We start from the raw sequence: 143,236 nt of genomic DNA, 5'->3' as shown, positions 1-143,236 counted from the left end.
TGTTATCTTCTAGATCTAGGGTTTATTTGATGCCCTATCTGATTTGTGTACCTTCTATCTGATACATCTTCCAGTGGTACACACTTTGTATTATTTATATGGTCATTACTATGTTATTCATGAGATTGTCATGCTTAGTGTCATGCATCATGATTGCATGCTGTGCGATTGTCGGCTCCACCATGGTTGAGCCCATCGCCAGTTACATGTACTGCACACACCACCACTCATGGATTAGTGGTATATCAGGCAGGTGTGTGGCGGTTCTGCTGTTTGGCTCCGCTGGTCAGGTGACTCAGCGTGGTAGCCGGCAGTCAGTTCCGCTCTGTTTGGCTCCGTTGGCATTTAGTGTAGCAGCGTGGTAGCCGGCAGATGGATGACTCTGTTTGGCTCCGTTGGTCAGATGACTCAACGTGGTAGCCGACAGAGATATCCTCCCCGTCATCGTGTACCGGGAGTTGAGAGCATTGAGCTCCCCCATTTATGATTTGGGGTCAGAGGACAGGAACAACATCCCGTCCACTCGGTCGCTCATCAGGAGCAGTGATGTCAGAGTGCACGGTCACTATATACATTTATTGCATTTATTGTTTGTGATTGCTGCATTTACTTGTTGCATTTATATGGATGCATATGATTGACATGCATGTGAGTTATCCTCCGACGACCCTGTTACCTTTGTACTTTGATCCGGTTAGTACAGTTATCTCCCCGATTCGTTTCAGTTGCATTTATCCTTCTTGTATTCGTGAGACTGTATACATGATTAGTGTTGTCTGTTATTTATTTTATTATGCATATCAATTCTACTGAGTGTTGGACTCACCCCGCTCCATTGTTGATATATTTTCATGTTGAGGCTGTCAAGTCGCTGGTTCCCACAGCACGTAGTGCTAGTCCTCTGCTAGTTTTGAGTTGTTATTTTATTTTAGCTTTTCTCTATCAGACTTTGTTTTAGTCTTGTTTTGGATTTTACATATGGATATTGTATGGAATCCTTCCGTTTGATGGACTTTTGATATGATTTGGATTTTATTCTACTACATGCCTGTCTGGACGGCAGAAGAGGTGAGTTCGTCGGATTTGAGCTTTACGAGTGTAGTTGAGTAGGGTGGATTTCGAGTCAGAGTACTATTGTTTGTGATTACTATATAAACTGCGTGGTGATTGATTTTATTTATTGTTATAATTCCAGCCGCCTGTGGCTGAGGTATATGTGTTATGTAGAAGTTTCAGATTGTCCGCCGTACAGGGGAGATGCTGCCGAAATTTCTTCGGACAAGGACTCCTCTGGGGCGTGACAATTTAAGTGGTATCAGAGCAGGGTGTGATACCTGCTTTTAGTATTCTGGATATATTGTGCTAGCCAAGTTTGCGAGTCAAACTGGGCATTTTTTTTATTTTCGTTATGGTTATGTTTCGGGTATCTGTTCCGGATTTTTATATGGATTTCCGGTGATTTTTGTTGTACGTAATTCCGAGGTCAATTTGGGGACTGGACAGCGACGGAACATCTCCAGACAGCATTAGGTATGAAATTATTTTAGTAATTGTTGACACATGTAGTAATATCTGTATTATAATTTAACAGATATGAGGCGATCTACACGTATTGCTGCGAGACGTGGCGCTGGACGACCACGTACGAGGACCGCGGGATCTCTGGATACGCCAGAGATGCCTTCTGTTGATGAGCCTGTCAGTCAGGGACAGACTCAGCCTACTGTGGGTGCGTCGGGCTCTCAGACCCCGATGGCTCCCTTAGAGGTACCTACCTCAGCTGCACCGACAGTATCCACTCCTACTGTATTTCCGGTACCACCAGGGGTACCATTGGCATTCCCGACACCAGCTCCAGCCCAGCTTACGGTGTACCCGGCACCACCGCCACCTGGACCCACCGTGTATCCGGCACCAGCAGCACCTGTGCCCCCAGTACATAGCACTAGGGATACCGGCCACTCCACATCCGGTACCATTGCTTACCATCCAGCCGCGGCCATCTATGTTCACCCTACAGGCCACCGATGGCATATGCTCCAGCTTTACTCAAAGACCGGAGTACCTCCTCCGCTTATGCACCCACTGTAGCACCACCCAAGAGCCTCCGGCCCGACAAATTGCTCCGACACATCTCACTGACATTGTCGCGGCACGAGCCAGGATTCCAGTGTTGGCAGAGTCGATGAAGAGTCGATTCACACTCTTCCGAGGAGACCGAGATCCGAGTGTGGCCTTGTCTTGGATTGAGACTATGGAGCGGACTTTCTTTTATATTGCTTGCTCCGAGTGGGAGAAAGCAGAGCTAGCTGCTTTTCACTTACGGGACGCGGCCGACACTTGGTGGCTTACTCAGCGTTCCATCATCGGTGAGCAGAACATCAATTTGGCCAGATTCAGAGAGGCTTTTGAGAGCCGTTTCTTTCCACGAGCTTATCAGATGGCTCGTCGGCAGGATTTCCTGAGTTTGCGACAGAATAATCGGACAGTGACTGAGTATAATGCAGAGTTTGATAGATTGGCCAGATTTTGTCCAGAGCTAGTTGGTGAGGACAGTTCACGTATGCAGCAGTTCATTCAGGGGCTGGATGGACATTTGCAACTAAGACTTGTCGGTCTTGGTATCACATCTTATGCGGAGATGTTGGACAGAGCCCTCATTATTGAGTCAGCTCAGCAGAGAGTTTTTCCAAACAGAAAAAGGAAACAACCGGGACAGACATCTGGGCAGATCCAGCAGCCTCAGGCTACACCACAGCAGAGCAGGCGCAGTCGGTCAGATTAGGGTACTTCTGGGGTATCACGTAGGCCTCAGAAATCAGGGCAGTCTTCTTCAGGACGTTTCCGATCTCCACAGCAGAACCGAAAATAAACCGCCAGCGACATTCGCTGTTTCAGATGTGGGTCCAGAGATCATGTTACTTCAGCCTGTTCTCTGGGACAGTCAGTTTGCTTTCATTGCAAACTGCCTGGGCACCAGAGCCGAGATTGTCCGCAGAAGACTCAGCATATGACTTCCGGAGGGTCTGATCATAGAGGACAGTCCGGTCAGTCCGGAACTTATCGAGGAGGGTGAAGAGCCCAACCTTCGCATGGCCAGCAGCGGAGTGCTTCACCTGCAGTGACATTTGGCATGCTTGGACAGGAGTACTCCAGTGCTTCCATAGCACCTCAGAGTTCTGTTCCAGGACCTTATTATCCGACGCAGGGGCAGTATCAGATGCAGCCTCAGCCTTTAGGCCAGTACCAGACTCAGTCTCAGCTAGCTGCACAGTATCAGTCACCGTCTTCTCAGTCTTCTCTGGCACATTATCCAGCACCGCCTCAGTGGCAGGCTTCTGCCCAGCCGCAGCAGCCGCTGGCAGCGTTACCTCCTCCTCCTCCGCCAGAGACTGGACGTGTTCATGCGATGACCAGAGAGGATGCGCAGCGAGCCGATGGATCCGTTTTCCGCGGTATGATTTCTATTTATGCCTTATCTGCAGATATACTGATAGATACTGGTAGCTCACATTCATTTATATCTCGCACTTTTATGCGGGAGGTTGGTAGATTACCCATTTTCAGACCCCAGCGATTGACCGTCTCCCTACCGTCTGGTGATTCATTGGACGTCACCCAGGAGGTCAGAGGTTGCCCGTTAGATTTTGGCAACCTAATACTTACAGTGGATCTTTTAGTATTAGAAATGGTCGATTTTGATATTATTCTTGGCATGGACTGTTTGTCAGCATATCATGCCACAGTTGATTGCCAGACGAGGGTGGTCACATTTCGGCCTCCGAACCAACCCTCGTGGGATTTCACTGGCATCAGAGACGACGGCTTATCGATCATTTCGGCGATACAAGCTCAGAAGTTGCTGTCACATGGCTGTCAGGGTTTTCTGTTATCTTTGATCAGTACTGAGGACAGCAGCAGTTCGTAGCTCTCCAACGTTCCTGTAGTCCGGGAGTACCCAGATGTATTTCCAGAGGAGCTGCCAGGTTTGCCTCCCAGAAGGCCAATGGTGTTCGCTATTGAGTTGATTCCGGGAACCGCACCGGCATTGAAAGCTCCTTATCGAATGACACCAAAGAGTTGAACGAGATGAAGGTTCAACTCCAGGAGCTTTTAAACAGGGGATTCATTCGCCCTAGTGTTTCCCCATGGGGTTCTCCGGTATTATTTGTCAAGAAAAAGGATGGCACCATGAGGTTATATATTGATTACAGACAGTTGAATGCAGTTACCGTCAGAAATAAATATCCTTTACCACGGATCGAGGATTTGTTTGATCAGCTCAGAGGTATATCAGTGTATTCTAAGATTGATCTGCGATCCGAATATCATCAGTTGAGGGTCAGAGACTCAGATATCCAGAAGACAGCTTTCCGTACTCGATACGGTCATTATGAGTTTTTGGTAATGCCATTTGGGCTTACCAACGCTCCAGCGGTGTTTATGGATTTGATGAACCGCATATTTCTGGAGTATCTTGATCAGTTTGTTATCGTTTTCATTGATGACATATTGGTCTACTCGCATTCCGAGGAGGAGCATCCACAGCATCTTCGTATAGTCTTGGAGATTCTTCGACGACATCAGCTGTACGTGAAGTTCAGTAAGTGTGCCGCTATCTTCACCGGTTTTCCGGGACACGTGGTTTCTAGCAGGTATTTCAAGAGACCTCGAAGATCGAGATCACACCGGTTGGGAGCACCAAGTCAAGACAGAGATCCGCAGCTCGATTGGCTTGATATTACCGACGCTTTGTCGAGGGTTTCTCGCGTATTGCTATGCCGCTGACCAGGAAGGGCGTGAAGTTTACGTGGACAGAGGATTGCGAGACCAGCTTTCAGGAGCTGAAGCGGAGATTAGTGTCGGCTCCAGTTTTGGTTTTACCTTCTGGAGAGGACGGATTTGTACTCTACACCGACGCGTCTCTTCAGGGTTTGGGCGCTGTTCTGATGCAGCACGGCAGAGTAGTCTCTTATGCTTCTCGTCAGCTGAAGGAGCATGAGAAGAACTACCCAGTTCATGACTTGGAGTTAGCTGCCATCATCTTTGCTCTGAAGCTTTGGCGGCATCATTTATACGGTATCACATTTGATATTCTCACTGATCATAAGAGTTTCAAATACATTTTTACCCAGAAGGAGCTTAATCTCCGACAAAGGAGATGGATGGAGTTCCTGAAGGATTACGATTGTACCATTAGCTACCACCCAGGGAAAGCTAATGTGGTTGCCGATGCACTCAGCAGGAAGTCCAGAGGGACTTTGGCTTGCCACCGGACTTCAGTCATGGACTTGATTCAGAGTTTTTCTGAGTTAGACCTTGAGGAGCAGGGATCTACAGAGCAGGGTATTCTGGTTACTATGGTTGCTTAGTTGTCGATCAGGACGAAGATCCGAGAGGCACAGGTTGGTGATCAGCATTTGCAGTTTATTAGCAGTCAGATAGCTTCCGGGTAGCAGACCGAGTTTACACGAGACGAGGAGGGTATCATATACTTCCGAGGCAGATTATGCGTACCTCAGTCTCATCCGGTTTTATAGGAGCTACTCCAGGAGGCACACCGCTCTCGATTTACGATTCATCCAGGCGGGACCCGTATGTATCGAGACTTGAGGCGTTCCTATTGGTGGAACGGCATGAAGAAAGACATCGCGGATTTCGTAGCTAGATGTCTTGTTTGTCAGCAGGTGAAGGCTGAGCACCAGAGACCTGCAGGGTTACTTCAGCGGATTCCTATTCCTGAGTGGAAGTGGGATCACATTACCATGGACTTTGTGGTAGGGTTACCGAGGACACGACGAGGCCATGACGCGATTTGGGTAATCGTGGATCGATTAACCAAATCCGCGCATTTCTTAGCGATCCGAAGGACTGATCCTCTGGATCGATTGGCAGATCTCTATTGTCGGGAGATCATCAGACTACATGGTGTTCCGTTGAGTATTATTTCGGATAGAGATCCACGGTTTACGTCTCGTTTCTGGCAGAGTCTGCAGCAGGCCTTGGGCACACAAATGCTTTTAGTACCCTTCCATCCACGCATGGATGGACAGTGAGCGGACCATTCAGACTTTAGATGACCTCCGAGGTCATGTGTTATGGATTTCGAGCGGCTTGAGGGGGGGCCGCTGGTAGAGTTTGCTTACAACAACAGCTTCCATTTGGCTATCCAGATGGCACCGTTTGAGGCGTTGTATGGTAGACCTTGTCGGACACCTGTCCTCTGGGATGAGGTTGGAGAGGCCCAGTTGTTGGGACCTCATAGAGTTCAGCAGGATGCAGAGTTGGTCCGTACTATCAGACGGAGGATGTCAGAGGCGCAGGACTGCCAGAAGAGTTATGCTGATCGGAGACGTAGACCACTAGAGTTTTCTGTTGGCGACCATGTATTTCTGCGAGTTTCACCCACGAAAGGGGTGAAGAGATTTGGCCTCAGGGGTAAGCTAGCTCCGCGGTATATTGGCCCTTTCGAGATCTTGGAGAGGATCGGAGCAGTAGCTTACCGACTGGCACTACCACCGTCCCTGTCAGGCGTCCACGATGTATTCCACGTATCGATGCTGAGGAGATACGTACATGACCCAACACATGTGCTGGCAGATATCCCAGTTCCAATTCAGCCTGACATTACTTATGAGGAGATTCCGGTACGGATTTTGGACTGGAAAGAGCGTCAGTTGCGGAACAAGACTATCCGGCTGGTTAAAGTCGGATGGCAGCATCATTCAGATGAGGAGGCTACTTGGGAGCTCGAGGATACTATCCGAGCTCGATATAACCCATCTTTTCACTTGAGGTATGTGAATTATTATATCGTTCAACATTTATACTTTCTATATCTGTCGTAGTACTTGCTGATGGTAGATAATGAAATTTGGGGACCAAATTTTTATTAGTGGGGGAGAATGTAAAATACTGAAAATATACGAATATTAATAAGGGAAATTTCAGGAATTTTTGGAAATTTTTTGGGAATTTTCCGGAACTCGTATGGACGAGTGAACGAGGATAAAAATGAGACCCGGAAAAGCCTGTTTAGGCGACCCATTTAAGCGAGGAATTGTTTCTTTTATAAATTCCTTATTCCTTTTCTTTTTCATTTATTTTTTTTTCCCCGTGTCTAAACTTCCTTCTCTCCCGAGCCTCACTCGGCGCCGACACCATCTTCTCCTCCGAGCCCTAACCGCCGACCACGGCGGTTTCCTTCTTCCCCGAGTGCACAAAGTCGTGCCGACATTTCTCCTCCTTCCTCCCGAGCCGCACACCGACGCCACTGCCATTCCTACTCAGCCCTAGCGCCGGTTCTTCCTCTCCTCTGTTGTCGCCTCTCGCCGTGGAGGACTCAAATCGCCGCCCCTTTCGTCAGCAAGCTTTGGCCGGAAGAGGGAGTACCGAGCTCTCTCCTAATCTGCCCTAGCCGGTGCCACCACAGTCCTCTTCCTCAGTCCTAGCGTCACTTCTCGCGACGCCGGCCAAGGTTCTGCTACCCAATCTCCTCCTTTCTTCTGTTACAGCATCGCATACCTTTCCTTCCCCTCGCGTCGTCCCGGTTGCAACGGCCAACACTGGTCGGAAAGCCGCCGATCACCTCACTGTGGTCACACCTGATGTGCTTTGCCTTCTCCACAGGGAAGACAGATTCAAGGACAGAGAGTTTGGTGCCTTGGCTGTTGGCCACAGGTTTTTGGTTCCAATCGATTGTTATTATCTACTGTCGAAGAGGAAACAGGTAGAAATATGATTTCCAATTTTTGTGCTTGGTGAGTTAATTGGTTATTGTGGTGTTTCTTGGTTTCCAACAGCAATTAACCTTTGCTGGCAGCAACAAAACCTTGTGTGGATCAACAATCAAGGCTGTGAATAGAGGTAAGGTGTATAAATTTGTTTTGGTATTAGGTTCATATTTGGAAGAGTTCAAGTTGATTTAGGTTTAGACCTAAATCAAATTGTATAGTGGAACGAATTAGGATTCTAGTAAATAAGGAATTATTTTTAGCTATGTGGTATGTATGTAGCTAAATTAAATGTGGTTATTACAGGACTTTGATTCGGGACGGTATCTCGACGAGTATCTTGATTACCGGATTAGACCACTTTATTGGAGGCGGGTACTTTGACTTATGTCTTTGATATGCATAATAATATGTTTAACATATAGCAGTGATTGTGTAATCATTTTGTTTCAGTTGGTCACTACATGATAGTTACATGATTGCTTGTTTATTTATTCTGCACTGCATATTATTTACCTGATCATATATGCTTTAGGTAGTGACCTAACCACATGCTATGTTATCTTCTAGATCTAGGGTTTATTTGATGCCCTATCTGATTTGTGTACCTTCTATCTGATACATCTTCCAGTGGTACACACTTTGTATTATTTATATGATCATTACTATATTATTCATGAGATTGTCATGCTTAGTGTCATGCATCATGATTGCATGCTGTGCGATTGTCGGCTCCACCATGGTTGAGCCCATCGCCAGTTACATGTACTGCACACACCACCACTCATGGATTAGTGGTATATCGTGTGTGTGGCGGTTCACTGCTTGGCTCCGCTGGTCGTGACTCGGTGGTAGCCGGCCCGCCTGCTTGGCTCCGCTTGGCATTTAGTGTAGCAGTAGCCGGCGGATGGTGGACTCTGTTTGGCTCTTGGTCGATGACTCAACGTGGTAGCCGACAGAGATATCCTCCCCATCGTACGGGAGTTGAGAGCATTGAGCTCCCCATTTATGATTTGGGGTCGGAGGATAGTGCTCCGACAGCATCCCGTCCACTTGGTCGCTCATCGTGAGCAGTGATGTCGAGTGCATGGTCACCATATGCATTTATTGCATTTATTGTTTGTGATTGCTGCATTTACTTGCTGGATTTATATGGATGCATATGATTGACATGCATACGGGATTATGACTCCCTGTTACCTTTGTACTTTGATCCCGGTTAGTACAGTTATCTCCTGATTTCGTTTCAGTTGCATTTATCCTTCTTGTATTCAGGAGACTGTACACATGATTAGTGTTGTCTGTTATTTGTTTTATTATGCATATCAGTTGTACCTGCTGAGTGTTGGACTCACCCCGCTTCCATTGTTGATATATTTTCAGGTTGAGGCTGTCAGGAGCAGTTCTAGTCGCTGGTTCCCACAGCACGTAGTGCTAGTCCTCTGCTAGTTTTGAGTTGTTATTTTATTTTAGTTTTTCTCTATCAGACTTTGTTTTAGTCTTGTTTTGGATTTTACATATGGATATTGTATGGAATCCTTCCGTTTGATGGACTTTTGATATAATTTGGATTTTATTCTACTACATGCCTGCCTGGACGGCAGAATAGGTGAGTTCGTCAGATTTGAGCTTTACGAGTGTAGTTGAGTAGGGTGGATTTCGAGTCAGAGTACTATTATTTGTGATTACTATATAACTGCGTGGTGATTGATTTTATTTATTGTTATAATTCCAGCCGCCTGTGGCTGAGGTATATGTGTTATGTAGAAGTTTCAGATTGTCCGCCGTACAGGGAAGATGCTGCCGAAATTTCTTCGGACAAGGACTCCTCTGGGGCGTGACACGTCGTTGCAAAGATACTCCTAGGGATAACTTCCCCTGTATTTTTGATTTGACCTCTAGACCTAAGGTTGGTTCCATAGCTATATGGAACCCTATGATAAGAAGGCACATCCTTCTTGGTGTTAGATTTGTATCCCAAACCTTTACGGTCATTGGATGACTTTTGTACTCCTAGCCCTAGGTTTTGATTCTTGGACCCTTGTGTTTTATTTGTGATTCTTCTAAGAGTCCTTTCCAATTTATCAAGTCTTGACCTCAATACTTGATTTTATCTCCATAACACCTCAACCTTAGATTTTTCACTAACACCTTGATTTTTCTTTTTCTTAGGCAAATACCTAGAATCCTTAGAGTTATTGTCTAAATTATTTTCTACCCTACTAACCTTAGGTTGAGTGGTTTTAGCATGATAGACTACATAATTTTCCTTAATTCTATCATGCTTCCTATTTTTATTGTAAATGACATTAAAATGATAAAAACTTGAACTAGCATGCTTTTTACCATAATTCAAGGGGATAGACTCAATAAATGATATCTTGGGTTTTACTTTTGAAGCTCCCCCTTGACTTGTGCTTCCTCCCTTAGCTTTGACTGCTTTCTTCCCCTTCGGACATTGACTCCGATAATGTCCTTTTTGATTGCACAAAAAGCACACTATGTGCTTCTTGCTCTTCTTAGTTGTGGGGATGATCTCTTTGGGCTTCTCTTTATCCTTAGGTGCCACTTGACCCTTCTTCTTGACCAATTTAGGGCACTTGCTCTTGTAGTGTCCATGTTCCCTACACTCAAAACATATAATATAATTTTTATTTTTAATTGAAATAATTATACCTTCATGTGTAGGGATGACTTCTTCTCCTTTTAATCCGGATGTAGAGGCTTTCTCTTGATTCGACAATGATGATCCTCCAATTGATTTGACTTGACTTTTAGAGGTGGAAACTTTTTCATCTTCATCCCTTCTTAATCCGGAGATGGAGGCTTTTTCTTTTTCTTCATCCTCTTGTACATGAAACAAGGAATATTCTTCCTCCTTGCCATTCTCATTGCACTCCATTGAGGATGAAGTTTCTTCTTCTTCCGATGTTGAGTATCTCTTAACCTCGGTGTCCTCCTTCTTTTGGTCTTGCTCCAATGAGTTGCCCTCTTTGGATTTCTCTTGGTTTGGCGTAGTGGAGGGTTCTTCATGAAGCTTGGCCAATTTGCTCCACAATTCTTTTGCATCTTCAAATTCTCTAATTTTTCATAGAATTGTGCTAGGCAATAAACTAACCAATAATTTGGTTACCTTGTCATTCGTCTCGCACCTTTGGACTTGCTCTTGGCTCCACTTGCTCCTCTTGAGAGTTTTGCCCTTAGAATTTGTTGGAGCTTCAAAGCCTTCCATTAGAGTAAACCATTGCTCTATCTCCACCATCAAGAAATTTTCGATCCTTGATTTCTAAAGATCGAAGCTTGTTGAAGTGAATGATGGAGGCACCCTTGTGTCGAATCTGAATCCATCTCCGAATTCCATTTGAAGTTGAGCTCTTGATAAAATCTTTGGCTTGATGGAATTTGCTTCAACTTCTTTACCCTCTAGCTTTGTTGCCCCTTTTGGCGATGATTCCGGTAAAAAGCAACCTTGCTCTGATACCACTTGTTAGTGTTGATGTGTAGCAAGAGGGGGGGTGAATAACTCATCGCGCTCGTCGTTGCTTGCTTCTTGGTGATGATACGCAGCGGAAAGAACAAGAAACACAAATACAACGCTAACACTAGGATTTACTTGGTATCCACCTCAAGAAGCGGTGACTAATCCAAGGATCCACACGCGACACACACTCCATTAGTAAAAACACTCATTTACGGTAACTACCGAAGGCGGAGAAGCCTTGTACAAACTCACACAACAACAACAAGAAAAGAAGAAGCAAATACAAGTAAATCTTACAAGATTTTATACAATGAACCCTAGCTAGCTTCTCCTTCTTGTTTGGAATGCCTCTTGACCTTGGAAGTGCAAAAACACCTTGCTCCAAGAAACTTCAAGAACTGGCGGTGAGCTCTGGAAATGTCGCAATGAAGTATCGAGAAGGATCGGGCAAAGTGGTGCTGAAGAAAATGCTCGCAACGGCTTTATCCAGCGCCAACGGTCAAATCTCAATCGATTGAATTGCTCTCAATCAATTGGGGAGGCTTTGGATCGATCGGTTGATCGATCCAGAGTACCTCTGTGCTTTTGAAAATTCCTTGAATTGATTGCCCAATCGATTCAACATGTCTCGCACGATTTCCAGGGCTATCGTGCGATTTTCCAACCTCCCAATTGATTGACCGATCGATTGGAGGTTTCAATCGATCAACTGATCGATTCAGAAGCTGACTGTTTGCTCAGAAACTCTCTCAATCGATTGGGGAAGTTTTGATCGATTATTTAATCGAACCAGACCTTTTTTTGCATAAAATCACATCAACCAATCGATTGAACCCCCCCAATCGATTGTCCAATAGATTGGCAAGCAAAAAATTGTGTAGAGCTTGAAATTAGCTTCGTTTCGCATTTGAAATCACCCCATTCTGATATCCGAGTTAAAAGTTATGAACTTAGAAAGTTTACTACGTTCGAACTTCCTACTTCCATGTCAACTTCTTATTGGACTTACGACCGCTAAGAGTTTCATCAACTTTTGACCCATCTAGACTTTCTCTTTGCCAACTTCTCATTGGACTTCTGATCACTAAGTGCGGTTCTCCTTGACCCACTTAGATATACCGTCTCGTGCTAAGTGTCCTGTCCTCCATGACCCACTTGGACTTCCTTCCACCAGATGTCCGATCACCCTTGACTCATCTGGATTTCCTTGTGCCAAGTATCCAGTCAATCCTTTGACCTACTTCTCAATACCAGGTGTCCGATCAACCTTTGACCCATCTGGATTTTCACGTGCCTGGCTTCACTCACCAGGTCTTTCAATCTGCCTGACTTCACTCACCAGGACCTTCACTTAACTTCACTTACTAGGATTTTCATACTGCCTAGCTTCACTCACTAGGTCTTTCACTTGGCTTCACTCACCAGGATTTTTCTTTTTGCCTGGCTTCACTCACTAGGACTTCTCCTTTGCCTAGCTTCACTCACTAGGTCTTATCCTCTGCCTAGCTTCACTCACTAGATCTTTCATCTGGCTTCATTCACCAGGATCTCCCAACTGCCTGGCTTTACTCACCAGGACTTCCCATCTGCCTGGCTTCACTCACCAGGACTTCCCAGTCAAGTATCCGGTCAACCTTGACCTACTTGACTCTTCTTCACACCTAACTGGTCAACCTTGAGGAGAGGAGAATTGTACTAATAATCTCCCCAAATGAATGATTACACCTGCAATATCCATGTATTGTCAAACATCGAAACCCAAACATCAAGACTCAAGCTTGAGCTGAATCAAGCATAGTCAATCAGGCCAACCTTGACCTAGAGAATATTGCACCAACAGCGTCGTATGGAGACTGCCTCGATCCCGATCCGCTTTCTTCGTGATGCGGACCGCAACTAGAATTAGCCCGCGCCTTCCTTCCAAGCGGAGTGAAACCTTGGCGCCTGCTGCCCAAACAACGGTCTTTCCCCATATGTCCCTATCGTCCGATTGGACGCCTTCCCTGTCCGAGTTGCCACAAGGAACTATCTGTGCGCCATCGGTTACTTTCATACTGTCTCCACTGCTGAAAGCTCAGAAGTCTCGCATCCGACCGGTGTCAACGTCTAAGTCGGCTAGTAGAGAAACTTCATCCCCGTCCACTCCGAGTGGCCGATGCCACATAACAACAGTCATCCATCTACCTACGGACAAGTGACGTGACTCCGATAGCGCAGAATCTCAAGCCCCCGAGCACCAAATAATTATCCAGGGGTTACTCGCACAGATATGGACCGATGCTGGCCCGAGCGACGGTCATGACTCTAGGGGCGCTCGCCGATAGTCATACCCAGATGTCCACTGGGGTAAGTATTTTACTTGTATGTTCCTATTTATCGCCGCTCGGCCCTAATAAATTCCTACTTCCTCGTAGTATTGGGTAAAAAACCTAGCCATGTGCCAAAGGCTTGCCTTTTTGGAGCAAGAAGTAAACAGCCGCGCTCCCCGAGAGGCCAAGCAGCGGCTTCTCTGGTGCAGTTGGAGCAAATGAGTGTTGAGATAGCTCAATTAAGATCTGATCTGAGTAAGAGCTCCGATCAGCTGGAGGCGGAGAAGAGCAAAGGCGCCGAGCAAGCTGCACAATTGGCTCAGCTTGATAAACAAGCCAATTCCTTCAAGTCCAAGCTCAACTTGGCCAACACCAGGAAGCTCCGGGCCATTGAGGTCTTGGAGATAAAAAAATAAGGAGTTTTGGGTGCTGGCTCAAAACCTGAAGGATGTGGAGGCCTTGCTAAACGCCGAGCAGGAGATAAGGTTAGCCGAACGCTCCGCCACGAGCACCCAACTCGACTCCAAAGATGAAGAACTAGCTAAGTTAAAGGAAGAGTTGAAAGCCTCCCAAGCGGGCCTAGCGACGTATCAGGAGGCCGAGCCTAGTAGATTCGAGCTCATGAGGTGGGCTTACATCCGCTCGAACCTCTTTAATGACAAGGTTGCCAATCAGGCACTCCGCTTATTCAACCTTGGCATCGACGACAGTCCGCTCGATCAACTGAACGAGGGCAGCTACATTCCGACCGCCCTGACAAATAAGGTCATCAGTTGGAATAAGCTGACCGAGTCACTGCCCGACGATGTCTTGGATTATCTTGAGTGAGCCTCCTCCCGTGTATCCCGCCTCCTTTCTGTGCTCTGTTTGGACTTGTAAAAGTTATGCCAAGTATTAATGAATGGTCACCCATTTGGTGTACCTTTTTATTTAATATTAATCCTTCGTTCTATGCCCTTCAGCTTTTCTTTTTCATATTTTCTGCTTTGTTTCACTCTGTCATCTCTCAAAATCAAGCAAGTCTGCAAAGACAAGCCTTTTTTTTTTTGTCAATCTCAAGTTTATAGCCGCCTCTCGGCTGTTGATGTAGACGATGGTTTAAGATTCGCCACCCAACCATTTGAATGGTGGAGACAGGGGTTTAAAGTCGCCGCTCGACTGCTAATGGATACAGGGGTTTAACGTTGCTGCTCGACGGTTGGCTAAGATTGGGGTTTAACATCGCCGCTCAATGATTGGCGAAGACATGGGTTTAACGTCGCCGCTCGACACTTGATGAAGACTGGGGTTTATCGTCGCCGCTCGACGGTTGATGAAGATAGGGGTTTAACATCGTTGCTCGACGGTTGATGAAGACTGGGGTCTAATGTCGTCGCTCGACTGTTGGCGAAGATAGAGGCTTAACATCGTCGCTCGAAGGTTGGCGGAGATAGGTTTAATGTCGCCGCTTGACGGTTGATGAATACTGGGGTTTAATGTCGTTGCTCGACGATTAGCGAAGACTGAGGTTTAACGTCGTTGCTCAACGGTTAATGAAGATTGGATTTAACGTCGCTGCTCTAAGGTTGACGAAGATAGGGGTTTCATGTCATCGCTCGATGGTTGCTGAAGACTGGGGTTTAACGTCGCCGCTCGACTGTTGGCGAAGATAGACATTTAACGTTGCTGCTCGACGGTTGACGAAGACAGGGGTTTAACGTCGCTGCTTGATAGTTGATAGGCGCAGATATGAGTTATAGTCGCCGCTCGACTTTTAACTTAATCGATCAGCTCAAGAGTCTGGAAAATTGAGTTGTTATTCACGTCTGTCCTGCATCAGAAGGCATATACACAAGTACATCTATATTTACTCATGCACCTCACCCGGCTTTATAGGGTTGTAGATGATTCGCTCTCCATGGCCGCTCGAGCCGTCTTCCATCCTCGTCCTCTAAGTAGTAGGCTCCTGAACGAAGTTTCTGCACGATTTTATAAGGTCCTCCCCATGGTACCTCTAGCATGGAGACATCACAGACTGGCTTGATTTTCTTTCATACCAAATCGTCAACCTGAAAAGACCTCAGGATCACCCTTCAGTTGTAGTTATGTCTCATCCACTGTCGGTAAGTCATTTGTCTAACGACAGCTTTATCCTGCATATCATCCGCCAAGTTGAGCTCCAACAACCTCCGCTCAACATTTTCCTTATCGTAGAGCCGCACTCGGTCGGATTCTACTCTCACTTCCACGGGTACCACCGCTTCTCCTCCATACACCAGCTAGAAAAAGACCTCAGGATCACCCTTCAGTTGTAGTTATGTCTCATCCACTGTCGGTAAGTCATTTGTCTAACGACAGCTTTATCCTGCATGTCATCCGCCAAGTTGAGCTCCAACAACCTCTGCTCAACATTTTCCTTATCGTAGAGCCGCACTCGGTCGGATTCTACTCTCACTTCCACGGGTACCACCGCTTCTCCTCCATACACCAGCTAGAATGGTATTGCGCTGGTCACCTCTTTTGGAGTAGTGCGAAGTACCCACAAGACACTCGGGAGCTTATTGACCCAGCAACCCCCGACGTGGTCGAGCCGAGCTCGTAAGCCTCTAAAGATCTCCCGGTTTATGACTTCTGCCAAGCCATTGCTTTGGGGGTAGGCTACTGAGGTGAAGACCTGCTGGATGTCATAGCCTTCACACCACTCCCTGAGCCTCTGACTCGCAAACTGGCTCCCGTTATCAAAGACGAGCCGGTAGGGGATGCCTAACCGACACAAGATGTTCTGCCAGATGAATTTGATGATCATCTGTTCACTTATCTTTGCCAATGGCTCGGTCTCCACCCACTTTGAGAAGTAGTTCACCGCGACGAGCAGGACCGTCCGCTGACTAGCCATCATGGGGAACGGTCCCACGATGTTCATGCCCGATTGGTCGAACGGGCAAGACACCGTGGTTGTCTTCATCTCCTCGGCCGGTCGGTGCAGGATGTTGTGATACTTTTGGCAGGACGAGCATGTGGCTACTATTCAAGTGGCATCCTCTTGGAGAGTTGGTCAAAAATATCCGGCTAGGAGAATCTTTTGAGCCAGCGAACGACCGCCCGAGTGGCTTCCACAGGAGCCAAGATGTACTTCTTGGAGTATGTACTTTATGTCCTCCGGGCCCACACATTTGAGTAGCGGCCTTGAGAATGACGTCTTATAAAGCTCGTCTCCGATCAAGGTGAATCATCCCGTCCTCTTCTTTAGTAGTCGAGCTGTCTCTTGGTTGGTTGACATGTTATCTGATCGGAGGAATTCAATCAACGGCGTTCTCCAGTTGCTTGGGAAGACCACTCCTTCCAATCGGTCGATGTGCACCACCAATGAAACATATTCGATTGGCTGGCTAATCACGACCAGTGATAATGAGCTGGCTAATTTAGCTAGTTCATCCGCTATTTGATTGCCTGATCGGGAGACCTTCTGTATAGTGACCTCTTGAAAATTTGCCTTTAACCTCTCGAAAGCTTCTATATATAACTTGAGTCGGGAGCTGCTAATCTCGAACGTCCCAGATAGTTATTGGGCGGTTAACTGAGAGTTCAAGTGAATGAGGACCTTTGTGGCTTCGACATATTACGCTGCTTGTAAGCCAGTTATCAAGGATTCATACTTGGCTTCATTGTTGGTGGTCTGATAATCCAGCCGAATGGAAAGTTGCATCCGGTCTTCACGTGGTGAAATGAGCAGAATGTCGATCCTGCTTCCTTGTCGAGCGGATGAACCATTGACATATATTCTCCAGGTTGCTGCTGGTTCGACGTTCTGGACCTCTGTGATGAAATCAGGTAAGGCCTGAGCTTTGATCGTCGTTCGAGGTTGATATTGAATATCAAACTTACTTAGTTCAATTGTCTATTTGATTAACCACCCGAACGCTTCTGGGTTAAGGAGAACTTTTCCCAGGATACTATTGGTCATGACGATGAACAGATGGACAAGGAAGTACGGGCAGAGTCTTCGAACGGCTAACACTAGCGTATAAGCCAATTTTTCAAGACAGGTGTAGCGGGACTCTGCATCTTCCAATATATAGCTTAGAAAATACAAGGGTTGCTATTCAAGACTGTTCTGCTTAACTAATGCTGAGCTGACCGCATACTCGGTGGCCGACAGATAGATTCAGAGCAGCTTCCCGGAGCTTGGCTTAGATAACATAGGCAAGGAATTAAGATACTCCTTGAGCTCTTCCAACGCCTAGTCGTACTTTGCGTCCCACTGGAATTTTATCGCTCGACGCAGCACCTTGAAGAATGGTAGGCTCCGATCGGATGACTTGGATATAAATCTGGATAGTGCGATGATTCGTCTGGTCAACCGTTGGACCTCCTTCAAGCTGCAGGGTGGGGCATGCCTTGTAGCGCCTTCAGTTTACTCGGATTCACCTCGATACCCCGTTCGGTGACGATATATCCGAGGAAGCGTCCAGTCTTAGCGTCATAGAGACACTTGCTCGAGTTCAGCTTCATCCCGTATGTCCTTAAGGTTCAACATGTTTCTTTGATATCTGCACACATATCAGCAGCTCAAACTGACCTTATTAATATGTTGTCAACGTATACCTCCGAGTTGCGATCGATCTGCTAACAAAATACTTTATTCATTAGCCTCTGGTAGGTGGCACCAGCGTTCTTCAGTCCGAACAGCATGTTGTTGTAGTAGAACATTCCATCGGTCATGATAAAGCTAACCTTTTCCTGATCTTCTTTGGCTAGCGACACTTGGTGGTAGCCTTGATACGCGTCGAATATGCAGATCAGTTCGCAGCCCGTCGTAGAGTCCACCATCTGATCTATCCGGGGCAGCGGATAGAAATCCTTCGAGCACACTTATACAAGTCACGGAAGTCGATGCACACCCACCATTTGTTGCCTGGCTTGGAGACCAACACGACATTAGCGAGCCACCTCGGGAACTGGACTTCCTGAATGTGGCCGACTTCTAGTAATTTCTCTATTTCTACTCGGATGATTAGGTTCTACTCCACGCTGAAGTCCCTTTTCCTCTGCTTCACGAGCCAGGCCTCCAGTCGGATATGAAGCTCGTGTTGGGCGGCGCTCGACGAGATTCTGGGGAGTTCGTGGGTTGACCAGGCGAACACGTCATGATTCTGCCTAAGGTAGGTAGACAGCTCTGCCTTTCTCTTGCTCTTCAAATCGGCTGCAATGAAGGTGGTCTCTTCCGACCGACTCGGGTGAATCTGGACCTCTTCCTTTTCTTCATAACCATTGTCGAGGGGGGGGGGGGGGTCTCAATGGTGGCGTTCACCTCCAAGCGTGAGTTTTTCTGAGCGATCCTTGCTTTTACTATGACCATCTCGACGTAGCATCACCGAGCGGCCAATTGTTCACCTTTGACTTCTCCTACCTTGTCGTCTACCGGGAACTTAATCTTCTGACAGTAGGTGGACACTACCGCTCAGAACTCGTTGAGAGCCGGTTGACCTAATATAACGTTGTAGGCCGACGATGCATCTATCACAATGAAGTTTGTGGTCCTTGTCCTCTTCAAGGGCTCCTCGCCGAGTGAGATGGCCAACTTGGTCTGGCCGATCGGCAACATTTCGTTGCTCGTGAAACCGTAGAGCGGGGTCGTCATCGTCAGCAGTTTGCTACAGTCGATTTGCAACTAATCGAATGTCTTCTTGTATATGATGTTCATCGATCTCCCTATATCAACAAAAGTTTGATGGATTGTATAATCGGTAATTACCGTTCGGATGATCAGTGCATCATTGTGAGAAATTTCCACTCCCTCTAAATCTCTAGGGCCGAAACTGATCTCGGGTCCTTCAGCTCTCTCTTTGTTGCAGCCTACAATATGGATCTTGAGTCGTCGAACGTGCGACTTTCTTGCTCTGTTAGAATCTCCGTCGGTCGACCCACTAGCGATCATTCCTATCTCTCCCCGAGCGGTGTTACTCCGGTTCTCTTCCTCCCGTGCCGACGGTTTGTTCCGCTCGACAAAGACTCGGGTGAGACTTTGGTTACTCCCATGCTAAGGTCGATGGTGGCATGGTTCAGCTGTTGTCCTTTCTTCCTCCCTTTAGATGGTTGATTGGCGCCTTTGTCGCCGATCAGGTGATGGGGATTGACGACGATATCCTCGCGGGGCCGGCCTGCTAGCTGCCAGGTCGTAGCAGTTCCGGGTATTGTGCGTCGTCGACTAGTGAAAGGAGCAGAACATCGACGTCCACATCTTGCCTTTTGCAGCCTTTGGATGAGCAGCCACCACATGTTGCACAATATGTGTCCTAGGCTCATGTGGCGGGGCTCCTCCTGATCGAGGCCCTTTGAGGGGTTGATGACTGCTTGGCTGCCGCCGTTCAGATGATCTAGCGAGCTCGGCTGGCGTTTCCTTCTTCCTTGCTGTTTGGGCTTCTTCCACATTGATGTATTCATTGACCTTCTTTTATAGGTGGCCAAAATCTCTCGGCGGCCTCCGAATGAGCGATCGGAAGAACTCTCCTTCGGTGAACCCTTGGGTGAAGGCATTCACCAACACGTTCGAGGAGACTGCCGGGATGTCCATTGCCACTTAATTGAAGCACTAGATATAGGCCCTCAATGCCTCTCGGGATCCTTGCTTCAGCGAGAATAGATTCACACTCATCTTCTGGTGGTGACGACTGCTAACGAAGTGATACAGGAAGGTCGCTCGAAAGTCTTAGAAGCTGTGAATCGAGCTGCTCGGCAGTTGTTTGAACCAACATTGCATTGATCCAACTAGCATGGTGAGAAAGAATCAGCATTTCACCCTATCCATTACTGGTGAAGTGTGGTCGTGTTATCAAACTTGGCCAAGTGGTCGTCAGGGTCGATCACTCCATTATATTCCCCGATCGTCAAAGCGGTGTAATGCTTCGACAGAGGGTCATTTAGAATCTCCTCCGAAAACTATTGGTTGACTCACTCGGGCGAATCATCCTCTCTGGGTGCTTTCCTTTTCCTTATGTCTCAAGCGGGAGCCTCATCCAAGGAAGATCCCCGATCTTTATCCGCTCGGCCCCTTTCTTCTGCTGGAGTCTATAATAGTGCTTAGTGGTATGAGACCAGTACATTAGGGACTTCCCCATAGGTGACGATCGACTTTTGTTCGGCTCCTGAGTGGAAATTTGTTTCGCTTAGTCTCCTCACTCAGCTTGACAACTTGTCGTTGAGGTTGCAGGCTCCTGTGCTTTGCGTTCGGACAATGCTTGTTGGTACTCGGCCATCACCTATTGTTGTTGTTGCTCCACTATCTTTGCCACTCGGGCATGTATCAGCGTGTCGAGCTCCTCTTGCGTTAACGCCACCGTTGTGAATCGTCCAACATCTTCCATCTTCTCATTTGGATGCAGGTTACGATTCTCATAGACGACGCCAAAATGATCTTGTCTGAAAGCGTGAAGCTAGAAAGCCGAGGATGTGGTGGCTCTGCTGACTGGATTAAGACCTCGTTCCTCTCTGCAAAACAAACCAAACCAGGGAAGGAGTCTCTGGCGTTGGCCCTCCGACACTCAAGTTAGAAACAATTGTAGGAAGAGAAATAAAAACTAATAGAGATAGAGATCAATCTTGCCTTTATTCATACCTAACATACTCTTTTATATCTTTCTTAGTGACCTTCCATCTTCCCCTATTTAATGATATTAATTATCGATAGAAGACATCTTTATCTTGACATTTTCGCATTCAATGATAAATGGAGTGTTCTCTTTTGTTTTCTCTTCCTCTTATTAAGTAAATCTTTTCATCTTTTATTATTTTATCGGTTCATTATTAATATGTACAATGTCAATGTCATATCCCAAGCCGGACGAGTGACCCGCTCGACCACTCTCCTACCGATCGGGTTGATCGAACACTGGCTCATCCAGACGACCGACTAGATAGTGATTCGTCTGATCGTCTACTGTAACCACTCCTCGCTCAAGTCGATCTAGCTTAAGCCATGATATTGAATGCTTTGATTTTATATATATATATATATATATATATATATATATATATATATATATATATATATATATATATATATAAAATCTTCTAATTAATTAATTTACTGAAATATTGATGGTCAGATAGTAATCTTTAGCTTTCGATAGGGGAAAAAAATGAAAATGAAAAATAAAATAAAATAGAAAAAAGGGGCGTTATAAAGTGAACGGACGGGATGTGAACTGTGAATGCCCGACGATGCGGATGCTTTACCGGATCGCGATGCACATCTTAACCTCGTCCTCCGCCTAGGAATACACAAAAATGGAGAATCGCCGCCGCGCCACCGGAAATAAGCGACGGAGACGTCGCCGTTCGCCCGCGCCTCCGCGTCCCGCCTCTGACGAACGCAGGTCTGGCCTCCGTGACTCACTTCTCCGGTCATCCCTCGACCGCACCAATAGAAATCAGCGGCGCCGGCCTCCCGCCTCTGACCGTACCAATCTAGCCGCGTCTCAATCCCTCGCCGCCGAGGACCTCTGGTCCGACTTGCCAGATTTGCTCCTCCTTTCCGTCCTCGACCGCCTCCCCTCCCTCCGCGACCTGTTCTTAGTTGCTTCCGTATGCCGATCGTGGCGCTCCGTCTTCCGCTCCTACTTCCCGTCCGCCTCGTATGGCCGTCCGCCTCTCCTTATTCTCCCATGTGTCGAACCCGAAGCTTACCAGTGGATCGAACCTCCTCGATGCCGCCTGAGGTCTCCTTCCGGACCCTTTTCCAGCGGTCGTTCTATGGTCCCTTCGGAGACCCTCTACCTGACCCTTCTTGGCTCTTCCTACGGTCAGCTCATCTTCGGCAACCGCGTTGGTGTTGTGGTGGCCGACGCATTCACCGGGGAGGAGCTCCGCCCGCCCATCCTCCCCGAGTCCCACCGCTTCTACTTCGGAGCCTTAACTGGTCCTCTTTCATCCCCAGGTTCCCATCTCCTTTTGTGCGACAAGCAGAGCCTATTCCTGTGGCAAGTGGGAAGCAGCAGCTGGAAAGAATGCTCCTTTGAACAGCATCATTTCTTCATAATTGGTGTCATGGCTTTCAAAGACAATATTTTTGTGTTGAGCAGTAGCGAAACACTATACTCTCTGCAGTTTTCCCCCTCTCTCGGCGTGAAAGAATTCACAGTGCCGTGGTGCGGGGAAAGCTCCAGCTGGGCAGTGGCTTTTGGATCCTGTAGCCGGATGGTTGAGTGCGACGGCAAGCTCATGCTGATACGCATTGTTCCATTTGGGGATGAAATAGATTTGTGTTTTGCTGTGTACTCCTTGGACTTCTCGGGGCAGCCGACATGGTCGAAGGTGGATAATTTGGGAGATTGGGCATTGTTCATCGATATGAAGAGTAACTTTTCAATATCTTGCGCCCATCCAGGAAGGTGGGGAGGAAGGAGCAACTGTATTTATCATGTTGACCGTTTGTTTGATGATTGGCATGAATTTCCATTGGATGCTCCGACTAGGAACATTGCCGAAATAGAACATCCGTTTGACTTCCATAATCTTAGCTTAATAAACTGGCCTTCTCCAATTTGGGTTTATCCAAGCATGTTATATTGAGACCTTCCATAGGTATGTAACTATCTCCTAGTATTGCACTTAAGACTAGAAAAACTTTCTATTGTTCAAGTATTTTGTTATTCTTGGCGATTTTTAGCAAGTTTTAGGTTTCATCACAGGTTGTTGTGATAAATAGTTCAATAGTAAAAATGAGTATGTTATACTCTTGTATAATTATCAATATTCATCTTTATATGGCTTGTAAACCAATGTAAAATATTTTGTTGAGGCTTCTAAGTTAAACCCATTACCAAACAGCTGATTCAGCTCAGGTAAAATTCAACAATAGATGGCCTCATTTTCTCATCTTTTCTATCAGACTGGGAACCTTTGAAACTTTGCTTGGTTTCTGCTTAGAAAATCTTTGGATCTATAAACTATGTTAGGACTATTTGCTTTAGTAAATTCTTTTTAGGATAAGTTGAGCATATGGTGTACATGTTTTCCTCGATTCCACCACGCATGGATAGTGATTCTTGGTTTTCACAAATTTCTTCTGCTATCTTAATTTTTAGAATATCAGATGATGGGCATACTGATCACTGAGTGTACTTGTGTCGAGGGAAGCCTGAAGGATTACAGCAGTTGGAAAACCTCTGGTGTCCATGCAGACGATGGAGTTTGTAGTTCTTTGTAGTACGGACAATAATTTTTCTAGAGCACTCCACGCCCGCCCCAGAGCATTTGGAAGGGAGATAAATCTGTGCCAATTAATACATGTTTTAGGGAGAGAGCGTTTTTAGACTGGCTCAAAATGTTACCTATAGTCAGCACATTGTGATGCTCTTGTTGGACCATGTGGATGATATAGTTGCATGTTAATCCTTCCTCGTATCCAGTTTTATATCCTCGTTTGTATCTGTTGCTTAAATATTAAGTTCTTGGTTGGAAACTGAGTTCTGATAGGATATTTGACAGAGATCTAGTTTTTGCTTTTGCAAACCAAATAATTGCAAACAAGATACGGGCATGGATAAGTAGAAACAAAATTCTGAATAAAATTGACTTTCCAACTTATTGGACCAATCCATTCGATTCCCTACCAGATGAAACTTTGGCCGCAGATGAATATAAGCATTTGCCCGGACTTGAAGGCGGCAACATAAGATGTCGGCATGATCATCACTTACGGTTTAATTAGTAGCCATAACCTACAACAAGCAAAAGTGTAAACATCACACCAAATCATCAGGGGAAACACTGATGCGTTCTTAGTTTTGTTGTGTTTGGAGTACCTGAGTTATCCATAGGGTTTCCTACAGGCACAGGCTCCTTGATGTCAACGACCACAACGTCTGAAGTGAGAAAAGTCTTATCTACTGAAGCGGCATGCTCCAAGCAACACATCACCACCTGTTTCATGGAGAAGAGCTTGTGTAGGTACGATAGGCACAATGACGAACAAGTTACAGGTAAGGATGTGAATGTAGAAGTAATCAAAACACACAAACCTTGGTGGGATCGATTATACCCGCAGCCATCAAATCCTCGTATATGCCAGTGGCAGCATTATAACCGACTTTGTAGTTTTCGTTGCACAAAACCTAAGGCAATTACCAGACAATATTGTTGCATACTTGAATAACATTAAAAGAAAACATTTTATTGAACCGCGCATGTGATAGATCCGATACCTTCTCAGTGACCACACTTTCATTGAAGGACAATTTTTTCTTTATACGTTTTCCCGAACGGCCAAATTTTTTGACCGACTGGTAGTTAGAGGTTGCGAATCTGCCATCACTCGATAAGGCCGAATGAATTATCTCCAAGCAGCCTCAAGCTTGATTGAACAGAAATATCACATTCATAAGTTGCTGTTAGAGGGTGTCCTCTATGTGTTTGGCCTAAGTCTGATCCGCACGGACCTTCCATCCAGCCTAGTTATGTTATTTCTCAGTCTAACCTTTGAATCTAATTGATTTCTCTCTTTCTTTTGCAGCTCGACTTATGTTGCACACACGTCTGGCTGGCAAATCTAAACTCACAGATGCAGAGATCAATGTTGCGGCCATAGCCGAGCTTGAGAGCTGAGGCTTACATCCGGTTAGCTCGCAAGAAGATCTGCTCGGAGAGAGCGCGGGAGTGCTAGCTCGAGGGAGCGAAGGGGTAGCCAACCGGACGACTAGCGGTGAAGCGATTGGCGCAGCGAATCCTCCACCGGAATGGCTTCCGGTGATTCTGGTCGATAGGGTCTCGAAATGGGCTTCTTCCGGGGAGCCGCTTATAAGCCGAAAGAGGCGCCGTGTGGAGATTGCCTCCCGATCCGCCTCCTTCGCGATGTGGACCCCAACCAGAATTAGCCCGCACCTTCCTTTCGAGCAAGGTGAAACCTCGGCGCCTGGTGCCCAAACAACAGTCGTTCCCCATACGTCCCTGTCGTCCGATCGGACGTCTTCCCTATCCGAGCTGTCACAAGGAACTATCTAAGCACCGTCGGTTGCTTTCATACCACTTCCACTGCCGAAGGTTTAGAAGTCTCGCATCCGACCGATGTCAACGTCTAAGTCGGCTGGCAAAGCAACTTTAGCTTCGTCCGCTCAGAGTGGTCGATGCCACATAACGACAGTCATCCATCTGCCTACGGACGAGTGGTGCGACTCCGATAGTGCAGAATCCCGAGCCCTCGAGCACCAAATAATTATCTAGAGGCTGCTCGCACAGATATGGGTCGACGCGGCTTGATAAACAAGTCAATTCCTTTGAGTCCAAGCTTAACTTGGCCAACACTCGGAAGCTCTGGGCCATCGAGGTCTTGGAGATCAAAAATTAGGAGTTTTGGGTGTTGGCTCAAAACCTGAAGGATGTGGAGTCCTTGCTAAACACATAACGGGAGAGCAAGCCAGCCGAATGCTCCGCCACGAAGACCTAGCTTGACACCAAAGATGAGGAACTCGCCAAGTTAAAGGAAGAGCTGAAAGCCTCCTGAGCGGCCCTAGCGACGTATCAAGAGGTCGAGCCTAATAGATTCGAGCTCATGAGGTGGGCTTACATCCGCTCGGACCTCTTTAATGATAAGGTTGCCGATTGGGCACTCCGCTTATTCAACCTTGCCATCGACGGTCCGCTCGATCAACTGAATGAGGGTGGCTACATTCCGACCGCTCTGACCAATAAGGTCATCAGTCGGGATAAGCTGACTGAGTCGCTGCCCTACGATGTCTCGGATTATCTTGAGTGAGCCTCCTCCCATGTATCCTGCCTCCTTTCTGTGCTCTGTTTAGACTTATAAAAGTTATGCCAAGTATTAATGAATGGTTGTCTGTTCGGCGTACCTTTTTTTTTAATATTGATCCTTCGTTCTGTGCCCTTCTACTTTTCCTTTTCATATTTTCCACTTTGTTTCACTGTGTCATCGCTCAAGATCAACCAAGTCTGCGAAAGACAAGCCTTTCTTTTGTCGATCTCAGGTTTATAGCCACAACTCCTCTATTGATGTAGACGATGGTTTAAGGTTCGCCACCCAACCATTTCAATGACGGAGACAGGGGTTTAAGGTCACCACTCGACCGCTGATGAAGACAGGGGTTTAACGTCGCTGCTTGACGGTTGGCGAAGATTGGGGTTTAACATCGCTGCTCGACGGTTGGCAAAGACATGGGTTTAACATTGTTGTTCAATGGTTGATGAAAACTGGGGTTTAACGTTGCCGCTCGACGGTTGATGAAGACCGGGGTCTAACATCGTCGTTCAACTATTGGCGAAGACAGGGGTTTAACGTCACCGCTGGACGGTTGGCGAAGACAGATTTAATGTCATCGCTCGACGGTTGATGAAGTCTGGGGTTTAACATCGCTGCTCGACGGTTGGCGAAGATTGGGGTTTAACGTCGCCGCTTGACGGTTGATGAAGACTGAGTTTAACATCGTCGCTCGAATGTTGACGAAGGCAGGGATTTAATGTCGTCTCTTGACGGTTGATGAAGATAGGAGTTTAACGTCATCGCTCGACGGTTGGCGAAGACTGGGTTTAACGTCGCCGCTCGACTGTTGGCGAAAACATGCGTTTAACGTTTGGCGAAGACAGGGTTTAACGTCACCGCTCGACGGTTGATAGGTGTAGACATGAGTTTATAGTTGCCGCTCGACTTTTAACTTAGTCAATCGGCTCAAGAGTCTGGAAAACTGAGTTGTTATTCACGTCTATCCTGCATTCAGAAAGCATATACACAAATACATCTATATTTACTCACGCACCTCACCCGGCTCTGTAGGGATATAGATGATTCGCTCTCCATGGCCGCTCGAGCTGTCTTCCGTCCTCGTTCTCCAAGTAGTAGGCCCTCGAATGGAGTTTCTGCACAATTTTATAAGGTCCTACCCATGGTGCCTCTAGCTTGGAGACGCCACCAACTAGCTTGATTTTCTTCCACACCAGATCGTCGACCTGGAAAGACTTCGGGATCACCCTTCGGTTGTAGTTCTGCCTCATCCACTGTCGATAAGTAATTTGCCAAACAACAGCTTTATCCCGTATTTCATCCACTAAGTCGAGCTCCAACAACCTCCCCTCAGTGTTTCTCTCATCATAGAGTCGCACTCAGTCGGATTCTAATCCCACCTCCATGGGGACTACCGCTTCTCCTCCATACACGAGCTGGAATGATGTTGCGTCGGTCACCACTTTTGGAGTAGTGCGAAGTACCCACAAGACACTCGGGGAGCTCGTCGACCCAAATGCCCCTGACATGGTCGAGTCGAGCTCGTAAGACTCTAAAGATCTCCCAGTTTATGACTTCCGCCTAGCCATTGCTTTGGGGGTAGGTTACTGAGGTGAAGGTCTGCTGAATGCCATCGCCTTCACACCATTCCCTAAGCCTCCAACTGGCAAACTGTCTCCCGTTATCAAAGACGAATCGTGGGGGATGCCGAACTAACACAAGATGTTCTGTCAAATGAATTTGATAACCATCTGTTCACTTATCTTTGTTAGTGGCTCGGTCTGCACCCACTTTGAGAAGTAGTCCACCGCGATGAGCAAGAACCTCCTTTGACTAGCCGCCATGGGGAACGGTCCTACGATGTCCATGCCCTATTGGTCAAATGGGCAAGACACCGTGGATGCCTTCATCTCCTCGGCCGGTCGGTGCAGGATGTTGTGGTACTTTTGGTAGGACAAGCATGTGGTTACTATCCGAGCGGCATCCTCTTAGAGAGTTGACCAAAAATATCCGTCTAGGAGAATCTTTTGAGCCAGTGAACGGCCACCCGGGTGGCTTCCACAGGAGCCCAGATGTACTTCTTGGAGTATGTATTTTATGTCCTCCGGGCCCACACATTTGAGTAGCGGCCTTGAGAAAGACCTCTTATAAAGCTCGTCTCCGATCAAGGTGAATCGTCAGACCCTCTTCTTTAGTAGTCGAGTTGTCTCTTGGTCGGTCGGTGTGCTACCCGATCGGAGGAATTCAATCAACGGCGTTCTCCAGTCACTTGGGAAGACCACTCCTTCCATCCGGTCGATGTGCGCCACCAATGAAACATGTTCGATTGGTTGGCTAATCGCGATCGGTGATAATAAATTGGCTAATTTAGCTAGTTCGTCTGCTACTTGATTGCCCGATCGGTGATAATAAATTGGTTAATTTAGCTAGTTCGTCTGCTACAGTGACCTCTTGAAAATTTACGTTCAACCTTTCGAAAGCTTCTGCATATAATTTGAGTCGAGAGCTGCTAATCTCGAACATCCTAGATAGTTGTTAGGCAACCAATTGAGAGTCCGAGTGAATGAGGACTTTTGTGGCTCTGACATGTTGCGCTGCTTGTAAGCCGATTATCAAGATTTCATACTCGGCTTCATTGTTGGTGGCTTGATAATCCATCCGAATAGAAAGTTGCATCTAGTCTTCACGTGGTGAAATGAGCAGAATGTCGATCCCGCTTCCTTGTCGAGTGGACCAACCATTGACATATATTCTCCAGGTTGCTGCTGGTTCGGCATTCTGGACCTCTATGACGAAATCAGCCAAGGCCTGAGCTTTGATCGCCATTCAGGGTTAATATTGAATATCAAACTCGCTTAGTTCAGTTGTCCATTTGATTAACCGTCCGAACGCTTCTGGGTTGAGGAAGACTCTTCCCAAGGTACTATTGGTCATGACGATGATCGGATGGGCGAGGAAGTATGGGTAGAGTCTTCGAGCGGCTAACACGAGCACATAAGTCAATTTTTCAAGACAGGTGTAGTGGGACTCTGCATCTTTCAATATATGGCTTAGAAAATACAAGGGCTGCTATTCAAGACCGTTTTGCTTAACTAATGCCGAGCCGACCACATGCTCAGTGGTCAACAGATAGATCCAGAGCAGCTCCCCAACGCTTGACTTAGCTAACATAGGCAAGGAGTTAAGATACTCCTTGAGCTCTTCCAATGCCTAGTCGCACTTCGCGTCCCATTGGAATTTTATCGCTTGGTGCAGTACCCTGAAGAATGGCATGCTCCGGTCGGATGACTTGGATATGAAATTAGACAGTGCAGTGATCCGTTCGGTCAGCTGTTGGACCTCCTTCAAGCTGCGGGGCAGGGGCATGCTTGTAGCGCCTTCAGTTTGCTTAGATTCGCCTCGATACCCCGTTTGGTGATGATATATCCGAGGAAGCGTCCACTCTTAGCATCGAATAGACACTTGCTCGGGTTTAGCTTTATCTCGTATGTCCTCAAGGTTTGGCATGCTTTTTCGATATCTGCACACATATCAGTAGCTCAGACTGACTTTATTAATATGTCGTCGGCGTATACCTCCAAATTACGGCTGATTTGCTTCCGAAACACCTTATTCATTAGCCTCTGGTAGGTGACACCAGCGTTTTTCAGTCTGAACAACATGATGTTGTAGCAGAACATTCCATCGGCCGTGATAAAACTAACCTTTTCCTGATCTTCTTTGGCTAGCGGCACTTGGTGATAGTTTTGATATGCGTCGAACATGCAGATCAACTCACAACACGTCGTAGAGTCCACCATCTAGTCTATCTGGGGTAATGGATAGAAATCCTTCGAGCACACTTATATAAGTCACGAAAGTCGATGCACACCCGCTATTTATTGCCCAGCTTGGAGACCAACATGACATTGACGAGCCAGCTCAGGAACTGGACTTCCTGGATGTGGCCGCCTCCAGTAATTTCTCTATTTCTGCTCAGATAATTAGGTTCTGCTCCGAGTTGAAGTCCCTTATCCTCTACTTCACGAGCAGGACCTCCGGTTGGATATGAAGCTCGTGTTGGGCGACGCTCGACAAGAGTCCAAGGAGCTCTTGGGTTGACCAGGCGAACATGTCGTGATTCCACCTAAGGCAGGTAGACAGCTCTGCCTTTCTTTTGTTCTCCAGATCGGTTGCAATAAAGGTGGTCGCTTCCGACCGGCTTGGGTGAATCTGGACCTCTTCCTTTCGCGCGAGTTTTTCCGAGCGGTCCTTGCTTCTGATCTAACCACCTCAATGTAGCATCGTCGAGCGACTAATTGTTCACCTTTGACTTCTCCCACCTTGCCGTCCACCGGGAACTTAATATTTTGGCAGTAGGTAGACACTACTGCTCGGAACTCGTTGAGGGTCAGTCGGCCTAATATAACGTTGTAGGCCAATGATGCGTCTACCATAATGAAGTTCGTGGTCCTTGTCCTCTTCAAGGGCTCCTAGCCGAGTGAGATGGCCAACTTGGTCTGACCAATCGGCAACACTTCGTTGCTCATGAAACCGTAGAGCGGGGTTGTCATCAGTAGCACTTCGCTCCGATTGATTTGCAACTAATTGAATGCTTTCTTGTATATGATGTTCACCGAGCTCCCTGTATCAACAAAAGTTCGATGGATTGTATAATCGGTAATTACCGTTCGGGTGATCAGTGCATCGTTGTGAGGAATTTCTGTTGGATCGTGATCGTTCGATAGAGGGGGGGGTGAATATCGATTTAAAAAATTTTGTAAAGAATTTTACGCAGTGGAAAAGGAATAAGTGAAAAGAGAGAGCAACGCTAACACAGTTCGATTTACTTGGTTCAGAGCCTGTGTCGACTCCTACTCCAAGGCCCGCACACAAGGGTGCTTTCGATGGGCAATTCACTAGCAATTTGTAAATTATTACAAACTAAGTACAATTGCTTTAAAATAAAAGTATACCAACGAGAACAAGGAATTAAAAGAAGAGCGTGTCGTCGGAAGAGTATCGCAGCGTCGCAAGAGCACAGAAGAGTTGTTCTTGAGTTGTATTGGAGCTTCAGCCTTGACCTTCCTTATATAGGAGGTTCGGGGCGCCTGGAACCTTCAGGGCGCCCCGGTGTGACGTAGTTGACCCAACCAGGAGCCTCCATGTGGCGTTGACGCGAAGGGGATAAAACTTTGCCTCCGGGCGCCCGGGCCTTTTCTAAAGTGTCAAGTCTTGACCTTAAGACTTGATTTTCCTTCTCTAATACCTCAAGTTTTAATTTGTCATTTTTCTTTGAGGTATTCCTAGGCATATGTCTAGTTGTTTTGGGATTCCTATCTAGGTTTTCCTTAACCTTAGATGAATTAATTCTAGGGTTGGTACTTCTAGTATTGTCCTTATCTAGACTAACATGTTTGGCACCTAAGCACATGTATCGGTTTCTATAGTTATCATGCTTATCATTATTGACAAATGCAATAAAGCTACTAGCATGTGTCTTATTAGAATTGCAAGGATATGCCTTAAAGGGTACCTTAGGGTTTGCCTTAGCTCCCCCCATAGATGTGCTTGGTCTCTTGTCCTTGTGAGGTTGCCTCCCCCTCGGACATTGGCTCCTATAATGTCCCCTTTGCTTGCATTGGAAGCACACCACGTGCTCCTTGCCCTTGCGTATCGGGACTCCGGCTTCCTTGACATTTGGCGCCGGTGGAGTCTTCCTAATCCTCTTTGGACATTTACTCTTGTAATGCCCATATTCCCTACACTCAAAGCACATTATATGTAATTTACTTGAAATTAAGTTGCTTGAGTTACCTAGGGTTGAGGATGGATATAAGCTCTCTTCTTCATCCCTTCCGGAGGTAGAGACTTCTTCTTCTTGCTCCAATCTTGAAGAAGAACTCTTCTCCTCTTCTTCCTTAGATGTTGAGTAGCCCTCAACTTCTAATTCCATACCTCCATGATGTGAGTTACTTGGCTCACTTGACTCCTCTTCATGACTTGAATTGGAGCTCTCCTCATGGAACTTAGCCAAGTTGTTCCACAACTCCTTGGCATCGTTGTATCCACCTATCTTACGCAAGACATCATTAGGTAATGAAAATTCAAAGATTTTCGTTACCTCGTCGTTGATCATGGATCGGTGGATTTGTTCCTTCGTCCACTTCTTCTTCTCAAGAGGTTCTCCTTCTTTATCCACCGGAGGAATAAAACCTACTTGTACACAATTCCAATTTACTAGGTTAGTCATAAGAAAATACTTCATTCTTACCTTCCAATACGCAAAGTCGTCGCGATCGTAGAAGGGTGGAATCGTGATGTCTTCTCCAAGTCGATCCATTCTCTATCTTGTGCTCCCCCGGGTGTTAATCCGTCGAAGAGCAACCTTGCTCTGATACCACTTGTTAGGACCTTCGGATGACTAGAGAGGGGGGTGTAAATAGCCTCCTCTAAAACTCAATCAATTTTCTCACAAAACTTTGTTAGCACAGCGGAAATAAACAAAAAGAAAACTGATGCAAAGAAGGAAAACAATCACCACTAACAAAATGATGTACGAGGTTCGGGGATAACTTGCCCCTACTCCTCGGCGTGTCCGTAAGGTGGACGATCCCTTGATCTTTCGGTAGATCACACCCCGGACAAATTCCGGCTAAGTATTCCTCCTTCTCGGTGGAGTAATCTCTCCACAATCTCTTTTGCAACAGCAATAAAGGAGTACAAGAAATAAAGCAAGAAACAATGGATAATATGAATGTAAATACACTCTACCAAGTTTGCTTGCCTTCTTCTCGTCGACTGGAGTCCGTTGATGAAGCAGCAACTTCACGGATGATGCCAACAGCAACTGATCAACCAGTCGAGGGAAGCTCACACGAAGCTTCAGCAAAGAGGAGCTCAGCAAAGCTCAAATCGTAGTAAGGAGGAAGAGCAAGAACTGTTCCTGTAGAGGCCCTCGACCTCGATATATATCCTGCACCTGCTGCACCTGTGAAGAAGACAAAGAGCAACACAGAAATCTAGCCGTTGTGTCGCAACGGCTAGGCCTGGACCGATCAGGCTCCAACCTGATCGGTCTGGGAGCCATCTGATCGGTCTGTGGACCGATCAGGCCCTAGGCTGATCGGTCCCCAGACCGGTCAGCCATCTCTGTGAGGGTTGGCTTTAAAGCCTGATCGGTCTGTGGACCGATCAGGCAACGATCAGTAGCTTCCTGATCGTTTTCTGATCTGTCTGTGGACCGATCAGATAACCTACAGCGAACCACTATTTGGTTACTGATCGGTCACCAGACCGATCAGATAAACCTGAGTATCACTGGATCGGTCACCAGACCGATCCAATGCCTTAGAGCTTCCCAGCCCTAAATCCTAAAGCCTTCCCGGTCTAGAGAACGAGCTACCGAGCCCTCTCTGACCTAGTCTGGAGAAACGAGCTACCGAGCCCTCTCTGACCTAGTCCAGAGAACGAGCTACCGAGTCCTCTCCGACTTCCACGTCCGGTCCAGAGAACGAGCTACCGAGCCCTCTCTGACCTAGTCCGGAGAACGAGCTACCGAGCCCTCTCTAACTCTGTCTGGTCTAGAGAACGAGCTCCCGAGCCCTCTCTGACCTAGTCCGGAGAACGAGCTGCCGAGCCCTCTCTGACTTCGTCTGGTCCAGAGAACGAGCTCCCGAGCCCTCTCTGACCTAGTCCGGAGAACGAGCTGCCGAGCCCTCTCCGACTTCGTCTGGTCCAGAGAACGAGCTCCCGAGCCCTCTCTGACCTAGTCCGGAGAACGAGCTGCCGAGCCCTCTCCGACTTCCCATGCCAAGCTTCCATACTTGGACTTCTCCCGTGCCAAGCTCCCTGCTTGGACTTTTCCGTGCCAAGTCTCCATACTTGGACTTTTCCCGTGCCAAGCTCTCTGCTTGGACTTTTCCGTTCCAAGTCTCCATACTTGGACTTTTCCCCGTGCCAAGCTCCCTGCTTGGACTTTTCCGTGCCAAGTCTCCATACTTGGACTTTTCCCGTGCCAAGTCTCCATACTTGGACTTTACCGAATCAAGTCAACTCAAGTCGGGTCAACCAGGTCAACCTTGACCGAAGGTTGCACCCACAATCTCCCAAGTTTGTATTCTTGTCAAACATCAAGATACAACTTTTCTATTCTCGTCAAACATCAAAATACAACTCGAGTCAAGTCAACTCGAGTCGGGTCAACCAGGTCAACCTTGACCTAAGGTTGCACCAACAGTAGTTTCTTCAATTCTTAAGGTAACCTTATTATAAACTCTGTAGCCTCTACTGTTTAGGGAGTATCCTACAAAGATTCCATTTTCTACTTTAGATGTGAATTTTTCTAAGTGTTCTCTTGTATTTAAAATGAAGACTGGACACCCAAATACTTTAAAGTATTTTATATTGGGTTGTTTATTATAGTAGATTTCAAAGCAGGTTTTATTATGTGTTTTGTTTAGTGTTGTTCTATTTTGTACGTAGCAGGCTATACTAACAGCTTCTACCAAAAGTACTTAGGTAGGTTGTATTCGTTCAGCATTGTTCTAGATGCTTCAAGCAGAGTTCTATTTTTTCTTTCTACAATTCCATTTTGTTGGGGAGTTTTGGGGCACGAGAATTCGTGATGATAGCCATTTTCGAGACAGAATTTATTAAAGTTTTGATTTTTAAATTCTCCCCCATTATCACTTCTAATTCTTTTGATTTTAAGATCTTTTTCATTTTCAACTTGTTTACAAAAGTTTGTAAATATTTCAAAAGTTTCATCTTTATTTTTTAAGAATTTGACCCAAGTGAACCTAGAGTAGTCATCTATTATGACTAGACAATATAGACTTCCATTTATTGATTTGACTCCATGGGAGTCAAATAGATCTAGGTGTAGAAGTTCTAATATTGAGTTGGTTTGTGAGTAGATTTTGTCTGTTTACCTTGTTGACAAGCATTACATATCATTGAGTCTAAGTTAGGTAACTTTGGTACGCCTCTAATTAGAGGCTTACCAAAGTTAAATAACCAAGTTTCTAAAATTGCATTACATATCATTTAATTTGCTTATATTTCTAAAATTTGTGTGTGACATTCTTCTATGTCATAACCAAGTTTCTTCTTTTTGTATTAAATAACACTTAACTGAAGAAGTGGTTAAATTAATTGCATAGATATTATCTTTTTTAAAGCTTTTTAGACTTATAGTAGGATTATCTAGATGTTTGATTAAACATTCTGTAGATAAGAATTTAACCTTATACCTAGTGTCATATAATTGACTTATACATAGGAGATTATATTTAAAATTTTCAACAAGTAAGACATTTGTAATAAAATCTATTTTTAATTCAATATTACCTATACCAATTACCTTGAGTTTGTTATTGTTTCCAAAGACAACTGTTCCTAGATTTTTGTAAATAAGTTGGGTGAACTTGGTGTGATCTCCAGTCATATGCTTGGAGCAACCACTGTCCAAAATCCCAAGATTTCCTACAATAGGTAGGAGTTAAAGTTAGTCTAATTTTATTCTCTTAAGATTATTTTCAAGGTTGGTCACTTTATGTGAAAATTTGAGTTAATTTTCAAACAAACAGAATTAAGTTTAATTTTTAAAATAAATTTTTAAGTTTAAATTTTAAAATATATTTTTTAAGTTTAAAATACATTTTTAAGTTTATTTTTTAAAATAATTTTTTTAAGTTTAATTTTTAAAATATATTTTTTAAGTTTAATTTTTAAAATATATTTTTAAGTTTAATTTTTAAAATAAATTTTTAAGTTTAATTTTTAAAATATATTTAAAAGTTTAAGTTTAATTTTTTTAAAAAAATTTAAGTTTAAGTTAAATTTATTTTAAAAAATAAATTTTTTTAGTTTAATTTTTAAAATATATTTTTTAAGTTTAAAATGCATTTTTAAGTTTGATTTTTAAAATAAAATTTTAAGTTTAATTTTTAAAGTATATTTTTTAAGTTTAATTTTTAAAATATATTTTTTAAGTTTAAAATAAAATTTTAAGTTTAATTTTTAAAATAAAATTTTAAGTTTAAAATACATTTTTAAAATAAATTTTTAAGTTTAAAATACATTTTAAAGTTTAATTTTTAAAATAAAATTTTAAGTTTAATATACATTTATAAGTTTAATTTTTTAAAATAAATTTTTAAGTTTAATTTTTAAAATATATTTTTTAAGTTTAAAATACATTTTTAAGTTTAATTTTTAAAATAAATTTTTAAGTTTAATTTTTAAAGTATATTTTTTAAGTTTAATTTTTAAAATATATTTTTAAGTTTAAAATACATTTTTAAGTTTAATTTTTAAAATATATTTTTTAAGTTTAAAATACATTTTTAAGTTTAATTTTTAAAATAAATTTTTAAGTTTAATTTTTAAAGTATATTTTTTTAAGTTTAATATTTAAAATATATTTTTTAAGTTTAAAATACATTTTTAAGTTTAATTTTTAAAATAAATTTTTAAGTTTAATTTTTTTAAATATATATATATATATATAGGTTTAATTTTAAAAATAAATTTTTAAGTTTAATTTTTAAAAAATATATTTTTAAGCTTAATTTTTTAAAATATATTTTTGTAAGTTTAATTTTTAAAATATATTTAATTTTAATTTAATTTTATTTTAATTTAATTCCTTAGTCATCTCACCCGATCTATGTTTTCAATCAGGGAATTCTATAATTTTGTGAGATGAGTTAGGTTCAATTTTAGGGTTTGGTTTAAACTTGTGTTAGATTTGAGTTTAGTTTTGAGTTCAAAAGATAGACAGTTTCTGGATAAACTTTTGGGCTATAATGAGTCACTTGGACATCATTAGAGTAACCATGTCTTCGAGGTTTTCCAAATAGTCCCACTGGACTTAGTACAAAACCTTGGTCTAACTGGTTAGGATCCATAAATGGTAGCTTCGGTCAGTTCCACTTAGTCAAATGCACCAGGTCGAAGCCATATCTTCCTAGACATGCATAGACTAAGCTTCCCTAACGTACTATCATCCAAAATTTTACCAGTACCAATTTTCAAGTTAAACTTGAATCCCTTTCTAATTAGTCCTTGAGTACCTTGCCGGGTATATTAGTTTGGGTTACCCTTCCGGGTAGGTTATTTTTGGATGTGCCAGCTATTCTGGAGTCTCCCCCTGAATTATTGGCCTTTTTAATTTTTCGTTCTAGGTTTATGTCTATTTCTGTTATAGTTATAATTTACTTGATGATAGTCTAAGTTTTGGTGAGTTTTAGAATATTTGGATTTTGAGTTTTTTTGTCTAGGTTTGTATTCTGGTTTTTGATTTGGTTTATTTGACTTTACGTAATATATTTTATTTTTAGATATGTAATATTGGTTAAGTCATACTTGCGTGGTTAAGCACGCTTTCGGAACCCAAGCTTTTCTTGTTGGTTTGTGTTGGGTTATTAATAAATTAAATGTTTTATTTGAACTTGACTTATAGCCAAGTCTGGTTTTGTTGTAACTTGCTTTTTGATTATTTAAGATTAAGTCTAAATTTTTTGATCTTGTAGTAAATTTTTCTAACATACCTTTTAAATTGTTAATTTCTAATTTTAATGATGAATTCTCCTCCTCAAGTGTTAGATCTTGAGTTGGTTTGTTATTTGTGATTTGTTCTTTGATGTTTTGATTTTCCTCAAGGAGCAATTTATTTTCTTTTTCAATTTTCATTAATTTATTATTTAAACACGAAATAATTTTAAAAAACTTTTTGTTCAAATTAAAGTATACCTCTTCGGAACCTTCGGGAACGAGTACAGACTCGTGGCTTGATTCGAGTTCAGACCCGTTTTCCGATTCGTCCTCCGACTCTGCTTCGCGGGCCATCAGCGTGAGGTAACTCTGGTTCTTCTGATCTTCGTCCTCTGATTCTTCCGAAGACGAGTCGTCCCACGTTGCTTTGAGGGCCTTCTTTTTGGTCGGCTTCGGTTTGTCGTTCTTCGATCTCGGACACTCATTCTTGTAGTGCCTCTTTTTGTTGCATCTGAAGCACGTCACGTTCCTCGATTCGGTTAGAGTGTTGATCTTCTGAAGATCCTTCTTGCTAAAGCTCCTTTTCTTCCTGGTGAACATCTTCCTTACCAGGTGCTCTTCATCTTCGGAGTTCTGGTCAGAATCTTCTTCAGGTTCAGGCTTGTTCTTCTTTTCCTTGGAGGAACATGCAAACAGAGCTATACCTTTCTCGGATCTAGCAATAGTTTGTTCGTGTAGTTCTAATTTACAAAAAAGTTCATCTTATTTTAGTTTAGATAAGTTTTTAGAGATTTTGTAGGCATCCACGATGGATGCCCACAAACTATTGCGTGGAAATGCGTTTAACGTGTACCTTATCAAGTCTCTGTTATCCATCTGGTGGCCTATCGCGTGGAGCCTGTTGAGGATGTCCTTGATCCTCGTGTGAAGCTGACTTGCCGTTTCTCCTTCCTGCATTTTTATATTAAATATTCTATTTAATAGTAAGTCTCGTTTCGTTACCTTTGCGTCACTGGTCCCTTCGTGCAGCTCGATCAACTTGTCCCACAGTTCTTTAGCGTTCTGGTGCGGTCCTACCCTGTTCAGCTCTTCCCTTGTCAATCTGCATTATAATGTGTTGATCGCCTTGTTTTCCGTCAACGCTTTCTTCTTCAAGTCCGAAGTCCACTGTTCCAGGTCTAGCGGAACTCGGGAGTTGTCAACGGGTGTTTTGTAGGCTTTCGTGACGTTGAGCCACTGGTTGAAATCAGTCTTCAAGTAAACCTCCATCGTTTTCTTCCAGTACAAAAAGTCATCTCCGTTGAATAGGGGAGGACGCACCGTACCGAAACCTTCGATCTGAGACATGATGACCCTGCACACAATAAAGCAGCAACAAACACAATTCCAAGACTTGGTCTTGGATTAGTAGTGCGGGAAGAATTTAAAAAAAAAGGAACCAAATTGGTGTTGCACCAATTTAGATTTAATTGCAACGAAAAACTTTCCAAAAAGGTAATAATACCAGTTTGGAATTATATGAAAGAAAACTGAAAATCCGAAAGAAAAAAATGGAAAGAAATGTCACCCCCTTGTCTGACTGGTGGTTGCACTAAGTCAGAGCGGTACCTGCTCTGATACCACTTGTTGGATCGTGATCGTTCGATAGAGGGGGGGGGGTGAATATCGATTTAAAAAATTTTGTAAAGAGTTTACGCAGCGGAAAATGAATAAGTGAAAAGAGAGAGCAACGCTAACACAGTTCGGTTTACTTGGTTCGGAGCCTGTGTCGACTCCTACTTCAAGGCCCGCACACAAGGGTGCTTTCGATGGGCAATTCACTAGCAATTCATAAATTATTACAAACTAAGTACAATTGCTTTAAAATAAAAGTATAACAACGAGAACAAGGAATTAAAAGAAGAGTGTGTCGTCGGAAGAGTATCACAGCGTCGCAAGAGCACAGAAGAGTAGTTCTTGAGTTGTATTGGAGCTTCAGCCTTGACCTTCCTTATATAGGAGGTTCGGGGACGCCTGGAACCTTCAGGGCGCCCAGGTGTGACGTAGTTGACCCAACCAGGAGCCTCCATATGGCGTTGACGCGAAGGGGATAAAACTTTGCCTCCGGGCGCCCGGGTACCTCCCGGGCGCCCGAACCCAAGTTTTCCAGCAGACCCCTTCCTGCAAGAAACACATTAGTCCGAGGCAATTATACCCTGCAAAATAGATTATTAGCACAATTCTTTGTTTAATAGAAATGAGTATGACTTAGATTCCGTCTTTCCGAGACCGGAATCTAGTCACGATCTCAACTTAGATTTCCGAAATGGATCTAAGTTGGATCGACGCCTAAATTCCCTTCCCGGGAACGCGTCCTCACAGTCACTCCCGTCCAGTGACTTACCTTTACTTACCTGCCAGACGTCCGGTCAGCCCTTCGACCCGTCTGGACTTCTCGCCAGCTATCCGGTCAGCCCGTCGACCTAGCTGGATTTCGAGCCAAACGTCCGGTCAGCCCGTCAACTCGTTTGGACTTCGTGCCAGCTATCCGGTCGACCCGTTGACCAAGCTAGGCTTCGTGCTAGACATCCGGTCAGCCCGTCGACCTGTCTGGGCTTCTTCTGCCAACTCAGTCAGAGTGTTAGATTAACAACAAAACTAACTTAACCTATTTTTTCATTCATCAAAACCTGGGTTAGACCGTTAGTGCTAACCGTACTAACAATTTCCACTTTCTCTAAATCTCTAGGTCCGAAACTGATCTTGGGTCCTTCAGTTCTCTCTTTGCTGCAGCCTACAATGTGGATCTTGAGTCGCTGAACATGCGACTTCCTTGATCGGTTAGAATCTCCACAGGTCGGCCCACCGGCGATATTCCTATCTGTCCCCGAGCGATGTTACTCCGGTTCTCTTCCTCCCATGATGATAGTTTGTTCTGCTCGGCAAAGACTCGAGCGAGACTTTGATTGCTCCCATGCTGAGGCCGATGGTGGCGTGGTTCAGCTGTTGTCCTTTCTTCCTCCCTTTAAATGGTTGTTCGACGCCTTTGTCGTCGATCAGATGATGGGGATCGACGACGACATCCTCGCGAGGCCGGCCTGCTAGCTGCCGGTCGTAGCAGTCCCGGGTATTATGTATCACCGACTGGTAAAAGGAGAAGAACATTGACGTCCACATCTTGCCTTTTGCAACCTTTGGATGAGCAGCCGCCACATGCTGCACGATATGTGTCCTGGGCTCGTGTGGCAGAGCTCCTCCTGATCGAGGCCCTTTGGGGGGTTGATGACTGCTCGATTGCCGCCGTTCAGAAGATCCTGTGGGCGTCTCCTTCTTCCTTGCCGCTTGGGCTTCTTCCACGTTGATGTATTCATTGGCCTTCTTTTATAGGTGGCCAAAGTCTCTCGGCGGCTTCCGAATGAGCGACCGGAATAACTCTTCTTCGGTGAACCTTTGGGTGAAGGCATTCACCAACACGTCTAAGGAGACCGCCAGGATGTCCATCACCACTTGATTGAAGCACTGGATATAGACCCTCAATGCCTCTCGGGGCCCTTGCTTCAGCGAGAATAGATTCACACTCATCTTCTGGTGGCGGCGACTGCTAGCGATGTGATTCAGGAAGGCCGCTCGGAAGTCTTTGAAGTCGTGGATCGAGCTGCTCGGCAATCATTTGAACCAACACTGTGTTGATCCAACTAGCATGGTGAGAATGAATCGACATTTCACCCCATCCGTGCACTGGTGAAGTGTGACCGCGTTATCAAACCTGGCAAAGTGACCGTCAGGGTCGGTCACTTCATTATATTCCCCGATCGTCAATGCGGTGTAATGCTTCGATAGAGGGTCATTTGAATCCCCTCCGAAAACTATTAATTGATTCGCTCGGGTGAATCATCCTATTTGGGTGCCTTCTTTTTCCTTGTGTCTCGAGCGAGTGCCTCATCCGAAGAAGATCCCCGATCTCTATCCGCTCGGCCCCTTTCTTCTGCTGGAGTCCATAATAGTGCTCGATGGTATGGGACCGGCGCATTAGGGACTTCCCCATAGGTGCCGATCGGCTTTTTATTTGGCTCTCTAGTGGAAATTTTGTTGGATCGAAAGCGCTAGAGGGGGGTGAATAGCGCTCGTGGCTTTCACTTGTTTCATATTCGGAAAAATGTTCGAGTTAGAAACAGCGGAAATGATAAACGGAATAAGCACAAACACAGAGAGACACCAAGAGTTTACTTGGTTCGGAGCTTAGGGCGACTCCTACTCCAAGGCCCGCGATCGTTGATCACTTTCGGTGGGCAACAACTATAATGTCGAGAAAGTGTACAAGTATAACAGTTTACAGCTCAAATTAAGACAATACCGACAATACAAGAGATGAATGGGAATTAGTCGTCAGTTGTCGGAGCAGCAGAGCGTTGCTTGAGCGTTCGGAGCAGCGTATGAGTGCATAGGATGTTCTGATCGAGTTGATTTTTTGGCTGCTTCCCCAGGCTCCCTTTTATAGGCTCTGCAAGACTGATCATGATCCCCAAGCCTCGGGATCAGGTTTGACCCGAGGCGGATCGGTCGACCAATCCCCGCGTTCGGTCGATCGATTAGGCGGTCTCCTCCTATCCGATCCGCTCGCTCCGCTTCTATCTGGTTAAGAGTTATCCCTGGTTCGATCGACCGAAATCCCAGTTCGGTCGATCGATCCCCTGGTCGAGCCCGGTCCACTCGCTGGAAGTCCGATCAGCTGCTTTGGGGATTCAGTCGACCGATAACCCAGTTCGGTCGACCGATCCCGGTCAATTCTGACCTTGCACAGAATTTTTTAGAAACGTTCTCCTGCAAAACAGAGTTAGAATATAGCATATATATAAGTAAATAGATTGACGGTCTTCGGACTGTCCGATTCTGACTTCGGATTTCCGACCGGAAATCCTAGGTTGAACCGACGCCTACTGTTCCCTCTTGCGGGGAACGCGTCTTCACCTACTCCACTGAGAAGAAGTTACCTTTTGCCAGTTCGGTCCTCCAGATCGACTGGACTTTTGCTTAGCGCTCGAATCTTCCGGTCTTAATGCTGGACGCCCGCTCCATGACTCGTCCAGACTTTCACCTGGTTCGCGACACCATGATTTCCACCTAGGGTTCCCGCCCCCTAGAGTTTTTGCCCGAAGCTCCGACCTACCAAGACTTTCTGCCTAGGGTTACCACCCCCTAGGACCTAGGGTTACCGCCCCTAGTACCTAGGGTTACCACCCCCTAGTACCTAGGGTTACCGCCCCCTAGGGTTTTTCATCTGCCTAACCACAGCTAGGACTTTCCTGCAAAGCTCAATCAACATATCAAATAACACCACATCTTAACTTTGAATCCTTTTGCCATTATCAAAACTCGGGTTCGATCGTCGAATGCTTCCCGCACTAACAAATTTGTTTCGCTCGGTCTCCTCACTCAGCCTGATGACCTGCCGCTGAGGCTGCAGGCTCCTATGCTTTGTGTTCGAACAGTGCCTGTTGGCGCTCGGCCAGCGCCTGTTATTGCTATTACTCCACTATCTTTGCCACTCGAGCCTGTATCAGCGTGTCAAGCTCCTTTTGCGTTAATGTCACCGTTGTGAATCGTCCAACGTCTTCCATCTTCTCATTTGGATGCAGGTTACGATTCCCACAGACAGCGCCAAAATGATCATGTCCGAAAGCGTGAAGCTGAAAAGCCGAGGATGTGGTGACTCTGTTGACTAGATTAAGACCTCGCTCCTCTCTATAAACTAAACCAAACCAAGAAAGGGGTCCCTAGCGTTGGCTCTTCGACGCTCAAGTTAGAAACAATAGTAGGAAGAGAAATCGAAAATAATAGAGATAAAGATCAATCTTACATTTATTCATACCTAGTATACTCTTTTATACTTTTCTTAGTGGTCCTCCATCTTCCCCTATTTAATGATATTAATTATCGACAGAAGACATCTTTGTCTTGGCTTCTTCACATTCGATGATAGATGGAGTATTTTATTTTATTTTCTCTTCTCCTTATTAAGTATTAGTTTTTTTCTCTTTTATTATTTTATCGGTTTATTATTAATATGTACAATGCTAATGCCATATCCCAAGCCTGATGGGTGACCCGCTTGACCACTCTTCTAAAGATCAAGCTAACCGAACACTGATTCATCTAGATGGCCGACTGGATAATGGTTCGTCCATCGGCTGCTGTAGCCACTATATATATATATATATATATATATATATATATAAGGATAAGGGGGCGTTTGGTTTAGGGGAATAGGAGTGGGGAATGAGAATGAGAATCATTGATTACCATTGTTAATGTTTAGATTATAGGAATAGGAACACAAATAAGGGAATGAATCTTTGAAATTGGGTAATAACTCATTCCCATGTACCTCCACTTCAATGAGTCATTACCCTATTTTCATCAATCAAAATATTCCCTTATTCCAAAAATACCCTTGACCTAAAACTAAATTTTTTTTCCTTAATATCAAATATCAAAATTTATTTATTTATTTTTTCTTTCATATCACTTCTCTCTCCTTATTCTCTCTCATCATATTATCTCTCTCATCATTTTATCACACTTTCTCTCTCCTATCACACTCTCTTTCCTCTTTTTTCTCATTACACTTTATCTCTCCTCAATCTCTTCCATCACACTCTTTTTTTTTTATCATACTTTCTCTCTCATCATACTTTCTCTCTTTTCTCTTTTTTTTCTCATCACACTTTCTCTCTCCTCAATCTCTCTTGTCACACTCTCTCCTTTTTTTCCTCAACACACTTTCTCTCTCATCATACTTTCTTTTTTCTCAATCTTTCTCATCACACTCACGGTTCTCTTTTTTTCTCATCACACACTCTCTCATCATACTTTCTCTCTCCTCAATCTCTCTCATCACACACACTCTCTCTTCATTTGTTCTCATTACATTTTCTCTCTCTTCATCCTCTCCTATCATAATTTCTCTCACATCATATTTTATCTCTCATCATGCTCTCTTCTATCACACTCTCTTTTCTCATTTTCTCTCATCACACTTTCTCTCTCTTCATTCATTCTTATCACACTTCTCTCTCATCATTCTCATTCGTCATATCTTTCTCTCACATTTATCTTTCTCTCACATCTAATTTTTTTTCTTTTATTTTCCTTTAAGGGTAAAAAAGGAAATATTGATATATTCCGATAGAAAGTATGTAACTAACCAAACATTACTTTTAAAAGTGATATCCATGCTCATACTCATTCCCATTTCACAATATAATGATTCTCATTCCGATTTTCATTCCTATGTTCATACCAAACGCCCCCTAAAATTGATTCGTGTTATAATTTTTTTATTGTACATTAGAATAATTAGGAAGAACGAATGATTATCATAGAGATGTTAAGAGAAATTCATTTATAATTTATTGAAAAATTGAGAAGTATTGGTCGGGGAAAAAACCTTTAAAACTAGGGTAATTTTACATGCAATCCCTATTGACAAACAAATCTTTGCATGCAGTCCCCACCCATTAAAATCTTTGTTTTCACTCCCCAGTTAAGCATCTTTACCAAATTGCCCATAATATTTTTAGGTACAAAAAGTCTAAAAATCAGTATAAATCCTCTTAAATTGAGTATATTAACTTAGAATCTAGTATATTTTCTATCAAATTGAGTACGATTCTAAACCCTAAACCCTAAACCCTAAACCCTAACCCTAAACCCTAAACCCTAAACCCTAACCCTAAACCCTAAACCCTAAACCCTAAACCCTAACCCTAACCCTAAACCCTAAACCCTAAACCCTAACCCTAAACCCTAAACCCTAAACCCTAAAAAATAAGAGGAACAATTTTGATAGAAAATATACTCGATTTTTAATATAAAGTACTGACTTTAAGAAGAATTATACTCATTTTTGGACTTTTTGTACTCAATTTTGAAAATTTTGTACTAAAAAATCTGAGGGGCAATTTAGGTATCAATATTTGCATGAGGGAGTTGAAACAAGTAATACTTTGCATGCAGGGAGTGGAAACAAAGTTTTTTGAACATGGGGATTGCATGCAAAGTTAACATTATGATTGGGGATTTTTCTCTAATTTACCGTTAAAATTATCAAAGATTATATCTGCAAAAAAAAAATCTTCTAATTAATTAATTTACTGAAAAAAAATAAAATGAAAAAAGGGGCGTTATAAAGTGAACGGACGGGATGTAAACTGTGAATGCCCGACGATGTGGATGCTTCACCGGATCGCGATGCACATCTTAACCTCGTCCTCCGCTTAGGAATACACAAAAATGGAGAATCGCCGCCGCGCCACGGGAAATAAGCGACGGAGACGTCGCCGTTCGCCCGCGCCTCCGCTTCCCGCCTCCGACGAACGCAGGTCTGGCCTCCGTGACTCACTTCTCCGGTCATCCCTCGACCGCACCAATCGAAATCAGCGGCACCGGCCTCCCGCCTCTGACCGTACCAATCTAGCCGCGTCTCAATTCCTCGCCGCCGAGGATCTCTGGTCTGACTTGCCAGATTTGCTCCTCCTTTCCGTCCTCGACCGCCTCCCCTCCGTCCGCGACCTGTTCTTAGTTGCTTCCGTATGCCGATCCTGGCGCTCCGTCTTCCGCTCCTACTTCCCGTCCGCCTCGTATGGCCGTCCGCCTCTCCTTATTCTCCCATGTGTCGAACCCGAAGCTTACCAGTGGATCGAACCTCCTCGATGCCTCCTGAGGTCTCCTTCCGGACCCTTTTCCAGCGGTCGCTCTATGGTGCCTTCGGAGACCCTCTGCATGACCCTTCTTGGCTCTTCTTACGGTCAGCTCATCTTCCGCAACCGCGTTGGTGCTGTGGTGGCCGACGCATTCACCGGGGAGGAGCTCCGCCCGCCCACCCTCCCCGAGCCCCACCGCTTCTACTTCGGAGCCTTAACTGGTCCTCTTTCATCCCCTGGTTCCCATCTCCTTTTGTGCGACAAGCAGAGCCTATTCCTGTGGCAAGTGGGAAGCAGCAGCTGGAAAGAATGCTCCTTTGAACAGCATCATTTCTTCATAATTGGTGTCATGGCTTTCAAAGACAATATTTTTGTGTTGAGCAGTAGCGAAACACTATACTCTCTGCAGTTTTCCCCCTCTTTCGGCGTGAAAGAACTCACAGTGCCGTGGTGCGGGGAAAGCTCCAGCTGGGCAGTGGCTTTTGGATCCTGTAGCCGGATGGTTGAGTGCGACGGCAAGCTCATGCTGATACGCTTTGTTCCATTTGGGGAAGAAACAGATTTGTGTTTTGCTGTGTACTCCTTGGACTTCTCGGGGCAGCCGACATGGTCGAAGGTGGATAATTTGGGAGATTGGGCATTGTTCGTCGATATCAAGAGTAACTTTTCAATATCTTGCGCCCATCCAGGCAGGTGGGGAGGAAGGAGCAACTGCATTTATAATGTTGACCGTTTGTTTGATCATTGGCATGAATTTCCATTGGATGCTCCGACTAGGGACATTGCCGAAGTAGAACATCCATTTGACTTCACTAGTCTTAGCTTACTAAAGTGGCCTTCTCCAATTTGGGTTTATCCAAGCATGTTATATTGAGACCTTCCATAGGTATGCAAATATCTCCTAGTATTGCACTTTAGACTAGAAAAACTTTCTATTGTTCAAGTATTTTGTTATTCTTGGTGATTTTTAGCAAGTTTTGGGTTTCATCACAGGTTGTTGTGATAAATAGTTCAATAGTAAAAATGAGTATGTTATACTCTTGTATAATTATCAATATTCATCTTTATATTGCTTGTAAACCAATGTAAAATATTTTGTTGAGGCTTCTAAGTTAAACCCATTACCAAACAGCTGATTCAGCTTAAGTAAAATTCAACAATAGATGGCCTCATTTTCTCATCTTTTCTATCTGACTGGGAACCTTTGAAACTTTGCTTGGTTTCTGCTTAGAAAATCTTTGGATCTATAAACTATGTTAGGACTATTTGCTTTAGTAAATTCTTTTTAGGATAAGTTGAGCATATGGTGCACATGTTTTCATCGATTCCACCACGCATGGATAGTGACTCTTGGTTTTCACAAATTTCTTCTGCTATCCTAATTTTTAGAATATCAGATGATGGGCATACTGATCACTGAATGTACTTGTGTCGAGGGAAGCCTGAAGGATTACAGCAGTTGGAAAACCTCTGGTGTCCATGCAGACGATGGAGTTTATAGTTCTTTGTAGTACGGACAATAATTTTTCTAGAGCACTCCACGCCCGCCCCAGAGCAGTTGGAAGGGAGATAAATCTGTGCCAATTAATACATGTTTTAGGGAGAGTTCGGTTTTTCTACTGGCTCAAAATGTTACCTATAGTCAGCACATTGTGATGCTCTTGTTGGACCATGTGGATGATATAGTTGCATGTTAATCCTTCCTCGTATCCAGTTTTATATCCTCGTTTGTATCTGTTGCTTAAATATTAAGTTCTTTGTTGGAAACTGAGTTCTGATAGGATATTTGACAGAGATCTAGTTTTTGCTTTTGCAAACCAAATAATTGCAAACAAGATACGGGCACGGATAAGTAGAAACAAAATTCTGAATAAAATTGACTTTCCAACTTATTGGACCAATCCATTCGATTCCCTACCAGATGAAACTTTGGCCGCAGATGAATATAAGCATTTGCCCGGACTTGCAGGCGGCAACATAAGATGTTGGCATGATCATCACTTAGGGTGTGTTTGATTCGGAGTTATCGTGGATAACCTTGGTTATCTGTCTATGGTTATTTACGATAACCATGTTTGGTTCGAGATTTTTTTTTGGATTCCTAAGTTTTCCTCGATTCCGAAAGGTCAGCACACGTCATCAATTGGGGTATACAATCTGAAATAGAAATACCTTTGGCTGCCTTTGTTTTGCTTGATTCATGAGGTTATGAAATTTTTTGTCCGAAATTATCCTCGAAGTGATATGACCAGAGCACGAAGGTGGCGGTAGTAGGCTGCAGCAACTGGCGTCGGGCGGCGTGGGCAGCAGTCGGCTTCGTCAGAGGTGGCAGCAGATAGCAGATCGTTGGATGGCGGCAACAAGCGGCTGGTGGTGGTCGACAGGCAACAACAGATGTCGTCGAAGATGTCAACAGAACGCTGGATGGTGGCAGTGAGAGGTGGTGGTAGATGGAGGTTGACGGGAAAAGGTCGGCAGGAGGTCAGCGGTGGGCGGTAGGCAACAGGAGACGGGCAGGCGTTGGGCAGCGAAGGCGGTGGGCAGCGAAGGCGATCGGCTACAGCAACAGGCGTCGTGCTGCGGTCAGTGGGCAGCGGTCGGCGTCGTCGGAGGTGGCAGCAGATCGTTGGATGGCGGCAACAAGCGGCTGGCGGTGGTCGACGGGCAACAGTAGATGTCGTTGAAGATGTCAGCAGATCGCTGGATGGTAGTAGTGAGAGGTGGCGGTAGATGGAGGTTGACGGGAAAAGGTCGGCGGGAGGCAAGCGGTGGGCGGCAGGCAACGAGAGACGGACGGGCGGTGGGCAGCGAAGGCGGCTTGTCGGCAGCGAAGGCGGCTTTGCGGCGGTGGGCAACGTAAGGGAGAAGAACCAACTTTACTTTTATCTGCATCGTTTTTTTTTAAGTTAAATGTTAATATTTTAATTAAAACTTTATTAAATTAAAACAAATTGTAAGTAAAACTTCATTATTAACTTTAATAAATTATTTAAATAGATTATAAAATAAAAAAGAAAATATTATCTAATTTTATTTATTTATATTATTGAATATTAATATTATTAATTTAATTTATTTTAAAAAATAATCAAATATTAAATTGATTTAGTTATAAAATATCTTAGATGGAACAAAGGATAATACCGTAAATATAAAATTAGTGATCCTGTCCGAATCGACGAATCAACGGACGCTGGGCACGTGGCGCTCTCCTTCTCGCTGATGTAGATCTCCGGCCGGACGTACGGAGCTCCGGCGAACCTGCACAGAAGTCGGGCCGGGAAGGGGTTCCCGGCGACGACCCTCCGACGCTCAAGTCAGGCAAGTGGACAACAAAGAGGTGACTTCGAATATGCCAGAATGCGTACCTCCTGTGAAGTGCGAGGCTCCTTATATAGAGCTGGGAAGGAGCTCATGCACACATATCGAGGTGAATACGTGTCCTCAGCCCATACCTCAATAAGGACTTGTCAGAAAGCTTACCTGACACCATACTGTTACAGTCCAAACACGTCTTCGATGGGACAACGGAACCCCCTGGTCGTAAGGTTTAGAGTATGGCCTGGTTATAGAGCATGTCTGCTGTCAGAAGAGGTTCATTGTCCTTTTCTCCTGATTCCCTACCGGGCGTCCGGCCGACCGGCCCTCACCTCACGTCCGGTCGGTCCTATGTACTGGTCTACTTAGGAGATTCTCGGTAATGTGCTCTGTGGAGACTGTTCGCAGTATGCTACTTTATATCTTCGGCCGAACGGTCTATCCGCTCGGCCATATGATTATGTTCAACCCGAGCGTCGGAATCCCTAGTCGGGTCGTCTTTGGTTCAGCTAGGACCCCATTCAGTCGACCGGTATACCCTTCTCCGGTCGGACGTCTGGTATTTTGACCTCCACATGGCCTTGACTCTCCAGAAAGGGGGTCCCCCGTTCTTACCTCCGGATCAATTAGGTTATACATTAGAACCTCCAAATAAACAAATTTATGTTACATTACTTGGAATTAAATAAAATAACATTAGGTTATGTTTTATTCCCTATAATTTTAGTTATGTGATTACTAAATAATTACATAATTAAGATTATAAGTGATAACTTGAATGAAACGTACTCTTACGATTTAATTAGTAGTCATAACCTGCAACAAGCAAAAGTGTAAACATCACACCAAATCATCAGGGGAAACACTGATGCGTTCTTAGTTTTGTTGTGTTTGCAGTACCTGAGTTTTCCCTAGGGTTTCCTACAGGCACAGGCTCAGGCTCAGGCTCAGGCTCCTTGATGTCAACGACCACAACGTCTGAAGTGAGAAAAGTCTTAGCTACTGAAGCGGCATGCTCCAAGCAACACCTCACCACCTGTTTCATGGAGAAGAGCTTGTGTAGGTACGATAGGCACAATGACGAACAAGTTACAGATAAGGATGTGAATGCAGAAGTAATCGAAACACGCAAACCTTGGTGGGGTCGATTATACCCGCAGCCATCAAATCCTCGTATATGCCAGTGGCAGCATATTAACCGACTTTGTAGTTTTCGTTGCACAAAACCTAAGGCAATTACCAGACATTATTGTTGCATACTTGAATAACATTAAAAGAAAACATTTTATTGAACCGCGCATGTGATAGATCCGATACCTTCTCAGTGACCACACTTCCATTGAAGGATAATTTTTTATTTATATGTTTTCTTGAGCGGCTAGATTTCCTGATCGACTGGTAGCTAGAGGTTGTAAATCTATCATTGCTCGATAAGTACAAAGGCCGAATGAATTATCTCCAAGTAGCCTCACGCTTGGCTGGATAAAAGTATCACATTCACAAGTTGCTGCTGGAGGGTATCCTCTACGTATTTGGCCTAAGTCTGATCCGCACGGATCTTCCATCCAACCTAGGTATGTTATTTCTCAGTCTAACCTTTGAATCTAATTGATTTCTCTCTTTCTTTTGCAGCTCGACTTATGTTGCACACACGTCTGGCCGGCAAATCTAAACTCGCGGATGCAGAGATCAATGTTGCCACCATAGCCGAGCTTGAGAGTTGAGGATTACATCGGTCGGCTCGCAAGAAGATCTACTCGGGGAGAGCGCGGGAGTGCCAGCTCGAGGGAGCGAAGGGGTAGCCAACCGGATGGCTAGCGGTGAAGTGATTGGCGCAGCAAATCCTCCACCGGAATGGCTTCCGGTGATTCCGGTCGACAGGGTCTCGAAATCGGCTTCTTCCGAGGAGCCGCTGATAAATCGAAAGAGGCGCCGTGTGGAGACTGCCTCCCGATCCGCTTCCTTCGCGATGTGGACCCCAACCAGAATTAGCCCGCACCTTCCTTCCGAGCAGGGTGAAACCTCGGCGCCTGGTGCCCAAACAACAGTCGTTCCCCATACGTCCCTGTCGTCCGATCGGGCGCCTTCCCTGTCCGAGCTGTCACAAGGAACTATCTGCGCACCGCCGGTTGCTTTCATACCACCTCCACTGCCGAAGGTTCCGAAGTCTCGCATTCGACCGACAACAACGTCTAAGTCTGCTCGCAAAGCAACTTCAACTTCGTCCACTCAGAGTGGTCGATGCCACATAACGACAGTCATCCATCTGCCTACGGACGAGTGGTGCGACTCTGATAGCGCAAAGTCCCAAGCCCTCGAGCACCAAATAATTATCGAGAGGCTGCTTGCACAGATATGGGCCGACACGGCGAGCGGTGGTCATGCCTCTAGGGCCGCTCGCCGATAGTCATACCCAGATGCCCACTGGGGTAAGTATTTTACTTGTATGTTCCTATTTATCACTGCTCGGCCCTAATAAATTCCTACTTCCTCGCAATATTGGGTAGAAAGTCTAGCAATGTGCCAAAGGCTTACCTTTTTGGAGCAAGAAGTTAAACAGCTGCGCGCCCCGAGTGGCCAGGCAGCGGCTTCTCTGGCGCAGTTAGAGCAAATGAGCGCTGAGATAGCTCAATTATGAACCGATCTGAGTAAGAGCTCTGATCAGCTGGAGGCGGAGAAGAGCAAAGGCGCCGAGCAAGCTGCACAATTGGCTCAGCTTGATAAACAAGCCAATTCCTTCGAGTCCAAGCTTAACTTGGCCAACACCCAGAAGATCTGGGCCATCGAGGTATTGGAGATCAAAAATTAGGAGTTTTGGGTGCTGGCTCAAAACCTGAAGGATGTGGAGGCCTTGCTAAACGCATAACGGGAGAGCAGGCCAGCCGAATGCTCCGCCACGAAGACCTAGCTTGACGCCAAAGATGTGGAACTGGCCAAGTTAAAGGAAGAGTTGAAAGCTTCCTGAGCGGCCCTAGCGACGTATCAAGAGGTCGAGCCTAATAGATTCGAGCTCATGAGGTGGGCTTACATCCGCTCGGACCTCTTTAATGACAAGGTTGTCGATTGGGCACTCCGCTTATTCAACCTTGCCATCGACGGTCCGCTCGATCAACTGAATGAGGGCGGCTACATTCCGACCGCTCTGACAAATAAGGTCATCAATCGGGATAAGCTGACCGAGTCGCTGCCCGATGATGTCTTGGATTATCTTGAGTGAGCCTCCTCCCATGTGTCCTGCCTCCTTTCTGTGCTCTGTTTAGACTTATAAAAGTTATGCCAAGTATTAATGAATGGTTGTCCGTTTGGCGTACATTTTTATTTAATATTGATCCTTCATTCTGTGCCCTTCTGCTTTTCGTTTTCATATTTTCCACTTTGTTTCACTGTGCCATCGCTCAAGATCAAGCAAGTCTGCGAAAGACAAGCCTTTTTTTTGTCGATCTCAGGTTTAATGAAGACAGGGTTTTAACGTCGATGTTTGACGGTTGGCGAAGATTGTGGTTTAACATCGCCGCTCGACGGTTGGCGAAGACATGAGTTTAACATTGTCGTTAAACGATTGATGAAGACTGGGGTTTAACGTCGCCGCTTGACGGTTGATGAAGACCGGGGTCTAACATCGCTGCTCAACTATTGGCTAAAATAGGGGTTTAACGTCGTCGCTCGACGGTTGGCGAAGACAGGTTTAATGTTGTTGCTCGACGGTTGATGAAGTCTGGGGTTTAACATCGCTGCTCGACAGTTGGCGAAGATTGGGGTTTAACGTCATAGCTTGACGATTGATGAATACTGAGTTTAACGTCGCCGCTCGAAGGTTGGCGAAGACAGGGATTTAATGTCGTCACTTGATGGTTGATGGAGATAGGAGTTTAATGTCTCCGCTTGACGGTTGGCAAAGATTGGGTTTAACGTCGTCGCTCGACTGTTGGCGAAGACATGCGTTTAACGGTGCCACTCGATGGTTGGAAAAGACAGGGTTTAACGTCGTCGCTCGACGGTTGATAGGTGTAGACATTGGTTTATAGTCGTTGCTCGACTTTTAATTTAGTCGATCGGCTCAAGAGTCTTGAAAACTGAGTTGTTATTCACGTCTATCCTGCATCCAGAAAGCATATACACAAGTACATCTATATTTACTCACGCACCTCACCCGGCTCTGTAGGGATGTAGATAATTCGCTCTCCATGGCTGCTCGAGGTTTCTTCCGTCCTCGTCCTCCAAGTAGTAGGCCCTCGAACGGAGTTTATGCATGATTTTATAAGGTCCTCCCCATGGTACCTCTAGCTTGGAGATGTCACCAACTAGCTTGATTTTCTTCCACAGTAGATCGTCGACCTGGAAAGACTTCAGGATCACCCTTCGATTGTAGTTTTGCCTCATCCACTGTCGATAACTAATTTGTCGAACAACAGTTTTATCCTGTATTTCATCCACTAAGTCGAGCTCCAACAACCTCCGCTTAGTGTTTCTCTCATCGTAGTGTCGCACTCGGTCGAATTCTACTCCCACCTCCACGAGGACCACCGCTTCTCCTCCATACATGAGCTGGAATGGTGTTGCGCCGGTCACCTCTTTTGGAGTAGTGCGAAGTACCCATAAGACACTTGGAAGCTCGTCGACCCAACTGGCCCCGACGTGGTCGAGCCGAGCTCGTAAGCCTCTAAAGATCTCCTGGTTTATGACTTCCACCTAGCCATTACTTTGGGGGTAGGTTATTGAGGTGAAGGCCTACTGAATGTCATAATCTTCGCACCACTCCCTAAGCCCCCGACTGGCAAACTACCTCCCGTTATCAAAGATGAACCGGTGGGGGATGCCGAACTAACACAAAATGCTCTGCTAGATGAATTTGATGACCATCTGTTCACTTATCTTTGCCAGTGGCTCGGTCTCCACCCACTTTAAGAAGTAGTCCACCGCGATGAGCAAGAACCTCTGCTGACTAGTCGCCATGGGGAACGATTCCACGATGTCCATGCCCCATTGGTCGAACGGGCAAGACACCGTGGATGCCTTCATCTTCTCGGTCGGTCGGTGCAGGATGTTGTGATACTTTTGGTAGGACAAGCATATGACTACTATCCGAGCGGCATCCTCTTGGAGAGTTGGGCAAAAATATCCATCTAGGAGAATATTTTGAGCCAGTGAACGGTCGTCCGGGTGGCTTCCACAGGAGCTAAGATATACTTCTTGGAGTATGTATTTTATGTCCTCCGGACCCACACATTTGAGTAGCGGCCTTGAAAAAGACCTCTTATAAAGCTCATCTCCGATCAAGGTGAATCGTCCGACCCTCTTCTTTAGTAGTCAAGCTGTCTCTTGGTCGGTTGGTGTGCTACCCGATCGTAGGAATTCAATCAACGGTGTTCTCCAGTCGCTTGGGAAGACCACTCCTTCCATCCGGTCGATGTGCGCCACCAATGAAACATGTTCGATTGACTAGCTAATCACGACCGATGATAATAAATTGGCTAATTTAGCTAGTTCGTCTGCTACTTGATTGCCCGATCGGGGGACCTTCTATACAGTGAGCTTTTGAAAATTTGCCTTCAACCTCTCGAAAGCTTCTGCATATAACTTTAGTCGAGAGTTGCTAATCTCGAACGTCCCAGATAGTTGTTGGGCGACCAATTGAGAGTCCGAGTGAATGAGGACTTTTGTGGCTCCGACTTGTTGCGCTGCTTGTAAGCCGATTATCAAGATTTCATACTCAGCTTCATTGTTGGTGACCTGATAATTCAGCCGAATGGAAAGTTGCATCTAGTCTTCACTTGGTGAAATGAGCAGAATGCCGATCCCACTTCCTTGTCGAGTGGACGAACCATTGACATATATTCTTCAGGTTGCTGCTGGTTCGACGTTCTAGACCTCTGTGACGAAATCAGCCAAGGCCTGAGCTTTGATCACCGTTCAGGGTTGATATTGAATATCAAACTCGCTTAGTTTGGCTGCCCATTTGATTAACCGCTCGAACGCTTCTGGGTTGAGAAGGACTCTTCCTAGGGTACTACTATTGGTCATGACGATGATCGGATGAGCGAGGAAGTATGGGTAGAGTCTTCGAGCGGCTAACACCAGCATATAAGCCAATTTTTCAAGACAGGTGTAGTGGGATTCTACATCTTTCAATATATGCTTAGAAAATACAAGGGTTGTTATTCAAGACCGTTTTGCTTAACTAATGCCGAGCCGACCACATACTCAGTGGCCAACAGATAGATCCAGAGTAGCTCCCCAATGCTTGGCTTAGCTAACATAGGCAAGGAGTTAAGATACTCCTTGAGCTCTTCCAATGCCTAGTCGCACTCCGCGTCCCACTGGATTTTATCGCTCGGCGCAGCACCCTGAAGAATGACATGCTCCGGGTGGATGACTTGGATATGAAACTGGACAGTGCAGTGATCCGTTCGGTCAGCCATTGGACCTCCTTCAAGCTGCGGCGCAGGGGCATGTCTTGTAGCGCTTTCAGTTTGCTCAGATTCGCCTCGATACCCCGTTCGGTGACATTATATCCGAGGAAGCGTCCACTCTTAGCATTGAATAGACACTTACTCGGGTTTAGCTTCATCTCGTATGTCCTCAAGGTTTGACATGTTTTTTCGATATCTGCACACATATCAGTAGCTCAGATTGACTTTATTAATATGTCGTCGGCGTATACCTCCAAGTTGCGGCCGATTTGCTTCTGAAACACCTTATTCATTAGCCTCTGGTAGGTGGCACCAACGTTCATCAGTCCGAACAACATGATGTTGTAGCAGAACATTCCATCGGCTGTGATAAAGCTAACATTTTCTTGATCTTCTTTGGCTAGCGGCACTTGGTGGTAGTTTTGATACGCGTCGAACATGCAGTCCGTAGAACAGCATATCGTAGAGTCCACCATCTGGTCTATCTGGGGTAGTGGATATAAATCCTTTGGACACACTTATATAAGTCACGAAAGTCGATGCACACCCACTATTTATTGTCCGGCTTGGAGACCAGCACGACATTGATGAGCCAACTCAGGAACTGGACTTCCCGGATGTGGCCGCCTCCAGTAATTTCTCTATTTCTGCCCGGATGATTAGGTTTTGCTCCGCGATGAAGTCCCTTTTCCTCTGCTTCATGGGCTGGGCCTCCGGTCAGATATGGATCTCGTGTTGGGCGATGCTTGGCGAGATTCCGAGGAGCTCATGGGTTGACCAGGCGAACACGTCATGATTCCGCCTAAGGCAGGTAGACAGCTCTGCCTTTCTTTTGCTCTCCAGATTGGTTGTAATGAAGGTGGTCGCTTCCGACAGGCTTGGGTGAATCTGGACCTCTTCCTTTCGCGTGGGTTTTTCCGAGTGGTCCTTGCTTCTGATCTGACTATCTCGACGTAGCATCGCCGAGTGGCCAATTGTTCACCTTTGACTTCTCCCATCTTGTCATCCACCGGGAACTTAATCTTCTAGCAGTAGGTGGACACTACCGCTCGGAACTCGTTGAGGGTCGGTCGGCCTAATATAACGTTGTAGGCCGATGATGTGTCTACCATAATGAAGTTTGTGGTCCTTGTCCTCTTTAGGGGCTCCTCGCCGAGTGAGATGGCCAACTTAGTCTGGCCGATCGGCAACACTTCATTGCTCATGAAACCGTAGAGCGGGCTCGTCATCGGTAGGAGTTCGCTTTGATTGATTTGCAACTAATCGAATGCCTTCTTGTATATGATGTTCACTGAGCTCCCTGTTTCAACAAAAGTTCGATGGATTGTATAATCGGTAATTAAGTTCATCGTTGTGAGGAATTTCCACTCTCTCTAAATCTTTAGGGCCGAAACTGATCTCGGGTACTTCAGTTCTCACCTTGCTGCAGCCTACAATGTGCATCTTAAGTCGCCGAACATGCGACTTCCTTGGTCGGTTAGAATCTCCACCGGTTGGTCCACCGGCGATCATTCCTATCTGTCCCCGAGCGGTGTTACTCCGTTCTCTTCCTCCCGTGCCGATAGTTTGTTCTGCTCGGCAAAGACTCGGGCGAGACTTTGATTGCTCTCATGCTGAGGCCGATGGTGGCGTGGTTCGGTTGTTGTCCTTTCTTCCTCCCTTCAGATGGTTGTTCGGCGCCTTTGTCGCCGATTAGGTGATGGGGATCGACGATAACATCCTCGCGAGGCCGGCCTGCTAGCTGTCGGTCGTAGCAATCCCGGGTATTGTGTGTCGCCGACTGGTGAAAGGAGCAGAACATTGACACTCACATCTTGCCTTTTGCAACCTTTGGATGAGCAGCCGCCACATGCTGCACGATATGTGTCCTGGGCTCGTGTGGCAGAGCTTCTCCTGATCGAGGCCCTTTGGGGGGTTGATGACTGCTCGACTGTCGCCGTTTAGATGATCCTGTGGGCGTCTCTTTCTTCCTTGCCGCTTGGGCTTCTTCCACATTGATGTATTCATTAGTCTTCTTTTATAGGTGGCCAAAGTCTCTCAGCGGCCTCCGATTGAACGACCGGAAGAACTCTCCTTCGGTGAGCCATTGGGTGAAAGCGTTCACCAACACGTCCGAGGAGACCGCTGGGATATCCATCACCACTTGATTGAAGCACTGGATATAGGTCCTCAATGCCTCTCGGGGCCCTTGCTTCAGCGAGAATAGATTCACACTAATCTTCTGGTGGCAGCGACTGCTAGCGATGTGATGCAGGAAGGCCGCTCGGAAGTCTTTGAAGCCATGGATCGAGCTGCTCGACAATCATTTGAACCAACGCTGCGTTGATCCAACTAGCATGGTGAGAATGAATCGACATTTCACCCCATCCGTGTACTGATGAAGTGTGACCGGGTCATCAAACTTGGCAAAGTGGTCGTCAGGGTCGGTCTCTTCATTATATTCCCCGATCGTCAGTGTGGTGTAATATTTCGATAGAGGGTCATTTAGAATCCCCTCCGAAATTTAGTTCACTGGATCTCCTCACTCAGCCTGATGACCTGCCGCTGAGGTTGCAGACTCCTATGCATTGTGTTCGAACAGTGCGTGTTGTCGCTCGGGCAGTGCCTGTTATTGTTATTGCTCCACTATCTTTGCCACTCGGGCCTGTATCAGCGTGTCGAGCTCATCTTGCGTCAATGCCACCGTTGTGAATTGTCCAGCGTCTTTCATCTTCTCATTTGGATGCAGGTTACGATTCCTACAGACAGCATCAAAATGATCCTGTCCGAAAGTGTGAAGCTGGAAAGCCGAGGATGTGGTGACTCTGCTGACTAGATTAAGATCTCGCTCCTCTCTATAAAATAAATCAAACCAAGGAAGGGGTCTCTAGCGTTGACTCTCCGACGCTCAAGTTAGAAACAATAGTAGGAAGAGAAATAAAAAATAATAGAGATAGAGATCAATCTTGCATTTATTCATACCTAGCATACTCTTTTATACTTTTCTTAGTGGCCCTCCTCTATCTCGTCCGAGCGGAGATAGTTTTGTTTCATCACTTCAAAGCGGCCTGATTCACCGTCTTGATATTCCTTTAGTGCCGCTCGGGAAGCATCAAGAGCGTCTTGGAGATCTTTCTTGTCTCCTTGAAGTTTAGCTTCGGAGGCCGATCGACCCTCCTGCTCAGCAGATAGTAGATCGACCAACTCGTTGATGCGCTGCTCCAGTGCTCGGGCCTGCACATTCTTTGCCTCCAAATCGGAGATGACCCTATTTTTTCTATTGGTCGCCAGCTTTATCTCCTGGTCATGAGACTTGTCCTGGGCTTCAAGCCCGGCTACCCTGATCTCCAGGCCGGAGGACTTGTGCCGCTTGGCCGCCAGTAATTTCTCCGATTTATTCAGCTCGGCTCGAAGTGTGGCATATGAGGGCCCCTGAACTGGCGCCCCTCCGGAAAGTTGAAGCTTTTTCAATTCTTCCTCCAGTGCAGCCAGGCGGTTGCTGACCGCGATGTTCTCTACCCAATTCTGCGCACAGAGGAAATAATATCACGAACCAAGTCAAATGGTCATGTAGTATGTTAAGAAGCATACCCCGGTAGTTTGCTGCAAGTGGCTGCCCCCGAGCTGACCGGGAGTCATCATGGCGACGCGGGCTCTCGCATCCTCCCATATCTTGGCGAGCGGTCCGCAGATAGTAATCTGATGCTCAGGGGCGACTGGCCGATCAACCGCCAGAAGAAATTCTTCTGTTGGGAGGTGGAGGACAGCCTTAACCACTCGACGGTCGCTCGGATCAGATTGAGCTGAGGTGGCGCGCCCGGATGACTCGTCGAGCGGGGCAGACACTATACCAGAACGCCTAAGCCGAAGAGGAGCTCGGGGCTGGGAACTGACGGGCGGCACGCCAAGAGAAGCCACTGGCAGATCAAGCTGGGAAGGAGTTCGATCTGAAGAAATGGCCTCGACTGGAGCAGGGGCCGGGGCGATTGCTACAGTAGGGGCGCCGGTCGGCTCAGTCACTGGCTCCACAGATGTAGCTGAATGGGTGTGGAGATCCGTCCGGCGCCGTTTGCGTACGATTAGTGGCGAGTCCTCGGTCGAGTGCCCTGCTTCTTCCAATGTTGGTTGTCCGGCAGACGAGATAGCATCACCGACCGGTGCAGTTGCAGAAATCCGAGCGACTGACTCTCCAACCACAAGTGAAGCTTCTTCACTTTCCCCTTCGTGTGAGCCGACCGGTTCAATACCTAGATCGGCCATCTCCTTCGCGGCCGCCGCCTCCACCTTGGTGGCTTTCAACTACAGCCAATCAGCAACCTTGGCGCGCCACATGATGTCATCTACATAAAAGAAGAATAAATCAGTTAGACCAAAAGGAAGGGGGATGAGGAAAATGCTTACCCATGCTGCCCGGAAGCTTCGTTCTGATTGAGCTTAGTCCAAATATATATAGCACCCCCTCGTAGAGCAACTTGTTGATGTTGAATCTTTGCCCGACTAGCAAATTGGCTGCGTGAAGGTAGTCTGGCTGACTCTTATATTTACCGAGATCCGGCGGGCTCGGCACAGTGGTTTGCCATTTAGTGCGAAAGGACGGCCACTCGGGAAAACGAAGATAGAAATAGTTTTCCTTCCAATGCTTGTTCGACGTCGGCATCTTGTCGAAGAAGACTAGACCGATCCGCGATTGGAAGATAAAGGTTCCCCACTCGGACTGTTTGGGGTAGTAGAAGTAGTGGAAGGTCTTAGGGACTAAGGGATGCCGTGCAGCTTAAAGAGGACAACCACCCCGCACAGCAACCTGAAGGAGTTAGGACGAGTTGGTCGAGCAGGAGGCAGAAATAGTTACACACCTCAAGGATGAACGGATGAATAGGGAAGCGCAGACCGGCCACGAATTGGTATCAGAAAAAACAAACAGTGCCGGTCGGAGGGTCGTGTGCCCGATCGGAAGGTGTGGCTAATATCAGTTCGTGGTCAGAGGGAAGTTCAAAGGTTCGGGTAAGGCTTAGCGCATCCCTCTCGTCGAAACGGCTCTTTGTGGTAGTATACCAGAGGCCGGGGGCGAGGTCGGACTGATGAGAAGAACTAGCCATTGGTGATAAGGGCCAAAGAAAGAGATGGCAGAGGTTAAGGAAAAGGATGGCCGGAACAGTATCTAAGAAAGCACGAATACGGCGAAAGTGCGGAGAAAAACACAAAAAAACTGAAAAGGGAAAGGGCGAAGGAGTCTTACGATAGATTGGACCAAAGAGGGAGGCGGCGGATCACCGGGAAGCTGAGCAATGAATTCGCCGGAGCGCTGGACGAGAAGAAGCAAAAACTTTCGGATGCGCACGCGATATCGTGAAGCGACCGGAGAGGAGATATGCTTATAAACATTGGGCTCGATCAACCAGAGTCGTCCGATCCAGGTTACGGGATCCAAGGAGGGGATCTGACCGTCAAATTCGAAAAAGCCAAAGGTCACATCAGACCTGACGGCTCAAGTGAACGGTGACGAATGCGCGACCACGTGGCACTCGCTCATAGGTCGCATTTAATGAACACCATCATGCGAGTGTGGCCGCGTGCTCAGCATTAATGATGGTGATTTACACAAAGACCGAGAAGTTTACTAGGGATAATCAGCATGACCGATGCCGGAGCGGCGGGACAACGACATGCAAACGAAACTTTCCAAGTACCAACTGGGGACACGCTGAGCGGCGTTACTTACTTGCATAGTCCCCGGACGACCGGACACTAATCTCGATGGATGAGCGGCAGACACGCCACCCAGACGCAGTCCAGTCAGTCGGACTTAGTGCCTCCTTCGACTAGACTTGAGGGGGAGGCATGTGATCCGGTGGTAAGGACGGGGGACCCTCGTTGGCGGGAGGTCAACGACACGTGGATGTCAATGGTCAAGAAGGTCAACCCCAAGGTCGTGCCGAGTGGACAGAGGTCGTGCCGAGCGGAGTAGCAGGCCGACCAAGCATCTGGCCAACCGGACATCCGGCGAGGGGTCTCTTGGACCGGACGAAAGACAGCCCGACCAGGGGTCGGGTTTCCAATGCTAAGGTAAAAGAGTCTATGGGCCGGGCGGACAGGCCGTTCGCCCGAGCCGCAGGACAATAAGGCGCAATTCCATCCGAGCACATAAGCAGGGCTTCCACGCCCGGGCCGAGGTATGCACATTCCCGGAGGCCATGAGCGCCGAGCGGCTGGTCCGCTCGGCCCGGGAGCAGGTAAGAGCGCTAGGAGACAAAAAGGATAGCTGGTAACTTCATCCTCGAGACACCTGTCGCCGACAAAAAGCATGGTCGGCGGCCGGAGCGGACAGAGTATCGTACGGTGGAAGTTTCCACCGTCACATCCGGGATATGCTCGGACGATTGCGGAATGACGTCAGACATGCTTTTCTGACAACCCTACTGAGGTATGTTTGGGGAAGCGTGCATGCATCGAGAAGCATGTCCGCGCTCCCCGGGGTCCTATATAAGGACCCCCAGACTTCGACGGAGGTATGCAATTCTCATCACTGTAGCCACAGTAGCGTTACTTTGCTCCTCTCCTTCTTCACTGCCTGACTTGAGCGTCGGAGGGTTGTCGCCGGGAAACCCCTCCCGGCTCGGCTTCTTTGCAGGTTCGCTGGAGATTTACATCATCAGTCGGAGACAGCGGAGAGTGTCACGTCCCAGTGTCCGTCGACTCAGCGCTCGGACAACAGTGGTAAGGACGGGGGACCCTCGTTGGCGGGAGGTCAACGACACATGGAGGTCAATGGTCAAGAAGGTCAACCCCAAGGTCGTGCCGAGTGGACAGAGGTCGTGCCGAGCGGAGTAGCGGGTCGACCAAGCATCTGGCCAACCGGACATCCGGCCAGGGGTCTCTCGGACCGGACGAAAGACAGTCCGACCAGGGGTCGGGTTTCCGATGCTTAGGTAAAAGAGTCTATGGGTCGGGCGGACAGGTCGTTCGGCCGAGCTGCATGACAATATGGCGCATTTCCATCCAAGCACATAAGCAGGGCTTCTCCGCCCGGGCCGAGGTATGCGCATTCCTGGAGGCCATGAGCGTCGAGCGGCTGGTCCGCTCGGTCTGGGAGCAGGTAAGAGCGCTAAGAGACAAAAAGGACAGCTGGTAACTTCATCCTCGAGACACTTGCCGCCAACAAACAGCATGGTCGGCCGCCGGAGCGGACAGAGTATCGTACGGTGGAAGTTTCCACCGTCACATCCGGGATATGCTCGGACGATTGCGGAATGACGTCAGACATGCTTTTCTGACACAACCCTACTGAGGTATGTTTGGGGAAGCGTGCACGCATCGAGAAGCGTGCCCGCACCTCCCCGGGGTCCTATATAAGGACCCCCAGACTTCGACGGAGTTATGCGATTCTCATCACTGTAGCCACAGTAGCGTTACTTTGCTCCTCTCCTTCTTCACTGCCTAACTTGAGCGTCGGAGGGTCGTCGCCGGGAAACCCCTCCCGACTCGGCTTTTTTACAGGTTCGCTGGAGATTCACATCATCAGTCGGAGACAACGAAGAATGTCACGCCCTCAGTATCCGTCGACTCAGCGCTCGGACAGGATCTATATATGTAAAAAAAATCTTCTAATTAATTAATTTACTGAAATATTGATGGTCGGATAGTAATTTTTAGTTTTCGATAGGGGAAAAAAATGAAATAAAAAAAAAATCAAATAGAAAAAAGGGGCGTTATAAAGTGAACGGACGGGATGTGAACTATGAATGCCCGACGATGCGGATGCTTTACCGAATCGGGATGCACATCTTAACCTCGTCCTCCGCCTAGGAATCCACAAAAATGGAGAATCGCCGCCGCGCCACCGGAAATAAGCGGCGGAGACGTCGCCGTTCGCCCGCCTCTGACGAACGCAGGTCTGGCCTCCGTGACTCACTTCTCCGGTCATCCCTCGACCGCACCAATCGAAATCAGCGGCGCCGGCCTCCCGCCTCTGACCGTACCAATCTAGCCGCGTCTCAATCCCTCGCCGCCGAGGACCTCTGGTCCGACTTGCCAGATTTGCTCCTCCTTTCCGTCCTCGACCGCCTCCCCTCCCTCCGCGACCTGTTCTTAGTTGCTTCCGTATGCCGATCCTGGCGCTCCGTCTTCCGCTCCTACTTTTCGTCCGCCTCGTATGGCCGTCCGCCTCTCCTTATTCTCCCATGTGTCGGATCCGGCGCTTACCAGTGGATCGAACCTCCTCGATGCCGCCTGAGGTCTCCTTCCGGACCCTTTTCCAGCGGTCGCTCTATGGTCCCTTCGGAGACCCTCCGCCTGACCCTTCTTGGCTCTTCCTACGGTCAGCTCATCTTCCGCAACCGCCTTGGTGTTGTGGTGGCCGACGCATTCACCGGGGAGGAGCTCCGCCCGCCCACCCTCCCCGAGCCCCACCGCTTCTACTTCGGAGCCTTAACTGGTCCTCTTTCATCCCCAGGTTCCCATCTCCTTTTGTGCGACAAGCAGAGCCTATTCCTGTGGCCAGTAGGAAGCAGCAGCTGGAAAGAATGCTCCTTTGAACAGCATCATTTCTTCATAATTAGTGTCATGGCTTTCAAAGACAATATTTTTGTGTTGAGCAGTAGCGAAACACTATACTCTCTCCAGTTTTCCCCCTCTTTCGGCGTGAAAGAATTCACAGTGCGGTGGTGCGGGGAAAGCTCCAGCTGGGCAGTGGCTTTTGGATCCAATAGCCGGATGGTTGAGTGCGACGGCAAGCTCATGCTGATACGCATTGTTCTATCTGGGGAAGGAATAGATTTGTGTTTTGCTGTGTACTCCTTGGACTTCTCGGGGCAGCCGACATGGTCGAAGGTGGATAATTTGGGAGATTGGGCATTGTTCGTCGATATCAAGAGTAACTTTTCAATCTCTTGCGCCCATCCAGGCAGGTGGGGAGGAAGGAGCAACTGTATTTATAATGTTGACCGTGAGTTTGATCATTGGCATGAATTTCCATTGGATGCTCCGACTAGCAACATTGCCGAAGTAGAAAATCCGCTTGACTTCCATAATTTTAGCTTAGTAAATTGGCCTTCTCCAATTTGGGTTTATCCAAGCATGTTATATTGAGACCTTCCATAGGTATGTAACTATCTCCTAGTATTGCACTTAAGACTAGAAAAACTTTTTATTGTTCAAGTATTTTGTTATTCTTGGCGATTTTTAGCAAGTTTTGGGTTTCATCACAGGTTGTTGTGATAATAAATAGTTCAATAGTAAAAATGAGTATGTTAAAATATTCATCTTTATATTGCTTGTAAACCAATGTAAAATATTTTGTTGAGGCTTCTAAGTTAAACCCATTACCAAACGGCTGATTCAGCTCAAGTAAAATTCAACAATAGATGACATCATTTTCTCAGCTTTTCTATCAGACTGGGAATATGAAGAACCAACGATATTAAACCTTTGAAACTTTGCTTGGCTTCTGCTTAGAAATCTTTGGATCTATAAACTATGTTATGACTACTTGCTTTAGTAAATTCTTTTTTCTTGATCCGACAGTATGGACGGGGGACCCTCTTTGTGGGGAGCTAATGACACGTAGAGGTCAGAAGTTAAAAGGGTCAGCATGAGGTCCAGCCGATCGGAGAAGGGTCGAGTCAACCGGCCGAACGGGTCCGGACGGAATCAAAGACAACCCGACGTAGAGTCGGGTTTCCGACGCTCATGGTGAACAGGGTCGTCGGGCCGAGCGGGAAGCTCGCTCGGCCGAGGCGTAAAGCAGCAATACTGTGAAGGAATAGTCTCAGCCGAGCACGCGACCGGGAATCTTCCCGGTCGAACCGATACCTACGCCCGGTCGGAAGTGATGTGCCTGCCGAGCGGCTGGATGCTCGGCTCGGGGAAAAAATAGACAAGGACAAGGGGACATTGGGGAACATCATTTTCTGACAACAGGCATGTTCGACGACCAGGCCATACGCAGAATCCTACGACGGAAAGTTCTGCTGTCCCATCAGAGAGGTGCTCGGACTGTAGTAGTATGGTGTCAGACATGCTCCTCTGGTAAGCCCATACTGAGGTATGGTAAAGGACACGTGTACGCCTCGACAGGTGTGCACAAGCCTCCCTAGAGCTCTATATAAGAGCCCACAAACTTCACCGGAGGTATGCGATCTCTCATCTTTGGAGCCACTTCATCGTTTTCCTCTTGCCTGACTTGAGCGTCGGAGGGTCGTCGCCGGGAACCCCTTCCCGGCTCGACTTCCTTGCAGGTTCGCCGGAGATCCGTTCAGCTGGTCGGAGATAGAGGAGAGCGCCACGTCCCCAACGTCCGTCGACTCAGCGGTCGGATATGATCAAATTGGCGCTGTCTGTGGGAACGCACCTGAATCCGAGTAGAGAAGATGGAAGAAGCTGGACGACCTCATATCGTGATGCTCTCACAGGAGGAGCTCAACGCTCTAATTGAGGCCAGAGCAGCTAAGCTCGTGGAGCAGCAGAAACAAAAGGCGCAAGCCGAGCGCCTAGAGCAACAGGCGACGTCAGCATCAGCAGGCCGGGCGGCAGCAGAGTTTCGATCGGAGAATATTTCAACATGGGGCCGAGATAAAGATCCGGTCGACATTCAAGAGGAAACACCACTTGCCCCGATCCCTTTTCACCGAGCCCTTTTCCGTACACCCCCGGAATTAATGGCAGCTAACCCTTATCGAGGATCTTCATCTGACGAGGCACCCAAGCGAGACCATAGAAAAGGCAAGGCGCCCCGAACGAATGCCTCACCCGAGCGCATCAATCGCCAGTTTTCAGAGGTCATCCTGCGAGACCCTCTACCAAAGCATTATGTGTCACCGGCGATCGGGGAATACAACGGAACCACCGACCCGGACGACCATCTGGGTAAGTTCGAAACACAGCTACCCTACATCAATACACAGATGGAGTAAAGTGCAGGGTGTTTCTCACTACCCTTTCGGGATCGGCGCAATGATGGTTTCGGAGGCTGCCGGACGGATCCATTACAAGCTTTAAGGAGTTCCGCATGACCTTTCTCCACCATTTCGCAAGCAGTCGGCGCTACCAGAAGACCAGTGTCAGTCTGTTCGCCATCAAATAAGAGCCCAGAGAATCGCTCCGAGCTTACATCCAGCGATTCAACCAGGTGGCCATGGATATTCCAACGGTCACCTCAGAAACAATGATTAATGCGTTCACGCAAGGCCTCGTGGATGGTGACTTCTTCCGCTCACTTGTTCGGAAGCCATCCCGAGACTATGATCATATGCTGCACCGGGCCAATGAGTACATCAATGTGGAGGAAGCCCAGGCGGCCAGAAGAAAGGAAGCTCCAACTGAGCGGCTAACCCCTGCCGAGCGGAAGCCGTCCACTAGCTACCAGCCGCCTAGAGGACCGCAAGCTGAAGCAGCCCGCCCTCATCAACATGCAAGGTCCCATGCCATCCAAAAGGTAGCTGCCGAGCGGCCCAAGACAAAAAAGAAGATATGGACCCCCAGGTTTTGCTCCTTCCACCGGACCGACACGCATAACACCCGGGATTGCCGAAGTCTTCCCCTTATCGCCCACCCCGCTCCCCGGAGTGGTCGTCGTCGATCACCATCACCCGATAGACGACAGCGACACCATGAAGCAGGTCGGCGGTCATCCAAAAAGTCACCCGAGCGGTATCATCCTCAGAAGCACGAAGACAATCCTCGGGGATCTAAGGGCCGGCCGAGGCCGTCCGCATGGGAGGAAGGAAATAGAAACAACACGTCTCGGGGCAAAATCAACATCATCGCTGGCGGACCGACCGGAGGTGACTCCAACAGAGCAAGGAAGGCGAGTGTCAGGCAGCTCAAAATCCATGCGGTCGGGTGCAGTCAAGAACGGGCGAGCGGGGCCCGAAATAAGCTTCGGGCCCAGGGACCTCGAGGGAGTCGAAGTGCCACATGACGACGCCCTCATCATCAAAGCGGTAATAGCTAACTATACTATTCACCGCATTTTCATCGATACAGGCAGCTCGGTCAACATTATATTTAAAAAGGCTTTCGACAAACTTCAAATTGATCGAGCTGAGTTGTTGCCCATGACAACCCCCCTCTACGGGTTTACGGGCAATGAAGTTCTACCGGTCGGACAAGTCCGACTGGCTATTTCGTTGGGAGAAGAGCCGCTCAGAAGGACGCGGACTGCCAACTTCGTCGTGGTCGACTCTCCCTCAGCATACAATGTTATCCTGGGGCGACCAGCGCTCAGTGAGTTCCGAGCGGCCGTCTCCACATTCTATCAAAAAATTAAATTCCCTATCGAAGATCAAGTGGGAGAAGTGCCAGGAGATCAGCTAGCGGCTCGGTAATGCTATGTCGAAATGGTTCGAGCCGAAGCAAAGTCCGCACGGAAGATGCCGCGGATCGAGATAAACGCTATAATAGATAAACCACCCTCTTTGGTTTATGAAGAAAAAGAGGAGGTGCAAATCCACCCGACCCGATCGGAGGCCACCACATTCATTGCGGCCGATCTAGAGGCAAGCCAGAAAAAGGAGGTGATCAAATGTCTCCAGAGAAACTGCGACGTCTTCGTCTGGTCGACGCATGAGCTGCCGGGAATTTCGCCAAGTATAGCACAGCATGAGCTTCACGTCCGACCGGACGCTCGGACGGTGAAGCAAAGGAAGAGGGACTTTAGCGCCGAACAAAACGCCATCATCCGAGCGGAGGTCGAGAAGCTCCTGGAGGCCGGCCATATAAGGGAGGTCAAGTTCCCGAGCTGGCTCGCAAATATAGTGCTAGTCTCCAAGCCGGGCAACAAGTGGAGGGTTTACATCGATTTCCGGGATCTCAACAAAGCATGCCCAAAGGATTTCTACCCTCTGCCCCGGATTGATCAACTGGTGGACTCCACAGCCGGGTGCGAGCTGATATGCATGCTAGACGCCTATCAGGGCTACCATCAGGTGCCGCTCACCCGAGAAGATCAAGAGAATGTCAGCTTCGTCACAGCCGACGACACTTACTGTTACAATGTAATGCCGTTCGGACTGAAGAATGCGGGAGCAACCTACCAGCGCTTGATGAACAAGGTATTTAAGGAGCAGATCGGACGCAATTTAGAAGTGTACGTGGATGATATTCTCATCAAGTCTGTCTGAGCGGCTAATCTTTTTACGGACATGGAGGAGACCTTCCAAACGCTGAGGAAGTATGGAGTCAAGTTGAACCCTCAGAAATGTTTGTTCGGAGCGAAAGGCGGGCGTTTCTTGGGCTATATAGTGACCGAGAGGGGCATAGAGGCAAATCCCAGCAAGGTAAAAGCGTTGCAAGATATGCTGCTCCCAAGAAATCTGAGGGAAGTACAGCGCCTGACCGGGCGGATAACTGCATTGTCAAGATTCATCTCTAAGACTGCCGACCGGAGTCTCCCTTTTTTCAAGAGCCTACGCAAAGCTACTAAGTTTCATTGGGACGAGGAAAGCGATCGGGCATTTGAGGAGCTGAAGACGTACCTGAACTCCTTGCCCGTGCTAGCCAAGTCCGCTGTAGGTGAGCCGCTCTGTATTTATTTATCTTCAACCGAGCAAGCAGTAGGCTCGGCATTAGTGAGGACAAGCGGTGAAGAACAACCCGTGTACTTCTTGAGCCATATTCTAAAAGATGCTGAATCTCGCTACACTGGGCTCGAGAAGCTGGCTTTCGCTTTGGTCCTCGCCGCTCGGAGACTTCGTCCTTATTTCCTAGCACATACAATCATCGTCCGGACAAATAGCCCATTGGGAAGAGTGCTGTTGAACCCAGAAGCGTCCGGACGGCTCATCAAATGGACAACGGAGTTGAGTGAATTTGACATTCAGTATCAACCTCGTTCGGCGATAAAGGCGCAGTCCTTAGCAGATTTTGTTACCGAAGTGCAAAATCCCGAGCCCGAAGCTATGTGGAAAATATTTGTGGACGGATCGTTCGCTCAGCTCGGGAGCGGGATTGGTGTGCTACTAATCTCTCCCCAAGAAGAACGGATGCACCTATCCGTCCGACTGGACTACAGAGCCACAAATAATGAAGCGGAGTATGAGGCCCTCATAGCCGGCTTGCAGGCAGCCCGGCATGTGGGAGCCGGTTGGATAACACTCCATTCAGACTCTCAGCTGGCCGTCCAGTAGCTCTCGGACACTTTTGAGATTAACAACGCTCGGCTCAAGCTCTACGCTGAGACCTTCGAAAAGCTCAAGACTCACTTCAGAGAAGTCATTATCCAGAAGATACCCCGAGCAGAGAACCAGGCGGCAAATGAGTTAGCCAAGCTCGCAAGTTCAATATCACCGACCGTCACCCAGCAGCCAATTAAGCAAGTATCCTTGGTGGCGCACATTGATCGGATGGAGGGCCTCGCATTCCCGAGCGATTGGAGGACAACCATTATGGAGTTTCTGCGCTCAGGTGCGACATCGTTCGATCGGGAGGAAGCCCAGCTATTGAGGAGGAGAGCCGGTCGGTTCACACTCATTGGAGACCAACTCTACAATAAGGCTTTCTCCCGTCCACTTTTGAAATGTGTGAGCTCAGAAGACGCGGAGTACATCCTACAGGAAATGCACCAAGAATCGTGCGGAGGACATCCAAGCGGGTGATCGCTGGCCAGGAAGATCCCGCTGGCCGGTACTTCTGGCCAACCCTGCAAGCAGATGCCGCTCGGACCGTCGCGACGTGCCTCTCCTGCCAAAAGTACCACAACATCTCCCACCAACCGGCGGAGGAGATGAAAGCATCTACAGTGTCCTGTCCGTTCGATCAGTGGGGAATGGATATCGTAGGTTCGTTCCCTATGGCGACCGGTCAGCGGAAGTTTCTGCTAGTGGCAGTTGATTACTTTTCCAAATGGGTGGAGGCCGAGCCACTGGCCAAGATCACCGAGCAGATGGTCAAAAGGTTTATCTGGAAGTATATAATCTGTCGGTTCGGCATTCCTCGCCGGCTCATATTTGATAACGGGCGACAGTTCGTCGAGAAGCAGCTCGAAGAATGGTGCAAAAGTTATGGCATCGAACAACACTTTACTTCTGTGGCGTATCCCCAGAGCAACGACCAAGCTGAAGTAACCAACCGAGAAATCCTCAGAATTATTTGAACTCGACTTAACCACATAGGAGGAAGCTGGGTGGACGAGCTGCCGGGCGCCCTATGGGCTATCCGCACGACCCCAAAGGAGAGAACGAGCGTCACGCCATTCCATTTAGTGTACGGAGGCGAAACAGTTATCCCAGTTGAAGTCGGCGTAGAGTCCGTCCGGATCCAGAACTATGATAATGACAATGCCGAGCGGAGGAAGATGGAGTTGGACTTGATCGACGAAGAGCGAGCCAAGGCGTCCATCCGGCTGATGTCATACCAGCAGAGAATGAAGCAGAACTACAACCGGCGCGTGATCCCTAGAGCATTCCAGGTCGGCGACCTAGTGTGGAAGATGTAGGACCGTTAGATTTGATAGAGGGGGGGGTGAATATCGATTCGAAAACTTAGAGTATAAACGCAGCGGAAAAGTAAAATAGACACAAATGTTTTTTACTTCGTTCGGAGCCTGTGACGACTCCTACTCGAAGGCCCGTGGTCCTTGACCACTTTCGTTGGGCAATCACTAACAAGTCGAAATATGATTACAGAATGAATACAGGAAATGCTAGTGAAAATAACGCAATACCGACAAGGAAATTAAATAAAAACCGAAGGAGCACTTTGTCGGAGCGTTGTTGGCGTCGCACTGAACGTCGAGCAGCAAGACCAGCAGTAGAAGAGTTCTCGTTGATTCGAAGCTCCTGCCTGGGCTTCTATATCTCCGGCGCTGGATCCCTTCGGCGCACGGAATGTTGCTCAAACCGAGATGCTCCACGTGGCGACTATCTGGGATAAAGTTTGCCTCCGGGCGCGGATCCCTTCGGCGCGGGCGCGCTGGATTCCTTCGGCTCTCGGACCTGTTTCCTCAGAATCCGTCCGCACGACAAACGTTAGTCCGGAGGCAAATATATATCTGTAAAGCAGTTAGCACAATTAAAGTTCAACAAGTAATAGAAAGAGTATGACTTAGATTCCGTCTTTTCGAGACCGGAATCTAGTCACGATCTCGACTTAGGCATCCGAAATGGATCTAAGCCGGATCGACGCCTAATGTTCCCTTCCGGAACGCGTCCTCACAGTCATCTCCTCGGTGACTTACCTCACTTACCACGTCCGGCCATCCCGTCGACCCGTTTGGACTTCTCGCCATCCGGCCAGCCCGTCGACCGCTTGGACTTCTCGCCATTATCCGGCCACCACGACCTAGCTGGACTTCACAAGCGTCCGGTCGGCCGTCGACGCTTGGACTTCTCGCCAGCTATCCGGTCAGCCCGTCGACCTAGCTGGACTTCGTGCCAGACATCCGGTCAGCCCGTCGACATGTCTGGACTTCTCCTGCACACTCGATCAAAGTGTCAGACAACAACAAAACTAACTTGACCTATTTGTCATTCATCAAAACTTGGGTTAGACCGTTAGTGCTACCCGCACCAACAATCTCTCCCTTTTTGATGGAATGACAACTTGGTTAAGTTAGTGAAAGAACGAAAAAGCCAGGTACATTGGTTTTACAGTCAGTTTCAGTGTTTTCAATTTGGTTTATCTAACTTAACCACCTAACCCTCCCCCTTTGGCATTCATCAAAAAACAAGGGTAAACAATAATCACAGCTAATCTTGAAGAAATCAGAGTTTGGTTTAAGAAAACAATTTTTAAATCCAAGGAAAAAAAATCAAGTTGACTTGGGGGAGACAAGTTGAATTTTGAAAATTATAAATTTAAAGTTTTATCTTCTCAAGCGTGAAAAATTTAAATTAGGTTTTTCAACTTTTCAAAAGGTAAATTTTTCTTTTCAGGTTTGAGTAACATTTACTTTTAAGAGGTAAAAATTTTTAACTTCAATCTTTCAAAATAAAGCAAAAGTTAAACTAGTAAGATTAAATTTGCCAAAATAATTTTTAAGGCTAATTTGATAAAGGCTAAATTTGAAAAGTTTAATTTTCAATAGTCAACATTTTAAATCAGGTTTAAAAATTAGGTGGGATTAAACTTTCAAGTTTTTCAAACACTTAGTTAAATTTAACTGTTTTTGTAAATTAATGTTCAAACATAAGCTAGTTTTTAAAAAGCATTTGTCAAACACATAAAATTTTGATTAATTTCTCCCCCTGAACTTGACACTTAAAATTAAACAGCTGTCTAACCAATTAGGTACTGACTGACTACCAGAAGATAGTAGCTTTCACTTGGTTAGTCAGATTAAGGTGATTATTAACAGTCAGTGTATGACTTGACTGATGATCTTAATTTGATTACTGTCTGATTTGTATTTAACGTCCAGACTTATGCTGATGCACTGAAATAAGCATCTTAAGTCCAGACAGTTGGCATATGCATCTCACCCCTTTCTATGTTTGTCAAACACAAGCAAGGTAAGCCTAAGGTGTTGGTGAGATGCTCAAAAACTAGTCCTATGGGTACATGCTTTCTAAGGATTTAAAATTAGTCTAAGGCCAAAACTGTTTTTGAAAATCTAAAAATGGAAAGTTTTGAAAACAAACAAGTTTAACCTATTAGTTGAAAAAATATTATTTTAAAAATAGTTTTTAAAAAAATTCTAGTCTATTAAGCACATCCCTAATTTTCGCCGTAAGTTGCTAAATTCACTTTCAGGGAGTGGTTTTGTAAAAATGTCAGCTAAATTTGATTTGGACTCAATGTACTTGAGTTCAATATCACCTTTAGTAACATGATCCCTGATGAAGTGGTGCCTAATTTCAATATGTTTGATTCTTGAATGATGCACAAGATTCTTGGTTAAGTTAATTGAACTTATATTGTCAATTAATACTTTTACATTTGTGATATTTAAGTTGAAATCTTTTAGAGTATGCATCATCCATAATAATTGTGCAACACATTCGCCTATAGCTATGTATTCTGACTCAGTTGTAGATAGAGCAACACAATGTTGCTTTCTACTAAACCAGCTAACAAGTGATGAACCTAATAATTGGCATCCACCACTTGTGCTTTTGCGGTCTAATTTGCATCCAGCATAATCTGAGTCAGAATACCCTATTAGTTCAAAATTATTTGTCCTAAGATACCAGATTCCTACATTTGTTGTTCCTTTAAGATATCTAAAAATTCTTTTAACTTGTATCAAATGAGATTCCTTAGCACAAGTTTGGTATCTAGCACACATACTAACTGCAAATAAGATATCAGGTCGGCTTGCAGTTAAGTACAGTAGGCTACCTATTGCACTTCTATAATGTTTTAAATCAATTGGTTTTCCATTTGGGTCACTGTCTAGGATTGTGTTTACTGCCATCGGTATTTTTATTTCTTTTGTATTTTCCATTCCGAATTTTTTAAGTAATTCTTTGGTGTATTTATGTTGATAAATATAATTTCCTTCATTTGTTTGTTTGATTTGTAATCCTAAGAAATAGGTTAATTTTCCCACTAAGCTCATTTCAAATTCCTTTTCCATTAGATTAATAAATTCTTCTAAAAATTCTGAATTTGTTGAGCCAAATATTATATCATCTATGTATATTTGTGCAATAAATATGTCTGTATTTAATGATTTAACAAACAAGGTTGGGTCAATTTGACCTTGTTTGAATCATTTAGATGTTAAGTAAGATGTTAGCCTCTCATACCATGTCCTGGGTGCTTGTTTAAGTCCATATAGTGCTTTCTTTAATTTAAAAACATAATCAGGGTGTTCTAGACTTTCAAAACCAGAAGGCTGACCTACATAAACTTCTTCTTTAATTAGTCCATTGAGAAAGGCAGACTTAACATCCATTTGGTATAGTTTGAATCCCTTATGTGCTTAGTAACATTCTAATGGATTCTAATCTGGCATCGGGCATATGTTTCATCATAGTCAAGTCCTTCAACTTGACTAAATCCTTTGGCAACCAGCCTAGCCTTATTTCTAGTAATTTCCCAGTTCACTTAGTTTGTTTCTGAATACCCATTTTGTTTCTATTATTTTCTTATTCTTAGGTGGTGGGACTAGGTCCCAAACCTCATTACGCTCAAATTGGGCTAGTTCTTCTTGCATAGCTATAATCCAATCTGGGTCTAGTAGGGATTCGTCCACAGTTTTGGGTTCAATTTTTGAAATTAATGAAATTTGACTTAGGTTTCTAAAAGATGATCTGGTTTGAACTCTTAAGTCTGGGTCACCGATTATTTGATCAGTTGGATGATTTGGGTTAACCCTTATTGTTCTAGGAGGTTGACTCTCTTGATGTTGTTCCTCTTCTTCATGACTTAGAGTTTGGTTGGTTTCTGGAACAAACTCAGGTGTTTGTGTAGGTTCTATGTCTTGTTTAGTTTCTTCAAATTTTACATTAGTAGTTTCTTCAAATTTTACATTAGTAGTTTCTTCAATTTTTAAGGTAACCTTATTGTAAATTCTGTAGCCTCTACTATTTAGGGAATATCCTACAAAAATATCATTTTCAATTTTAGAGGTGAATTTTCCTAAGTGTTCTCTTATATTTAAGATAAAGACTGGGCATCCAAATACTTTAAAATATTTTATATTTGGTTGTTTATTATAAAACATTTCAAAGAACGTTTTGTTATGAGTTTTATTTATTGTTGTTCTGTTATGTGGCTTCTGCCCAAAAGTATTTAGGTAGGTTATACTCATTTAACATTGTTCTAGAAGCTTCAAGTAAGGTTCTATTTTTTCTTTATACAATTCCATTTTGTTGGGGGGTTTTAGGGCATGAGAACTCATGATGGTAACCGTTTTCTAGACAAAAACTGTTAAAGTTGTGATTTTTAAATTCTCCCCCGTTGTCACTTCTAATTCTTTTAATTTTAATATCTTTTTCGTTTTCAATCTGTTTGCAAAAATTTGTAAAAATTTCAAAAGTTTCATCTTTATGTTTTAAGAATTTTACCCAAGTAAACCTAGAATAATCGTCTATAATTACTAAACAATATAAGTTTCCATTTATAGATTTGACTTCATGGGAGTCAAAAAGGTCTAAATGTAGAAGTTTTAATATTGAGTTAGTTTGTGGTTGATTTGTTTGTTTGTGAGTTGATTTAGTTTGTTTGCCTTGTTGACAAGCATTACATATGGTTGAATCTAAGTTAGGTAATTTTGGTAAGCCTTTTACAAGTCCATTTAGTTTACTTATATTTCTAAAGTTGGTGTGAGACATCCTCCTATGCCATAACCAAGTTTCTTCTTTTTGTGTTAAATAACACTTAATGGAGAAAGTGGTTAAGTTGATGGCGTAGATGTTGTCTTTTCTAAAACCTTTTAGGCTTATGGTAGGATTATCTAGATATTTGATTAAACATTTTGTGGATAGAAATTTAACCTTATACCTAGTATCACACAATTGACTTATACTTAGAAGATTATACTTAAAATTTTCAACAAGTAAAACATTTGTAATTATAAAGTCTAATTTTAATTCAATATTACCTATACCAATTACCTTGAGTTTGCCGTTGTTTCCAAAGGCAACTGTTCCTAGGCTTTTGTAAGTGAGTTGAGTGAACTTGGTGTGATCTCCAGTCATATGTTTGGAGCAACTACTGTCCAAAATTCACTTGGTTACCTACAGTAAGTAGGATTTAAAATTAGTCTTTTGAGCATGCATTATTTAAGTTTGAAATTAATTTTTAAGTTTATAAAATTAAAATTTTGAAATTAATTTTTTAAGTTTAAAATTGAAATTAATTTTTTAAGTTTTAAAATTAATTTTTTAAGTTTTAAAATTAATTTTTTAAGTTTAAAAATAAAATTTTGAAATTAATTTTTTAAGTTTAAAATTAAAATTTTGAAATTTTTTAAGTTTAAAATTAAAATTTGAAATTAATTTTTAAGTTTAAAATTTTGAAATTAATTTTTTTAAGTTTAAAATTAAATTTTGAAATTAAATTTTTTAAGTTTAAAATTAAAATTTTGAAATTAATTTTTTAAGTTTAAAATAAAATTAATTTTTTAAGTTTAAAATAAAATTTTGAAATTAATTTTTTAAGTTTAAAATTAAATTTTGAAATTAATTTTTTAAGTTTAAAAATAAAATTTTGAAATTAATTTTTTAAATTTAAAATTAAAATTTGAAATTAATTTTTAAGTTTAAACCTTATTCATCTCACCCGATCTATATTATCAATCAGGGAATCATATGATTTTGTGAGATGAAATTAGATTTTTAATTATGGAGTTTTGGTTTAACGTGTGTTAGATTCAGATTTAGTTTTGGTTTCCACAAATAGGCATTTTTCGGATAAAATTCTAATCTTGGTGAGTCACATGGACATCATTAGAAGTAACCAATCTTTCGAGGTTTTCCGAATAGTCCTATCCACGGAACTTAGTACTAAATCTTGGTCTAACTGGTTAGGATTCATTTAAGGGTAGCTTCGGTCAGTTCCACTTGACCAAATGCACCAGATCGAAGCCATATCTTTCTAGACATGCGATGCCCAAGCTTCCCTAACGTACTATCATTCAAAAACTTCTCCAGTACCATGATTCAAGTTAAACTTTGTCTCTAATTCTAATTACCCTGTCGGGTTAGTTAGTTTTGGGTTATCCTGTCGGGTAAGTTAGTTTTGGAGGTGCCAGCTATTCTGGAGCCTCCCCCTGAATTATTGGCAATTAATTTAAATTTTGATTTTAGGCTTGTGTCGATTCTTTTTATAGTTATGGTTAACTTGGTGATAATTTTGTTGATTTTTAAACTGTTTAGATTTTGAATTTGATTTAGGTTTGCATTTTGGATTTTGGTTTGGTTTATTCAATTTTATATAATGTATTTTTTCTTTAGGTATATAATATTGATTAAGTCCTACTTGCGTGGTCAGACACGCTTTCGGAACCCAAGCTAGATTGGTTGACTTGTATTGGGTTATTAATAATTTGAAGGTTTTATTTGAATTCGACTTATATCCTAGTCCGGTTTTATTATAACATGCTTTTTGATTATTTAGGATTAAGTCTAAATTTTTTGATCTTGTTGTAAATTTTTCTAGCATTTCTTTTAAATTTTTAACATCATTTTTTAATGATAGATTCTCCTCCTCAAGTGTTAGATCTTGAGTTGGATTCGAATTTTTTAATTGTTCCTTGAGGTTTTGATTTTCCTCAAGAAGTAATTTGTTTTCATTTTCTATTTTAGTTAATTTACTATTTAAACAGGAGATGATTCTAAAAAACTTTTTGTTTAAATTAAAATATACCTCATTCGAGCCTTCGGAAACGAGTACGGACTCGTGGCTTGTTTCGGGCTCAGACTCGTCTTCATCTTCCGACTCATTTTCTGTTTCGGCTTCGCGGGCCATCAGTGCGAGGTGTCTGCTCTTCTTCCTCCGATTCGTCCGAGGAGTCGTCCCACGTTGCTTTGAGTGCCTTCTTTTTGGTTGGTTTTGGTTTGTCGAACTTGATTTTGGGCATTCGTTCTTGTAGTGTCCCTTTTATTGCAGGCAGTAGCAAGTCACGTTCTTTTGTTACGAGGAAGCGATCTTTTGAAGGTCCTTTTCTGAACTCCTTTCTCCTGGTGAACATTTTTCTTACCAAGTTCACCAGGTGTTCTTCGTCTTCGGAGTCTTGGTCGGATTCTTCTTCAAATTCAGGCTTACTTTTCTTTTCTTTGGAGGAACCTGCAAATAGAGCTATACCTTTCTCGGCTCCAGCATTAGTTTGTTCGTGTAATTCTAATTCACAGAAAAGCTCATCTAATTTTAATTTAGAAAGATTCTTAGAAATTTTGTAGGCATCCACTATTGATGCCCACAAACTATTACGTGGAAAGGCGTTTAATGCGTACCTTATTAAGTCTCTATTTTCCATCTGGTGGCTTATCGCATGAAGCCCGTTGAGGATGTCCTTGATCCTCGCATGGAGCTGATTCGCTGTTTCTCCTTCCTGCATTTTTATATTAAAAATTTTATTTAAAAGCAGGTCTCGTTATGTTACCTTAGCGTCGCTCGTTCCCTCGTGCAGCTCGATCAATTTGTCCTACAGTTCTTTAGCGTTTTTGTGTGGACCGACTCTGTTTAGTTCTTCTCTTGTTAGTCCGCACTGTAGAGTGTTGATCGCTTTATTTTCTGTAGATGTTTTTTTCTTCAGATCTGCTGTCCAGTCTTCAGGATCCACTAGATTCCCGGAGTTGTCCACTGGAATTTTGTAGGGTCTCGTAATGCTCATCCACTGGTCGAAGTCTGTTTTGAGGTAGACCTCCATGCGCTTCTTCCAGTACGGAAAGTCGTCCCCGTTGAAGAGTGGAGGTCGCACTGTGCTGAATCCTTCTTGTTGGGACATTCTGTGCACAGGTAAATAACAAAAAAAAATCCCAAGACTTGGTCTTGGATTAGTAGTGCGGGAAGAGAAAAATAGTAGAAAAATCTAGATTGGTGTTGCACCAATTTAGCTCAAAAAAAATAATAAAAAAAAAATGATAAACCAGTTTGGAGTTTGAGTGTAAAACCGAAAAAGGAAAAAAAAATTTCACCCCCAGTCTGATTGGTGGTTGCACCAAATCAGAGCGGTACCCGCTCTGATACCACTTGTTGGACCGTTAGATTCGATAGAGGGGGGTGAATATCGATTCGAAAACTTAAAGTATAAACGCAGCGGAAAAGTAAAATAGACACAAATGTTTTTTACTTCGTTCGGAGCCTGTGACGACTCCTACTCGAAGGCCCGTGGTCCTTGACCACTTTTGTTGGGCAATCACTAACAAGTCGAAATATGATTACAGAATGAATACAGGAAATGCTAGTGAAAATAACGCAATACCGACAAGGAAATTAAATAAAAACCGAAGGAGCATTTTGTCGGAGCGTTGTTGGCGTCGCACTAAACGTCGAGCAGCAAGACCAGCAGTAGAAGAGTTCTCAGATTGATTGATTCTGAAGCTCCTGTCTGGGGCTTCTTTTATATGCTGTTCCGGGCGCCTGGATCCCTTCCGGGCGCCTGGAATGTGACGTAGCTGCTCAAACCGAGATGCTCCACGTTGCGATGCGCAATCAGGATAAGGTTTGCCTCCCGGGCGCTCGGATCCCTTCCGGGCGCCCGGACCTCCGGGCGCCTGGATTCCTTCCGGGCGCCCGAACCTTGTTTTCCCGCAGAATCCGTCCTGCACGACAAACGTTAGTCCGGAGGCAAATATATATCCTGTAAAACAGATTGTTAGCACAATTAAAGTTCAACAAAGTAATAGAAAAGAGTATGACTTAGATTCCCTCTTTCCGAGACCGGAATCTAGTCACGATCTCGACTTAGGCATCCGAAATGGATTTAAGCCGGATCGACGCCTAATGTTCCCTTCCCGGGAACGCGTCCTCGCAGTCACTCCCCTCCAGTGACTTACCTCACTTACCTACCAGACGTCCGGTCAGCCCGTCGACCCGTCTGGACTTCTCGCCAAGCGTCCGGTCAGCCCGTCGACCCGCTTGGACTTCTCGCCAGCTATCCGGTCAGCCCGTCGACCTAGCTGGACTTCACGCCAAGCGTCCGGTCAGCCCGTCGACCCGCTTGGACTTCTCGCCAGCTATCCGGTCAGCCCGTCGACCTAGCTGGACTTCGTGCCAGACATCCGGTCAGCCCGTCGACCTGTCTGAACTTCTCCTGCACACTCGATCAAAGTGTCAGACAACAACAAAACTAACTTGACCTATTTGTCATTCATCAAAACCTGGGTTAGACCGTTAGTGCTACCCGCACCAACAGAAGAAAGTAAAGCCGGTCGGGGACGTTGACAAGCTTGGGGCCCCTTGGGCAGGCCCCTTCAAAGTCATCGAAAAACTCTGCTCGGGTGCCTATTATTTGGACGATGAGGACGGACGACAGCTGGATCGACCATGGAGCGCCAATCATCTCCAGCCATACCGAGCTGGGTGAGAGGTGCGCCGATGTAATTCATTTTATGTATGTCTTGGTCGCCTGTGTCCTTTTAATGCAGGAAGCAAAATGATAAAACGCATTTGGCATTATTCGCCGAACGGCCGACTACACGAAGACCCCGTGCCGCTAGGCAGGGCATATATCATCCGTGTTGAAATTAGCCTTGAAGGTCGTCGAGCTCCGACGTTAAATATCGAGAGTCGGACCGGCGACTATAAACCCCTCGGCCGGAAGACCGTCGAACTCCGACGTTAAATATCGAGAGTCGGACCGGCGACTATAAACCCCTCGGCCGGAAGACCGTCGAGCTCCGACGTTAAATATCAAGAGTCGGATCAGCGACTATAAACCCTCCGGACGGAAGACCGTCGAGCTCCGACGTTAAATATCGAGAGTCGGACCGGCGACTATAAACCCTCCGGCCGGAAGACCGTCGAGCTCCGACGTTAAATATCGAGAGTCGGACCGGCGACTATAAATGCAGGAGTAAAAAATTGGAAAATTAGCGCAATTATAGGGCATCGTCAGCCGAATCGGAAGACCGTCGAGCTCCGACGTTAAATATCGAGAGTCGGACCGGCGACTATAAACCCTCCGGCCGGAAGACCGTCGAGCTCCGACGTTAAATATCGAGAGTCGGACCGGCGACTATAAACCCTCCGGTCGGAAGACCGTTGAGCTCCGACGTTAAATATTGAGAGTCGAACTGGCGACTATAAACCCCCCGGCCTGAAAACCGTCGAGCTCCGATGTTAAACCTGAGAGTCAGACTGACGACTATAAACCCACCCCCCATGGCCGGAACGAAAGACGCTTGAAGAGGAGCGGCAAGGGATAGTAGTGACAAGTCACATGCCACCTATACCCGCTCGGGAGGCCTAGTAGGCCGAGTTGTGTGTCATAGGCCCCGACCAATCACCCACAAGCATGCAAAGTAAAAACAAAGTTGCACAACACAGATAAATTTTTCATTGAAACTAGAGGTATCAAGGCCGAGCAGCCGAATTACAAAAGGGAAGTTTTTGGCCGAACGACCGAATTACATAAAGACTTCTATTCCAGAAAATCATAAAGGTCCTTAGGGATGATGCTAAGGAGCTCCGCATAATCTTGGGCCGGATATGCTGGCGGAGTCAGGGAGCTGACCCTTGGACTTCAGATAGTCCGTCGTGGCGATGATGGCAAGTTCAAAGGCAGCATACATCCGCTCGCACACTTTTTCTGAAAATTCGGTCGAGCGGATGTGCTTCAGCCTCAGGGCTGCAACTCGGCCGGGTTCCGCCTCTTGATATTCCTTGAAGGCAGCTTGGGAAGCTTCGAGAGACTCCTGCAAAGTCTTCAGTTCATCCTTATGTTTAATCGCCTCGGCCGAGCGGCTCGCCTTCTCGCCATCCAGTTGCTCCATCAGCTCTTTGACTCGTTGCTCCAGGCCTTGGGCCTCGACATTTTTCTTCTCCAGATCGGCGATAGCCATTTTCTTCCGATCGATTGCCAGGCTTATTTTTCGGTCAAGTGATTTGACCTGTCATTTGAGTTCGGCCAGAGTATGGGCCTGGTTGGCCGTTTTCTTTTGCTCAGCCACCAACAGATCTTGGGTCTTCTTGGGCTCTTTCTGCAGCTCAGCGTATGAAGGACACTGGGAGGACGCGTCGCCCGAACTCTTTAGCCTCTTTAACTCTTCGTCCACCATGGCCAGACGATTGGAGACAGCGATCTCCTCTACCCATCTGTGACATAAATAAAATCATTAATAACCGATCGGAGAAAGAGCGTAGAAGACTTCAAAAGAAAACATAGTTACCCCAGTGCCCTGCTGCATATGGCTGTTGGCCAGATTGTCGAGTGGAATCATCGCGACACGTGCCCGAGCGTCGGCCTACATTTCGGCTAGGAGCCCCTTCATGGTGATCATGTGCTCAGGCACGGTTGGCCGATCGGACTCGGGCATTAACTCTTCGGTGGGGAGATGCAGGGCGACCCTGATGGTACGGCGCCAACCGGGAGTCGTCTGAGCGGAAGCTGGGGAAGGATCGGAGGCCGGTGCAGAAAACTGGGACAAAATGACCGAGCGTTGGACTCGGCGGGGAGAGGGCGGAAGGGCGCTGACAGGTATGGCCTCGAGGGGGTCCGCGGACGCGTCCAGTTGGGATGGGGTCCGATCGGACGAGATCGCCTCCACCGCTGGGGCTTTGCCGCGAGAATCGGCGGTGGTCGTTCGGACAGCTGGACCGAGGAAGTGGCCGATCGAAGTGGTGTCTCCGTTCGGCGCCTCTTTTGTCGGAGAGGGCGCTCTTCCTCCTGAGCGGAGCCTTCCTCCTGGACTGTTGGTCCCTTGCTGGGGGTGGCGCCTCTTGCCACATCCCGGGGAGAGGCTTGAGCGGCCGACTCCTCGTGGGTCTCACTCTCCCCTTCGTGTGAGCCGACCGGCTCAATGCCACGCAACTCCATCTCCTTGGCAGCTGCGGCCTCGAGTGCCGCCGCTTTCCTCTTCAAATGTCGGTCATCACGGACTCCATGACAATGTCCGCTACAAAGGAAAAAGGAGAAAATCAGTTAGCAATCAAGGCGAATGCACAAATAAAATTCTTACCGAAGCTGCTCGGGAGGGGAGTCCGAATCGGACTCAGGCCAAATATGTACATCACCCCTTCAGGTAAGAACTTGTTGATGTCGAACTTCAGACCGGCTAGCATGTTGGCAGCGTGAAGATAGTCCGGTCGGGTCTTGAACCTCTTTAGCTCAGGGGAGGTTGGCGGTCCGACCTGCCACTGGGTTCGAAAAGGGGCCCGTTCGGGAAGACGAAGATAGAAGTAGTACTCTTTCCAATGTTTATTGGAAGAGGGCAGTTTATTAAAGAAGACTAAACCGGTCCGAGCCTGGAACATGTAAGTACCCAGCTCGGACTGTTTAGGATAATAAAAATAGTAGAAGACCTCCGGTCGGAGGGGAATGCTGTGGATTCTGAGCAAGACAATAACGCCACATAAAAGGCGGAAGGTGTTAGGGACTAAGCTTCCGAACGGAATGCCGAAAAAATTACAGACTTCTACGATAAAGGGATGGAGTGGAAATCGCAGACCGACTATGAACTGATCGCGGAAAAAACAGATAGCTCCGCGCGGCGGTTTGTGTGGCCGAGCGGAGGGGGAGGGTAAGATAAGTTCAAAGTCAGAGGGGATGTCAAAATTGTCCATCAAAATCTCGGCGTCGCGCTGATCGAAGCGTGACTCCATGGTGGTATACCACGGGCCGAGGGCTGAGTCTTGAGGTTGAGAAGAGCTGGCCATAAGCCGAGCGGGAAAAGGAGCAAGAGATGGACGAAAGGGCAAAAGGCTTAAGAGAGGAGACCGAATCATAACCAGGAGACGAGAACGCTAATAGAAGAAGAAAGCACGAGGAAAAACAAGAAATGAAAAGAAGATGGCAGAAGGACCTTACGGAGCAGACGAAGATCGAAGGAAGAATGCGAGAGGTCGCCGGAAGAAGCAGCAGCAGGATCACCGGAGCAAGAACCGCAGGGAAAACTTCTGGGCACGCGAAAGCAGGAATGCGGCGAAGGAAGAAGGCAAAAGCTTTATAGGGTTGGGCCCGAATGACCTCAACCGTCGGATGCAGGTCGCAAAAACCAAGGACTCTATCGAGCCGTTCATTTCAAACCGCCTCGATCTCGTCACTCGCGACGTCGCCGCCGTACGATGACGGCAGCAGCGCCATGTTGCATTCGACCACTGGAGTGCATTTAATGAGCGCCTTCACGAGGCACAGAGCGCATGTCCGGTCTTAATATCGAAGATTGGCGCAAATTTCGAAGAGATCCGAGGAATGTTGGCATTGACTAAGGTCATAGCTACCCCCGTGGGAGTCGAGCGGAGGATAGTTTCACAGAGACGTCACTCGGCGTGACTGGCGGTCCAGTCAGTCGGACTAATCGCCTCCTTCGACTAGACTTGAAGGGGAGGCAAGTGATCCGACAGTAAGGACGGGGGACCCCCTTTGTGGGGAGCCAATGACACGTAGAGGTCAGAAGTCAAAAGGGTCAGCATGAGGTCCAGCCGATCGGAGAAGGGGCGGGTCAACCGGCCGAACGGGTCCGGGCGGAATCAACGACAACCCGACGGGGAGTCGGATTTCCGACGCTCATGGTGAACAGGGTTGCCGGGCCGAGCGGGTAGCCCGCTCGGCCGAGGCGTAAAGCAACAATGCTGTGAAGGAACAGTCTCAGCCGAACACGCGACCGGGAATCTTCCCGGTCGGACCGATACCTACGCCCGGTCAGAAGTGATGTGCCTGCCGAGCGACTGGATGCTCGGCTCGGGGAAAAAAGAGACAAGGACAAGGGGACATTGGGGAACATCATCTTCTGACAACAGGCATGTTCGACGACCAGGCCATACGCAGAATCCTACGACGGAAAATTTTGCTGTCCCATCAGAGAGGTGCTCGGACTGTAGTAGTATGGTGTCATGCATGCTCCTCTGGTAAGTCCATACTGAGGTATGATAAAGGACACGTGTACGCCTCGACAAGTGTGCACAAGCCTCCCTAGAGCTCTATATAAGAGCCCACAAACTTCATCGGAGGTATGCGATCTCTCATCTTTGGAGCTACTTCATCGTTTTCCTCTTGCCTGACTTGAGCGTCGGAGGGTCGTCGCCGGGAACCCCTTTCCGGCTCGACTTCCTTGCAGGTTCGCCGGAGGTCCGTTCAGCTGGTCGGAGATAGAGGAGAGCGTCACATCCCCAACGTCCATCGACTCAGCATTCGGACAGGATCATTTCTCTTAAGAGTTATTTAGGATAAGATGAGTATATGGTGTATATGCTTTCATCGATTCCACCACGCATGGATAGTGATTCTTGGTTTTCACAAATTTCTTCTGCTATTTTAATTTTTAGAATATCAGATGATGGGCATACTGATTACTTAGTGTACTTATGTCGAGGGAAGCCTGAAGGATTACAGCAGCTGGAATGCCTCTGGTGTCTCCATGCAGAAGATGTAGTTTATAGTTCTTTGTAGTACGGACAATAATTTTGCTAGAGCACTCTTCCGAGCCAGTCCCAAAGTATTTGGAAGAGAGATAAATTTGTGCCAATTAATACATGTGATCCTGTCGATGGACGTTAGAGACGTGGCGCTCTTTTTGATTGATTGAAGACCCTAAAGATGTAGATCCCTTGCCATAATGAACTTGCAAATACAATGCCGAGCCGGGGAGGGGTTCTCCTGCGATGACCTCTCCGACGCTCAAGTTAAATCTCCGGCAGAAAGAAAGAAGTAGAGAAGACGCAAGAACTGTAGCTACAGTAAGGATCTCCACATATCTCCGTCGAAGTTTGGGGATCCTTGTATAGGCTCTCCATAGGCACGTGCACGCTCCTCGAGGTGTGCGCAGGCTCCCCAAGGCGCGTGTATGCTCCTCCAAGCATACCTAGAATGGATGTGTCAGGAAATCACGTCCCATACCCTACCTTAATAGCACGAGCATATATCTGACGTGACAGTGGAAGTTTCCACCGTACGATTCTCTGTTCGACTAGGCCGTTGGCCATGCCTCTTATCGGCGACATTGGTTCCTAAGAAGATCTCGCCACCTGCTCCCTCTGTCTTTTACCAGGTCGAGCGGAAGAACCGCTCAACTAGCGCTTTTCTCGGGCCGAGCGGAGGCTCGTCGGCTGACGGCCTTCTGGCGGATACTCACTCGGTCGAATGTTGTAGCTACTGTAGGCCGAGCGGGATGGCCGCTTGGCCTCCGTTTTTTCCTGCTTTGCCTTATGAGCGTCGGAAACTCGGCGTCAGGCCGAGCTGTCAAAATGTCGGGTTAGCTAATCCTTCTGCTGATCAGGAAGGTAACCCCTGCCCGGGTCGAACGTCTGCCAGGTGTTGACCACTTTGACCTTCTGTCGGGTGTTGACCACTTTGAGCTTCTGCCAGGCGGGCCCCTCATGTCTTCCCTTCATGTCTAGTCGAAGGAGGCTGAAAGTCCGACTGACTGGACAAATAGTCTGGCGAGTGGTTGGCGGGATTCGACATCTTTTAAAATATGGTTCGAGAAATACACCGGCTGCTCCTCGTCATTCGGCCTTACAAGGGCTGAGCCGACCACGTGCTCGGTCGAAGATAGATAGATCCTAAGAGACTCTCCGACGATTGGCTTGGCTAGTACCGGTAGTGAATTGAGATAGACTTTAAGCTCTTCGAACGCTCGATCGCACTCCTCGTCCCACTGGAACTTGGTGGCTATGCGCAAGATCTTGAAGAAAGGTAGACTCCGGTCGACCGTCTTGGAGATGAATCGGGATAAGGTCGTTATCCGACCGGTGAGGCGTTGAACTTCCTTCAAATTCCTTGGGGGTGGCATATCTTGCAGTGCTTTTACTTTGCTAGGGTTCGCCTCGATACCCCGCTCAGTAACTATATAGCCCAAAAATTTCTCACTCTTCGCGTCGAACAGACACTTGCCCAGGTTCAGCTTAATCCCGTACGCTTGGAGTGTTCGACAGGTTACTTTGATGTCTGCGTAGAGGTCAGTAGTTCGGATGGATTTAATGAGTATGTCATCGACGTATACCTCCATATTCAGTCCAATATGCTGTCGAAAGACTTTGTTCATGAGTCGTTGGTACGTGGCTCCGACATTCTTTAAGCCGAACGACATTACGTTGTAGCAATAGGTGTCGTCAGCCGTGATGAAGCTCACCTTCTCCTGATCTTCCCGGGTGAGCGGCACCTGATGGTATCCTTGGTATACATCCAGCATGCATATCAGCTCGCACCCAGCCGTCGAGTCCACCCTCTGATCAATTCTGGGTAGAGGATAGAAGTCCTTCGGGCACGCTTTGTTCAGGTCCCGAAAGTCGATGCAGACCCTCCACTTGTTGTTCGGCTTGGAGACGAGTACTACGTTCGCTAACTAGCTCGGGAACTGGACCTCCCGTATGTGGCCGGCTTCCAACAGCTTTTCGACCTACGCTCGGATAATCTGATTCTGCTCGGCGCTAAAATCTCTCTTTTTGTGCTTTACTGGTCGGACGTTTGATCGGACATGAAGCTCATGCCGCGCACCGTTAGGGGAGATGCCGGGCAGCTCGTGTGTTGACCACGCGAAGACATCATGGTTCTGCTGGAGGCAGCTGATCAGCTCGGCTTTTTGATTAGCTTCCAGATCAGATGCTATGACAGTCGTCGCCTCTGGTCGGCTAGGATGTATCTGCACTTCCTCCTTTTCTTCATAAATTAAGGTAGGGAGTTTCTCGGTTATAGCGTTTACCTCGATCCGAGGGGCCTTTCGAGCGGACTTAGCCTCCGCCTTTACCATCTCGACGTAGTAGCACCGCGCAGCTAGCTAATCCCCTTTGACTTCTCTGACCCGATCTTCAACCGGGAATTTGATTTTTTGACAAAATGTTGAGACAACTGTTCGGAACTCATTAAGGGTTGGTCGGCCCAATATGACGTTGTAAGCGGACAGAGCGTCTACAACGATGAAGGTAGTCGTCCATGTTCTTCGGAGCGGCTCTTCTCCGAGGGATATGGCCAGCTTTATCTGGCCAATCGGCTGGACCTCATTACCGGTAAACCCATACAGCGGAGTCGTCATCGACAGCAGCTCGATCTGGTCTATCTGGAGTTGGTCGAACGCCTTTTTGAAGATGATGCTAACTGAACTCCCTGTATCAATGAATATGCGGTGGATTGTGTAGTTAGTCATTACCGTTCAGATAATGAGGGCGTCGTCGTGCGGTACTTCGATTCCCTCTAAATCTCTGGGACCGAAGCTGATCTCTGGTTCGCTCGCCCTTTCTTGGCTGCAACCTACCGCGTGGATTTCCAGACGCCGCACGTACGTCTTGCGAGCTCGGTTGGAATCACCGCTGGTCGGCCCACCAGCGATGATGTTGATCTCTCCCCGAGCAACATTGTTTCTGTTCTCCTCCTCCCAAGCGGAGTCCCCGACTTGTCCGCACGAAGCTGGGGCGCGGTCATCTTGACGCTGATGTCACCGCTCGAGTGACTGCTTGATCTCCCCTCGTCGTTCGGTGCTCGGCCGCCTATATCGTAGTTCAGGGGAAGACGATCGGCGTCGATAACCCCTGGGAGTTGGCTGAGCGACTGCGGGGACTCCACGACAGTCTCGTGTGTTGTGGGTGGTGGATTGATGGAAGGTACAGAACATAGGAATCCATACATTTCCCTTGGGCCTTGGCCGTTCGACCGCCACGTGTTGGGTGGCGTGTGGTTTTGCTTCCCACATCGGCTCAGGGCCCTCTTGGAGGTTGATGGCTGTTTGGTGGCCTCCGCTCGGCGTGCATAGCAGGTTCCAATGGCGTGCTTCTTTCCTTCGGGCCGCCTAAGCTTCTTCCACGTTGATGTACTCGTTGGCCTTCTTTAGCATATGCTCATAATCGCGGGGCGGCTTCCTGACGAGCGAGTGGAAGAAGCCCCCATCAACGAGCCCTTGGGTGAAGGCGTGCATCATTGTTTCAGATGAAACCGTGGGGATGTCCATGGCCGCCTGATTAAAACGCTGAATGTAGGTTCGAAGAGTCTCTCTCGGCCTTTGCTTCATAGAGAACAGACTGACGCAGGTCTTCTGATAGCGCCTGCTGCTTGCGAAGTGGTGGAGGAAGGTCGTCCTGAAATCCTTGAAGCTTCGAATCGACCCGTCCGGCAACCTTCGAAACCAACGTTGCGCCGAACTGGGTAAGGTGGTGAGGAGAATCGGCATTTAACTCCATCCGTGTACTGATGAAGGGTTGCCGCGTTGTCGAACTTGCCAAGGTGGTCGTCTGGGTCAATCGACCCGTTGTACTCGCCGAACGCCAAGGGTGCGTAATGCCTTAGCAAAGGATCCTGCAGAATTGCTTCGGAAAATTAACGGTTGATCCGCTCGGGTGATGAGTCAGCTTGGGGCACTTTGCCCTTCCTTGCATCCCGAGCGGGAGCTTCGTCTAAGGAAGACCGGTCTCGATTTGCTTGTGTGATCTCAGAGGGCGTCTGGAACAAGGCCCAGTGAAATGGGATCGGCGTGGGGGGCGCCTCTGCTTGCGTATCGATCGGACCTTTGTTTTGACCCCATATGGAGAGCTGTTCCGGATGGTCGTCGTGCGCCGCTCGGCCTCCAGATGCTGAAGTTATTTGTTGCGCCAGTCGCTCGGATAACGTCTTCTGTTCCTGCTTTATCATCTTGGCCGCTCGCACCGGCACGAGCGCAGAAGTAGAGAAGACGCGAGAACTGTAGGTACAGTAAGTATCTCTACATACCTTCGTCGAAGTCTGGAGATCCTTATATAGGGCTCCCCAGAGGCACGTGCATGCTCCCCGAGGGGTGCACGCTCCTCCAAGCATACCTGTAATGGATGTGTTAGGAAAACACGCCCGACACACTACCTTGATAGCACGAGCATATCTCTGACGTAATAGTGAAAGTTTCCACCGTACGATTCTCTATTCGATCAGGGCGTTGACCATGCCTCTTGTCGGCGACACTGGTTCATAGGAAAATCTCACCACCTGCTCCCTCTGTCTTTTACCAGGCCGAGTGGAGGAACCGCTCGACTAGCACTTTTCCCAGGCCGAGCGGAGGCCCGTCGACTGATGGCCTTCAAGCGAATACCCGCTCGGCCAAATGTCATCCCGCTCGACTTCCGTTTCTTCCTGCTTTACCTTATGAGCGTCGGAAACTCGATGTCAGACCAAGCTGTCGAGATGTCGGGTCAACTAATCCTTTTATTAATCAAGAAGGTAACCCCCGCCCAAGTCAAACGTCTACCAAGTGTTAACCACTTTCAACACCACTTTGATCATCTACTGAGTATTGACCACTTTACCCTTCTGCCAGACAGACCCTCTCCTCTTACCACTGAATCACATGTTTTAGGGGTAGTTTTTACCGATAGTCAGCACATTGTCATGCCCTTGTTGGACCATGTGGATGATATAGTTGCGTGTTAATCCTTCCTCGTATCCAGTTTTATATCCTCGCTTGTATCTGTTGCTCAAATATTATGTTCTTGGTTGGAAACTGACTTCTGACAGGATATTTGACAGAGATCTTGTTTTTTCTTTTGCAAACCAAATAATTGCAAACAAGATACGGGCACGGATAAGTAGAAACAAAATTCTGAATACAATTGACTTTCCAACTTATTGGACCAATCCATTCGATTCCCTACCAGATGAAACTTTGGCCGCAGATGAATATAAGCATTTGCCCGGACTTGCAGACGGCAACATAAGATGTCGGCATGATCATCACTTACGGTTTAATTAGTAGCCATAACCTGCAACAAGCAAAAGTGTAAACATCACACCAAATCATCAGGGGAAACACTCATGCGTTCTTAGTTTTGTTGTGTTTGGAGTACCTGAGTTATCCATAGGGTTTCCTACAGGCACAGGCTCAGGCTCCTTGATGTCAACGACCACAACGTCTGAAGTGAGAAAAGTCTTAGCTACTGAAGCGGCATGCTCCAAGCAACACCTCACCACCTGTTTCATGGAGAAGAGCTTGTGTAGGTACGATAGGCACAATGACGAACAAGTTACAGATAAGGATGTGAATGTAGAAGTAATCGAAACACGCAAACCTTGGTGGGGTCGATTATACCCGCAGCCATCAAATCCTCGTATATGCCAGTGGCAGCATTATAACCGACTTTGTAGTTTTCGTTGGACAAAACCTAAGGCAATTACCAGACATTATTGTTGCATACTTGAATAACGTTAAAAGAAAACATTTTATTGAACCGCGCATGTGATAGATCCAATACCTTCTCAGTGACCACACTTCCATTGACACCGGCATTTTTAGCAATCAACTTCAGCGGGTAGCTCAAAGCCCTCTTGACGATGTCTGCTCCAACCTGTGGAAGTTGCAACAAAAGGAAATAGTTGATAAAGATCGGTTGGTTATGCAAACACACATTATAACGTGGATAAGTTTCTTAATGCAGGAGGAATGCTGCTAACCTTCTGCTCATCATTTTCGAGAGTCGCTTTGATGGCATCAACTTTCAAAGATAGCCGCAACAGAGCACAACCACCGCCAACCACAATACCTTCCTCGACAGCAGCCTGAACATGTGGCATGAGAAATGGGTTGTTGAATAAAACACAATTTGAAACATATAATATACTATCATTTAAAATGGGATAGTAGTTGAAAGCTAGCAAAATGACCTTTGTAGCATTAAGAGCATCTTCAACTCTCAGCTTTTTCTCTTTTAGTTCAGTTTCGGTTTGTGCTCCAACCTGCAAAAGTTTGAAATGAGAGAGAACATTAACAAGACTTAACGGCAGAAACAAGAAACTAAAAAGACATTGAAAGCACAAAATAATTGCTTTGGTCTACCTGAATAACAGTAACACCACCAGAAAGCTTTGCTATTCTCTCGTTAAGTTTTTCCTTATCATATTCTTGCTCTGAAGCCTAGACATACATAATGAACTTTACTAAGATTTTTTTCCAAAGCAATTAATTAAAGCAAATAATATCTTATCACAGAATACAACCTCGATTAGATTCCTGATCTGTGCTACTCTTTTATTTACTTCCTCCTGAGTACTACCATCACCAACTATGGTGGTTGAATCTTTTGTAAGTACAACCTTGGCGGCAGTACCCAAGATATCTTTGTCAGCTTTATCCAGGGAAAGGCCAACCTCTTCTCTGATCACGGTAGCTGCACAAACAAAATGAGATAGAATCTTAAGAATAAATTAACAAGTAATATAGAGAATATATCTTAATGAGTCGTTATGAAATAGATAATCTACCTCCTGTCAGTATTGCAATGTCATCCAGGTACTGACTTTTGCGCTCCCCAAAACCAGGGGCTTTAAGTGCAGCAATCTTCAATGCCCCTCTTAATTTATTCACAACAAGAGTTGCTAGAGCTTCTTGTTCAATATCTTCGGCAATTATGACTACTGGGTACCCACCTCTTATAGCATCTTCCAAAACATTGATAAGATCTCTTGCGTTGGTGATCTTCTTGTCAACAAGAAGCAACTATAAAACAATCAAAATATGAATTAATACAAGCTTACAGTTGTACATGAAACCTATAAAAGAAACCTCTGATGTCGAAAAAAAGGGTGCACTCGTGATAGGATTAAACCTTGCAATTCTCATATTCAGCAGTCATCTTTTCACTGTCTGTAACAAAGTATGGGGAAATGTATCCACGATCAAATTGCATTCCTTCAACAACATAAAGATTGTTTTCAGCACTTTTCCCTTCTTCAAGGGTAACCACACCCTTCCTTCCAACCTTGTTCATTGCTTCGGCTATCATATTTCCTATTTCATTATTGTTACCAGCACTAACTGCAGCAACATCTGCAAGTTCACTGTCTTCAACCTGCAACACACAATACCAACCTCAAATTCTAATCAGCCAGACTTGACATTAGTTAGATGAGTAATGTAATCTGACAAAAAGCTCAGCCTACCTCCTTAGACATTTTCTTAAGTTCACCAACTAATGCTTTGGCAGTTTTTTCAATACCACGGGTAATCTGAACAGGATTAGCACCAGCTGCAACTACCTACATGAGAATCCACCCTATAGTAAGGGGGTAATTTGACTATCTGTCATAAAAAAACGTTGATTTGGATAGGGTACCTTAACACCTTCTGCAATCATGCCTTGAGCAAGAACAACAGATGTAGTAGTTCCATCCCCAGCCAAATCATTGGTCTTAGCAGCAGCTTGTCTGACTAGTTTGGCACCAATGTTCTCAACAGGATCCTCTAGTTCAACCTATCATAAGTTAAAAGTTACAAAGGTTCAATATTGCATGAATAAACAGAGGCCTATCTAAAGAGGAATAAAGCTCCACATATGAATTTATTTTACAATTGAAGGAGGAAAAAAGGAACTCTTCAATTTGTGAATCTTGACAACTAGAATTTCTACAAACAATAAGTTTTCTGAAAGCATATAAATGGGGTATTTGGCCAGGCCTCGCATAACACAAATGCAATACATATTTTAAAAACAACAAAAATATCACATTAAACAATTTCAATCATGTGTTCAAATATATACTTGTGTTTACTGAATAGATACCAAATTAAACAACTTAAAAAATCAATATAAAAATCAATAAATAAACACATCTATCATTTCACATTTTGAATTAAACATCCCAAAAAATTTATAAATTCCAAATAGAATGTATTACAAATCAGCTTAATTTTATCCATACAATGTTGCATGTTAACCAACCAAACCAATCCATATAAAAGAAAACCTAAAATTATCACCTAAACAATCAATGAATGCTATTTTTTCTATTTAAGTATAAATTGATCTAATCAAGTCAATATTGAAATTGAAATGACTTGACACCATGACAAAGCAAGGATTGATTAAGCCCATATATTCCTTTCCCAGCCAATAAACAGATACAATAAAATTCCTCCTTGAATAAACCTGGCAGGCAGCAGCCACTTTCAGAACAATGATGAAGTAACTACCAGTGTAAGATATTAGTTGTGACATAGTCATTTATAGTGTCCAATGGAGGTAAAACATCTACGTGGACTTTGCATAGTTGGATCATTGTTTGTTCGTTGCTATTGTTCATATTCCTAGTAAGAGGAAAAGAATATATAAACAGTTGAAAGGACAATCATCAAGGAGATAGCTAGCATACTTTTTTAGCAATATTGCTAATGCATATAGTATGGTTAGCATTTCATTCCATGCTACCTATGCAGGCCCAAGTAGCCATAATCATGTATATCAAACAAAAATGGAACATATCATGATGACTCAAGCATGAGAAAAAGGAAACACCAAATTGCCTACCTCTTTTGCTACTGTAACCCCATCATTCACAATCTTAGGTGATCCATACTTGCTTTCCAAGACAACATTTCTTCCCTTTGGACCGAGTGTAACCCCAACAAGATCAGCAAGCTTGTTGACACCATTCTGATGACACCCAAAATGGATTTTATGTAATAGACAAGGAAAAAAGATATATCTACAACATAATAAAACACATATGCGGTACATATTTCAGTTAACAAAGCATACTTGTAGTTTTTTGATGGCTGAGCCATCTTTATTGAAGTATAACTCCTTGGCCATAGCATTAATCATACAGTTCCCTTTCCTTCGACGACTGAAGCTCAACTTGTTGTTGCTGATGTTTAAACTAGGTGACATAGAAGCAAGAGAAGAAAGCTTCTGCCTAGAAGCTAGCATCTTATTGTCTGTTGTGGAACTACGAGAAGCAACCGCTCCAAAAGTAGACATTGTGTAGAAAGTTGAAGCCATGGACTGCTGATGAGAAACATAAATATTTCATAACCAAACAAAAAGGAAACTTAGATTCACAACTAAATTGGTTAAAGGATCATCCACAAACACATGACCAGATAAACACCCTTATCTTCCAAATACTAATTGAAGAACCATCTTTGTAGAGTTACATGATTTGTTTTGACCTACAAAGGGAGATCCCTTGAAATAGGAGAGCTCATCTAGGTGTCTAACGGCTTGCGATAACAAGTCAAGGACAGTTACATTGATTGGTTGACACTAATTGTATCTGGAAGTGTAGTAACGACCTACTTTCAGACCCTTATGGCAACATGTAAAGACCGATATTAAAATGTACACACACATATAGCGAGAGAAAGAAGTAAAATGGAAGATTTCTAGCAGAAGATCGTATTAATTGAATAATATGTTTTAATTTAACTAATTTTAGATGACAATACTCATTGGATTTCCATAAGACACTAATTAGGCAAGCAGTGTTTCCAAATCATAAGTTTTGACAGTCCGCTTTCCAAGTACATGTGATCAATTTGTCACGATAAAGTCCGTAACAACATCAAACACTTCAAAACGCCGTGACAAAAGACTCGTGCAATTTTGTTCTGCAAAGCACGAGAAGGCAAAGGATCCAAGTCCTCTTCGAACTCTGACGAGCTTACCGACGGGCCAAATTTCTGGAAGACGCGAGGTAAATTTGCATGAAAAAGCAAGCCCTGTACCTCGTAGACGAAAAATACCTAGAACACAAGCGGAATCGACCGAAACGACATACAAATTTAGGCAGGAATCTCACCTCGGACGGAAAGTCGAAACTAGGTCTTCGTTGGACTCCGGCGTATAGGCCTTGCTTTGTGAGAAAGCTCTCTGCAGACGAAAGATAGAAGTGGAGGCGGATGAGGTTTTATGGCTGAAGGGCTTTCCTTTCTGCTCGACGAGAGTCGCAAATCTCAGCCGTTAGATCTGGAGTGGAAAGTCCGTGGAACCATCTAGAATTGACCGAACGGAGAACAGTTGCCACGTAACGCCGATTGTGATATATATATTTATATCGGGCTTTGCATCCCGTTTTAGGCTTTCCGTAGGCTTCGTGTCTCTTTCGCCCACACATCGGCCATGGCTTCCTTCCTTTTGCGCCGATCCAAATCCCTACCTCTCCATCGCTTCCTCCTCCGACCGTCGGCATTGAGCGAGTCCTTCGCTTCCGAACAGTGCCGCCGTGGCGTCATCTGCGTTGCTTCCCGCCCGTTGTCTGGTGCCGGATCCGCTGATCTCAGACCGGATCGCGCCGCACAAGCTTCTCCTGGACTCGCCCCGCCTAAGGTGATCGGCTGCCTTGGATCAGGAAAGGTAAACCTTATTCTTCCCTTGCCCTTTGTGGCGTCCATTTGAGTTTGCCAGTTGTACGTTTGCATCTCGTCCAGTTGAGATCAATATATGATCGATTCGTTTGCTTTCCGTATGTTGATCTGAATATTTTGCCACCCCTTTCTTAATCTTTCCTATCCTGGCGACTCCACTGAACCTGAAATTTTATTTTTTAGCTGCATCTATATGATCGATGCTCATTCGCCACCAGTAGCTTCTTCGAACCAAATTCAGTCTCCCTCTTAACTGAGTGGTAGATAGCTATACCTTTAATGGATCATACCTAACTGTGTATTGATGTCATCTTATCCTCATGTCATTGCCCTAACCCTTTCCCCTCTTAGCTAAGTCAGTGAATTTGAATTAATAGGCCTCATCATTTACCTCGGAGCTTTTGGAGTTCATTTTCTTGCTTATGCAAGTCGGTGATTTCCCTGATGGTTTAACAGTGTCCTTTACGGGAAATTCTCTCTGCAACTTCTCTTATGAGAATGGAAGAATTGAAAGCCGCTAAAACAGTTATTTGAAGGCTCTTTTTTAAGCTAGGTATGTATCATAGGCTGTGGTAAGGGGGTTACGTATCCATTGCTTGTGGAATTTGTCTCTCTGCTAGAAAAGCCTCTATTGATAGCTTTTACATGTTGTAGAAGCTACCGAGTAGCTTCTACATATGTAACAGATACTCGGCAGTTGCTACAACTATGATGGATCAAAGGGCTATTTTCAGGATAAAATCATTGAAAGGGTGCCCATTTGATTTTTTTTTTTTTTTTTTTTATAAAAAAAGGGGCACCCATTTGATGGTTCTCTTAATTTGGGGTGCCCTTTTGATTTTTGCCCTTGGATTTTTCAAATTTAGAATTTAATAATGTAAAATCTGAAAAGTTGATTATGTCATCTATCAGAGTTACACCTAGTATTTTTTATTTTATCTTCTCTAGTAATATGCATTCATCTTATTTTCAACGAAAAATTATTCTAAACTCCGTGATGGAGGGAGTAGTGAGCTATGAGTATGCAAAATGAAGTGGAGGAACATTGAAGAAAGGTAGAGGAAGAATGGTGGAGTGTGGTTTCTTCACTCTGTTTTGTCAAGTTTAGTGGAAAGAGAGAAGCCAAAAGAAGTGTCTGCTTTCCACACATTAGCTTTTTGATTATTTGTTAGAAAATATCTAGTGTTTTAAAATGTGTTCCATGTTGCATATGGGATGCTTGACCATATTGCATGTGTTCCCATAGTGTTATCTTAGGTTACTTGTAAAAACAAAGTTACTACGTTTAACTCTACTTCATAACTTTATATAGTTAGGAAGGAACTAAACAAGAAGAACATGAACACATCTAGATATTGTAAAGAACAGAGAAATGTGTAGGAATGATCATTTGATATTTTTAGAAAAAAAAATCAACAAATCAAATGTAAAAAAGAACAGATAAGTGAAAAGGAATTATTAATATTATATTTTAGAACAAACAATTTTTTTCTTTACTTAATCTTTATGTATGCTCTAATTTAAAACTTAAATAATATATTTTTCACTAATCAATATACATCATAAATATTATTAATGATAAATTTAATAATTATAACGAAATACTCTCCATATAGGTTATTGTTGGAACAGTGAATTTTTTATTGTTTGTTTAGAAAAATAAGAAAGTTTCTGGGACTTTGTTCTATTTCTTTTTTAATTAGCTGACTCTTGTCACCTTAAGTTCTCAATCTTTACCTTCACCTCTCTTGATAATTTTTTTTTCCAATTGCACCAAAAGTTTTTTTTTGTTTGACGTTTGTTTCATTGTTCTAAAGCTTGTCAGAACCTTGTTGAATTATTTTAGTTAGAACTTCTCTATAATCACCAATTTGAATGTTTGTTGTTTATTATCATAATCCAGATTTCTGTCTATGGCAAGATTCTCCCAAATTGCACTTTTAGTTCACTATGGTATAATCCACCATTGGTGGCTCGTTCCTTGCACACGAAAGCAGATGTTGGAGAAATTAATACTCAAGGGAACAATTTGAACTCTCAAGAGAAGAATGATAAAGATTCAAAGGTACTTGCTTTCAGTCCACTTGAGGGCACCCTTGCACATGGAAGGAATAGTGTATTAGTTCATGAAAGATTGAAGCTAAAGAGCATGGAGCTCTCCATAAAGACTACATATGCACTTATACCACTATTGCTACTTGTATCAAAATCAAAGTTAACTACCTCGCTGCTCATCTTGTGCACATACTGGCAAATATATGGATTTTACAAGGAGATCTTTCTGGATTACGTTCACCATGAAGTTACAAGGAAATGGGTCTTGATATATTTCAAGCTGCTGCTGCTCATTTTGGCCAAGGATACCATCCTTGCTTTCGATCTAGTATGATTGCCAATCCTATGACTTTCTCAACCAAGTATTGTTTCTCGCAATTTCCTTTTCTGTTAAGTATGGTTTGTGAAGGCATTCGGAGGTTAATGCTCGACAAATTTATAATTAATTACCTGATGAGTACTCAATTTTCATGGCGTTGTGGTGTCAGATGGTAGCCTTTTAATAAATTCACAGTTGAATCCAGTTTTGTTACGCTTGCCTAACTAGTATAATTGAGCTCATCATGTGATCAATTGAATCTATATACGATTGTTTATATTGGTTGGTTGCCTTGTATTTTACCAGACGTATCTGTATTAGTACCTTGACAGATAAAACCTTTGTTTTCAATTCTCGGTTATGATCTACAAAATCTTCATCTAATTGAAACTTTAAGGGATCACACGAAGCATTACAAGAAAAATGTATATCCATCGAACCTCTTGGAAGCTGATATCATAGTTCAGTGGCTGTTGGTGCCCAAATGCCTAAGGTGAATCATTATGGAAAGCAGATCAGAAGCACAAGTGTTAAATCCGTCCGAGCAAACTAACTTCGTAGGAAAATTGTTTCCGGTGCAAATACATTAACAGCTTTCCATTAACAATTCATTGAGACTCCATCAAATCTGACACAACCATAGATGCTTGTCCATTTAGAAGTATAAATAGGAATCAAATAGCTGTACATTCCTCCAAACTGGAGTCCATATGAGATGAGTTTGAGACGGCAATTGCAAGTCTTGCAGCAATGATAATCATGTCACTAACTGTCGGAGCTATAAGAAGTTCCAACCATAGAAAGATCATTTTCTTGCTTGTGTTTGATCTCGTAGGCCCATTCAAGTCCTGGACAGTAATGGAGAGGCGTATTGAACCGGTCATGTCACTAACAGTCGGAGCTATAAGAAGTTCCAGCCATAGAAAGATCATTTTCTTGCTTGCGTTTGATCTCGTAGGCCCATTCAAGTCCTGGACAGTAATGGAGGGGTGGATTGAACCGGTTGTCGTTCATGTCCAGTGGCAGGAATGCACCATTCTCAACCAGGAACTTGATAGCTTTCTTGTTTCTTTCTTTGGCAGCAGTATGAAGTGGAGTCCCTGCTTCATATAAACAAGGTTACATGAACAATTGCACACTGGTACAAGAACAGAAAGGCAGGCATCACACGACAGAAGTTTCCTTAAGAACAAATGCAAAGATAACCACAAAATACTTAAAATCTTCAATTAGACTAAGCTATATTATTATTTGTTCCACATGGAAATGCTTATAGAGCTCGATAGCTATTGTTTCCACTACCAGTCAAATGCACCTACAAAAATAGAATTTCCTTCTAAAAGAAGGTATGTTACAATCCATCCGCACACGGTGCGAGATGGAAGCAGTATAATAATAAAAAATGTGAATCACACCTACTAGAAAAATAAAAAGAAGATAAAATGCAGAGCCACATTCACACAAAAGTTCAGCAATGATAAAACATAAAAGAAGTTAAAAAGGTGATCTTAACTATTGCAAGCACACTATCCTTTATGATTGAGGCAATAAGAAGACAAAATGAAAGAACTAATAGTTTACTCATAATATCCATCATTGGCCCACAATTATGGCCATAAAATCAAATAGGGAATGACAATTTCCTCCATTTGTGTCTTGGCATCCATGTCAAGATCCAAAGCCTAACTCAATCAAAATCATCTCTAAATGGCAGCATGTGTACCCAATGGTAGTTCCATCAACCCATACTCTTTCTATACACCTGAGCATGTATGTCTAAGATAACTTCCACTCTAGATAAAACCTTGCCATGCCAAGCTCATGTAAAGGAACTGATGGATTAATTTACCAGCAAATTATAATAGTTTCCTCATCTAAGCTACAAGCCTTCTTTGTTAGTGGGAGACTCAATTATGGTAACAATTGGAATATGGGAGACTAAGAAAGAAGGCACTGCCCAAATTGATAACAGTTTCCTCTTCTACCTTTGCTAGTGGGAGACTCAATTATGGTATCATAATTGAGATATGGAAGACTGAAAAAGAAGGCATTACCAGGGCAAAATGATAAACATCTCACGGCTAGGTTTCCTGACTAGGGAAGAGTCAATGTTAAAACAACTCATTTATAACTCTTCTAGATAAAGTAACACTGTGCAACAAAAAGATACCACAATCTTCAAAAGCAAACAATACTTCAAGAAATAAATCTTACATCCACAAGCTCCCTTTGTTCGAGCATCAATGTTAGCACCCCTCTCCAGTAACTCAACCATGACCTTGATGTGCCCACCTTGTGCAGCAAGATGAAGAGGAGTCGCACCATGAGCTTTTGGACCAAAAGTAGTGACATTGACATCCATTCCTTCATCCAAAAGACACTTGACCTACAAAAGATGAATTGCAACAACAAATAAAATGATCAAGATTCATATTATCCCACACCAAACTACTGGTGGAAATGATGCAAAAAAGATTAATATATTGTATTCATACCACTAAAAAATAGTACCCTTCAAAAGAAGATTCCCAAACACAGATTTATATGTAATGCAATACAAGTATACAGCAGGAAGAAGCTGGAAATCTTGTAAAAGTAGGTTACCAAGATAGCATAATAGAAACACTGAAAAAGTACAATATAGAATATGAATTAACAATTACATGTTAAGTTAGCAGATCTAATAATAAACAAAAAATAAAGAAAAGTTATCAAACTGGCATCCCTACCAACATAAATGTCAAATGAACTATGATTGTTATTTTAATTTTTCTGAATCATAGCCTAACGTTTAGATGAAGGAGAGCCTTGGCGCAATGGTAAAACAACCTCTTGCAAAAAGCAAGGTAAAGCTACATACAATGGATCCTTCTCCGGGACCCCGCATAGCGGGAGCTTCGTGGACCGGGCTGCCCTTTTATAGTCTAACGTTTAGATAAAATATGTCTAGACAATCTATCCAACCACATACAATATCCAAAAAATGAACTTCTAAAGCCTTACCAAGTGTGTGCTATATTAATATACATTTACCAATAGTGTCCAGATGATACTGAGAAAGAATTGGACATTCACACAATCTGCTCTACAACAATGATGCCTATTGTATAAATCACATCTCAACAGCTTGAAATTTTGTTTAATTCCTATTTCATATTCAGAGAACAAACCTTCAGACACTTCAATGTAACAAAATAGTTCTGACATTGTCAAACACAATTATCGACTTTAGAGTTCAGAGTCAATTGTCAACTCCTAGGGCAATGGTGTGTATCTGATTTAAAGATTTAACTATAACTCTGGATGTACTGAATGAGCTTGGCTGAACTTGAACAGGAACCAAACAACAAAAGGAAAAAAGTTGCAATTATTTTCCCACTTGGACTCCATTGTTAAGATTTTTTTTTTTACATAGTTGAATGACTGATCACTTATCTCAAGAGTCTGGTTGTGACCTGGACTCCATTGTCAACATTGTTTTAGTTAAAGTTGAATGCTGACAGCTGTCCAAAATTGCTTAACCAAAAGCTTGAGTGGAACTGGTCTAGAATCTAGATTGTAATACAAAAATTCTAAGTGATAATTATTTAGGCTGCCACATTGCAAAAGATGTAAGAGATTGTGACTAGGTTGGTTGCCCATACAATAGGGACTTACGGAATATGAACATTATAAATCCTGTGATTTCGTCATCTACTATATCCATGTAGACCTGGTTAGGCATTTTGCACCATTGTTTACTGATAAAAACTAAACCATGCCAACAAGTCAACTGATGATCATGTATTTTCCCCATTCCTAGAAACAGAATTAATCTTCATAGCTTGACTATCAAACGGTAGCAAACATGAACATTAACACATATAGAAAATAATATTAAAAAAAATCTAACTATGCGCTATAAGAAGCTATTAACAGATTACTTCTAGTAGATGAATTGAACGGTAAATTAAGGACATCTACCTCTTTCAAGTCACCCTTTCTAGCACGAATGTGAAGCAATGTCCATCCCCTGTCATCCCTCTCCCTGACCCTCTGCTTGAAAAGATGCCTGCTTGACAAGTAACTCCTAGTCTTCACCTGCTGCTGCTCAAGAGGCATATTTCACGACCGCAAGAATCAAATTCAAAGACGAAACGAAATCCCTAAAAACCACTAGAAGCAAAGATCCCCTTTTCGACGAAAAGAAAAACCAAGATCTTGTCCTGCCAAGTAAGCGACACAAGATACAACCCCGTAGCAAGATCCAAGCTTTACATAGTAGCCAAGGCAATCGAGAAAGCCAAAGAACTTAGCGGGAGGCGGAGTAGTTTCCCATGCCAAAGGGTGCAAACGGATTGAGTCCAGGACCGAAGGCGCGGAGGTCGTTGAGGGACGAGATCGGAGCGACGATAGTTGAAGAAAGAATCATAGTTGAGGACGTCTGTTTACACTGATAAGATAGAGCGAAAACCATAAACGGAAACGGACGTGATGATCAAGGGCGGTTGTGGAAGCCGCAGGAACTCTTCTTCCGATTTCTAGGGATTTGATTCTTCCTCGGTGACCTCCGTCCGCACAAAGAGTGAAGAATTTGTTGGGTTGGAGTTGGGGTTTTTATAGATGGCCGCCTATTATCGAACCGAATGAAGCTGTCAGACCGGTCTTGCGGTTTACTCGGACTGTGATGTGAATTTATACGTGAGTTCCGGACTGGACCGGCCATTTTTTGGCGCTTTCAGATCGGACCGTCAGATTTATATATATATATCGTATATATATATATGGGGAATGATTTATGCCGCGACTTCTCTCCGCGACCCACCCTCCGCGACCCAGTTGGCAGCTCACGTGTCCAACTCCACGTCCTCCGCGACCCACCTCGGCCTCGGCCTCTCTCTCCGCTTCATACGCGGTTAAACTCTTCTCCTCGGCATGCCCTAACTCCCTTCCCCTTGGAATCTCTCGCTGCCTCCTTCCACTTCTCTCCGCGACGGCATGCCCTAACTCCCTTCCCCTTGGAATCTCTCGCTGCCTCCTTCCACTTCTCTCCGCGACGGCATGCCCTAACTCCCTTCCCCTTGGAATCTCTCGCTGCCTCCTTCCACTTCTCTCCGCGACGGCGTGCCCTAACCCTCTTCCCCTAAGCAGGCAGCCTCCTTCCTCTTCTCTCCGCGACAGCGTGCCCTAACTCTCTTCCCTGCTGCGACGGCGTGCCCTAACTCTCTTCCCCTCAGCAGGCAGCCTCCTTCCTCTTCTCTCCGCGATGGCGTGCCCCTAACTCTCTTCCCCTCGGAATCTCTCCGCGACGAAGAAGCACCAGCCTCCTCCTTCCTCATCTCTCCGTGACCAAGCAGCAGGCTGCCTCCTTCCTCATCTCTCCGCGACCAAGCAGCAGCTCTGACAAAGGCGAGTGAGTTTTTGCCTAACCTAATCAGATTAGGGGTGCTGCTAATTTCTGAATCTTCGCTTGGGTGCTGCTAATTTCTGAATCTTGGCTTGTAGTTGTGCATTGCAACCCTCACCTCTTCCGTTCTATGTTTCATTTCTGGTTTATGTTATGGGGTTAACTTTTTAGGGCATGTTCTCTGTTTTTTTTTATGATTTATGTTATTAACTTTTCTCTTACTAAATGTAGGTGAAGAAATTATTATGGAAGAAGGAAAATTTGATTCAAATGAGATGAAAGATAACACCGATCATGCGGATCAAGACCTATCTCCATCTACCGTCGAAGAAGTGAAGCTACCTGAGATTGGAATGATATTTTCCTCTGAAGAAGAAATTCGTACGTTTTATAATTCCTATGCTACCAGTGTTGGTTTTGGTATTTCGAAGTTAGGTGGTAGGAATGGAGATGATGGAAAACAAAATATTTTTCTATTGGATGTGCCAAAAATCGTAAAAAGTATCTCAAGCAAAAATGCTTTACACCCTCGACCTTCTAGTAAGACAAATTGCAAAGCTAAGATTAATGTAGCTGTTCGAAATGATGGGAACTTTGTGATAACTAGTGTAGACCTTGAACATAATCATCTCTTGAGCCCTGGAAAGTCGCGATATTTTAGATGTAATAAAGTATTGGATTCAGCTACGAAGAGAAAATTAGAATTAAATGATCAAGCTGGAATAACTTTAAACAAAAGTTTTCACTCTTGTGTAGTTGAGGTGGAGGTTATGAGAATTTATCATTTGATGAGAGAAAATGTAGAAATTATATTTCGAAGCTAGAAGGTTGAGGTTAGGGAAGGAGATCTTGAAGCTTTGAGTAATTATTTTTGTCGCATGCAAAGTAGGAACCCAAATTTTTTTATGTCTGGATTTAGATGGTGAATCTCGAATAAAGAATATTTTTGGGCAGATGCAAGATGTAGGGTTGCGTATGATTACTTTTGTGATGTCGTGACTTTTGATACAACTTATTTGACTAATAGTTATGACATGCCTTTTGCTCCATTTGTTGGGGTGAATCATCATGGGCAGTCTATTCTGTTGGGATGTGGATTAATATCAAGTGAAGACTCAGCAACATTCACATGGTTGTTCAACTCGTGGTTGACATGTATGCACGGATGTGCTCCAAAGGCTATAATCACAGACCAATGTCGTGCAATGGCAATCGCAATTGAAGAGGTATTTCCGAATTCTCATCATCGTCTATGTCTTTGGCATATTATGAAAAAACTACCAGTGAAGTTAGGTGGTCATGCTCAATACAAACTGATAAAGAAACAATTGAAGAACATTGTTTATAACTCTCTTACTGTTGATGAATGTGATGTGAATTGGTTAAAAATGATTGAGGAGTTTAAGTTGGAGAACAATGATTGGTTGAAATCTTTATATGATGAACGAAATAGATGGATACCTGTGTATGTTAAAGATCACTTTTGGGCTGGTATGTCCACAACTCAAAGAAGTGAAGTATGAATGCATTTTTATGACTATGTTCATTCTAAAACATCTTTGAAGCAATTTGTTGAGCAGTATGATAGTGCATTGAAGAAGAATATTGAGAATGAAAAAAAAAATGGATTTTGTTTCTTTTAATTCTATCATGCCAGTTATTCTTGGTCATTCTATTGAAAGACAATTCCAAAATGCCTACACTAACAATATATTTAAGTTGTTCCAAGATGAAATAAGAGGGTTGATGTTTTGCGATGCCTCTTTATTGAGGGAAGAAGGGACAACTTTAATATTTGAAGTAGTAGAAAATATGTTGGGAAATAATGGAAAACCTGGAAGAGAAGTTTCCTTTATGGTACATTATACCGAGTTAGATTGTCAATTGAAGTGTATGTGCCGTTTGTTTGAATTCCGGGGAATTTTATGTAGGCATGTGATTAAAGTGTTGATGAGAATGAAGGTTATTGAGGTTCCTATGAGTTATATTATGAACCGATGGCGCAAAGATATTAAGCGTGGGTATCAAAGCATCAGTAACATATATGATGGATATGGTTGTAGTGAAAAAAGACTTCGGTATAATACTCTCACCCCATTGATGCAAGAGGTTCAACAACTTGGAGCCGAAAGTGATGAGATTTGTTCTTTTCTGGTGGAAATCATGAAAGACACTAAGGAAAAACTTATTATTGCTATGGAGAACGGGCAATCAAGGGTTGGACAATTTGAAGAAGCATCTACATCTGAGGCAAAAGTGATACACTCTCCATTGAAAGTAAGAACCAAAGGTCGTCCACCCACAAAGAGGAAGCAATCTAAGGTTGAACAAATTATGAATAAATCAATTGCAAAGGGCCGAAAGAAGGTATGTGATGCATATAATAGATACTTAAAGTAATTGTGTGTTATTGTTTTGTACCTCGCTCTTTTTATTGTTTTAGCTAGTTTAAAGTTTATTTATAATCTATCTTGCAGCTATGAGTACAACTTTTCTTTTGGTACTGTTTTTTGGATCAAGATGGAATGAAAATTCAGGTTAGTTAATGAAAATGCTTTATATCATTGGGTTTGTTTTCTATTTCCACGCAAGTAGAATTTTATAAGGCTTGGTGCAGGGAGAATTGAATAAGGCAGTTTTCAATGCAAGGAAGAACATGAAATTTTGTTAAGTGCTGGTTTGGAAGAACATGGATTCTGCTTCTAAACTAATTGTTAGCTGGGAGTTTTGTATGTTTGTGAAGCAAGAAACTAATTGTTGAATTACTGTTGATTTTGTATCCAATTTATCAAACTGGGCTTGATTAATATGTGTTGTCTGTAAACTGTGACACTAAAGGTTTTGATTTTGTAAACTGTGACCAAGTACTGTTGATTTTGTAAATTGTTACGAAGAGAACTGCAAATGCAAAGCGTTTTAGAGGATATCTTTGTAGCAGGTACATGTGTAAAGTTCACTTATTGCTAGTATTGTCCATCAATGATTTAGAACAATCCAGTACAAAACTGCTGCTTTATCACATCAAAAAATTGTGGGAATTAATGTAGTCTTAGGATATTTTAGTTCTATTGTAATTTTAGTGCTCTATTGTGTATTAAATATAAAATCTTTATTCCCTCATTCAGGTGGTACCTTTGCTCTTTATTCTCTACTCATTCTTGTTCTTGTTGGCACTTGTATGGCGATCGGTGATGGGATTCTCACTCCGGTCATCTCAGGTGACACTCCTCTATCATATTTGTAGTGTTAGAATATTTCTCTCTAGCCATTTTTGGTCTGTTGGAGTTGTGACTGATCCTGATTGTTGGGGGGTAATGTTAGTGGTGTAGTTGTCTGTCTTATTTGTTGAAGTGTTTAGATAGTTCATTTTATCTATTTATTCTTTGCAACGGTTTTCTGCATCTTCCTTTTATGACTACATGGTTGATATTTTTTACAGTTCTTTCTGTGTCAGGTGGCATAAAGGTTAACCATCCAAAGATGAGCGATGGTAATTCTGCAACCTTGAGTTTTTATTAGAGTATTCTGTAATAGTTATAGCTAGGCTACATCCGTTGAGTTTCTTTTTTTCTAATGCCATAACAGAGACCATGCTCATGATGCTTTCTACAGATCCATTCCAGGTTTCTTGGCCTTCAACCTTCCATTTGCTTTCCTCCTTTTTCAAGTGTTTGTTGTGACATTTAGTTTTTCTAGATGGAATACTCTAGCCTATTTTGCCTTCTGAGGCATTTCCCTGCTGAATCGAAGGGGTGACAGAAAAAGCTTCTTGAGGTTTGTTCTCCTCTCAAACACTGAAATGATATCAAACCTGTATCTTCAGTCTATTTTCTGATATCAAGAACATCCTGCAGTAACATAGTTTTAACTGGTTTTAATATGATTCTTTTCTAGAGAGTTAATATATCAAATTTTGATGCATCGATGCAGGTTGGATTTGTTACTGCAATATGCTGAACCTGTTTTCTCATAAGGTGCCTTGCGTTGAGTGTTGATGGAAAGTGGAGATGGAGGACAGGTGACCTAACAAAATATCTAATCTTGTTCATATCCATGCATGATGATGGCTGTGGAAGTTTTGTTCTATTTTGTTTGTTTCACAGGATCTTCTTTGTTTTTTTGTTTGGGAAATCTGGCATGGCTATTTGTGAATTGTTCATAGATTTTATTGTTTAATTTTTTAAATTTTATATTAGTTAATTTTAACTGAATCTGTATATATATATATATTAGAACTATTAATAATGGTCAATTACCTATGAGATAATTGGACTCAAAACTATCAAAAAGGAGGCCTCAAGATTTGAGAATGTAAAAATAGTTCATCTTCGAGAAATGCCAATGCCTGGAGATTTGAGAATGCAAAAAATTCGGGGAGGTGTTTGTCGGAATTTTTCGGCGCCGCCGACGGTTGCTTGTTGAAGTGTTGTTGGTTGGTTTTCGTCACGATACGTATCGACGTTTTTTAGGATGGAGATTGGGACTGGCGTTTTGCATATGGACGAGTAGTGTGGATAATGGGCTTCGCTTGCTGGTTCGCCATCTTGACACTAGTGGTTCACTGTGGAAGGAAGAAGCTAGAATACAGAGTCCTTCCAACATTGCACATTAGAGTTTATGAATTGTTTGATTGGTGTTTGATCATAAGGTCCTAATCATTTTGGTGCCAAGTAGTTATGAGATGTGGACCAACTTTGATGTGGCCATGCTCCATGTACAAACAATGTATAGACCTCCAGCGTGACATATATTCTTTCATAGTTTTCGGCTAATTGAAGATATTTTTTACCACGAGTTAGCCTTCTATTCATTGATGAATCTTAGGCATCTCATTTATCCATAATTTTTCATAATCGAAATACAAGGTCATACTTTGATAAACTAAACAAATATCTACAAGTTGATGCAATTTATCATCCAATTGAAGATTAAACTACACATATAATTCAACTGAATTTAAAGCTCGGGCACCTGTTGTTGTGTCCACACTGCAAGCTATATGCGGATTAACAAGATTAATTAATAAAATAAATTTAATAATAATATTTAATCAATAATAAAAGGGGAATGATAATTTCAACACTAACATTATGTCTCTAAATCCAAACGTACAACAGTTACATTACAACATCAACACAATTTAAAACAACCTATCTAAATAAACTTAACACCAAAATCAGAATTATGGCTAAGAGAATCAAGTTCAAACCCACTAATATCCAGATGAATTTTGGTACATTGATTATCCTCAGATTATGTCCATGAGAAGCAATGCATTCAATTGCACTTTTGTCAGTTGAACTATTATCAGTCGGCACCCACTGTTGCCATCCATGTTGCACACATCTGTAATACTGTCTCCCAGGATTCTTAGTTGATTTAGAAATACACACCAATGTATTTCGTCCGCAGTCTCTACATGTTACAGGTTGAAATCTCGTATTGTCGATGCTACTAAAACTTGATGATGCCATGAAAAAAATAGAAATCAGACCCTGAAAAATACAAATAACAGAGCCTTTGAAATAAACAGGAAAAGGGACAAGTAATGAAACAATTTGAGCAAAAATAAAACAAAAAATACTAGAGAAGAAAATACAAAACAAAGATAGACCAAAACAGATAACAGGGCCGGAAATTAGACAAAAAACATAGACATATTAAAAAAACATGATAAATCCTACACTTACTAGGCAATTTGAATCAACACTCTTGTAGTGTTGGGAGCTAAATTATATGAATCAACACTCTTGTAAGGAGCTGGGAGCTAAATTATATGAATTAACACACTTATAACTAGGCAATTTGAATTATAAAGGAAAAAGTAGGTATCAAGAAAGGGAAAAATAAAATCCTCAATTTAATCACTTAAAGAATTCCTTCCACCAAAAGCAACAGATCCAAAAGTAGAGACAATATAGTAATTGTAAACAAGCATCCACCAAGAACCCTAATATATTATTTCAGAATACAAACAAACAAGTAGGTCAAAGGAAAAAATTCCTCCACGACATAATGTAGGCAGCAAGATCAGTTCATAGAATGAGTGAATCTAGAATTGAGTTCCCAAAATGACTTTGTAAAAAGTTTCCAATGCTAGCAAAAAGTTAAATGTACTATCCAATGCCATCATCTTGCAAAATGTTTCCAATGCCATTAAAATTCAATATCTAGTATGTAATGAATTTTTCATGTCCATTCTTATATGATTTCACTCAACCCAAAGATCCTACATGCCTACTTGCTCGAAGAGACAACTCAAAGATGGGGCATCATAAAACACAAACATAGGAAACTTTCATCGGCTAAACTGTAACCCAATAGCTCTCACCTGGTCTGTCCTCGTTGCTGCTTGGCTGTGAACGGAAGAGGTGAGGGTTGCAATGCACAACTACAAGCCAAGATTCAGAAATTAGCAGCACCCAAGCGAAGATTCAGAAATTAGCAGCACCCCTAATCTGATTAGGTTAGGCAAAAACTCACTCGCCTTTGTCAGAGCTGCTGCTTGGTCGCGGAGAGATGAGGAAGGAGGCAGCCTGCTGCTTGGTCACGGAGAGATGAGGAAGGAGGAGGCTGGTGCTTCTTCGTCGCGGAGAGATTCCGAGGGGAAGAGAGTTAGGGGCACGCCATCGCGGAGAGAAGAGGAAGGAGGCTGCCTGCTGAGGGGAAGAGAGTTAGGGCACGCCGTCGCAGCAGGGAAGAGAGTTAGGGCACGCCGTCGCAGCAGGGAAGAGAGTTAGGGCACGCTGTCGCGGAGAGAAGAGGAAGGAGGCTGCCTGCTTAGGGGAAGAGGGTTAGAGCACGCCGTCGCGGAGAGAAGTGGAAGGAGGCAGCGAGAGATTCCAAGGGGAAGGGAGTTAGGGCATGCCGTCGCGGAGAGAAGTGGAAGGAGGCAGCGAGAGATTCCAAGGGGAAGGGAGTTAGGGCATGCCGAGGAGAAGAGTTTAACCGCGTATGAAGCGGAGAGAGAGGCCGAGGCCGAGGTGGGTCGCGGAGGACGTGGAGTTGGACACGTGAGCTGCCAACTGGGTCGCGGAGGGTGGGTCGCGGAGAGAAGTCGCGGCATAAATCATTCCCCTATATATATATATATACAGAAATGATACGCTGCGGATAAAATCGTACGAATCGTTACGGACTTGTCTTCTTGATCGGTCACCAGTCCGATCAGGGAACCTCCTGATCGGTCTGTAGACCGATCAGAAAATGATCGGTCCCCTGATCGGTCTACAGACCGATCAGGAGGTTCCCTGATCGGACTGGTGACCGATCAGGAAGGTAAGTCCGTAGCGATTCGCACGATTTTATCCGCAATATATCATTTCTGTATATATATATATATAATTTAAAACGTTAGAACATAATTTATTCATTACTCTAAAAATATAAAGTATTTTTAAATTTTTAAAATTAATTTGGAGTAAAATGTAGAAAAATTTACAATATTACTAACCCCATATTTTGCTTTTCTGATTGGCACTGTGTTAAAGATATTCTCCAAATCCAAAAAAGAATACTTTTTTTAAAAAAATATATATAAACATAAGAATCTTTTTATTGCTCATCATTATGCGATTAGGATTAGAATGTTAATTTAGACATGTGGACTAATTTTCGAAACTCTCATTGGAAACCATTGATAGAGTTGAAATTAATTTTATGATGGATTTTAAAAAGTTAAAATGGAATTTAAATATTAAAAATCAATTAATTCAGTATTTAATTGAATTAATTAATATTTTAGTTAGCTTAAAAAAAATAATTTATTCAGTTTCAATTTAATATTAATTTAATTTTGAAGGATTGATGTTAAATAATAAATTATTTTCGTGCATTTAAGTTTTAAATTTTAGACAAGAATGCATTGCAAATTAAAAAAAAAACGAACAAAATGATTCATAAACAGTTGTATATGAAACATTTTGATAACAAAATAAATCTTACATTTGAAATATTGAATGAAGATATTAGGCTGGCAAGATAAGGCTGCACATTAGTCCAGACATAACTGTTCAGCCCTGAGAAGTACATGGAGTGATGAAGAGGTTCCAAGATTGACTTGGTTGAAGAGTTAATGGTACCTGTCCTTTGTATGATTACTACATTATTATTCTAAAAACTCCGAGGGATTTTCGGATGGATCTAATGATTAACGTATGAGATGTTATCATTATAAAATTTGGGATTCAAATTTCGACAAAGTCGATATAATATCTTCCTTATGTGTTAGTCATTATTTCAAAATTAAGTAACCGTCCGTGATTTATCTCCTTCGTATTGATTCTGGGACGAATTGACAAAAACACTGGGAGCGAACATATTTATCTTTTTATCACCATTCATACCAAGCACTCAGCTGAACTATTATTATGGCAAATCTACTGTTTTAGACAATAAGTAAAAAGGGTAAATAATCACATTCGCATTCCATGCTGCTTCCTTTCCCTTCCTGTTTTTTTATATACGTAGTGTTGTGTTAACGATGGTACGCATGATGAAGATCTCATATATATGGCATTGTGCCTGTGAAAAATAGGTCATCATGCAAGAAGGCTTGGGTCCACGAGGAGGTTTAAATCATCAAGTCAAGACAGAAGCGAAATTTCAAGTACCTCAACTAAAGCTGATTAACCTTTAGGTAGCTGTGAATGGCTTTCATAATCTCTCAAATGAATTGAAGGGATGAGCTTCTAGTTGAGGCATAGGAGGCGAAGCCTCAGATTGCACTCCGGACCACTGGCAATCTGATTGCTCCAGATAAGATGCTTGCTTCCCATATGGTGTGTCCCAGCGAACTATCAAATTCATATTATTAAAAGGGATATTAGTGTAACGATTAACGTGCTATATAGAAATTGAACAAGTATGCTGATCCGGTGGTGAGGAAGGGCCCGGTCAGCAAGGTGATCAATGACATGATAGAGGTTAAAGTTAAGTTGGTCAACGTCTCAGTATTATCGTCCCCTTATCCGACCGGGAGGAAGAATCGCCGAGCCTACATGAAGCAGATGCTAGCACAGCTCGATCATGCACCGAGCTTCCAACGCTCAAACAGACAGGGTATGTGTCGAGCGGCCAGCCCCGCTCAGACTCACATCGGTAAAACAGTGACGACCGAGCAGACTATATTCAAACACAGTTTCTCCGTTCTGCCCAGACAGTGGAATGTTGGCCGAGCGGCCATTCCGCTTGGCCCGAGGGCAAGATCACCCGGACGGCCGATAGCTGCCCGAGCGAGTCTTCCGCTCGGCCTGTAACAGACAAAAGGAGGATCAGAGGATATCCTTCTAGGAACCTTTGCCACCGACAGACGACATGCTTGGCGGCATGGTCAGACAGAAGATTGTACGACGAAGCTCCCGTTGTCTTGTCAGAGATATGCTCGGGTCGTTAAGGTATGATGTCAGGGACACTTTTCCGACACGTCTCTTCAGGATATGCTTTGAGGAGTGTGTGTGCCTCGAGAAGCGTGCATGCCCTCCCCGGAGTCCTATATAAAGACCCCTAAGCTTCTACGGATATTTGGCGCCGTCTGTGGGAGCGCACCTATATCTGAGCTGAGAAGATGGATGATGCTAGACGAATTCACACCGTGACATTCACTCAAGAGGAGCTCGACGCACTAATACAAGCACGAGCGACGAAGATAGTCGAGCAATAGCAATAAAAGGCACTAGCCGACCAACTGGCGCAATAAGCAATGTCGGCTTCTAGAGGCCGAGCGGCTCACGACAACCGACCGGAGCAGTATTCTATTTGAAGACAAAATAGACTGCCGATCGGCACGCATGGAGAAGTTCCACCCGCCGCACCTATTTCATTCCATCGGGCTCTGATCCAAACGCTCTCAGAGATTGCATAAGCAAATCAGGAGAGGGGATCTTCTTCAGACGAAGCGCTCGTTCGGGATGCAAGGAAAGGCAGGGCGCCCCGAGTTGACGCGTCTCCCGAGCGGATCAACCGCCAGTTCTCCGAACCAATACTTCAAGACCCGTTGCCAAGGTACTACGCTCCATTGGCAATTGAAAAATACAGCGGATCGATGATCCGGATGATCATTTGGGAAAGTTCGACAATACTGCTACACTTTACCAATACACAGATGGGGTGAAGTGTCGAGTCTTTTCTCACAACGCTGTCTGGCTCGGCCCAACGATGGTTCAGGAGGTTGCCGGATAGATCAATACAAAGCTTCAAGGATTTCCGAACGGCCTTCCTCCACCATTTTACAAGCAGCAGGCGCTACCAAAAGACAAGCGTCAGCCTGTTCTCTTTGAAGCAAGGGTCGAGAGAAACCCTCAGAGCCTACATCCAACGCTTTAACCAGGTAGTTATGGATATCCCCTTGGTCTCATCTAAGACCATGATGAATACTTTCACCCAGGGGCTCGTAGAGAGAGACTTCTTCCGATCGCTCATCAAGAAGTCGGCCCGTGACTACGACCATATGCTCAAGAAGGCTAATGAGTATATAAACGTGGAGCTAGGAGACCTAGGTAGCCAGAAGGAAGGAGGCGCCATCCGATCCCTCGACGACAACCGAACGACGACCATCGAGCATCCACCAACCACCAAGGGGGTCGAGAGTCGAAGGTCGACCACACCAAGAAATAAGGGCACAGGTCGTGCAGCATGTGGCTTCCAATCGATCAAAGACATATGAGAGCAAGGTATGGACACCTATGTTTTGTTCCTTCCACCGATCGACATCCCATAACACCCGCGACTGTCGTGGGTTGACGCCAATCGCCCGACCGACACCTAGGGGTTATCGTCATTGATCGCCTTCACTCGATCGACGACACAGACATCAAACCGCCGGGGGACGAGAAGACACTAGGCAGTCACCCGAGCGGCAACGCCACCATCAACAGAGGAGCAATGACCATCCCTGAGCTTCACACGAGTGACGCAGGTCGACCGCTTGGGAGAAGAAAACATAAGCAATGTCGCTCAGGGAGAAATAAGCGTCATCATTGGTGGACCAACCAGCGGTGACTCTAACCGAACCTGGAAGTCATACGCTCGGCGCTTAGAAATTCACGCTGTGGGCTGTAGTCAGGAGAAAGCGAGCAGGCTCGAAATCAACTTCAGACCTCAGGACCTCAAAGGAGTGGAAGTCCCTCATGATGACGCCCCCATTATCCAAGCGGTAATCGCCAACTATACAATTCATCGGATTTTTGTTGACACAGGGAGCTCGGTGAATATAATTTTCAAGAAGGCTTTCGATCAGCTCCAGATCGACCGAGGCGAGCTACTGTCGATGACGACCCCACTATATGGGTTCACCGACAACGAAGTTCTACCGATCGGCCAAGCCAAGTTGGTCATATCACTCGGAGAGGAGCCACTCAGAAGGACCAGGACCACAATCTTCATTGTGGTGGATGGCCCCTCTGGCTACAACGTCATTCTGGGTCGACCAGCCTTCAACGAATTCTGAGCGGTAGTCTCAACGTACTGCTAGAAGATCAAGTTCCCAGTATAAGACCGGGTAGGAGAGGTCAAAGGCGACCAATTGGCCGCTTAGCGCTGTTATGTCAAGATGGTCAAAACCGAAGCCAAGTCCGCTCGGAAGACACCCCGGCTAGAGGTAAGCGCTATCACTGAAAAGTCTCCTACTCTAGTCTATGAAGAAAAGGAAGAAGTATAGATCCACCCCTGCCGAGTGGAGGCAACAACTTTCATCGCGTCTGACCTGGGAGCTAACCAGAAGGCGGAGCTGGTCGTCTGTCTCCAACAAAACCATGATGTATTCGTGTGATAGACGCACGAGCTCCCCGGGATCTTGCCGAGCGTCGCGCAACACGAGCTTCACATCCGACCAGACGCTCGGCCGGTGAAGCAAATAAAGAGGGCTAGTCGGTTTACCCTTATTGGAGATCAGCTCTACAAGAAGGCTTTCTCTAGGCCCTTACTTAAGTGTGTCGGGTCGGAGGATGCTGACTACATACTACATGAGGTACACCAAGGGTCCTGTGGAGAATACTCGAGCAGCCGCTCATTGACAAGGAAGATTTTACTTACTGGATGCTTTTGGCTGACCCTGCAAGAGGGCACCGCTCGGACGGTTGCCACTTGCTTGTCCTGCCAGAAGTATGACAACTTCTCGCACCGGCCGACCAAGGAGATGAGGGCGTCCACAGTGGCTTGTCCGTTCGACCAGTGGGGCATGGACATCGTGGGGCCCTTCCCCATGGCGACGGGTCAGAGGAAGTTTCTGCTCGTCGTGGTTGACTATTTCTCCAAATGGGTTGAAGCCGAGCCGCTGGCTAGGATAACCGAGTAGATGGTCATGAAGTTCATTTGGCAGCACATCATTTGCCGATTCGGGATCCCGCGTCGACTCGTCTCCGATAATGGGAGATAATTCACAGGTTAGAAGCTCAAGGAGTGGTGCGAAGGATACTGTTGGTACAATTGACCTCTAGGGTTTTGATGTTTAACAATATGACCAAGGATTAACCCAAACAGGACTTGATGTTTGAGAGAGAGAAGTCTAGTCAGGACTAGATGACTAGCAAAGGTAAGTTCTAACTAAAGGTTAGGCAAAATGGAAGTCCCAGTGAGTGAAGTGGGACCATAATGAGTGAAACTAGATGGTGGAAGTCCCAGTGAGTGAAGTCGGATCCTAATGAGTGAAGTTAGGTGGAGGAAGTCCTGGTGAGTGAAGTCAGACCCTAGTGAGTGAAGCTAGGTGGAGGAAGTTCTGATGAGTGAAGTTAGGCAATAAAAGTCCTAGTGAGTGAATCTAGGCAACCCTAGGAGGTAACCCTAGGTTATACTTGAATTCTGTTAATACTGTGCTAACTCAGTGTTGCAGGGAAGCTCAGCTAGGTCGACGAGCTGACCAGGTAGCTGACACGAAGTCCAGACGGGTCGAAGGGCTGACCGGACGTCTGGCAGGTAAGTGAAGGTAAGTCACTGGAGGAGAGCGATTGTGAGGGCGCGTTCCCGGGAAGGGACTTAGGCGCTGATCCGACTTAGAATCATTTTGGAACTCTAAGTCGAGATCTTGACTAGATTCCCGTCTCGGAGAGACGAAATCTAATTAATATTCTATTTGATTTTAAACTGTGCTAATACTCTGTGTTGCAGGATATATATCTTATATTTGCCTCCAGACTAACGTTTTCTTGCAGGAAGAAATCTGCTGGAAAATGAGGGTCCGAGCTCTTGGGAGGGATCCGAGCGCTCGGAGGTGAAATTTTATCCGCAACGTCATTTCGCCACACGGAGCGTCCTGGTTGTCTCGGCTACGTCATATTCAGGGCGCCCTAGAAGTTCCAGGCGCCCCGAACCTCCTATATAAGGAGGGTAAAGGCTGAAGCTCCAACAACAACTCACGATTCGTTCTCTGGTGCTCCTGCGACGCTGCGAAGACAATCTGACAACGCTCTTTTCATTCTTCTTTTTTATTGTCAGTTTTTTTTTTATTAACTTTCGTGTACTTTAAGTTGTAAACAATTTCGAATTGCTAGTGAATTGCCCATCGAAAGTACCCTTGCGTGCGGGCGTTGGAGTAGGAGTCGACACAGGCTCCGAACCAAGTAAAAAATTACCTGTGTCATTTCTTTTTGTTTTACTCTTTCTGCTGCGTATTCTCGATATTTTTTTTAATCGATATTCACCCCCCCTCTATCGAACGTCTACGATCTAATAGGTACGACATTCAGCAAGCCTTCACTTCGGTAGCCTACCCTCAGAGCAATGGGCAGGCGGAGGTCGCCAACCGCGAAATACTTCGGATCATGCGCGTTCGGCTCGACCACGTCGGAGGGAGCTGGGTAGATGAACTCCCTAGCCTGCTATGGGTGATCCGCATGACTCCCAAGGAAGGGACCGGGGCAACACCCTTCAACCTGGTATATGACGGCGAAGCGGTCGTCCCCGTCGAAGTCGGGGTTGAATTCGACCGGATACAACACTACAACAAAGACAATGCTGAGCGGAGGCTTTTAGAGCTGGACTTGGTGGACGAAGCGCGTGCTAAAGCGGTCGTTCGACTGATGGCATACTGACAAAGAATGAGGCAGAGCTACAATCGAAGGGTGATCCCAAGATCATTTTAGTAGGCGACTTGGTGTGGAAGAAAGTAAAGCCGGTCGGCAACGTCACCAAGCTAGAAGCCCCGTGGGCTGGACCCTTCAGAGTCATGGAGAAGCTCTGTTTGGGCGTCTATTATTTGGAGGATGAGGATGAGCGACGACTGGAGCGACCATGGAGCGTGAACCATCTCCAGCCTTACCGAGCCAAGTGAAAGGTGTGTCAATGTAATAGTCAAATATATCTTTATATCCCTGTGCTCTTGGTGTGCAGGGCAGAAATAAAAGACTCATATTTCGAGCTCTGTGCCGAACGACCTAACCAATCGTTGAGCGACGACGTTAAACGCCGGATCATCATCAAATCGTCGAGTAGTGACGTTAAACGTCAGTCTTTGCCAACGGTCGAGCGACGACCTTAAACCCCCGTCTTCACCAATGATCAAGCGGCGACCTTAAACTCCGATCTTCACCAACGGTTGAGCGGCGACCTTAAACCCCCGTCTTCGTCAAATCGTCGAGCGGCGACCTTAAACCTCCATCTTCATCAAATTGTCGAGCGGCGACGTTAAACCCTAGTCTCCACCGATAATTGAGCGGCGACCTTAAATCCCTGTCTTCGTCAAATCGTCGAGCGGCGACGTTAAACCCCGGTCTCCACCGACGATCGAGCGGCGACCTTAAACCCCCGTCTTCATCGAATTGTCGAGCAACGACATTAAAATCCGATCTCCATCGACAGTCGAGCAGCAACTTTAAACCCAGAAGAAGGTATGGACACTATTGATTCGTCAAAGGTCGATTGACGACCCGTAATATGTCGGGGTAGACCGAAGACAGGCCATGATTATAGCCGAGCGGAAAAAACGGGCGCCAAGCATGGAAATAAACTCATAAAGAAAAGCCCCGCTGAGCGGGCAAACTGTTCATTGCACAAAAGGATACTGCCGAGCGGCACGAATACATTTAAGACTCAAACTTTTACAGGACTCCAACTCACTCTATATAATCAAATACATCACCAGGCATGGAGTCGTTCACCTGACTGCAGTTGATAATCCCATTTGTCAAGGCTTCGGGGAGATGACCGCCCGCCTTGAGTTGCTAGAGAGTCCCATCAATGGCTAGCTCGAATGCTCAGACAATCCGCCAGATAACTTTGTCAGTAAACTGATCCGAGCAGAGATACTCCTGCTTTATCACTACAAATCGGCTCGGCTCATCCTGTTGATAGACCGTCAGGGTAGAACGGGAGGCCTCTAGGGCAGCTTCGGCATCCTGGAGCTTCTTATTCAAAGACTCCTCTCCATCCACTTGGTAGGCCCGCTTAGGGATCATATAGCCCTCAGGTTCTTTAAGCTTTTGGGCGAGCCGCTGAGCCTCCTGGTTCTTTAGCTCCAGGTCAGTAATGACTCGTTGTTTTCTTGTGGAGGTCAGCTCGAGCTTTTTGTCATAGGTCTTCAACTGTGTCTCAATCTGACCCAGCCTGATAGCCTGATCGGGCGACTTCTGTTGCTCGGCCACAAGGAGTTGTTGGACCTTCTCCAGATCGGCCTTTAGCTCGGCGACCGATGGCCGTTGGGAAGACGATGCTCCACCAGAGATCTTGAGCTTCTTGAGCTCGTCCTCTACAAAAACAAGACGCTGGCACATGACCACGCTCTCCATCCAGTACTGCTAGCAGACAAAAAAATTAGCCCCGATCGGAGGTAAGGCGTAAATTGATTATTGAAAAACGCACTACCGTGGACATCTACAGTGTTAGAGTGTATACTAAAAGCCTAGCTTTTGGTATAAACATTTATCTAGAAATAAGAATCACATTGGTCAAATATCTACATTTATGATAAATGTAGTTGTTCAATTAATTTATATTGTAGATAACATGGTGTGTGGTGTCACACACAGAGGATCATGTTATCAGTATCTTATAAATTATAAACAGTAGCTCACGACCATAATGGAAAGGAACAAACCATTGGAAGGTCGTAGTGTAATTAGGTATTAGTTTATCTTAACTATATAATTACACTAGTACACTTAGAGTGTATTGAGTAGGACCATTAGAGGTCGTTTCTTTTATACTGACTTTATAAAGAAACAAAGACCTCAGTTATTATGGAAGTGTGTGCTCTTAATCCTAATATAATAACAAGCACATATATTTGATATTTATTTCTTTAATTTATCAATGGGTGAGATTTAATTCGATGAATCAATAAGCCCGATAAGTTGGGAAATGATATCACTTATAGTGTGTGTTGTTGACTATAGAAGGAAACTGTGTCCTAGTGATCTAGGTTGAGAATGTCCCCAAGAGGAGCTCATAAGGATTGTCATGTTAAACCCTGCAGGTGGACTTAGTCCGACATGACGATGAAGTTGAGTGGTACTACTCTTGGAGCTAGATATTAATTAAGTGAGTTGTCAGTAACTTACTTAATTAGTGGACATTTGTTATCTTAAACACAGGGAGACTAACACACTCATAATAAGAAGGAGCCCAAAATATAATTTGGGATTGGTGCGGTAGTTCAATAATAGTTCTTTAGTGGAATGAATTATTATTGATGAAATTTAGTTGTGTGTTCGGGGCGAACACGGGATGCTTAATTTCATCGGGAGACCAAAACCAATTCCTCCTCTCGGTCCCTATCGTAGCCTCTAGTATATAGAGATTTATACCCACCGCATACCCACCTTCTTACCCATCCAATGGGGTCGGCCAAGCTAGCTTGGAACCCAAGCTAGGGTCGGCCAAGACCAAGTGGATGAGCCATGTAGGTGGGCGGCCAAAGCTTGGGTCCCAAGCTTAGGTGGCCGACCACTAGAATATTTAAAAGGATTTTTATTAAAATTATTTCTTATGTGGATATCATGATTTTAAAAGAGAGTTTAAAAATTAAAAATTTCCTTTTATAGCTTTCTATAAAAGATTAAGAGAAGAGATTAATCTCTTTCCTTATTTGTAGTTTAAAAGGATGGTTTTAATTTTTGGTAAAAACTTTCCTTATTTATAAATCATCTACATGTTTAAAAGAGAGTTTAAAATTTGAAATCTTTCCTTATTTGTTGATTAAAGGAGGATTTTAAATTTTAAGAAAACTTTCCTTTTTAACCTTGTTCATGATTTAAAAGAAAGTTTAAAAATTAATAATTCTCTTTTATTAGTTTCTACAAAAGATTGAGAAAAGATTTGATATCTTTCCTTATTTGTAGATTAAAAGAGATTTTAATTTTTAGAGATAACTTTCTTTTTATCCACATGTTTAAAAGAAAGATTTTAATTTATTAAATTTCCTTTTTAAACCAATCATGAAGGGATTAAATTATTGGAGAAATTTTATAAATTTCTGGAGACAAATTAGGAAGTTTTAATTAATTAAAACTCTCCTTGTTTGTAGCTTTGGTGTGGCCGGCCAAATAGAATTGAGAAAGAAAATTATTTTTAATTAAATAATTTTTCCTTTTCAATGGAAAAAGAATTAAGGAAATTTTTATTAAATTTTCCTTATTCGCCAGGATCAAGGATTATAAAAGAGGGGGTAGAGGAGGCTTCAAAGCTAACGACTCTATTCTATTTTTCTTTCTCTTTTCCTTGGTGTTGTGGCCGGCCAACCTCTCTTCTTCTCTTCCTCTTGGTGGTGGCCGAACCTTCTCTATTGGCTTGGAGCTCTTGTGGTGGCCGGATACTACTTGGAGAAGAAGAAGAAGAAGGAGACAAAGCTTGTATCCCTTGGAGCTTGGTTGGTGGAAAAAGATCTTCATCTTTTGGAAGCTTTGTGCTTGGCCGAAACTTGAAGAAAGGAGAAGAAGGTGCTTTGGTGGATTCTCATCTCGGAAGATCGTTGCCCACACAACGTCCGAGGTTAGAAGAGGAATACGGTAGAAGATCAAGAGGTCTTTCTAAAAGGTATAACTAGTATTTTTTCTTTCCGCATCATACTAGTTATTTTTGTAAATAATACCAAATACAAGAGACTTACGATTCTAGTATTTCGAATATGTTTTTCGAAGTTGTGTTCTTTTGTTTTATTTTTCCTTGTGATTTGATTGTTCTTTTCGGTTAACCTAAAATTATTTTAGGAAATTAAATATTAGATTTCTATAAAAGGTTTTGTCTAGTCGGTGGTGGTTGCTCCCATATCCAAGAAGGCCATGTGCCTCGCCACGTCAGTACTGGGAACCAATTATGGAAATTAATATTTAATGAAATTAATAACTTAAGGTGATTTGGGTCGAACGTGTTAAGTTCCGCAGGAGATCCAAGTCAAAACCTAAAAGAACAAATAGATTAAGTTTTGGATCAAACGTGTTAAGTTCCGCAGGCGATCCAAAATTTAATTTAAAAGAACACATGGTAGCTAGGAAAAGGTTCAGACCTTTGTACAAAATTTTGTACAATGGAACCTCTAGGCTTTCCGAGTAGCAACCATCAATTGGTATCGAGCTAGGGTTTTGCCTCTGTGTATTTGGTATTAGTTTAATTATGCACATGTCATACATAATTTAGGCAAGTTAATAGTAGGATGTGCTAACTTTGTGGATGCAGGATCCAACTATTATGGCTTTTAGTTATTATGTGTGTGATTGGACCCTTGGACATGTCAAGGGCATTTATCTGTGTGTGCATGATTGTATTAAAATACAGCAGGAGCTGTATTTAGTTTTATTAGGATTTTATTTTGATCTAGATACATGTACATTCCTTTTATGGAATATAGGATCAAAATGTAAAATTCTATTTATGTCGCGGATCGAATCTTGCGCTAGCAGAGGCGCAGCGAGACTAGGAGCAAGATGGATGCGACAGCTAGACAGCAGCAGCTTGGGATGACAACACACGGAGGACAACTAGAGATAAAAGTCATAATAGTTGAAAATTAGATTTTCTATTTATTGCTTTTATATATTGTCTGTGTGTGCATGTTAGTATACATGACTAGTAGGCTAGCATAGTTAAAATTCCTCGTTTATAAATAACTATGGGAGAGGGATTTTAAATAAATCCCATGGTCTCCATTATCGGTTTGTAAGTGATGCAAACAAGCTCGTTGGCTCGAGTGCCTTCCTCCATAACCGATGAGCTTGTTTGTGGATCACTAGAATGTACTTCCATTTTGGATGACTATAGGAAGTTAATTAAGAGCGTGTGATCTTCCCCAACGAAGGGGCATAATCTTATTAATGGACTTAGTGTCAAGTAATGGTATACACTTAGACACATCTAATAGTATCCTCCCATCGGAGTCACTGCTATTATTTGTGTGACCAAATGAAACCAACTATTAATTTGTCATAAAACTAGGTTGACAAGATAATAAAATTAAAGGGTTAAAACCCCTCTTACAAATGATTGATTTTGTATACGTCCACACTAACGTGGCATACAAAATTAACGGTGTTTGAGATAATTTTATTTGTCATAAAGATACGTTGACAAGATAGTTAATGGGTAAAATCCTGCTTTTACAAATGTTGAATTTGTATACGTCCACACTAACGTGGCATGCAAAATTCACGGTGTTTGAGGTGTTGGTAAATTTAAATAATATTGTTTGAGGAATCAATGTTATTTTAAATTCAAAGAGTTTTGACCAAATATTTGATCAAAGACAGATCAACTATTAATTTTATTCGTCATAAAGTAAAGTTGACGAGATAATAAAATTAATGAATAAAATCTCCTCTTCGATTTTGTATACACAAAATTCATGGAGATTTTAAGGAGTTGATCTTGACCAAATGTTTTTGTGATTCTTAGGATGTTTGTCAATCCCTAGTAGTCATACTATAGAAAAAGACTTAGTAGTCCCAATTGTAATGATTGGAAATAGGACTTGGACATTAAGGTAGACTGTCTTCTTAGAACTAAGAACAATTTAGGTGTATTTAATTCATTAGTTGAAACATGTCTAGTGGTGTTATCTACCAGAACCTGGAGTGTAGATACAAGATGTCATTAATCATGTCTGCAATTCATTGCAGGGTTCCAGGAAACCCGACAACTAAATGAAAGGTAAATCACCGTCCACATGGGCACTACTGTAAAAGTGGTAACTGTTGTAGTGGGAGATGTTTATCCTTTGATAAGAATAAAATATGGATTTTAAGTAATTATCTTTACGTACCAAGTTTAGAAAGAACCTGATTTCAGTTTCTAAACTATTATAGATATTATGTCTATTTTGATAACAAAGTTGTTATCAAGAAAAATAGGAAAGTTATCTATTCTGGTATGATGGTTGACAATTTATAATCCAATAGCTCCCACGATGCAACAAATGGAAATTAGTAACACATCTTCTAATTTTAAGAGAAAGCAACCTTCGGAAATGAACCAATTATATCTTTGGCATCTAAAGCTAGGTTATACTTGAGTAGGATTCATTGGTAGCTGATGAACTTTTGGGTTCATTGGTAGTGGAAATCTTTCCAACCTGCGAGTCTTACTTGGAAGAAAAATAACCAAGAAGCTTTTAAGTCCAAGGGGTATGGAGTCAAAGATATGTTGAAATCGGTTTATTCTGATTTGTGTGATCCTATGACTATCCAGACAAGAGGTAGTATTGAATATTTTGTCTAATTTATAGACAACTATTCAAGATACAAATAAATTTACTTAATGTACCGCAAGACTAAGTACTTTGATTAGTTCAAAGAGTACAAGGTTGATGCAGAGAAATAAAGTAAAAAGTCACTATGGAAGATCGTAGTGGCAAGTACCTCTTGAGAGATTTTATGAGTCACTTATCAGAAGTTGGATTTCAATCCCAACTAACTGCATCTGGTACACCCCAACAGAATGGTGTAGTAGAAAGAAGGTAAAGAACTCTTATGGAATAATTAGATAGATGATGAGTTATTCAGAAAATTACCAAATTTGTTTTAAGGATAAACTCTGAAAATGAAAGTGAACATAGTGCCTTCCAAGTCATAACTCTCTACTCATATAGAATTGCTGAATAGGCGTAAGCCTATTTTGAAGCATATTCGGATTCGGGTAATCTAGCACATATGTTAAAGAGAGATAATGATAAGTTGGATAGGAGTTCACTTGTTTGTAAATTATCCTAGATAAAAAAAAAAGTAGGTTTATAGTCTTAAAAATCAGAAGGTCATCAATGACTGATTTTTAGAAAAGGACTATATTATAAACCACGTGCTCATAAGTAAATTTGTTCTTAAAGAAATAATAAAGGACATGTCTAACCTAGTACCAACTGTACAAGATGAGATACCACAAGAAAACTGCAACACGTATCACATATGATACACAATTACAGAAAATGCCTTGTCGTAGTGGGAGGGTTGTTAGGCAACCTAAATAGGTTCATGTTTTGGGAGAGTTTTTGGATTCGATCCCTGGAGGACATGAACCTGATCTCCGGTCATATGATGAAGTACTCCAAGATAAAGATGCAGCATCTTGGCAAAGAGTAATGAATAACAGAATTAGAATATATGTATTCTAATAAAATCTGGAAGCTTATAGAATCACCAAATGGTGTAAAAGTCGTTGGGTGTAAAAAGGTATATAATAGGAAAAGAGGGATAGACAGGAAGGTGGTAACTTTCAAAGCAAGGCTTGATGAAAAAGGAAACTTTTTCACTGGTAGCCATGCTTAGTTCTATCCGGATTCTTTTATCTATTTGGCAAGTGGATGTCAAGACAGCATTCCTTAATGGAAGTCTTGAAGAAAGCATCCATATAAAGCAACCAGAAGGGTTCATTGCAAAGGGCTAAGAGCATCTTGTGTGCAAGCTCAATCAGTCTATGGACTGAGGTAAAGCTTCAAGGTCTTGGAACATCCGGTTTATCAAAGTAATCCAGATCTATGGTTTTAGTAACCGGATAAGTCTTGTGTATACAAAAGGTGTGATGGAAGCGTGGTGGTATTTCTTGTACTATACGTAGATAACATTTTTGGTAGTTGGAAACAATATCAAAATGTTGTCAGAAGTAAGGGTATGGTTGTCCAAACAAATCGATATAAAGGATTTGGGAGAATGTATATATTCTTGAGATCAAAGTAATAAGGGATCGCAAGAAAAAAAAAAATTTTACTTATCCCAAGCTTGATACATCGGAAAAATCCTTGCTCATTATAAGCATGCAAAACTCCTAGAAAGGTTTCTTAAGCATGGAGTGTCTTTATCTAAAGAGATGTCTCCGATGACATCAAAGGAGATTGAGGACATGTAGGCAGTTCTTTATGCTTCGGCAGTTAGACAACCTAATGTATGCTATGCACGAGATCAGAAATCTGTTTTGCCGAGGGCATAGTTAGAGTAACCCTAGACAAGGACATTGGACTGCAGTAAAGCATATATTAAAGTACCTTAGAGGAACTAGAGATTATATGCTAGCTTACAAGGCAGTTAATTTGGTCCCTATGGGTTGCATGGATTTTGACTTCCAATCGGATAGGGACAATAATAAGTCAACCTCAGGGTTTTGTGTTTACTTTAGGAGGTAAAGTCATAACTATGGAAGAGTGATAAGCATAGGTGTTTTTCTGGACTCCACCATAGAAGCTTAGTATATGGCAAGCCTCTGAGGAAACCATAAAAGCTGAATGACTTAATTACCTCAAGATAGACTTAGATATGATTTCTAGTTTGTCCAAAGATTATTACAATTTATTGTAATAATAATGGTGCAGTAACAAACTCGAAGAAACCATGAGTCTATAAGGCAAGTAAACACAATAGAGCGCAAGTACTACCCAATACGAGAAATCGTATAAACGAGGAGAAGTTGTTGCCGCCTAGAATGCATTAGATGATGACCTATAGATCTTTTCACTAAGGTCCTTAAAGCGAGAGCTTTTGATGGACATGTTGAAGGGTTGGGAATCAGATGTATGGCAGCAGATATGGCAGCTTAGTCTTTTAGTATAAGTGGGAGATTGTTAGAGTGTATACTAAAAGCCTAGCTTTTAGTATAAACATTTATCTAGAAATAAGAATCACATTGGTCAAATATCTACATTTATGATAAATGTAGTTGTTCAATTAATTTATATTGTAAATAACATGGTGTGTGGTGTCACACACAGAGGATCATGTTATCAGTATCTTATAAATTATAAACAGTAACTCACGACCATAATGGAAAGGAACAAACCATTGGAAGATCGTAGTGTAATTAGGTATTAGTTTATCTTAACTATATAATTACACTAGTACACTTAGAGTGTATTGAGTAGGACCATTAGAGGTCGTTTCTTTTATACTGACTTTATAAAGAAACAAAGACCTCAGTTATTATGGAAGTGTGTGCTCTTAATCCTAATATAATAACAAGCACATATATTTGATATTTATTTCTTTAATTTATCAATGGGTGAGATTTAATTCGATGAATCAATAAGCCCGATAAGTTGGGAAATGATATCACTTATAGTGTGTGTTGTTGACTATAGAAGGAAACTGTGTCCTAGTGATCTAGGTTGAGAATGTCCCCAAGAGGAGCTCATAAGGATTGTCATGTTAAACCTGCAGTGGACTTAGTCCGACATGACGATGAAGTTGAGTGGTACTACTCTTGAGCTAGATATTAATTAAGTGAGTTGTCAATAACTTACTTAATTAGTGGACATTGTTATCTTAAACACGGAGACTAACACACTCATAATAAGAAGGAGCCCAAAATATAATTTGGGATTGGTGCGGTAGTTCAATAATAGTTCTTTAGTGGAATGAATTATTATTGATGAAATTTAGTTGTGTGTTCGGGGCGAACACGGGATGCTTAATTTCATCGGGAGACCAAAACCAATTCCTCCTCTCGGTCCCTATCGTAGCCTCTAGTATATAGAGATTTATACCCACCGCATACCCACCTTCTTACCCATCCAATGGGGCCGGCCAAGCTAGCTTGGAACCCAAGCTAGGGCCGGCCAAGATCAAGTGGATGAGTCATGTAGGTGGCCGGCCAAAGCTTGGGTCCCAAGCTTAGGTGGCCGACCACTAGAATATTTAAAAGGATTTTTATTAAAATTATTTCTTATGTGGATATCATGATTTTAAAAGAGAGTTTAAAAATTAAAAATTTCCTTTTATAGCTTTCTACAAAAGATTAAGAGAAGAGATTAATCTCTTTCCTTATTTGTAGTTTAAAAGGATGGTTTTAATTTTGGTAAAAACTTTCCTTATTTGTAAATCATCTACATGTTTAAAAGAGAGTTTAAAATTTGAAATCTTTCCTTATTTGTTGATTAAAGGAGGATTTTAAATTTTAAGAAAACTTTCCTTTTTAACCATGTTCATGATTTAAAAGAAAGTTTAAAAATTAATAATTCTCTTTTATTAGTTTCTACAAAAGATTGAGAAAAGATTTGATATCTTTCCTTATTTGTAGATTAAAAGAGATTTTAATTTTTAGAGATAACTTTCTTTTTATCCACATGTTTAAAAGAAAGATTTTAATTTATTAAATTTCCTTTTTAAATCAATCATGAAGGGATTAAATTATTGGAGAAATTTTATAAATTTCTGGAGATAAATTAGGAAGTTTTAATTAATTAAAACTCTCCTTGTTTGTAGCTTTGGTGTGGCCGGCCAAATAGAATTGAGAAAGAAAATTGTTTTTAATTAAATAATTTTTCCTTTTCAATGGAAAAAGAATTAAGGAAATTTTTATTAAATTTTCCTTATTCGCCAGGATCAAGGATTATAAAAGAGGGGGTAGAGGAGGCTTCAAAGCTAACGACACTATTCTATTTTTCTTTCTCTTTTCCTTGGTGTTGTGGCCGGCCAACCTCTCTTCTTCTCTTCCTCTTGGTGGTGGCCGAACCTTCTCTATTGGCTTGGAGCTCTTGTGGTGGCCGGATACTACTTGGAGAAGAAGAAGAAGAAGGAGACAAAGCTTGTATCCCTTGGAGCTTGGTTGGTGGAAAAAGATCTTCATCTTTTGGAAGCTTTGTGCTTGGCCGAAACTTGAAGAAAGGAGAAGAAGGTGCTTTGGTGGATTCTCATCTCGGAAGATCGTTGCCCACACAACGTCCGAGGTTAGAAGAGGAATACGGTAGAAGATCAAGAGGTCTTTCTAAAAGGTATAACTAGTATTTTTTCTTTCCGCATCATACTAGTTATTTTTGTAAATAATACCAAATACAAGAGGCTTACGATTCTAGTATTTCGAATATGTTTTTCGAAGTTGTGTTCTTTTGTTTTATTTTTCCTTGTGATTTGATTGTTCTTTTCGGTTAACCTAAAGTTATTTTAGGAAATTAAATATTAGATTTCTATAAAAGGTTTTGTCTAGTCGGTGGTGGTTGCTCCCATATCCAAGAAGGTCATGTGCCTCGCCACGTCAGTACTGGGAACCAATTATGGAAATTAATATTTAATGAAATTAATAACTTAAGGTGATTTGGGTCGAACGTGTTAAGTTCCGCAGGAGATCCAAGTCAAAACCTAAAATAACAAATAGATTAAGTTTTGGATCAAACGTGTTAAGTTCCGCAGGCGATCCAAAATTTAATTTAAAAGAACACATGGTAGCTAGGAAAAGGTTCAGACCTTTGTACAAAATTTTTGTACAGTGGAACCTCTAGGCTTTCCGAGTAGCAACCATCATGCAGATGGTTGTTGCCGAGCTGCCCGGGAGACATAGTGGCCGCTCGGGCCCTTGCCTCCTCCCAAATACCGGCTAGTGCCCCGTAGATCAGAAGCTTATGTTCAGAGATGGTCGGACGGGCGCACTGCTCAAGGTAGTCCTCCGTCGGAAGGTTGAGAGTCGCTGTCACCGATCGCCAGCCGCTCGAGTCAGACGTGTTGGTGCAACCTTAGGTCAAGGTTGACCTGACTCGAGTTGACCTGACTCGAGTTGTATTTTGATGTTTGACTTAGGAAGATTGTTGGTGCAACCTTAGGTTAAGGTTGACCTAGTTGAGTTATATTTTGATGTTTGACACTCGTGGAAGAGTTGTATTCTTGATATGGGACAAGAATAGATGTTTGGGAGATTATTGGTGCAACCGTAGGTCAAGGTTGACCTGGTTGACCTGATTCGGGAAAAAGTCCAAGTATGGAGACTTGACAACGGAAAAGTCCAAGCAGGGAGCTTGGCACTAGAAAAGTCCAAGTATGGAGATTTGCACTGGAAAAGTCCAAGCAGGGAGCTTGGCACGCGAAAAGTCCAAGTATGGAGACTTGGCACTGAAAAAGTCCAAGCAGGGAGCTTGGCACGCGAAAAGTCCAAGTATGGAGACTTGGCACGGGAAAAGTCCAAGTATGGAGACTTGACACTGGAAAAGTCCAAGTATGGAGACTTGGCACGGAAAAGTCCTAACTGGGATGTTAGGCAGTGTGGAAAGTCCTGGTGAGTGAAGCCAGGCAGTCGGGAAATCCTGGTGAGTGAATCCAGGTGAAAATCCTAGTGAGTGAAGCTAGGTGAAGGTGAAAGTCCTGGTGAGTGAGGCATTGGAAAATCTGGTGAGTGAAGCGGTGAAAATCCTAGTGAGTGAAGCTAGGTGAATGAGAAAGTCCTAACTGGATGTTAGGCGGTTGGAAAGTCCCGTGAGTGAAGCCAAGCAGAAATCCTGGTGAGTGAAGCCGTGAAAATCCTAGTGAGTGAAGCTAGGTGAAAGTCCAGTAAGTGAAGCCGGGCAAGGGAAAATCCAGATGGATCAAGGGTGATCGGACATCCGTGATGGGAAGTCCAAGTAGGTCAGGAGTGACCGGATACTTGGTACGGAGAGAAAAGTCTAAGTGGGTCTAAGGGATTGACCGGACACTTACGGGAGTCCTAGCAGGTCAAGGGAGTGACCGGATGCTAGGCGCATGTACCAACAGTCAAGATTGACCGGATGTTGGTTTGGACTTCGTTGGGCAAAACCATGAGTTGGATCGATCCGGTGATCGATCCGGTGATCTAGAATATTCTCGATCGGTCGGTGACCGATCGGTAACACATCGAGTAGCATCAGTGTTAACCGATCGATCGGTGACCGATCGAGTCGATCGAACAGAGCGAGGCGCAGAAGGGCTGATCGGTCGGGGACCGATCAGCATAGGCTGATCGGTCCCCGGACCGATCAGAGTTCTGATCGGTCCATGGACCGATCAGGACGGAACAGAAACAAAGGAGGAGGAATGGATCGGTCCGTGGACCGATCCACATGGAGCCCGATCGGTCCACGCATCGATTCAGTACTAGCCGCGACGCAACGCCAGATTTCTTCCGTGTTTCTTCGCGTTATAAAGGAGTTGGTGAGCCTCCTTCTTCTTCTTCTTCTTCTCTCTTCCTGTTCTTGGTGCTGCTAAGCTTGCTGTTGAGCTTTGTTGAGCTGCTTTGAAGCTTCGCGTGAGCTTCCGGCTGGGTCACCTGCTGTTGTAGGCGCTTGGAAGCGGCTGCTTCTTCCAGTCGAAGAGAAGGCAAGAAAGTTTACATTTGTATTGTACTTTATTTCTTGTTCTCCTTGTACTCTTTTCTTGCTGTTGCAAGAAGTTTCTGTGACGAGGTTTCTCCACCCACAAGGAGTATATATTAGCCGGTTCTCCGGGGACTCATCCACCGACGGATTGATAGGCTTCGTCCATCTTACGGACACGCCGAGGAGTAGGAGTTTCATCTCCGAACCTCGTTACATCGCTGCGTCTAAGGTTTGATTTCTCCATTTACGTTTCTGTTGTTATTTTTCCGCTGCGCTAACCTGATTTGTAGAAAGAAACGAGCGATTTGGGGCGGCTATTCACACCCCCCCCTCTCTAGCCGAGTACGTAGGATCCTAACAAGTGGTATCAGAGCAAGGTCGCTCTTCATCGAATCAACACCCGTGGGAGCAAAGCTAGAGATGGATCAACTCGGAGAAGACATCACCATTCCACCCTTCTACGATCGCGACGACTTCGCGTATTGGAAGGTAAGGATGAAGTATTTCCTTATGACTAACATTGAAAATTGGACTTGTGTACAATTAGGTTTCACTCTTCCGATGGATAAAGAAGGAAAACCTTTTGAGAAGAAGAAGTGGACGAAGGAGCAAATCCACCAATCCACAATCAACGACGAGGTAATGAAAATATTTGAATTCTCATTACCTAACGATATATTGTGTAGGATAGATGGATACAACAATGCCAAGGAGTTATGGAACAACTTGGCTAAGTTCCATGAGGGGAACTCCACTTCAAGCCATGAAGAGGAGTCAAGTGAGCCAAGTAGCTCACATCATGGAGAAGAGGAATTAGAAGTTGAGGGCTACTCAACATATAAGGAAGAAGAGGAGGAGAGTTCTTCTTCAAGAATGGAGCAAGAGGAAGAAGCTTCTATCTCCGGAAGGGATGAAGAAGAAAGCATACATCCCACCTCAACCCTAGGTAACTCAAGCATTTCAATTTCAAATAAATTACACATAATGTGCTTTGAGTGTAGGGAGTATGGACATTACAAGAGTAAATGTCCAAAGAGGGTTAGAAAGACTCCACCGGCACCAAAGGTCAAGGAAGCCGGAGTCCCAACACAGGGCAAGGAGCACGTGGTGTGCTTCCAATGCAAGCGAAGGGGACATTATCGGAGCCAATGTCCGAGAGGGAGGCAATCTCACAAGGATAAGAGATCGAGCACATGTATAGGGGGAGCTAGGGCAAACCCTAAGGTAATCTCTAAGGCACATTCTTGCAATTCTAGTAGGATGCATGCTAGTAGCCTTATTGCTATTGTCAAGAATGATAAGCATGTTAATTATAGAAATCGATACACATGCTTAGGTGCCAAACATGTGAGCCTAGATAAGGATAACACTAGGAAAGCCAACCCTAGAATTAACTCATCTAAGGCTAAGGAAAATCTAGGTAGAAATCCCAAATCATCTAGACATATGCCTAGGAATACCTCAAAGAAAAATGACAAATTAACACTTGAGGTATTAGAGAGAGAAAATCAAGTCTTGAGGTCAAGACTTGATAATTTAGAAAAGGCTCTTAAAAACATGGAGAAGTCATCTCTAGGGTTTAAGAGTCAAAAACCCAAGTCCAAGGACAAGAAAGGTTTGGGTCACAAATCTAAGTCCCAAGTGGTCAAGCCCACTTACCACAATGTTCCATTCGATTATGGAACAAAACCTAGGGCTAGGAAGACCACCACCAAGGTCACAAGGGGAGTCACCCCTAGAGTTGATCTTGATGAGTCCCAAATGACCAAGGCTTCAAAGCCTAGGAGGGTCATTAGGAGGGTTGCTAGGGAAGGCATCCCTAGTGAATATTTAGTGAACCCAATGAGCTCACATAGATATTGGGTTCCTAGGAGTATCTTCTCTATCCCATAGATGGGTTAGAGAGTGTCAACTCCAATTAGAAGGGTAGTTAACCCAACTTTGAGGAAATTGACACTCAAGGAGCATTTTCAAGGTTTTGATAACCTTTGAAAATGAAAAAGAATTATTATTTACCCCTTGAAGAGTAAATTGTGCCATATTTGAAAAATATCGATTTTAATCTTATTTGGCACAATTTAAGAAAACCTAGAGAAATACCATAATTGGGATTTTGGTTTTCTCTTAGGGATATATGGGCAATCTAGGGTTAGATTTTAAGTTAGCTAAGGCTAAGGATACTTAGATAGGGAATTTAGGTATTTTATTTGTGCTAACTTGCCATGATTGGTTGCCATATGCTATGCCATGTCATCATCTTGTGCATTAATGATCAATGAAATTGATTTAAGGACTAAGACACAATTTGATATGGAGATCAAATTAATGTTTAGAAAATGCATGAGAATCTAGCCTAAGATAACCTAAACTCATATCTCACATCAAAATTGACTTGGATGTGTTTGATACACCTTAGATGTGTGTGAGATATTAGGATCATGAGTTAGGATCAAGGTGCATAGTTCTTGTACCTAGATGAGACTAATTCAAGAAGGAGGATCATAGGGAAAGCTTGTGTACAAGTCATGTACATCTAGCCCTAAGATTATGGTCCTAAATTCAAATGATTTTAAAAACATTTTAAAATTGATTTGAAAAACCTTGATGAAGCTTTCCTAGTGATAGCATTCATCATTGAACATTGTGATACAAAGTTGAGTTAAACTTGAACGATTTCAAAGTTTTTGAACTTTGTATCAAGATTGAAAAATGGAAGTTATTTTCATAGAAAACTATTTTTCCATGATAGTATATGTTATGAGGAATGTATCCTCAAAATTTCACAATTTTTCGAATTTTCTGGAATTTTCTAGGAGTTTCTGAATTTCGGGAAGGAAATTTCAGAAATCTGCCTATCAGAGTCTGGATCGGTCTGGGGACCGATCCAGGTAAGTCCTGATCGGTCTGTGGACCGATCCATGGGGTTTCGATCGGTCTGGGGACCGATCAGAGCATGCCAGTTTCTGATTTCAACTCTGGGGACCGATCCATGGGGTTTCTGATCGGTCTGGGGACCGATCAGAGCGTGCCAGTTTCTGATTTTCAGCTGTTGTCTGAAATTTCAGTTATGGAAATGGTGTTTTTGGATTTCTAAAGGTTTGGAACTCACAAAGACATTGTTGGTGCAATGGTCAAGGGGGAGTTGACCTTTAGGGGGAGTTTTACCTAATTGTCAAGGGGGAGTTGACTTTTAGGGGGAGTTTTTACTCCTTAAGACTTTTGAGGATTAGTGATATGAGATTATCACTAAGTTGATTGTTGAGTTTAGTATCAAGGGGGAAATTAAGAGTTTCAATGAAAGGTATGGGACTTTCATTAGGAAGAAACTCTTGACCTTGATACCCTCCTTTTTTTTTCCTTTTTGATATGTGTCAAAAAGGGGAGAGTGTTCATTGGAGAATTATTGGAGAACCCAAGTTAGGTTATCGGTTTAACCTAAGCTAGGGGAAGAATGTCAAGGAATGTTCAAGGAAGAACATTGGAATTCTTTTTGATGTGTGTCAAAAAGGGGGAGAATTATTGGAGAACCCAAGTTAGGTTATCGGGTTAACCTAAGGGGAAAATGTCCAGAGAATGTTCAAGGAAAGAACATTGGACATTGGAAGATGGTTGGAAAACCTAAGTTAGGTTATCGGGTTAACCTAACTTGATTATGGGTTTTGTCAAACATCAAAAAGGGGGAGATTGTTGGTGCAACCTTAGGTCAAGGTTGACCTGGTTGACCTGACTCGAGTTGACCTGACTCGAGTTGTATTTTGATGTTTGACTTAGGAAGATTGTTGGTGCAACCTTAGGTCAAGGTTGACCTAGTTGAGTTGTATTTTGATGTTTGACACTCGTGGAAGAGTTGTATTCTTGATATGGGACAAGAATAGATGTTTGGGAGATTATTGGTGCAACCGTAGGTCAAGGTTGACCTGGTTGACCTGATTCGGGAAAAAGTCCAAGTATGGAGACTTGGCAACGGAAAAGTCCAAGCAGGGAGCTTGGCACTAGAAAAGTCCAAGTATGGAGATTTGGCACTGGAAAAGTCCAAGCAGGGAGCTTGGCACGCGAAAAGTCCAAGTATGGAGACTTGGCACTGGAAAAGTCCAAGCAGGGAGCTTGGCACGCGAAAAGTCCAAGTATGGAGACTTGGCACTGGAAAAGTCCAAGTATGGAGACTTGGCACGGAAAAGTCCTAACTGGGATGTTAGGCAGTGTGGAAAGTCCTGGTGAGTGAAGCCAGGCAGTCGGGAAATCCTGGTGAGTGAATTCAGGTGAAAATCCTAGTGAGTGAAGCTAGGTGAAGGTGAAAGTCCTGGTGAGTGAAGCCAGGCATTCGTGGTGAGTGAAGCCGGTGAAAATCCTAGTGAGTGAAGCTAGGTGAATGAGAAAGTCCTAACTGGGATGTTAGGCGGTTGGAAAGTCCTGGTGAGTGAAGCCAGGTGGAAATCCTGATGAGTGAAGCCGGTGAAAACCCAGTGAAGCTAGGTGAAAGTCCCGGTAAGTGAAGCCGGGCAAGGGAAAATCCAGATGGATCAAGGGTGATCGGACATCCGGTGATGGGAAGTCCAAGTAGGTCATAGGAGTGACCGGATACTTGGTACGGAGAGAAAAGTCTAAGTGGGTCTAAGGGATTGACCGGACACTTAGCGGGAAGTCCTAGCAGGTCAAGGAGTGACCGGATGCTAGGCGCAATGTACCAACAGTCAAGATTGACCGGATGTTGGTTTGAACTTCGTTTGGGCAAAACCATGAGCGGATCGATCCGGTGATCGATCCAGTGATCTGAGAATATTCTGATCGGCCGGTGATCCGATCGAACACATCGAGCATATCAGTGTTAACCGATCGGTCCGGTGACCGATCGAGTCGATCGAGCCGAACAGAGCGAGGCGAAGAAGGGCCGATCGATCCGGGGACCGATCAAGTTAGACCTGATCGGTCCCCGACCGATCAGATTCCTCACAGAGATCAGGGACGGAACAGAAACAAAGGAGGAGGGAATGGATCGGTCGTGGACCGATCCATGGAGCTGATCGGTCCACGCATCGATTCAGTACCAGCTGCGACGCAACGGCCAGATTTCTTCTGTGTTTCTTCGCAGTTATAAAGGGGGCTGCTGCGAGCCTCCTTCTTCTTCTTCTTCTTCTTCTCTCTCTTGGTGCCGCAAGCTTGCTGCTGAGCTTTGTTGAGCTGCTTTGAAGCTTCGCGTGAGCTTCCTAGGCTGAGGTTTGGAAGCGGCTGCTTCTTCCAGTCGAAGAGAAGGCAAGAAAGTTTACATTTGTATTGTACTTTATTTCTTGTTCTCCTTGTACTCTTTTCTTGCTGTTGCAAGAAGTTTCTGTGGCGAGGTTTCTCCACCCACAAGGAGTATATATTAGCCGGTTCTCCGGGGACTCATCCACCGACGGATTGATAGGCTTCGTCCACCTTACGGACACGCCGAGAAGTAGGAGTTTCATCTCCGAACCTCGTTACATCGCTGCGTCTAAGGTTTGATTTCTCCATTTACGTTTCTGTTGTTATTTTTCCGCTGCGCTAACCTGATTTGTAGAAAGAAACGAGCAATTTGGGGCGGCTATTCACACCCCCCCCTCTCTAGCCGAGTACGTAGGATCCTAACAAGACGAGGAGGAGACCATCGGACCTGAAGGAGCGGCGACAGACGCTGGTTGAATCCTGGACACTAGTGGTCTTCGTAGGGTTCGGGGCAGCGGTAAAAATGAGACCGAGGGAGCAGCGATGACCTCTGACGATGGCTCGGCTAGAGATGGTGTCCGATCGGACAAAGTGGCTTCCACTGTTGGGACAACCACAGGGGAAGAAGTGCCAACCCGCTCGGCGGTACCCACGGCCGAGGTGGCGGATCGGGAGGTGTTTTCCGTGCGACGCCTCTTGCACTTGACGAGTGGCAACCCATCATCTGAAGACCCGGTACCTTCGGTTTGAGAGATGGGATGTTCTTCGAGAGTTAGGAGCGGCTCAGCAACTTCTTCGATGCTGGCTGTCTAAATGACGGTGGGGGTCTCCCCACTCTCGGCTTGCGTGCCTTCATGGGAACCGATCGGCGTCAAGCCAAGGCTCTCCATTTCCTTGACAGCGACCGCCTCTATCTTAGCATCCTTCAGCTTCGTCAGACCGGCCGCGCGCACTCGCATCATGATTTTCGCTGCAAAAGGAAAAAAAAGCAAATCAGTTAGACTCCAAAGAAAGGAGCTAAGAAATTTCATACCTAAGCCGCTCGGGAGACTCGTGCGAATCAGACTCAGCCACACCCTCTAGCAGCAACTTGTGGATATCGTATTTTTGATTGACCAGCAGGTTCGCAGCGTGAAGGTAATCTGGTCGGCTCTTGTACTTCTTCAGGTCAGGCTGAGGTAGTAGTCCGACCTGCCATTGGGTTCGGAAGCTTGGCCCTTCAGGAAGCCGCATGAAGAAGAAATATTCCTTCTAGTATTTATTTGAAGTGAGCATCTTATCAAAAAATACTAGACCGATCCGAGACTGAAAGAGATAGGTCCCCAGCTCGGATTGCTTGGAGTAGTAGAAATAATAAAAGACTTGAGGGGTCAAAGAGATGTCGTGCAGCCAGAATAGGACAACAACGTCGCACAGCAGATGAAAAGAATTTGGGACGAGTTGCAGAAGAGGAACACAGAAATAATTGCAAACTTCGATGACAAAGGGGTGGATAGGAAATCGCAGGCCGACGATAAACTGGTCTCGAAACAAGCAGATGGTGCGTTCGGCGGGTAATTTGGTCGATCGGACAAAGAAGCCAAAATGACCTCATGATTATAAGGGATTCCAAAGGCGTTTCTAAGACTTTCAGTGTCGCCCGCATCGAACCTGGTCTCCATGGTAGAATACCAGAGCTCAGTGAGGGGTCCGACGACTGTGAGGAACTGGTCATTGCCGGAAAATAAGAAACACAAAGAGTTCGACGGAGAGAAATACAAACAAAAGATACCGCGAGCACGGGGGAGATGCAGAGAGCTACGAGGGTCGCAACAGATCGAAGATAAGAAGCAGAGAGGATTCGGAGGAGCTTACAGAAGAGTAGTCGATGCTGGGGAGAGCAAGCGGTCGCCGAAGCACTAGTCACACAGAGGAACGCCAGCAGCTATCGTGGAGGAGGCAGAGTAAGAAGATGAAGCCACCGCCGCAACTTTATAAAACTTGAGCTCGACCGACCGAGGTCGTCCGATCTAGGTCACAGAAGCCGGAGTGCAGATCTATTCGTTGAATTCAAACCGCTAAACGTCACATCAACGTCTACCACTTCGGGCGTGCGGTGACGACGACAATGACACGTGACACACGCCTACAGGGCAACATTTAATGAACGTCATTAACAGGCGTGGGTGCGCGCTCAGCTTTAATGGAGATGATTTGCACGAATTCCGAAGGGATTCGGATGATGTTAGCGTTGACCGCTCTTAGCCAAGGACAGAAACAGCAAATTGCTCCAAGTGCGAGTGTGTGAAGTACCGATCAGCCTCAATGAGCAATCTCAGGGTTGTCCGACACCCTTGGGCAGACCGATCGGGGTCCAACCAGTATCACGACCAATCGGCCAACCGATCTCCAGACTATCTCGTCCAATCAGTCGGACTTGCAGTCTCCTTCGACTAGACTTGAGAGGGAGGCATGTGATCCGGTGATGAGGAGAGGCCCGGTCAAAAGGGTGGTCAATGACATGGTGGATGTCAAAGTCAAGTTGGTCAATGCCCCCCGGTATTATCGTCCCCTTGCCCGACCGGGAGGAAGAATTGCCGAGCCTACATGAAGCAGATGTTAGCACAACTCAATCATGCACCGAGCTTCCGACACTCAGACAGACAAGGTATGTGTCGAGCGACCAGTCCGCTCGGACTCACATTGGTTAATTAGTGATGACTGAGCATACTACATTCAAACACAGCTTCTCTGTTCTGCATAGCAGCGGAACCCGAACAGTGAGATATTGGCCGAGTGGCCATTCCGCTCGGCCAGAGGACAAGATCGCCCGGACGACCGATAGCTGGCCAAGCGGGTCTTTCGCTCGGCCTGTAATAGACAAAAGGAGGATCAGAGGATATCCTTATGGGAACTTGTGCCGCCAACAGACGACATGCTTAGTGACATGATCAGGCAGAAGATCGTACGACGAAAGATTCCGTTGTCTTGTTAGAGATATGCTCGGGGCGCTAAGGTATGGTGTCAGGGACACTTTTCCAACACGTCTCTTTAGGATATGCTTTGAGGAGTGTGCATGTCTCGAGAAACATGCACGCTCCCCGAGAGTCCTATATAAAGACCCCTAAACTTCGACAGAAATATGCATAATCTCTAATGTAGCTACAATTACTCTGTCATTTTGCTTCCTCGTTGCTTTTACATCGCCGATGGTTGACTTAAGCGTCAGAGGGCCATTACCGGAGAACCCTTCCATGATTCGGCACTGACGTTGCTATGATCGCAAGTTTCACTGACGAGAAGTCCACCAACGGTCAACAGAAACACCACGTCCCCAACATCCATCACCTCGACTCTTGGACAGGATCATATACCAATCAAGTTCAAACACAGTGTGAATTAGAAGTCTAGCAACTTTAGGTTTGTATAGAAGGGGAATGCTTTATCACAAAATTCAGAGGAAAGTCATATTTATATCCTCGACCACCCACCCTCGATGGAAGATAGTTCCCGGACATAGTAATTTACAGTGCTCCTATTACAATGCCAATAACAGTGTAAAACTGTCGCAAGACAGGGCAAGAAATCATTGATCAGGTGCAAAGGAGCATAAACAAAGACAACTTACGTAAATGCTAAGAATGATACAGACTACTATTTCACAGGAGGAGCAATGTGCGAACAAATCTCTTACTTTGTTTCGCTGGACAACAGCCTCCGTGCACGAAGTAAGCCTTTCTTACTACAAGCCACCAAAGTTGAATTCTTGACGAGAAGATTGGGAATAAGAAAGTATTCCAATCATTACAAATAGTCTATTAGATCAGCGAAAAAATACGGTTAAACACTAAATCCTCTTACAACTGAACAATATGTTTATGTGTAAATAAGCGTGGATGTTGCCTCACATAACAAGCCATTCATGAAAAAGAATAAGCCGTAGCCTTTTTACATCAAATTTTAGTGTTAATTCCATAATACATAAATAAATAAGATTTTATCAACTACTTACCAGGACTGCGAACCCTCATTTAGCGTCTACAGACCTATTTCAAATCCTCTCTATGCTGAAATGAAATCCAAGTCAATTCACATATCCTTTCGCAGAAATAAAATGGCAATAAACTGAAAGTGAAAGAATCGATGAATCCCAACATCAAACATTACCATATACATTAGATGATATGCAAAACTTAGATGATTAGTAAATTCTTGTTTAAAAAAAATGACAGGGACCACAGAAGTAAATTCGAGAAGCTGCAGGTGATAATCCAGAGGTTTAAAGAGCTCTTAAGTTCATACCAAGTCACATTATGTGAACAAACAAGTCGGTACAAGTCTAAATCCTCTTGTAGCTAAAAACTCCTGTCCCTAAATATTTGAAGTTATCTCTTGTTGTTGTTGTTGTTGTTGAGAAGAATCATAAGGTGGAGAAAAGGAGAGGGACATAAACCTCCTAGCATACCTAAAAACTCAACCAATAAATCTGCCACTCAGCCGATGAGTGAACGTCTCGTCAGAGTTATGCTCGAGTCATGAAAGAATCCAGCGAAGGAACTCCTCCGAGGAGAAAGAGATCAAAAAAAGGTTTCTATTAATAATTTATCTACTTATTTCCTTAATAACCAGAGTTACCATACAGATCAAATCAGACAGAGTTCCGGAACATGCCAAATTAATAGAAAAGCTTACAAATTGTACTCGAGGATTACAGAATTTGCATCTTAAAAAACGATAACTGTAAAATTCCACTCGAAAATTCGGACAATGTTAAGTGGCCTTCGATGTCGTAGAAGAACAAGAAATTAAGTCAAGCAAACAAGCAGGCGATGGAAGACCCAAGACAGAGACAAGACCAACGTTAAGAACCACATCAACAATCAATCGCCAAAAAAAAAAAAGAGAGAGAGAGAAGAAGATAGAACATCGATCCGACCTCCAGTCATCGAGATCGGCGGGGGAAGAACCAGGACGAAACGGAGATCGTCGCTCTCGCTTCCGATTCAGTTGATGCAAGGCGGGAAGCAGCTCGCCCACCGGCAGACGGCGACGCGTTCCCGACCTGCACCAAGCGAACCAGAAGCGGCCGCGACTGCTAGATCTTAACTCTTACCCGGAACAGGCGGCGGCAAGGTCAGTGCGGAGTGAACCACGGCTCCCCCTCTCCGCCCCGATTCGGTGGCCTTACTTATCCAGACAACGAACGGCCAAGATCACGACACGTGGAGTCAAGAGACCATCTTCGGGATCCAACGGTTCTGAGCCAAAATCTAGTAATAGCGAATAAAAAAAAGACAAAATTATTTATCGATGATAAAAATTCAAGGTCTGTTAATTCGACGTAATGTTGGGCATGTGAACCAGAGCAGATTCCTCTGGCGAGTGTTTTGCTAAAGGAATAAGGCACAGTGGAGAGCTCGATGCAGAGAGAGCTGGCAGAGAGAAGGGAGAGAGAATGTGCCAGCCATAAAAGGAACGAGTCAGTGTGGGCTTGTCGTCGTCGCCAGCGTTACGCTCGTCTCCTCTGCGAAAAGGATGCTCGAGAATCTATCAGTAAATCATTCATTGCTTGCTTCGCAAGGATTGCTTCAAGATCGGCCTGTCCAAGCTCGGGGAGGAATTCGTGATGAAAAAGATGAATACGTTCATTTCTAGTATCTCCATCAATCCGTCCCAAGATCAACATACTGATCCGCCTTCGTGTCACATGGCTGGGGAGAAGACACAAAACAAAAGTGTACAAGCAAGAGGCACTTGGTTTGGATATCCCATCAATGATTGAATTTGAAATTCCTTGGGAGTTTTTGAGCTGAGATATTGGATGAAGGCGCTGGATTAGGGGTGCAAGTGAATTGAATCTGTTTATAAATATTTTGAGTCAAAATTAAAAAATATTTAACTTATATTTAAAATTATAGAATTTGAGTTAAACTCAAATCTGTTTCATAGTTTTTTGGTTTATGCAGTGGGCTAATGGCCTCTAGCTATATTATTGTAAGAAGATATTTCATTCTAATGTTGTGCTTCTTATTTCCAGGATGTTCTTAAATCTAAAAGCTACTGCCACTCTGCGTGATCCAAGCATTCGCAAATTTAGTAAATAGGATATGGTTTAGGTATGTGTCCCCATTTAGTTAAAATCGACGTATCATTGTTCTGGGTCAAACATAAGATTAAGCGTGATATCTTTTACTGCATTAAAAGATAAAATTTT

General features: G+C 44.3%; 6 protein-coding genes and 2 long non-coding RNA genes across 14 annotated transcripts; 4 read left to right on the top strand and 4 right to left on the bottom strand.

Moving 5' to 3' along the window:
* Nucleotides 1-21,714: 21,714 nt before the first annotated feature.
* Nucleotides 21,715-23,918, top strand: LOC122027111 (F-box protein At2g26160-like). Of its 3 annotated transcripts, none has more exons than XM_042585962.1 (2): nt 21,715-23,084; nt 23,640-23,918. In XM_042585962.1, the coding sequence occupies exon 1, from the start codon at nt 21,789-21,791 to the stop codon at nt 23,070-23,072; it is 1,284 nt and encodes a 427-aa protein (XP_042441896.1). In that variant the 5' UTR covers nt 21,715-21,788; the 3' UTR covers nt 23,073-23,084; nt 23,640-23,918. The 3 variants fall into 3 exon arrangements, with proteins under 3 accessions (XP_042441896.1, XP_042441895.1, XP_042441894.1); XM_042585961.1 differs by having other exon boundaries at nt 23,596-23,918; XM_042585960.1 differs by having other exon boundaries at nt 23,588-23,918.
* An 86-nt stretch (nt 23,919-24,004) lies between these two features.
* On the bottom strand, nt 24,005-24,350 carry LOC122027110. Its single transcript, XR_006124290.1, has 2 exons — nt 24,308-24,350; nt 24,005-24,223 (listed from the first exon to the last, which is right to left on the bottom strand). It is a non-coding gene; the product is annotated as an uncharacterized LOC122027110 (long non-coding RNA).
* Nucleotides 24,351-45,907: 21,557 nt separating this feature from the next.
* Nucleotides 45,908-49,171, top strand: LOC122027109. 4 transcript variants are annotated; one of them, XM_042585959.1, is made up of 2 exons: nt 45,908-47,277; nt 48,644-49,171. In XM_042585959.1, the coding sequence occupies exon 1, from the start codon at nt 45,982-45,984 to the stop codon at nt 47,263-47,265; it is 1,284 nt and encodes a 427-aa protein (XP_042441893.1). In that variant the 5' UTR covers nt 45,908-45,981; the 3' UTR covers nt 47,266-47,277; nt 48,644-49,171. The 4 variants fall into 4 exon arrangements, with proteins under 4 accessions (XP_042441893.1, XP_042441890.1, XP_042441892.1 ...); XM_042585956.1 differs by lacking the exon at nt 48,644-49,171 and adding an exon at nt 47,833-48,112; XM_042585958.1 differs by lacking the exon at nt 48,644-49,171 and adding an exon at nt 47,789-48,112.
* A 14,651-nt stretch (nt 49,172-63,822) lies between these two features.
* LOC122026170 lies at nt 63,823-85,922 on the top strand. The gene is made up of 2 exons (XM_042584818.1): nt 63,823-65,194; nt 85,904-85,922. Exon 1 carries the CDS (start codon nt 63,914-63,916, stop codon nt 65,180-65,182), a length of 1,269 nt encoding a protein of 422 aa, XP_042440752.1. The 5' UTR covers nt 63,823-63,913; the 3' UTR covers nt 65,183-65,194; nt 85,904-85,922.
* Nucleotides 85,923-91,050: 5,128 nt separating this feature from the next.
* On the bottom strand, nt 91,051-96,245 carry LOC122027186 (ruBisCO large subunit-binding protein subunit beta, chloroplastic-like). Of its 2 annotated transcripts, none has more exons than XM_042586093.1 (15): nt 96,102-96,245; nt 95,060-95,305; nt 94,829-94,954; nt 93,638-93,775; nt 93,465-93,560; nt 93,131-93,373; nt 92,787-93,021; nt 92,523-92,692; nt 92,362-92,439; nt 92,190-92,261; nt 91,980-92,084; nt 91,781-91,873; nt 91,598-91,690; nt 91,376-91,499; nt 91,051-91,291 (listed from the first exon to the last, which is right to left on the bottom strand). In XM_042586093.1, exons 2-15 carry the CDS (start codon nt 95,300-95,302, stop codon nt 91,278-91,280), a joined length of 1,830 nt encoding a protein of 609 aa, XP_042442027.1. In that variant the 5' UTR covers nt 95,303-95,305; nt 96,102-96,245; the 3' UTR covers nt 91,051-91,277. The 2 variants fall into 2 exon arrangements, with proteins under 2 accessions (XP_042442027.1, XP_042442028.1); XM_042586094.1 differs by having other exon boundaries at nt 95,060-95,308; nt 96,102-96,206.
* Nucleotides 96,246-96,370: 125 nt separating this feature from the next.
* Nucleotides 96,371-99,253, top strand: LOC122027187 (succinate dehydrogenase subunit 4, mitochondrial-like). The gene is made up of 2 exons (XM_042586095.1): nt 96,371-96,655; nt 98,570-99,253. The coding sequence occupies exons 1-2, from the start codon at nt 96,422-96,424 to the stop codon at nt 99,053-99,055; spliced, it is 720 nt and encodes a 239-aa protein (XP_042442029.1). The 5' UTR covers nt 96,371-96,421; the 3' UTR covers nt 99,056-99,253.
* A 315-nt stretch (nt 99,254-99,568) lies between these two features.
* LOC122027188 (phytochrome-interacting ankyrin-repeat protein 1-like) lies at nt 99,569-103,626 on the bottom strand. The gene is made up of 3 exons (XM_042586096.1): nt 103,004-103,626; nt 101,255-101,426; nt 99,569-100,140 (listed from the first exon to the last, which is right to left on the bottom strand). The coding sequence occupies exons 1-3, from the start codon at nt 103,139-103,141 to the stop codon at nt 99,929-99,931; spliced, it is 522 nt and encodes a 173-aa protein (XP_042442030.1). The 5' UTR covers nt 103,142-103,626; the 3' UTR covers nt 99,569-99,928.
* A 37,200-nt stretch (nt 103,627-140,826) lies between these two features.
* Nucleotides 140,827-142,191, bottom strand: LOC122026074. The gene is made up of 2 exons (XR_006124009.1): nt 141,959-142,191; nt 140,827-141,089 (listed from the first exon to the last, which is right to left on the bottom strand). It is a non-coding gene; the product is annotated as an uncharacterized LOC122026074 (long non-coding RNA).
* Between the last annotated feature and the right edge of the window lie 1,045 nt (nt 142,192-143,236).

Source organism: Zingiber officinale, chromosome 10A (assembly GCF_018446385.1).
Source record: "Zingiber officinale cultivar Zhangliang chromosome 10A, Zo_v1.1, whole genome shotgun sequence".
Taxonomy (NCBI): Eukaryota; Viridiplantae; Streptophyta; class Magnoliopsida; order Zingiberales; family Zingiberaceae; genus Zingiber; species Zingiber officinale.
This window is presented reverse-complemented; position numbering and strand designations above follow the sequence as displayed.

Coding starts and splice junctions, on each gene's coding strand:
- LOC122026170 (XM_042584818.1), top strand. CDS start 63,914: ATGGAGAATCGCCGCCGCGCCACCGGAAATAAGCGGCGGAGACGTCGC.
- LOC122027187 (XM_042586095.1), top strand. CDS start 96,422: ATGGCTTCCTTCCTTTTGCGCCGATCCAAATCCCTACCTCTCCATCGC. Junction 96,656..98,569: donor GCTGCCTTGGATCAGGAAAG/GTAAACCTTATT, acceptor ATCATAATCCAG/ATTTCTGTCTATGGCAAGAT.
- LOC122027109 (XM_042585959.1), top strand. CDS start 45,982: ATGGAGAATCGCCGCCGCGCCACGGGAAATAAGCGACGGAGACGTCGC.
- LOC122027188 (XM_042586096.1), bottom strand. CDS start 103,141: ATGCCTCTTGAGCAGCAGCAGGTGAAGACTAGGAGTTACTTGTCAAGC. Junction 101,427..103,003: donor GAAAGGGTGACTTGAAAGAG/GTAGATGTCCTT, acceptor CATCTTTTGTAG/GTCAAGTGTCTTTTGGATGA. Junction 100,141..101,254: donor AACAAAGGGAGCTTGTGGAT/GTAAGATTTATT, acceptor TATATGAAGCAG/GGACTCCACTTCATACTGCT.
- LOC122027186 (XM_042586093.1), bottom strand. CDS start 95,302: ATGGCTTCAACTTTCTACACAATGTCTACTTTTGGAGCGGTTGCTTCT. Junction 93,776..94,828: donor GGGTTACAGTAGCAAAAGAG/GTAGGCAATTTG, acceptor AACTTATGATAG/GTTGAACTAGAGGATCCTGT. Junction 92,085..92,189: donor ATGCTCTTAATGCTACAAAG/GTCATTTTGCTA, acceptor CCACATGTTCAG/GCTGCTGTCGAGGAAGGTAT.
- LOC122027111 (XM_042585962.1), top strand. CDS start 21,789: ATGGAGAATCGCCGCCGCGCCACCGGAAATAAGCGACGGAGACGTCGC.